The following is a 144,179-nucleotide window of genomic DNA, read 5'->3' as shown; positions in this document are numbered from 1 at the left end:
TACATCTAAGTGTTGGGAAAAACCCGGATCTCTTCATTTCCTAAGCCTGGATCAATTCATTTCCCAAGCCCGGATCAAGTTAGGAACATGCATAACTCTCCTAGGCCTTTTCTAAATCCCATGCACAGGGGAAAAATAACATTTTCAAACTTTAAAGAGATTCAGAAAGTGCTAACGAAAACCATACCTCATATTCAGATGTTCCTGAATCAAATCCACATGGTGAAAATAAAGAACGAAATTGTAGAAGTCTCTTAAACCCGAAGTCTTTGGCCCGATGACTCAAACTTTGATCTTGACACACTTCCAATGGGGATGGAATGGAGGGTAAAGGCTATGACTCTTTCTCTTTCTCTCTCTCTCTCTATGGAGATAGAAGACAACTTTCTAGAAAAACTATGTGAACCCTAACCCCTAAGGGGGTATTTATAGGGTTTTCTATTAGGCTTAAGTGACTTGAGCCCACTAAGGGTTTAAGTCACTTAATCTAACCCAAAACAAGTCCTAATTGATTAATTAACCCAACAGGGTCTACTAATTAATCAATTTGCTCAATCTAGAGACCTTGTTTACTTACCCCTGTGCAACCTTGCATAATTACCAAAACACCCTTATGCACAAAAGTGAATCTAGAGCTAATTCGACCCTCATAACCCATGCCAACAAGGTATATGAGCTCAAAACGAGGACCATTGGGACCCATAAGAATACCAGATCCCTTATAATCCAATTTTAAAGTTGATTCAACATCATACTACAGAGAATCAACTGAACTCCAAATATCCTATGTAAATAACAATAAGACACCAAGTGCTCGAGTCTGTGACCTGCTACCCATTGTGTTCAGTCTCCCCATGAACTGGTGTTCATAGTCTAACAAGGTGAAAGCTATTAGCCTTTCAAGACTACCTCTACCATTCTTGAGTTACAAATCCTTCTATTGTGTGTTCAATTAATATATCTTAGCTCTTATAGAGCCTATGTCAAGTTCCACTTAAGGAACTACTATGATCATAGTTTCCATGAACATACCTCCTTAGGATTACCCAATAGGACACATTGTCTCAATCCCAAGGGATATCATGATACTTCTATTGAGAATACCTATTGCTACTAGCTTCCATTAACAATGACCCAATTCATAGGGAATAAATGATCAGCTTACGATCTCACCTGTAGGTCAAAGCCATTGCTAACTTTAACATAAACTCAATATTTTCTCAAGGTTAAGAGACAACACAATGAAGCAGCTTGGTGACGTCATGACTACTTGATAACCATAATTCACGACTCACCATAGGTCTTGTCTAATTTGCAACCGTACAAACTAGTGCACTCACCATGGGAAACTCATCCCAATAGCCAAGACCAGTCATATTTCCTATGAAAAGGTGGTGCACTATAGCCTCTAATGGGTTGCCTAAGCCCATGAACCGACTGTGAACAAGTCATCTATGTGAAAGGAACCCATGACTTAGATCTTCTGTGCAACTCCTAATTTATGGGAAAAAATCGAATCTCTCTGTTTTCCAAGTCCGGATCAAGTTAGGAATATGCATAACTACCCTATGCTTTTTCTAAATCCTATGCACAACAGAAATATATATACTTTAAAATGATTCAGAAAGTGCTAATGAAAACCATACCTTAGATTCAGATGTTCCCAAATCAAATCCACATGGTGAAGATGCAAATCGAAATCGTAGAAGTCTTGTAAACCCGAAGTCTTCCGCCCGATGACTCAAACCTTGATCTTGGCACACTTTCGGTGGGGAGGAAAAAATAGTGGAGGCTATGGCTCTATATATCTTTGGATGATGGAAGATAAAATCTATGGAAACCCTAACCCCTAGGGGGTATTTATAAGATTTCTAAGTGGGCTTAAGTGACTAAAGCCTACATGGACTTGGGTCACTTAATCTAGCTCAAAATGGGTTCTAATTAATCAATTAACGTAATAGGGCCTACTAATTAATCACTTAGTATAATCTAGAGACCTTGTTCACTTACCACTATGTAATCTTATATAATTATCAAAATGCCCTTATGCACAAAAGTGAACGTAGAGTCAATCTAACCCTCATAACCCATGCTAACAAGGTATATGAGCTCAGAGTGGGGACCACTGGGACCTATAGGAATATTGGCTCCATCATAATCCAATTATAAAGTTGATTCAACATCTCATTATAGAGAATCAACTGAACTTCAGTATCTTATGTAAATAACAACGAGACACCAAGTGCTCGAGTTCGTGACTTGTTATCCATTGTGTTCAGTCTCCCTATGAACTTGTGTCCATAGTCTAACAAGGTGAAAACTATCAGCCTTTCAAGACTATCTCTACCATTCTTGAGTTACAGATCCTCCTATTGTTTGTTCAATTAACATATCTTAACTCTTAAAGAACCTATGTCAAGTTTCACTTAAGAAACTACTATGACCATAGTTTCCATGAACACACTTCCTTAGGATTACCCAATGGGACACATTGTCTCAATCCCAAAAGATATCATGGTGCCTTTATTGAGAGTACCTATTCCTACCGGCTTCCATCAACAATGACCCAATCCATATGGAATATATGATCAACTCACGATCTCACTTGTAGGTCAAAGTCACTGCTAACTTCAACACAAGTTCAATATTCTCTCAATTGGAAGATAATACAATGAAACAACTTGGTGGAGTTATGATTACTTAATAGCCTTAAGTCATAACTCACTATAGGTCTTGTATAATGTGCAACCATACACACTAATGCACTCACCATGGGAAACTCATCTCAATAGCCAAGACCAGCCATTTCTTCAATTAAGAGGTGGTGTACTACAACCTCTAATGGGTTGTCTAGGCCTATGAACTGATTGTGAACAAGTCATCTATTTTCAAGGAACTCATGACTTAGATCTTTTGTGCAACTTCTAATGCATATAAGTCACATACAATGTAAAATATGCAAATAAGAATGCTCATAAAGTATAATACATAGAATAAGGATTGATAAAAGTGAAACTAGAACATCATTAAATAAATAATGAATTCTAAATTTATTATATCATGTCATGCTTTTAAGGGTTCTATTCCAATATTAATGCACCTAAGTCACGTACAATGCAAAAGATGCAAGTAAGAATGCTCATAAAGTATAATACATGGAATAAGGATAGATAAAAGTGAAACTAGAACATTATTAAATAAATAATGAATTCCAAATTTATTACATCATGTCATACTTTTAAGGGCTCTATCCTAACACTAAGGCACTCCATCCACCCTAAATGGGCCCCACACGACTAGAAATCATCATTTTATTATTATTTTTAGTCATTTTTAGGTAATTATTTGTAATAAGTGGCCAATGAGAGTATGTCACATGTTAGGTCATTGATGATACTATATAAACTCTCTTAGTTCTAGGATCTTGGAGCATCTTTTGATAACATTTTTGTGGGGAAGAAAATGAAAACTTTAGTTTATTTATTTATTTATTTATTATTATTGAATATATTGTTTTTAGTTTCTTTTGATTCAAATTATGGATTTTTACCCTATTATGGATTGTGAATGTGACATCACCCCCATGAGAGGCAAAAAAACCAACTTAGGGCTTGAAGCATGAAAACCTAAGGGCTAGAAACTCATAGAAACAATGGATAAATTGTTACAACAATGAGGTTAATTATTAGTTGGGTTACAATTTATCAAAATTTTATCCTATTCTTGTTTAGGAAATGATACGGTAGATTATTACCCGATACTAGTGATTCTTGGTAACTCTCGATCATTAGTTATCCTGGTATTTTCTATCATTATTTACCCCAAAACAAAGTTACAAGGAGTAAGAAATGTTAAAAAGTTAAACCTTAAACTAGTAATCAATCTCATTAATTTGAAGGTTTTAGGAGTTTATTTAAATAAAAAAAATTATGTTTCAGATGTAATTCTAAGTTATAGAGCTCAAGTGGATCTCAAACAACCAAAGATCCCAAAACCCTAAGATCACTCTACTTAAGAAACCCTTGTTATCTCTATTTCTATACCTTAAGTTAGATTGTGGAAAACCCCAAACTTGAATCGATTGAATTAAAAGTCAATAGTCGTTTTGTTATTAATTTAATTTTTTAGTTTCATTTCATAAAAGTTAATTCCCAAATTGTTTTTCATTTTAGGATTTTAATAAAAGTGATTCATTTACCCTTGTATTGACAAATTCTATAAGTTAGTCCCTAAGGATGATACCCGGAGTACTACAAGAGTCATAGTGACTCTTTCTCTAGTTTTTCTTTACTAAAGTTGCTACGTAAAAAGCCTTAGTATTTTTTACAACAAAGAAGATTGGTCAATAGCTCCGTTAATGACTTTAAGAAGTTGGGTCACCCTTATTTTTATGGCACTTCAGATTCAACGGAGGTAGAGACTTGGATTCTTAAGACAAAGAAATTATTTGATGTCATAGATTGCTTTAAGGAGCAAAAGGCCTCATATGCAGCATTTATGTTAGACAAAAAGGCAGATCATTGGTGGTTTATGACCAAAAGGCTTCTAGAGGATTAAGGACCTATAGCAAGAAGACAGTTTGGGGAAGCTTTCTACAAGAAGTACTTTCTTGACAATATTAGATGACAAAAGATGGAAAATTTTGTTTGTTTGGAACAGGGGGATATGACTATGGCCCATTATGAGGCCAAATTTATAGAGTTATCACGTTTTGCCCCACAATTGATCGCTATAGAGGAGGAAAAAACATTAAAGTTTCAGGATGGATTGAAGCCCTACCTAAAGAACAAGATATTTATTATGAAGTTTGCTGTCTATTCAGAAGTTGTGGACAAAGCCCTTATTGCAGAAAAAAGATAATGAAGAGCTTCATCAATATAGGGAATAACAAAGGAAGAAAAAGATGAGTGACGGTGCTCATGGTAACCAAGTATAGGAAATGTCTACTTCGGTTAGAAATTAGAATAAGAGGAAGACAACACAAAATTCAAATGTGATTTGTCCTACTTGTGGTAAGAAGCATGGGGGTAGGCCATGCTATAAAGAGATTAGAGTTTGCTTTGGTTGTAAGAAGTAGGGACATATGATTTGGGATTGTCAAGAGAATAAAAAGTTTATCACCGAGAAGCCTAAGGAGAAGAATAAGAAGGATAAACAAAAACCTAGGATCCAAGAGCAGGTGTTTGCTATGACTCATTATGATGCTCAAGCCACTTTCGATGTGGTAACAGGTACTATCCGAATCCACACTTTATTTGCTAAAGCCCTAATTGATCCAAGCTTGACACACTATTTTGTTTTAGTATGTTTTGTTCATTTGTTGGGTATGTCTGTTGCTAGCACGGACTTTGATTTTTTTTATTGCTACTCCTATGAGAGATTATTTTGTGACCAATAGAATGCTTAGAGATTGTCTTGTGATGATTGGTTATAAGTAAATGCTAGTGACTTAGTATTCCTTGACCTTCAAGATTTTGATATAATTTTGGGGATGGATTGGTTAGCTTCCTACCATGCCTTTGTTGATTGTTTTGGGAAAATGGTGATATTTAGCATCCCTGGTCAACCTGAGTTCAATTTTGAGGGAAAGCATGTAGATAGACCACTACATATGATCTCAGCCTTACAATCTAGTTCCTTGCTTAGGAAAGGTTGTCAAGGCTTTTTGGTTTATGTGATGAGTGATGAAAATGATTTATAGTTGGAAGACATACCCATTGTAAGAGATTATCCTAATGTCTTTCCAAACAATTTTCCTGGCTTGCCACCATAGAAGGATGTGAAGTTTACATTTGATTTGGTACCAGGAACATCTATTATCTCCAAGACTTTATATAGAATGGCACCTGTGGAGCTTAAAGAGTTGAAGGTTCAACTTCAGGAGTTATTACATAAGGGTTTTATTAGGCCTAATGTTTCACCTTGGGGAGCTCATGTTCTATTTGTGAAGAAGAATGATGGATCAATGAGACTTTGTATTGATTATAGGGAGTTTAATAAGGTGATAGTAAGGAATAAGTATCCTCTTCCTCGGATTAACGATTTGTTTGATCAACTTCAAGGTGTGTGTATGTGTGTTCTCTAAGATCAATCTTTGATTTGGATATCATCAGTTGAGGGTTAGAGGTGAAGATGTACCCAAGACTGCTTTTCAAACTAGATATAGGCACTATGAGTTTTTGGTTATGTCTTTTGGTTTGACTAATGCACTTGTTAGCTTTATAGATTTAATGAATATGGTATTCAAACCCTATCTAGATCAGTTTGTGGTGGTTTTTATAGATGATATTTTGGTGTACTTAAGAAGTGGAGAAGAGCATGAGTGTCATTTGAGTATTGTATTGCAAACCCTAAGATATAAGCAATTGTATGCTAAATTGAAGAACTGTGAGTTTTGGTTAGATAGAGTCTCCTTTCTTAGGTATGTGGTAACTAAGGATGGCATCTCAATTAACCTTGGAAAAGTAGATGCTATAGCAAGTTGGAGGAAACCTAGTATTGTGATTGAGATATGAAGTTTCTTAGGACTTGCTGGTTACTATAGGTGGTTTATTAAGGGGTTCTCTAAGATCGCCCTACCTTTGACTAAGTTGACACAGAAAAAGGTTAAGTTTGAGAGGTCTAATGACTGCAAATGTAGCTTTCAAGAGTTGAAGAGCGGATTAATGACAACTCTTATTTTGACTATCCATTCAGGTTTAAGAAGATTTGTGGTGTATAGTGATGCCTTTCATCAGGGTTTAGGTTGTGTCCTCATGGAGCATGGGAAAGTTGTGGCTTATGCTTCTAGACAATTGAAGCCTTATGAGCGAAATTATCCCACTCATGATCTAAAGTTAGTTGCAGTGATTTTTGTACTTAAGATTTGGAGACATTTTATTTTTAGTGAAACTTGTGAGATATTCAAAGATCATAAATGTTTGAAGTATTTGTTTTCCCAAAAGGAATTGAACATAAAATTGAGAAAATGAATAAAACTACTTAAGGACTATGACTTTATTATTCAATTTCATCCAAGGAAGGCGAATGTTGTAGTTGATGCCTGAAGCAGAAAATCAGTTGGTTCCCTAGCAACTATTAGAGGTTGTCAAAGGCGATTACTAAAAGATGTGAGGAGTTTAAAAGTTCATATTAGAGTTTTGAACTTATGAGCACTTATGGCGAATTTCATAATACAATCATAATTAGTTGGGAGAATTAAGAACCTATAAAAGAATGACATGCTATTAGTGCAACTCATGGAGGAAGTTAAGAAAGGCAATAAACGTAACTTTGTTTTATCAAATAACGGGATCTTGAGGTTTGGGCATAGACTTTGTGTCCCAAATGATGGTGACTTAAGGAGAGGGCTTTTAGAGGAAGCTCATTGTTCTAGGCTTGCAATCCACCTAGGAGGGATGAAGATGTACAAATATTTGAGACAAAATTATTGGTAAAAATGAGATATTGCACAATTTGTGGCTCAATGTTTGATCAAATAAACCCAACATAAACGTGTATGATCATCTATGAAGGTAACAAACCATTTTTTTTTCCAAAAATAGTTGTAATTTTTTAAGGTCCCCACACATCACTATGTATTAAATTTAATGGTTTTGAAGGAACATAAAGTTTTGAATAATAAGTAGTACGATGACTCTTAGATAAATAACAACTTTCACAATAGAAAAATGAGCAATCCAATCATTTAAACAAAGTAGGAAACAAATGTTTAAGATATAGAAAACCAGGGTGTCCTAGTCTTAAGTGGCAAAACATTATTTGTTCATAAACAGAAAGAAAACTAACACTACTAAGGCCCTGAGTCCGTTTATTAGAGAAAACACCATCAAAGTAGTAAAGGCCATTTATCAACTTGGCACTGTCAATCTTCTTCCCCGAGTTCTGGTCCTGAAATTCACAATGAGAATCATAGAAAAAAACATGACAATTAGAGCCTTTGGTAAGTTTACTCACAGACAAAAGATTACATGCTAGTTTTGGAACATGGAGAACAAATTTAAGATCTATGTTCTTGGATAATTTTACCAAGCCTTTTTCGGCTATAGGTGAGAAACTACCATCCGCAATCTTAATTTTTTCACTGCCAGAACATGATGAATAAGTGTTGAACAAATTTGAAAAACTAGTCATATTGACAAAAGCTCCATAATCAATTATCCATGGAGTAGAATTAAAACAACATGAAAATACATTAGGTGCACTACCTATTTGTGCTAGAGAAACACTAGGAATACCCAATGGAGAATTGGATTTTAGCAGTTTCAGAAGGTGATCCATATGCTCCTTGCTGAAGAGACTTGACTCTGATTCATTGACAGTAGCATTGGCATTGGGATTTGAATGATTGCTTCTCTCTTCGAGCTTGCTATTATGCCAATTTGCTGGTTTTCCATGGATTTTTCAACAGGTTTCTCGAGTGTGGCGCAGTTTGTTACAATAATCGCACCGGACTCGTGGCCTTTTTCTAGGCCCTTGCTAAACCTTTAGCAACACTAAGAGTAGAACCTTCAACAATTCCACTATTAGATTTTTTTTTTTTTTGTCCCAACATTACTTGTCGATGACTTTCTTCCATTCGAACTTCAGTAAAGACTTCGTTGATTTTAAGAAAAGGAACTCTGCTAATAATCTGTCCTCTAACCTCATCAAACTCTACATTGAGCCCAACAAGAAACTTATAAATCTTATGAGCCTCCACAGTCTTTTTGTAATGATTAACATCATTAGTGGACTTCCATTCGTAGTTGTTGAACAAATCCAAATTCTGCTAAAGAAGCTTCAACAAACTAAAGTAATTGGTAACAGATTCTTCTCCCTACCGAATCTCACCAAGTTTAAGGGCCAGATCATACACTTGGGATTGATTACTGAAATCGAAGTACATCTTATTCACATTGTCCAACAATTCTTTGGCTGTGGAGTAGCACATATAATTGGATCCAATCTCCTCATTCATGGAGTTCATGAGCCATGTCATCACCATTGAATTTTCTACATCCCAAGTTGTGTATAGAGAATCCTCTAAAGCCGGTGCCACCTTGTCTCCAGTCAAGTACCCGATCTTCCCTCTCCCTCTAAGATACATGCGAACTGATTGAGACCATCTTAAAAAATTGTCACCATTGAGGCGAATGGTGGTAATCTATATAGGATGAGATTTAGTATTATGGGTTTGGGTTGTAGGTTTAGTTGCTGGGCTGGAAAAGTAAACAAGTGGGTTTGACTTAGAAGAAACGTCATACATGGCTATTGGTTAGGAAAAGAAATACACAGAAGAAAAAAAAAATCGCAAGGGTTTTTTGGGTGAATTGGGGCGGCTCTGATACCATGTAAACAAAATAGGAAATGAATACATTTTTTATATTCTATTCTATATTTAAAACTGTCTACACGACATCCTTTTTATAGAGGATTTTTCTCAACACAAAAATAGGAAATAACTTAACAACCTAACAATATACAACTGTCTAACATATTACAAAAATAAAAAAATAAAAATAAATCTTACATTTAAATCTCCTAATATCTTGCTAATTATCTCAGTTGATCCTATCTTTTTCAACAGATTGTAAGAATGCATGGGGTACCTGTTTCTATAGTATCCAATAGGGATCCTCATTTTACTTCTAGATTTTAGCAATCTACAGAAGGCTCTAGGCACTAAGTTGAGTTTTAGTATTGTTTTCCACCCTTCGACTGATGGTCAATCTGAATGGATAATTTGAGTTTTGGAAGATTTGTTGAGAGCTTGTGCTTTAGACTTAAAAGGTGATTGGGATGATTACTTACCTTTAGTATAGTTTTCCTATAATAATAACTTTAAAGCTAGCATTGGGATGACACATTTTGAGAGGTCGTATGGTAGGAAATGTCGATCTCCTATTTTTTAGGATGATGTTGGAGAAATGAAACTTTTGGAGCCTGAACTTGTGCAGTTGATTGTTGAAAAGGTTGTCTTGATTAAAGAAAGATTAAAAGTAGCTCAAAGTAGATAGAAAAATTATAATGACAATTGCAGATGAGATTTGGAATTAGCGGTAGGTGATAAAAGTTTTCGCCTATGAAGTATATGATGAGATTTGGGATAAATGGAAAGCCCAGTACTCGATTTGTGAGTCCATTCAAAATATTAGAAAGAATAAGCACTTTGGCATATAAAGTGGCCTTGCCCCAAGCCTACCTAAGATTCATAATGTATTCCATGTTTCGACTTTGAGGAAATATGTTTTTGATCCCTCTCATATTGTGGAGTTGGAGCCTATTCAGATTTATGAGGGCTTGACTAATGAAGAAGTGCCCATTCAAATTGTGAATGTAATGGACAAGGTACTACGTCATGTTGTTGTCAAGTTGGTAAAGGTTCAATGGAGTAATTACAATATTCAAGAAACCACTTGGGAATTAAAGAAGTAGATGAATGAAAAACATTCACATCTTTTTCAAGACCCAGGTATGTCAAGTTTAGAGGACTAAACTTTTGTTAAGGAGGGGATGATGTAACACTCTAAATTAATTTTAGGGGTAGAATAGTAAAATAAAATTGAATTAATTAATTAAATTCATTAATGGTAAAAAGGTTTTTTTTGCTTTTAATAGTCCTAGGTATAAATTAGATTTTTTTTTTTTTTGTCTTCTCTATTTAATAAACTCTATTAACAAAAAAAATCAAAGAATTGGAGAACGTAGGGTTGAAGGTTTGGAGGCCTAGGGTTGGAAGTCCAGATTTTTCAGGTAAAATTTTAACCCTTAAATTTTTGTTTTAGATTTTTTAATTAGTATCGAATGTTAAAATAAATAAATAAATAATAAAAAATAAAAATTCTTTGGAAAATTTCAATCTAGGCTAGGGTTAGTTTATTTGAATTTTTTTCAATCAAAATATTGGAAATTATGAATATAGGTTGTTTTAGATGAATAGATACAAGCAATAGAATTTTAAAAAATAAAATAAAATAAAGTAAACTAAAGTAAAATAAAATAAAATAAAATAGGGTTTACGTGATTTTTTAAAAGTGTAGAAAAAAAAGGTTTTGTTGTGTGTATACAGTGACAATTAAAAAAATGTGTGTGTTTATAGGGAAGAATTAAGTGTATTGGAAAAAGAAAAATAAATAAATAAATAAATAATGGACGAGTGAGTGTGAGAGAGTAAAATTATATACATATATATATGAGAGACTTGTTGTGGTACAGGACAGGTTTGGTGGAAAACAATAAAAATGAGAGAATAGGAATATATTTTTTTAATATCTTTAAGGTTTTGAAAATGGGGATGTACAAGGTTAGGTTAGCTATTGGTTTAATAATAATGATACTACTAATAGATGTTAAGTAATAAAAAAAATAGAATTCAATTAGTGAAATAAAAGGGTAGTTTAATTAAATTAGTGATACATCCTTAAAATTAATTTGAAAATAAATTAAAATAAAAAGTTTTGTATAAATTAGAAATTTAGTAATTTTGCTTAAATAAGGAATAGATTAAATTATCTTTCATAATTAAAAATGTTAATTTGAAAACCTAAAATTTTTAGGATTGTCTAACCTATAATTTTAGATAAATAGTAATAGTTATTTATCTTATATTATGTTAGGTAAAGAGTAGATTTTTCATAATTAACTATTTTCTCCAATGTTTTTTAGGACTTCTTTTGAGGTAAAGGAAATTACTACAAATTTTGTGAAATGAAATCAATTTTTTTTTTATATATGTTATTTGAAATGTGTAAGTGTTATTTTTGCTTTTATACATAGATCAAATATATTTTTGCATGAGAAAATATATTAGAACTTTTCTTTTGTTTATAACAGAACATATGGAGATATTACGCTTTCGTAAGTTTGAATGAATAAAACAAAGAATTTGACTTTAGTTTGTTTGACCCATGTCAACAAGATATAATAGTTGACTTTTCGACTCTTCTCAACGGGATATAATAGTTGATCTTTACTTTTTTGTGGTGGGGAATGTAATTGATTTTGACTTCATCCTCCAAGAGTTTGGTTATAGGTTACTAGTACTAGTAGTGTTTAATTTCATCCACCTTAAAAGGAACAAATTTGAGGCTAGTCACCCATTTATAAAGTCTCGTTTAATTGGGTACCATTTGTTATTTGATGACCAAAGTAAAAATATTTTAGATGTATTTGATTTGGATTTGATGTGAAATGGTTTTGATATATATGAAAATATTTGGTTGAACAATTTAAAATGAATTAACATGTTTGAACTCAAATGTTTTTTTATAAAAATGATTATACCCTATATCTCCTATTTTCAAATATGATTCAAACTAGTTGATCCATGAAATTGTATTAATGTTCCTTATTAGGCTTTGATCTCATCCCCCTCTGTTGATAATTTTTCAGGTACTCTCAGTTTGGGCAAAGAGTAACGGTCATGATGGGAATTTGGCTTTATTAGGACGTTTGTTTAAACTTTATTTTGAGACTTTGTTTAAATGTTAGAATTTGATTACTCTTAGCTATTGTGTAAGTTTGAATTTGCTTGGACAATAATACTTTATTTGATATATTAGTTTTAAAGTTAATATTTGAAGATTTTAGAATTTTTTTTGTACTACTCTGAATAGGAATTTGGTAATTGGAAATTTTAGTTACAAGATGAATGTTTGTGTCATTTCCAACCTTTGGGCTTGAGATGTGAAATGATCATCATGCCCTTGGAGTGGGTTTTAGGGCGTGATATATATATATATATATATATATATATATATATATATATATATATATATATATATTTGTTGATTTGGATTGTTATCTCATGCATATCTTATGTATCTAGAATTAATTTTTGTTATATATATGATGCTCATATTTCTCTTTATTTCTTGTGGGATTTCCTATGTTTATATTTCAATTGCTTTGTCATTTTTGTGATGAAAAATGGGAAATCATTGAATATTTAACCCACTCGAATGGGTGAGATTGTTGAATATTTAATTCACTTAAAAAAAGAGAGTTATAAATAGGGAGAGATAAGGCGAGCATAGATATAACATATGCATGAACATAGAAATAAAGAAACTCCTTAATTTAGAGGGAGTTAGTTATTTTATTTAATTCATTAATTAAGGGAATTTAATTGAAATATTAGAGGAAATTGAACTTGAGATATTGGAGTAAACCAAATCAACCTTAGGAAGCATGACTTTAGAGTTCAAGAGAGATACCTGACATGGATGTTTCTTACAAAATATTATTGTTTGAATTGTTTCTCTCTAGAACTAATCTTAGTTCTAGAAGCTTTTTCCCATGGTTTTCATTGCTAATAATTTGGTTGGTAAACGCCCTTGCACTTTAGTGTTGAATTATTGGGTCTTATCTAATTTCTATTATTTTTGGTTGATTTGCATACATTTAAATTCCTCTTGAGCTTTGCTTTGTACTTTGGTGTCACTACAGAAATTTGTTCCTTATTCATGCTTTCACAAGGCATCAAACAAAACCTCCAACTATCCTATTTTACTTTCACAATATTATTTTATCCCTCACATTGTTTTACCGTTGGTATAGTTTTCTGTATGTGTGCAAGTTACAAGGTTGGAAGATAAGTACTACAAAGTGATGCAAAGCATTCCCTTAGTTAAATTTTAATTGAACGTTAATGTGTGTTATGTAAATTCCTTTATGAGAGTTCAAATGGGTTTATGGAACGATGTTTTGTCACAAAATTGCCAAAGGGAGAAATTGTTAGGACATTAAGTCTTGTTTATATGTTGACAATTTTATTCCTTTTAATGTCTAGCCATAAAAGTCTTTTTAGATAGTGACTTGCTCTACATTGAAGATCAAGGGTTGTTGTTCGTCCAACCAGGAAGTCACAGATATGTCTAAAAAGGTTTGGCTTGTGGCAATTAGGCTTCTTTGAGGTATAAAAATGTTCGATATCATTTTTCAAGGGTCGCTCAAGTGGTTAATCCCACTCAAATGATAAGGCCCGTTCAAGCGAATCACTCAAACTATGTAAGTCCACTCAAATGGCCATGAAAATCCTATCGAGTTTAAAAACAAATTTTGGATGAATTTCACTCAAACTCCATTTTGGAAACTTAAGATATCCAAACTCTTTGTGATTTTCACTTATAAATACCTCATTATAACCCCTTGAGGATTAAAGATTGTGAAGAGATCTTGAATATAGGAGATATGTCATTTGAGAGACTTCTCATTCTTAAGAGAAGGACTTTAAAGCCTAATTTGCCACACAATTATCGATATTTTATTAAAGGATTTGATTTTTGAATCTTGGGTTGAAGATCTTAATCCATTCAGAGTGGCCAAAGAATCTGTTAGGGAGCAATAGGGAGTTATTGCATAGTAGACATGAATCAAGTTATAGGTGCTGAAGAGTAAGTCTTTAGGGGTAAAGCGACTAGGTAAATTTGTGTAACTTGATTCCAAATAGTAGATTTAGATTGGTAGGTCTTAGACCTAGTGGTTTTTTATTTCTATAATTTGCGGGGGTTTTCCACATAAAAATCTTCTGTCTCATTACATATCTTTTTATTACTAATATTTTGGTTAATGATATTGACAACCTTATGATTGATTGATTAGTTTGTTATTGAGATTGTTGGGTTGGTTATCTTGAAAGTTATTGTAGTTATACCTATAACCAATTATTATTTTCTCTAACTTCTTTCAAAATATCTTTTGATTGATTTGTTGGGTTGTTATTGAGTTTGTTAGCTTGGTTATTATATTCCTAACATCTCTCAATAAGTATTTCAGATCTTACTAATTATATTATTTCATCTCTAACTATTCACAGGGTATCAATTATAGACATGGTTTTAAAAATTGGACCGGTTGGTCCGATTTGTCCAACTGTCAACTGACGGCCTTTCTAATCCAGTCCTCTCTTTTGAGTCAGACACCCATTGAATCGTTCACGAACCACCTGAATTGGCTATTGAGCTGATAGATCGAATGAATCGGGTGGTTCTCTAAGAACTGAATGGTTCAAAGTTCACCCCCTTCCGACCTTTTTTTTTTTTGGGCAAAATATGGCCCAAATTACTTTAAAGCTAATTATGCAGGCCCAACATCATGACCCACCAATCAGTTTCCTCCTTGTAGATGAATGAGGCTTCTAAAGCCCTTTTTATCTCCCTAAGTTTTCAATGTGGAATGAATATTTTATAGAAAAATTACATCTATGACTACACGAGGAAAGCTTGAACCCCCAACCATATGTTAAAGTAAAGTTGGCGACACCACTCTACTACACCCTCTTTGTTCTTAAAATTGATAAAAAAAAAAACAAATAAATTACATATGTTATTTAAAAATAATAATAATATATGTATATATATATATATATATATATATACACACACACATGATTTTTCTTCCATTTTCAATATATTTTCATATTTAAATATTATACATCTTTTATTTAATAAAATTTAAAATATTAATACATTTATATAAAAGATGAAGAAATAACTATCATTGATTTTTAATTTTATATATATTTTAAAATTATTTTAAATTTTAATAAAATATAAATTATATATTTATGATGTCACTAGTTCAACCGCAGTTCAACCATTGGTCCAACCACTAAATCGTGAACTAGTAACTTTTAGGTTCAATGATCAGTTTAGTTTTTAAAACATTGATTAGAAATAAAATAAAAAAAAATAGAATTTTATTAGAAAATACTTGGTGTTTACCCTTTTAGATACTCATGACTTCTTTGAAATTTCTTAGGATAAGAAAATTTGAGTATAATATATAAATATTTATTTAAATTTTCAAATCACTCATTCACCCACCCCCACTCCTCTCCCGCAGAGGTGTTCTCTATTGGACTTTCTGTGGTTTTTCTATACCCAATACTAGTGATTATTGGTAACACTTAATTATTAGTTATCCTATTTTTTTCTATCGTTATTTACCTCAAAACAAAGTTATAAAGAGTAGGAATGGTTAAAAAATCAAACATTAAATCAATAATCAATTTCACTCATTTAATAGTTTGAAGAATCTATTTTAAAAAGGAAATATTAGATTTTGGATGCAATTATGAGTTATAGAGCTCAAGTTAATCATTAGGGGCTAAGGATCTCAAAACCCTAAAATCACTCTACTTAAGGAACCCTTGTTTTCTATGTTCTATACCTTAAGTTGAATTGTGGAAAACACCAAACATGAATCAATTAAATTTAAAACCAATATTTATTTTGTTATTAATTTAGTTTCTTTTACTTAGTTTCACTTCATAAAAGTTACTTCACATATTGACTTTTATTTTAGGATTTAAATAAAAGTGATTCATTTATCCTAGTATTGACAAATTCCATAAGCCAGTCTTAGAGGATGATACCCGGAGTACTGCAAAAGCCATAGTGACTCTTTCTTTGGTTTTTCTTAACCAGAATTGCCACATAAAAAGGCTTAGTATTTTGGAAAACAGAGAAGATCGATCAACTTCCCATAAATGATGCCAATTATTTGTAAAAAATTTTCCTTTCAAATGGAAAAGGGGCAATCTAGAGCTCTCCGATAACTAGTAAACAAGGATTCATTAGGAAAAGACTTGGATACCCTCTCTAATGGCTTAGTTAGTGGACTTGTTGCCCTTTGCTTTCACACAAAATCTTTCTTTAGAGATGATATTCGCACATACCTAGGTCATTCACATGGTGGCTCTTTATAGGCGCCTCGTGTATGGGTCGTGCCTTGCTCTCTTACCATATCAACGCGCTTGCTCCATAATTCATCCTGAACCTCCTTTTGTCCATCCTAGATAGGATGAGAGCTAGTGAGGAAGGCATACAACACAAACAACCTCCTTTATCCCCTAACATCTACCAAGGTAATGGGGCTAAAGGTGCTTTGCAATCATGTCTATTTGCTTGTGCTATAAGTTAAATCCTCCCTACAAGGTTAGTCATGTGCATTATCCGATCACTTTCCCTAGGATGGGATACTCTAGTTCATACTTGGTTCCTATAAAGAGCACTCACTCCAAGATATATGGGCATGCCCAGACCTGATATGGGAATAGAGTAGAAAGGCACACTAACCCTAGGTTATCACATGACAAATGAAGTAACAGAAAATTGTTCTTAGTTTTTTCAAAAGTGTGTCAATTGAAGTTTGATATGAATGATAGTAATGTGGCACAATCTGGATTAACGAAAAGCAGAGATTCAATTATAGAGGCAAGCATTCCATTCCATGAGAGAGAAGATTCTAGGAAGCTTTCAGGATGTGGTTTACAAAACAAATTCTAAGATCAAGGAAAAAGAACATGGAAGCATTTGAAATAGATACATTCATTAAGAGACATGACGACAAACAATGATAGAGAGGACATAAGCAATTTCCAAGATTTCATTTTGAGTGTTATTAGTTTTAGAGCATTTGATTTGAGAGACAAGAATTATTGTGAAATAGTTCCACTATATTTTCCATTTTGTTTTTATATTTTGGTCTAATGTAGCTCAATCTTCAACATAATTTCAATACATCTACTTTCAACTTTATTCCAATCTCAAAATGAGTTTCAATGATGCTATGTTCCCTTGACTTTTGTTTGTTGTTTTAATTTAATGATGTCTAGATAAACTTCATAAGGCTTCAAGGGGTGAATGAATCAAGGGTAGTTCATACCTTAGGCTAGTCCTCCAATAGCCTATAACTAAACCGTGAGGTTCAAGAGAATCCTTCCATAGCCAATATCCACTACATTGATTGTGAAGGCCACAAGTCAAGCAATCTAAGGAGTAGGTTTGAGTATAGTTGCCATGGATTCACATGAGCTAAGTACCATTTTTATTTGAATGGTATTAGGGATTGAACTCGAACCCAAAAGTATTAGATTTAGTTCTTGACTCTATTTTTAACCTTAGGCCAAAAGCAACTAGTTAGGGAAAAAGACTAGTTTAAGGGTGGACTTTCCATTGGATTTCTAACCTTGAAAGTCTATTTTGTTTTCCTAGTTTTTAGTCATTTCTAGCTGGATCAATCTCCTATCCACCTCCCCAATTCTTGAGTGTCCCTCTCCCATTGTTCCATCTGTCTTTTACCCCCCTCCTCATCTTGTAAATCATCCTGCCCTCATGGAATCAACACCCTTACTCGGGCAATATAAAGCAAGTACAAGCACCGACATCTACCACAACCAGTCATCCACTCGAGGCTTTTAGCTCAGCTAATTGCGTCTTAGAGCATCCTTCTCTTTGATAAGAAGAGTTGCTCCATTGGGCACTAATTTGTCCTCCTCAGTTGGTGGCCATAAATCCTCTTAATTAATAACTTCTCATGATGTTGACAATATTAATGGCAACAACTAGCACATGACTACTACCTTTAAGTTCTCATTGTCCTCTAACACTTCATTTCGTTGAAGAAGTGATTGAACTTGTTGCTCAATCTGTAAAGTTATGTTTGGTTGTCAAAAATATTAAAGAAAGAAAAATAATAATAAAGAAAAATAATAATAAAGAAAAATTATTTTTTATTTTTGGTTTTATTATGAAAAATATAAATAAATAAATAAATAAATAGAATTAAAAAAATACTTACACATTATTAAATTATTTCATCTTTATATATAAAAAATTAAAATAAATAAAATAAATTTAAAATAAGATATAAAAATAATTCATCGATTTTAGCTGTAATTTTTACTCTTTTTTCTTTTTTCTTTCCTATTAATTTTCGGCAATGTGGAAGATCATTTTAAATCGAAACATCATCCTCCAACAACAAACCCCGTTAACACATTTTCTAAGATTTGGGGCTCATTTGGTTATATTTTTTTTACATTTATTTTTAAAAACTATTTTTTATTTTTTAATTTAAAAATAATTTTAAAAAAATTCATAAAATATAGATAAACGGACTCATGTTTTTCTTTTATTTTTAAAAATCGATAAAAATAACTTTTATTTATTCGAGAACAAATGGTAAAATAGTATCAAAAAATTTTAAAAATTATTTTAAAATTATAAGGTAAAACAAACACTTAATTTTATCCAAAAATTCATCCACTTATTCCCATCAACTATACCAAATTGTAAGGAAAACAAAACCCCCCAAAAAAAAAAAAATTTCTTTCTTCCCAATCGAAACAATACTCATGCAAAAAACACGTTGGGTTACTTTTTAGCGCTCATCTCGCTGCTACGAGGATTTTTATCCCGACATTTCTGACGTTTCTCCCGTCATTATCATTATTGTCTTGATCTTTACCCACCAAGTTTGCTAACTTACGTGTTAAATGACCATAATGCCCACCATTCATCTTCTCCTACGAACTTTGCATCACGTAAGACAAGGTGGTGAACGCCACGCTCCACGTGGACGCCGTGAATGTATGTGACAAAACTACTAGATAACCATGAAGTGTCCTAACCTAAGATTAATACTTAATGAGGTGGTGGCCGTCATTTTCATGTCGTGATCCCCGGAACCATCTTTCTTTGAAGTCAAACTTGGTGGGCCGTTAGTGCATGAACCAGAAAATGAGTAGATGCTGACTAGACAAGACCTCTCATGATGAATCATTCACTTGAATTGGTGGATACTCCTCTATGTTTCATACCTTAGCTCCATGTAGCTTCTCACATAATTTTGCTTTTTCTTCTTTCATTATATACCGTCCAAATTATGACAATAGAAAAATAAAAAAAAAATGATTATGTTTTTGTCATAAATACCTTATTGATAAATCAATTTAATAATTTAAAATAACTTCATAACTTTATAATATGATGTAAAATTAAAAATAATTTTAAGTAATAAATAAAATTAATTTATTTATTTTTAAGTTCATATCTTTATTTTACATTTTTATCCTATTTATTTTTATGATCTTTTTTATTAATTCACAACTTTCATTGTTACTCAACCTAATTTACCATAATTATAATTTATAAAAATAAATATATCAATTTGATGATTTATAATAAATTTTAAGTTAATTTTATCAAATAATCTTAATACTTAAAAATAAGAATTAAATAATAATTTTTAAGTCAACAACTTAGATTTCATTTAACTTAAAGTCAACTTAATTCAATAAAAAGTATTAAATTTTATCAAATGCTCTGTAAGAGTCTATTTGATAGTGATTTTAAGAAATGTTTCTAATTTTTCTAACACTCCAAAATTTTTATTTTTCAAGTAATTGACATATATATTATTATTTCTTTTATAATATTTTAAAGTTTTCCTCAATATTTTTACAAATTTTAATCAATTTCCATCTTATTGATATTTTTTATTAAAAATTTCATCGATATATCCTGATATATCATTAAAAACCGATATCCTCATCCTTGATAGTACCTACTAAGAAAAAGATCATGATTGTTGAATATGTATAATCAAATTTAGATCGTTAAACACCGATGCAAACGAATAAGAGTAAGATGCAAACAATGAGACCTACAAATGTATACAGCACTACCACGTAATTGAAGGTGCGTACCAAAAAGGTAAAATTCTACGGTGTAGTTATACCCCATTACTAAAACTCTTAATTGATATATATCATATATATATATATATATATATATATATATATATATACCCATCGATGTTCATTATCAGCATGATCAAAGGTTTAAAGGTTTTAGTGACGAACATTATCAACCATGGTTAAAGGTCTTAAGGTTTTAATGACAAATGATCAACGCCTGCTAGCATTAAAGACCCAATTTCTAGGTAGTGCAAGAAGAAAAATGAAAAAAAAAAAAAAAAAAAACTTTATTGAATCACCATCACTAAAATTCTTTATGGACGCCCTTATTCGAAATTAGAAGCCTATACACAATTTTTTGATGAAACTATTTTATAAAACATAACAAAAAATACATTTAACAACTAAAAACTATTTTTTATTTTTTATTCTTAAAAAATAAAAATAATATTCTTTTAGAGAACATTTTTTAATTATTTTCACTTGTGTTTTTAAAAACTCTTTAAAAAAATAATTATACAAACATGTAGAATAATTAAAAATAAAATATTAGATATAAAAATTATTTTTAGAACATATTTAAAATGATTCAAAACAGATAAAAGCATTTTAGATTTTCAAACAAACTTTTATTCTACAAAAATTAAAAAACAATTTTCAAAAACCGTTCTCAAAAACTATTTTTTAAAATTATTTTCCAAAACAGTTACAAAACAAACCCTTCATTTTTTTTATCTTAATAAAGCCACTCAAAATCAATTGACAAAAGTTGAACAATTACATGAATTGCTCCAACAATCCCAATCATCCCCTCTTACAATGAAAGAACAAATAATGACTATTCATACTCAAACAAATGATTATCTTGATTCATTAGAAATTGAACAGATAAAAGAAACTTCTTCCCAAGTTTCGAGATTTCTTCCATGATTAAAGTTTTTAGGGTTTCAATGACAAATCACATATGATGAATCAATACCATCACTAAAGCCTTAATTTCATTTCTAGTAGCATAAGAAGAAAAAGAGAAAAAAAAAAAAAAACTCTTTTTTGAATTATCATCCACAAAATTCTTTATTGATGCCCTTTTCTAAAAAGAGGAAAAAAAGGAAGGCCAATACTTTTGACCAAAATCCCAAGATAGCAACCAAAAAATTATATTAAATATCATCAGCTCAAAAGTGAGCAAAATAATATAGGAGGAACAAAAAGAACCAAAAAGTAAATATACAAATGGGTATGGGTATATATCTTCTTTTTCTTTTCCCCTTCATCAAGCATCATCCATAAATGATATTGCAATGTCAAAGAGTTCAAATTACACAGTGCACCTCAATGGGAACCACCCTTTGCTTTCCAAACATAATAACACAGGAAAACAATTAGTGAAGCCACGTGTCTCAAAATTCTACACAAAAAAAACCCAAAAAAACCCAAAAAAAGAAAAAGGCCAAAATGGTTTCATAAACAAAAGAATGGTTTCATAATGACAACACTAGAACATTAGCCAGGTACCTTGAGAGAAGACTGACATTCTGCCACCCTCCAAGGTGGGGGACATTCTTATTTCGTTTCTTGCATGTCATCCTCAGTTTTCCAAACCACATCCTCAAGGCAGGTCGAAAGATTTTTGTAGAACTGCATAGAAAAACAATGGTAAAAATGTTCAACAAGACTTAGGAAAGGGCATTGCTCGAGAAGTCACTTCTAAAATGCCTCACCCAAAGTATGAATTCAAATGTTTGCTAACTCTAGTTTCGAATTGTGTTTGTACATGGGTGTGGCTCACTGTGTTGTTGTGTGGATTAAGCTCTTCTTTGTGAACACAGAGACATAGGGGAATGTTTGCTAATTTTGGATTAGAATTGATGTGTCTTGAGCATGTGTATGTGCTCAGTATGTGGGTATGTGTGCATATGCCTGTATGTCCACACACCATGTGTGAGAGATTGATCCCAGACAAGATAAGGTAATTAGAGTAAGACCCTTCCTATGATGAACTGATACCTGCATGCAGGGGGCACAACCCAAAACCTGAACCCATACATCAAAACTGGCAGGCACCTCAATAACTCAACCTAGGGAACCCTATGGATATGGCCGGTCAAACTAGCTGATTCACGGCCAAACACTGTTTAATGAAATTCTATTCATTAACAATATAACCTGAATTGAGACATTGATATGGGGGAAAGTAAAATATGAATAAGAACAGACAAAGTAAAAAAAAAAAATCAAAATAAGCAAGGAAAGTGCACCTTATGGAACTCCAGAGTATCTCCCTTTGCTTTTCGAACCTCAACCATATGAAGAGAAGGTGCCACTTGAAATACCTAATATGCAGGAAATTTAGAAATATTATGAAAATGATGATAAACTCATTACATTTGTTTAATGAAGTTTCATTTTTATTTACCTCTGTAGCCACATTAAGGTTCCCTTTTCTCCCAGCTTTCATATTTTCAAGCCTCATCTGAAAGAAACCACAAAAAATCCCCTATTTTCAGACAAGAACTTAAAAAACTGGTACTCTACTCTAATCACAATAACATAGGTAGACAAGTTTATTTTGTTCACCTTATAGTTTTTCTTGTGAACATCAAACCCAAGAGGCTTCACAGCTTCTTCAATCTTATGAATTATCTCATTGGCAGGGCATTTTGACGTGAACCTCGTTTCTCTCTTGAATCCCTATACGCAATGACATACAAAACAAACCAAACAGAAGATAATGCAATAGTTACGACAAAGAAATGAAATCTCATACTTTAACCAAACAGTCTCAATACAAATTCTCATAAATGCCAGAAGAAATACAAAAATTATCTGAAATTTCATATAAATCATATGGCACGAACTGCACTCAAATCAAAAGATGCTACTGTCTCTTGTGAAACCTACACAAATAAGATTCAGTGGCTTTTATAACTTTAAAAGACAAAATTATGGGGGCAGATTTTGTTTCCAGTTCCACTGGACTGCCCTGGTTTAGTTCAATAACTACCATATTTCACAAGATGGCCTCACCTTAAGATACTGCCAGTCCATTGTTAATCTAAACCAAAAGAAGGGGTACAGAGACATAAAACCTCTTTAGCATCCAAATATGCAACAGCCAACAGGATTTATATGAAGACTGTTTTCCTTACATATGGGGAAAGAGCTTCAACACAAAAGAAGGGGTCTGGAGATGCAAAACCTCTTTGGCATGCACATATGCAACAGCCAGCAAGATTTATATGAAGACTGTTTTCCTTACGTATGGGTAAGGAGCTTCAGCACAACATCCAGTTTCCTTTTGCATGAATGAACAATTTGATAATTTATCAATCCATACAATATAGAATTTCCAAGGTAAAAGGAAAGAGGAAAATTTTTTTAACATGCAAACCTGTTCTATATCAAACAAATTCCCAAGGTTGAGCCCTCTTGACATGGAAATTAATTCAAATGCATTCATTGCTGCTGGTTGTTCCTCCGTTTTCTCTGTAACATGATGTTCCTGTAAGGTCAATAACAAACACTTAGACCATTTTTCTGTAGTAAACAAACAAGTCAAAACTTTCTTTGAAGTCATTACTGCATTACACTTAGGCAGAACTATATCTTTGACTCACTTCTGAATCTTTAAATACAGCTTCTACATCATCCAAGTTTGCATCTCCTTTCTCCTCAAACACAGGGGGCTTATAACCTTTCTTAAACCATTCATCTTCTAGAATTTCAGGGATTGTAATACGCTGCCATAGGATGCAATAAATCAGAGAGGTAAACCAAATAATTATAATGAGAATCATTTTTTTATTCATAAAAGAAAATAAACTAACCAAGTTTGTGATTAAATTAAATCATGTAATTTTAATTGCCAATAAATGTGTGGAAGGCGCAATCCAATCAGTACAGATTGAACTCTACATGCAAATAGATAATTCTCAATAATTTGACTTAATTAATTTAGATAAATCCATTTGTTTAAGAGTAAAGCCGAAAAGTCGAATAAATTAGAGGCTATGAAATAATATAATTTTGTCGATACTATGCCCAGACAAAATCCCAGCATGTTGACCATTACCCTGAAAACCCAACCTCTCAACAGGTCTAGAGAAACATGTGAAAGTTCCATAAATAATTTCTCACCATCAAAGAAATTGTTGAAGATTTGATAACTTGAACTAACTCGCACAAGATATGAGAAATATATAAATAAGAAATATGAAATAAAAACCAGATCCTTAGCAGGCGTAAATTGGATACCCAAATCCTTCAATTTCACCCAACATACCTGTGTTGACACGACATGACATGGGTGTGTGTATAGGATCCTCGTCAGACACTCCTATTTTACTTTGGGTGCTGTCTAATTTTTTCATTAATATCCTCTTAATTAACCGAATCCATGCAATGTAGCTATAGATTGCAACAAGGAATTAATATTGGAGGTGCATATTCAACTTATATGCATAACATGCTAGCATCATGCTGGATTTTGAGTCTTGTTCTGAACAGAAAAGCTCTGATATCTCACCTTGAGATGTAGCACAACTAAAACAGCAAGAAAAGGTATTCCTCGTATGCCACTATTTATCATTACATGATGCTCTATGAATATATCATTATGAGCATTCATGGTGCATGTAACTACTCTCTTAGCCTCATTGTTATTTTCATTCCATTCATCACAAAGTAGAAATGGCAGGTTTCAGTATAAACTTCATCCATTCCCAGAAAAGAGTTTTTAAAACTAGTGTCTATAATTTTTTTACTTATCTAATGTACAATCAATACTAAAACCATCAGCTTATTAACAGAATATGAAAAAGTATAAATGCTTACAGTCATAGGGTTGGGATCCAAAATGCGAGTTATCAATTTCATAGCACCGAAAGAGAGCCAAGGTGGACAAGTAAATTCTGCAGCTGATATCTGCATAAAGAGATAGTGAACTTAACAGAAAAAGATGGAGAAGAATAGGCGAAGTCTGCTGCAAAATTAATAAAATGCTCACTTTTTTATATAGGATCATAAGATTAGAATCATCAAAAGGCAAGTACCCTGCAAGCAATACAAAGAGTATAACACCACAGGACCACAAGTCTGCAGTTGCACCATCATAGCCTCTGTCATTAAGGACCTGAACAGCAAGACAGCACATTATTTCAAACCTGTGCATTAACAGGGAAAAAGAGGCATACATGTGGGAAGTCATAATCCAACAGCTGTCTGCACCTCAGGGGCAACATAGTTTGGAGTTCCACAGGTAGTGTGAAGCAGGCCATCATCCTGCCAAATAAACATCACTGTAAAAGTTAATTCCAAACCCTCTTAAGAGACACCATAGGACACACCAAATTAGATGTATATAGAAAGAAGGAAAAAGAGACTGCATGAAGTTCATTGAATTAGTGCAGTCTTTTGGTCATAGTTTTCTTTCTTTTTTTTTCTTTTTTTTTTTCCCTTCTGTTGATAACCAAGGAACCTTCCATGACAAATCCCTTTAGACTCCCCATGGGAACCCAAACCTTGGGGTGATGATCGCGCCTACCACAACCAACACCAGGTAATATAGGGATTCTCAATGGCACAAGTGGAATCTGAGACACTGCACCTTTGCTACACATCCTATCACTGGCCCTTACCATTGGGCAACGCCCAAACGGGCATAAATTTTTTTAATAATTGATAGCTTTCCTTTTTGTTTTTTTTTTTCTTTTTTTTTCCTCGTTATATGTAGATTAGAATTGTCTTCGTAATGGGTTAATGAAACCTATTTATACCTAGATCCTTCAATTTCATCTATACATTTAGACACATACTTGCATGCGACACTCATACCTAAACCCATGCAACATGTAATGAAACTACTAACCATCTATTTGGTTGTGGTTTGTTTCTGAAAATGGAACTGTTTGTGTTGGGATAGAGCTTTGGAAAGCATAACGTGATGTAACAGATTTTAGATTCATGCCTTGTTATTTCGCTGCGATACATTTAGAGAAACCTAGGGTAGAATGCATGTACCCTATTGAATCCAGGGCTAAGGAATGGAGTAATTCGGAGTTCCCAGCAGTTTGCCCATGCATTTGTGATCTGAAGTAAAAATCTCAAACCAGCTTTATAATTGGGAATAGATTGTTTCCTTTTTTTTAGTGTAATGATTTTAGGGTTGATCAATTCAGATCCAAGAAATTTTCCATTGATGAATAAATGGTTCATTTCTAAGAAATGTGATTATTTGGCGGAAAAAACTTCCGTCCCTTAAGATGATCCACTATCTTTTAATGGCAAATTGTACACGGAAAGGCACTTGGCAACAACAAAATAATATTAACAATTAAAGATGAACCAAGAAACATAATGGAGGCTTTGTAAACTCAGAAGTCATAATTTAACAATTACCCTGACTTGTTGGGACAATGCACTTAATCCAAAATCAGAAACTTTGAGGTTTCCATAAGCATCCAACAGCAGATTTTCTGGCTGCAACAAGAACCAAGAAAATAAGGAAGAAAAGAAGCTATTCAGTCATCCAGCAAAACTTATATCAAATTATATGTTCACATAACAGTTCAAGGTGTGAAAAAAATTGCCAAAATTACCTTTAAGTCTCTGTGGTAGACACCCCTACTGTGACAATAATCAACAGCATTAATAAGCTGCTGGAAATACCTTCGTGCTTCATCCTCCCTCATTCGCCCATGGTTTACCTTCACAACAAAAGGCCATTCACACAAATTTATGAGCTTTTTGAATTATCAGACTATGTAAATTAAAATTTTCGATCATTAAAATTCATCCCTAGTTACAGACTGTCTAAACACTCAGTATATCTATACATATAGAAGTCCATTCAATGGCAAACCCAGGAATTTCTCCTTTCGGGTGGTCTCTTTTTTTTCTTCCCCTTCTTTTTGTTTATCTCTTGTATAATAATAAATATATATATATATTGATAGGCGATCAAATTTTATCTATAAGGCAAAAGAAACAGAGGACCAAACTAAACAAGATATATATATGAGGCACCAAATGGCAATGTCACAAAAGATAGATCACAAAAAACAACTCTTTCAATACAATCATAACCAATCTACAAAGTCAATCATGTATAGTATGCCGTAAAACTGAGGGAAAACCGAAGGGTAAAGTGACTATGTTTAGGGCTTTTGAATTGCGACTCACATATTTTCTTGGGTCATGCTGAAAACATTGTTCTTGTATGAATATCCCATTATAGAGGGAGGGAGAGAACCACAATTCTAGAGTTCAACTGCAAATTATAAATCCTAATAAAGAAATTTTCAGAACTTTTAGGGGCCTAAGGGCCCAATATACCCTACCTTGGAACTAGAAGTGACACCAATGGCATTCAAATAGCACAAAATTCATGAATTAAGACATCTAAGCGTTGGAATTGATAAGCAATATAACAACTTACATGGTGCTTACAAGTTGCAAGAGATGGAAGTATATAACTTAGGTCTAAGCTGTGAGAAAAACCATGGTAATCTTTAATTTAGTGGAGGACGTGACCCTAGGTAAAACTGACTCATGGAATATGATTATGCAGTTGAGGATTCCTTCTTATATAAATATTTTTTTTTTTTTTTGTAATTTGCATCTCAAAGCCCCTAAAATTATAACAATAATGAGAAGATAAATGAGCATAGAATTCCTGACGTACAATTTTGTCAAAGAGCTCTCCCCCAGTAACAAACTCTAAAACAATGAATATCTTTGTCTTGCTCCCCATTACCTGAAAACAAAAACAAGAAAAAAAAATTTTAAAAAATAAAAGCGAAGAAAAATAAAAGAATTTAGCATTTTCCATCTGCATTCTTTGAGGAAGGAAAATTTGAGGAAACTAACAAAGTCAGGATTGATATACACAGCAACAAATCAGACAATAATAAAAATAATAATAAGAAGAAGAAGAAGGTGAAGAAGAAGAACAATAATAACAACAACCTTGATGCCAAAATCATGCTGAGATATATAGCTCCAGCCCACATGCATGTGCACACACAGAGAATATGCTCACATGCAACTATGCAGAGAGAAAGAGAGAGAGAGCTACCTCATATAAGCGAACAACATTTGGATGCTTTATTAGTTTCATTGTTGCTACTTCCCGCTTTATCTGCAAAAATTCCAATGAAAACATATAAGAAACCCAATACAATTGTTAAAAGATCATTTGATAATAGTCCAAAATACAAAACCCATAAGCTGCATTGGTGTGTTGAAATATTACTTTCCTTTTTATATCGCATAACAAGCCTCACAAAATGTAAAACTAGGTCTAAAGAACAATGAATGGTACACAACATGTAGAAGATTTTCACAATAACAAGGGAAATTAACTAAGAAATCAGTCTAGCTACACAAATAGAGAACATTTCCAAGATCTAAATACACAAAAAAGATTTATAATCATAGAGCCACCAAAAAGATACCTGTTCAGCCATTTTGTGTTTCAGAACCTTCTCTTTGTCCAGGATCTTTATAGCAACCGGTTCCCCAGTCTCAGAATTCCTTGCAAACTTGACTTTCGCAAATGTACCCTCCCCAATTGTCCTTCCCACCTCATATTTCCCAACTCGACGCTTGACTTTAGGTGGATTCATTCCTGATTGCAGATGAATCCTTCTTATACTTTAGCAGGTCTATATACTTCTTAAAAGGCTCTCCCTGTAATGCATATGCAGATATAAGTCCTGGCGCCCAACTTATAGACAGATAATTTTAGGAAATCTAGAATATATGGGTATTGTGAGCATCAGCATATGTAAACTTTCACGAGGACAAAAGTGTAAAAGCTGTATCTGGATAGATAATCCGATTGAACTTAGACGTAAGTACTGAGATGCTCGAGTATAATACAGAGTGAAAGCTTGAATAATAGGAGCTTTAAAACTAATAAATTACACTAAATATCTGTACATATAGCTATTTAAGTTTTGAAAAAGATTTTTATGGATGCTTATTAATAAAGAGAACACCATGGTGGTTTTTCAATCAGCAAAGTTGCCACTTTCACCCAAAAGAATCCAAATTCTAAGTATTAGGAAGCATTAGGGATATATTGATAAGTTGAGGATACACAAACCTCTTTCTTTATTGTGTCCAAATGTTAAAAGTCCTATTTCACACGTATCTCAAAATTATCCCATCATGTGTGTGGCCACTAGTATTATAAAGTATATGAATTCATAATAAGGAATGGCCATCTATATTGAATTATCAAATATAAAGTATAAAGAGGGTTTTGACCCTCTTGCCTTTGAAATTTCTGCTCAAATTTCTCATAGCATTCAAAAATAAAAATGAAGGAGCTATTGACATAAATAACTCTGTTGTTTCTCCAAACCTTAAACACAATTTTAATATGCATCTGTTTGTAACAAAATAACTTATTTCAAGCACTAATTCCAAAAAAGAAGGAATGATTTCAATTCCATGCAGTGTTGAAATGCCCCCAAAGTAGATTGATTAACCCAAGTTACATCTTGTGTTGTGGTGATTGTCTTCAAGAAAATTCATAAAAACACATGGCAAAAGAGAAGAGAGGAAGTTTTTCAATCACCAAATAAAATGTTCCTATCATGCCACAACTTTAAAAGTTAGGAAAAATGAAAATCAGGAAACAAATTTGTTGCACCAAAAAACAAAACAAAAAAAAAAAAAAACAAATAAACAGAAAAGAAAGTCCAAAAGTTTTAAAGATTTGGTTTGAAATTATAATCTTCAGCTGGCAGGTGGTTTGTTCAGAAAAAAGGGATGGATTGGGAAATGGATATTTAGATGGGCTCAATAGGGGCAACAACCAGAGGAGAGTTGTGTAGCATAAGCGAAGATTGTCTCAAGGCAGTGAGTTGTGTAGCATAAGAGAAGATCGCCTTGAGGCAGTAAGTTGCTAGAAGTCTAAGAAAAGGGTGTTGCATCCACTTCCTGTTTACACAATGACCTCCATCGTAGATTCATGAAGAACCATCCTTTATTGTTGAGAGGAGGGAGATAAGAAGTAGGACTGTTTTTGTGTTGATTTTTCTATTCTTTCTCATGTTTTCGTTTGCCCTTGTGGGTGCCTCCAACATACTTCACCTGCACTTGGATTGCACCATTTTCTGAACTTTTCTACAAATTCTCTATCACTTATCAAACAATTGGAACCAAATCTAGAGGTAGTGTGACTATTGTCCATCACTTTCTTTTTCTCTATATGATGCCCAAACACAAAATGCCAAATTCTTTATTTAAAAGAAAAAAAAAAGAGTAAAAAGAGAAATCCGTCAAAAGAAAACTTGTTAAAACTTAAACAATCCAACCATCCCAAACACCATAATCCTCCCACCAGTGAATCCAACAAGTATACACTTTAGCTCAAAACCCAATGAATGATCACTGCTCCATATTAGAAGTTTCGCTTACCATATAATATTCATATCAATTAAAAATAAGATTAAATCCCAGAGTTCAAAATATGAAAATTATGGCAAGTTACATTTTCAGAAAGCAGAATACTTAAGGCATGGACATTAAACACAATTGACAATGAGATTGCCACCACCAAAAGGACCAGATCATACTGGCTAATATCAGAAACAAAAACAATAAATCCCACATATAACCCCACTTATAGGATCACTAATAGTTACCACCAGATCACGAGAAAAAAAACCTAAAAAGCCAACTACAGACACCCCATATTCATATCAAACAGCTAGCTAGAGTGCCCAATTATGGAATTCATTATATATATCCCAGGATTTGTAACTCCAAGGTATTCATTGCGGCCGTAAAGAATAAACAAAGAAAAGAAATTTCTGAACTACAAGAAATGTTTAAAAATGATCTCTTTCTGAAGCATTTTTTTAACCTTTTCCCTTCTTTCCCCTCCCTTCTCCAGAGATCCAAACACAGGGAAAGGGATTATAACCAATACTGCAAGAATCAGGAGAATAAAGTAGAACCAAAAGAAGGATTACAACATACAAAAGCATGAACAGTCAGCACCCAAAAAAAAAAAGAAAAAGAAAAAGAAAAAGAAAAACAGCAAAGAAATTTGCTTAAACAGAGCAATATATATTGGAGAGAGAGCTAGAACCACAGTTACCCAAACTTCAAAATCTCAAAATCCCATATCACTGCAACACCCAATAGCATCCAGCTCTAACTATAATTCAACCTTATCATCTCAGTCAACAATATCCCCTCAACCAACTACCATTCACAAACACCAAAAAAAATGCTATCAACAGTAGAATTAAAATTTTGGTTTTGAATCTGACAACAAAGCTCAATAAAAAGGAAAAAACTTGTTTCTGAATTTGGAAACCCCCGCTTTATTTCCACCAATATCAGCAGCTCAGCACATCATAAAACCCCCAAATTTACCCTTAAAACAACTCCCCCTCAGAAACACAAAATCAAAATTTTCATTCAATTACCAAAGAACCAAAATAGAATATACCAAAGGCACAAAACCGACCAAGAATCTTCAAACTTTATCACAAACCCATGTACCCATCAACGCAATTGACACTTTTAAAGAACCAAAGTGAAAATTTTCAGCAGAAAAGAAGAAAACTACTGTACCCAAATCCCCGAAACAGCTGAACAATAGAGTCAAGGGCAAAGTTCAAAGCGAAATCAACCACATATATATACGTAACATCACAATAATTATTAAAAAAATTAATAATAGATTAAAAAGGCGCAATTAGAGAAAGAGAGGATATACTTGAACTTTATGGAGATGATAAGAAGAAAGCGTGGTTGGGGGGTCTACAGTGGCTTTTGGTATGGGTCAAAAGACAGACTAAGCTTTAATCCTTGACACCCATACTTATTTTTACCAACAACTGCTATACAATAACTAGTATAGCATAGGAAAAATGAATTCGAAAAGTGATAATACTTTAAAGGAAAATGGAAAAGAAAATTCTGTCAACAACCCTATCAGCTTTGAAAGGGGATGTGGACCACGTCTTTCATGTTTTCTTTGTCCTCTACTGAAACTGTGGCCACACAGTCTAGATGTGGGCAGCTGCACTGCTCATTATTTATAAAAAACCAAATTCTCACATTCTGGATTTTAATATTTAAAGGACTTGGTGGTATGACATGTAAGTCTTTATGAAGCAAGGATTTTCCTATCTGTGGTATGAATCTTTTGAAAATGTAAATTAATGTATTTGTTTTTAGTTTATACCCTGGTTCAAAAATTATTAATTTTATCTAGCAAGGTTTTATGATTTGACTATTTGGTTAAGTCACTGTCTACACAATCCATGGTATACAAATATTTCCATGTTTCCATATATTTCCTATTTTTTGGTTTTAAAAATGGAAAATCTTGAATTCTTATATAAAAAATATTTATATACCTTATGTATTTAAAAATATATATTTTAAAATTTTAAAAATAGTTTTTCAGAATACTAAAATGATGTTTGTTTTTTTACTGAATAGAGAAAGTCAAAACTAAAAATGACATGTTGATATCAATCAACATAATTGAATTTAATTTATTGACAATAAACTCATTTTAGTTATATTGATTAATATCAACATTTTTACGTTTAACTAAATAGAAGAAACTGAATATTTTGGTTTTAGCAAAAAAAAAAAAACGCCACCTCGATATTAGATAAAACATGGTATGTCTCAATTTTTTTAAAGGGTGTTTGATAATATAAATTTTAAATCATTAAAAACTAAACACCACCTAAAACCACTTAATTTGTTTAGTAAAAGAAAATTAAGTGATCATTTGTGGCTAAATACAATAAGTGAGTTTTAATTTTTATTCTATATTTATGGTTGTTGCAAAATACATATTTTTTATTATTAAATAATTTTATATGTCTTCTTTTATATTAAAATTTTTATTATTTGTTCTTTCATGTAATAGCATTAAAATTCTAAAAAAGAATCTATTTTAGTCCATTTATTAGAGTTATATTAAATCAAACTCTATTTTTAATTTATTAATATTAAAATTGAATTTCATTTATTTTCTATGATAAAATTAGAATTCTAGATAAAATCTACTAATCTATAAGAATTAATTTTCTATTAAAGGGTTGATGAAAAATTAAAATTGTATTTCTTCAAATGATTTTTAATAAAAGTAAATAAAAGTGATGATGAAATAAATTAGGTAATACATAATTTTTATTTATTATGAATTATTTATGATATGTAATTTTTTTGTTTCAATTTTATCTCAATTTTCTTATTATATATTACCTAAAAAAAAAATACTATATTTACTTATGAGAAAATTTGAAGAAAAGAAATTTAAAAGAAAAATAGAAGGAAAAATATAGTGAATAAAAAATTTAGTTGGTTGTCCATTGATTAATTTTATTCTCTACAAAGTAAAATTTAAGGTAAGTCTTTAAATAAATCATTTCTTGCTCTTTTTTGGATATATTTTTTTAAAGATACATGTTAATGATAAGATGTTTTTTAGATTAAATGTTAAAAAGAGAGAAATTCTTATTGTTATAAAGGGTTAGGAAGTCAAAAAAAGAAAAAAATAATAATTAATGGTAATAGGATGAATGTGGTATCGAATTTAACCCTAGACACAAACAAATATTTATATATAATATAATTCTAAAATAATAATAAAAATATTTAGTCTAAAAGAAAATTCTATAGAATCAAGAAGTGAGGTTTTGTGGAAAAATACAAAGATAAAAAAACAAAAATTACATTTTAGTTGTTCAATAAAATATATAATGGATATTAATTTTGAATAAAATATGAATAATAAAAGAAAATAGGAAAAATAAAATATGAAGGGTACAATAGAAAAAAAATTATTAATTATGATTATTGAAAAAAAAATGTTGATTTAGTATTAATTGTATGAAAAAAAAATTCAGGAAAATAGGAAAAATAAAATATGAAGGGTACAATAGAAAAAAAATTATTAATTATGATTATTAAAAAAAATGTTGATTTAGTATTAATTGTATGAAAAAGAAAAAAAAATCTTAAATTTAAATTTAATTATTATAGGAATAAATTAGTAACATGTGATATAAAATTTTTATTAGGTTAAAATAGATTTATATTAATAAGATTTATTTTATTTGTTTAGGTGAATCCTAAATTTAATCAATTTCCTTATTCAATTCAACTTTTGTCACATAAAAAATTATGAAAATATTTATTTTTTTGAAAGGTAAGTAAATATTTTACCATATGAAGAAGATTTTATATTGTGAAAAATATCATTTTTGTTATCTATTTTGATATTTGGTCCTAATCAATAAGAGTTGTATTGTTAACCCTCATTGCCTAATTAATTTGAATTGAATTATTATTTCATAATTATGTGAATCATGAAACTTTCATTTTTATAGTTTTAACTCTATAAACTTAAACTTACTCTTAAAGGAGAAGGAGAATCCGTAACCTTTGTGCTTTTTTACTATTGAGTCATTTTTGCATATTTCACCTTTATATTGAATATTTAAAATCGACAAGATTGCCCGTAGCTTTAGGGCATAGGGTGTTATATATTATTATTATTATTAGACCCTTCGTCTAAAGAAATTAACATTAAAATGTGTGGACCAGTTTTAATTTTATAAAATTATTAAATTAAAAATTTTAAAAATAAGAATATATATATAGTAAAAAAAAGGTGGAGATGGACTTCAATGACATGAAATGTGAATACTTATTAAAGTAAGAGTAGTTAGGTTATAAAAATAAGCGATGGGACTTCATGGCCTCTTTTCTTTTCATACACACCAAACTTTAATTTTATTTTATAGTAAAACTTGCATTTCACATGCCATTTATTTATTTTATTTATTTCTCTTAACATACCCCACAAAACCTAATTCCCATCTTTATTTTTGATTTTTTAAGATAACACACCTTAATTTTTTAAAATACCCATGAAAACCTTGCCTTCTTTTCATACTAGTAAAAAAATCATCTTCATTTTTATATATTACTTGAATAATTTTATAGGAAAACATATTTGCATTATAAAATAATAGACAATGATTGGCTATTTGCATTATAGCCTCTCAAGTTTTCAATATCAAACAATCTTTTTCCTTGCCGGGGAATTATGTAAATATGCATTATTTATAAAATATGTATAAAAAAAGAATCGACAAAAGTGCATGTTCATGAGGAGTGTATTTTGGGAAAAATAATTTTCATTTCATGTAGTTGGCACTATTCCAATGCATGAAAATGAGAATTTTTTTTTTGGATTATTTTTTCATCTATATTTTGTAAATAATGCATGTTTACATAATTCCTCGTCTTCCTTTTTGTTTTGTTAGAGCTATGTTTGGTTCCTGAAAAATATTAAGGAAAGAAAAAATAGTAAATAAAATGATTTTTTTTCTCTATTTGGTTTCAAAATATCAAAGAAAATTAAATATAATTAAAATAAGTTAGAAATTTATGTATTTTAAACTCATTTAATCATTATATATTCGAGGAAAATAAGTAAAATGGGTTTAAAGAAGCATATAAAAATAATTTATTGATTTTGATTTTATTTTTTATTTTCCTTCACTATTTCTTTCCTTTCACCTTTTCACCTTATTTTCTTTCTTTTATATTTTTTTCTCAAATTTTATGGGAACCAAACATAGCCTAAGTTTATTTAAAAAAATGAAATAAATTTGAAAAAATAACAAATGTAGTTTTTCTTTTTCAAATAGAAAATAAATTTTTAAATTTTTAATAGATTTAAAAATTGTTAAAATTTATCATAAATATTTTGAAAATATTAAAAATTTATTTTAAAATATCAAAATATACAAAAAATTGTTTAAGATAATTAATAATTTTCATAAGGATTGTTGTTCATGAGTTTTTAGCAAATAATTAAAATTATGTTAATTTTACATATAAACTTAAATTTGTACATAAAAAGATTAATAATTTTCATAATGTACGTAAAATTCTACAAAAATAAGAATATACATATATAGTATAGCAGACTTTAAAATGTAAAGATATTTTAACTAGGTTTGGTTCTTGAAAGAATTGAGGGAAAAAAAAAAAGAAGAAAAAACAAAAGAAAATAAAAAATAAATTTAAAGTCAATAAATTATTTTATATGTATTACTTTAAATTTATTTACTTATTTTAATTCTTCCATATAAAAATTAAATAATTTAAAAATACATAAATTTTTAACTAATTTTAATTATATTTTATTTTTCTTATATTTTTTCATAAGACAACCAAACATAAAAAAATAAATTTTCTTAATATTTTTCTTTGCTTTTTTAATACTTTTTGAGTACCAAATATAATCTTGAAGAAAAAATGTGTTTAAAAGAAATTTTAAATTCAAATCTCTCTATATATTGTCTTTTGAAAAAAAAAAAAAAATCAACTTACTCATCTTGGATCTCTCCTATCCACCATTCAAAACTCTTGAACCTATATATATTTTTTTTCATCCTTTAATAAGTAAAATTTATTTATAAAAAGAAAAAGAAAAAGAAAAAAAAGATGGATCTTAAGGCATGAAATGTGAATACTAGTTAGGTTATAAAAATAAGGGATGAGACTTCTAGAAGTGATGACCTCTTTTCTTCTCATACCCACCAAATTTTATTTTATTTTTTTATATAGTAAAAATGGTGTTTCACATGCCATTTATTTATTTATTTTCTCTTAACATACCCCACACAATCTAATTCCAATCTTCGTCCTTGATTTTTTTTTAGATAACCCACATTAATTTTTTAAAGTACTCATGAAACATTGCCTTCTTTTCATACTAGTAAAAAAATCATCTTTCATTTTTATATACTACTTGTATAATTTTATAGGAAAACAAATTTGCATCATAAAATAATGGACAACTAATGATTAACTATCTGTGCATCTGCATCATAGCCTCTCAAGTTCTCAATCTTAAAACAACTTTTTTCCTTTGGAGGAATTATGTAAACATACATTATTTTCAAGATATAGATATAAAGATAATTGGAAAAAAGTACATATTCATGGGAATGTATTTTGGGGAAATAATTTTCATTTCATGCACTAGAACAGTGTTTTACCTTACATTACATGGAAATGCCCTTATATGTCAGTCCAACTCACATGAGGATGATACATCATTCAATCAACAAATGTACTTTAAGCCTAAAATAATATTATTTTAAGACCAAAACAATGTTACTTTAAGATTAAAACACATATAAGAGCATTTTGGGATAATATGAGGTTGGCACTACTCCGGTGCATGAAATGAAAATTGCATTTTTTTGGGTTTTTTTTATCCATATTTTGTAAATAGTGCATGTTTACATAATTCCCCATTTTCCCTTTTGTTTTTCTTAAGACTATGTGTAGACCCCCATTTAGGCATGGGTAACTTTTTCTCTATTTGTTTTTGCAGATCACATTTTTAGCCAGGTGTCACTATCCCAGCGGGCCACGTGTCACATCCTTAGTGGCCATAAGGAATCAACCTCGCTTTTTGAAGCTGTAGTAGGACTTTGACACGTGGAGGAACTTTCTGGAGGGGGGTCCCGCGGGCAGAAAAGGTGGCTGCAGAAGGAGTGAGGCAGAAAAGGTGGCTGCAGCAGAGATCATTGAAAAGGCAAATCCGAGATACAGAGAAGGGAGGAGGAAAAAGAAGAAGGAAAGGGAAGGAGGTTTTCGAAAAAAAGGAGGAGAGGCAAATCCGAAGAATGGAGGAGTTTTCTGGGAGTTTTGAGGGAAAGAGTATGGGTTGAACTGCAGTAGGAAGCTACGAACAGAGGAGCGTAGAGTTGCTGGGAAGAGTCCAGGACACGGAGCTGAGAAGGGAGATTTCCAGGTATGACCATTTGTTTTTTTGTATATTTTCCATTTTTTTTTTCATTTTGTCCAGGTCTGATTGTTAATGTTTTTTTCATGTCTGCTTGTTGGGTTGTTCTGTTTTGGTGATTACTGATTAAATATTGGAAGAGTTTGCTGTCTTTTATGCCCTATTCTGATGAGTATTTTCCATCGTAACTCACTGGATGTTGGACCCATGGATGAAACGATGAAATGGGTCCGATATGCTGGTTAAAGTCTTTATGTCCTTTTTCTTGTTGCTATCTTGTTCTCTCTATTCTCATGCAAGTGTGTCGTCATCTCATCCCCATGTTTTTTTTCCTTTATCCACCATACCCATCGTTCATCTATACATCTCTCTCTCTAGGTCGTCATACCCATTTCCTCACTCAAGCTTGCAGGAATTAGGCATCCTCCATTGCACCCATTTTTCTCTCATTCATTCTCCATCCCACTCCCCCACTTACATGGGGTCTCACGGGTGCATGCTATCATTCACTCTTTCGCATACCCATTAAAACTACTCACCCAAGCCTCCACATCCATACAACCCACCAAACCCGTTTCTCTCTCTAAACTTTCACCCACCTGTGGGATCCTCTCAAAAAAATGCCATGTGACTCTCACCTCCTTGCGACGCGTGGCATGCCTCATTCCACCCGGACGGGAATCATCACTCATTCCACCTGGATATCTCACATCCGGAATTTTTCCCAACCGGCATTCTATCCGGATGTCTCACACCCGGAATTCTTCTCCGCCGCCATTCCATCCGAATGTCTCACACCCGGAATTCTTCTCCGCCGCCATTCCATCCGGATGTCTCGCACCCGGAATTCTTCTCCGTCGCCATTCCATCCAGATGTCTCACGTCCGAAATCCTTCTCTGCCAACATTCCACCCGGACATCTCACATCCGGAATCCTGTCCGCCGACGTTTAACCTTCCCCGGATATCTTGCATTCGGAATTCTGTCCGGCCGACGTTCCGCCATTTTCTCCATCCTTAGAGCATTTTCTTGAGGTTCCCAAGATCCCATTTTCAATAAATTTGGCCGCTATTTTCTTTTCGGCGAGCAACTTTCGAATTTTTCATGTTTTCAAAATGATTTAAAATAAGCATGAATTTAGATTTTGTAATTCCAAATGATGGAGTTTACGGAATTAATTCATGCAAAATAAATGGGTTTTGGTGGGGGCCCAATATATGTGATTGATCGATTAATTGATTGATTGGTTGATTTGATTGTTATTCATATTTGATTTATCCTGCTCCATGACATGCTCAAAATTATTTCTTAATTGTGCACTAACCTCACTTTTTGATAGCTTATTGTGGCTCCTCACCCAGGTGCGTCTCTATTCCCACTTTGGTCTTTCTATATACATGTTTTGACTCCCATATGTGCATGATAGTTTCGAGTATTCATTATTTTCCTTATCAATTGTCATGATTGTTTCATTTTATTAGTATAGACCCGTTTTTAGGGACTTAGAAGGGTGCTACGGTTTTTACCGTACCTTCCTGATAAGTAACCTGACCCCCGAACCCGATCCGGTTTTTCGTAGATCACCTTTTCCAAATAAGGAGTCACACTTAGGGTTTTTCTTTCTTATTTTGTTTACCCTTTAAAAAATAAAACAAAAATAAGTGGCGACTCCAAGTCATTTTTTTTAACCAATTAAATCATTTTTCGAAATCAAAATCGAGCTCACCATTCGAGTGGAAAACGCATTGAGCCGAAATGCGGGGTCCACAAAATGGCGACTCCACTAGGGATATTTTAGAAGATCAAGCTTGAACTTAAGATGAAGCAAATGTGGCATTTGATGAGTCGATCAGTGGATACCTGTCTCTTGATTGCACATTGAGAGTTCCCGATACTATTGGATGCATGCTTGGGTGTTTGTTTTTACTTGGGACATTGACGTGTTGATTATGATGATTGTTTATCTTGATTGAGGATTTCGATTGTGGCAATTTTTCCCGTGCTTCATTGCTATATTTGTTGGAGACATTGATATGCTGATTATGTTGATTGATCATCTTACCTTACTTAGCATAGTGACTCTGATTTTGCCATGTTTGTTCTGATTACCTCACATATATAGACTCACCATTGTATATCATTTGATTTGACATGATTGACTCTCTCAGTTATATATTATCTTGTTTATAATAGAGCATGCTATCATTTGTCAGATATTCTTATCGATTAGCTTGCGTGTAGATTTGGATGATATATACCTGTTTTGCATGACTGTCTGTTGCATGACTTCTCTTGTTCCGTGTGATTGCATGAGTTGCCTGTCTATGTGGGACACACACTTATCCCCTTATTTCCAAGTCCCTAGTCTCGGTCGACATTGTTTTCCTTGCTCTCATATTTGATATGAGACTTGTTGTCTTGTTTGTTCTTCGACCGAGCTAGTGATTAGGAATAGGGTCTAGCGACGGGCTATATCTATGTTTGGGAGCATTCTGGAGGTGGTCGACATATTGATGCTGATTGGAGTCCAAACTTTGAAGACTTGTATAGCCCAGAGCTAGATTTCAGGATATTTGTGTGGTCAATGTGTTTTCTTTTAGTTTCATAGGGTTTTCGGATGCACCCACACCTTTCACTGTGCACTCTAGTTGACCATTGAGCTTTGAGAGTTTTGAGAGGTTTCACCATAGGAAACCCCCTGGGATGTCGAGGCAGTGCATGTGTGGAGGTGATGACCACCTTGCATGGAAGCGCCTCGTCTCTTCGGAGACGTGTAGAGGGTTGCGTATCGACGGAGGGTACGATCGCTTCTGCTAGGGATCTTTTAAAGTCCACCCATCTTATTTTAGGGTCACCTTGACCTGTAGGATGAGATTAGATCATTTGATTAGGACTTCCTTCCTTACACGTGGGTGCATCTAAGGGCCTTCAAAGCCTCTTTAGTTACAGTTCGGATCCAGTACTTCCTCATTTGGTCACCAGTTGAGAGTGCTTAGAGATCAATGCGAGTTTGAGCATCAGTTGGACCACCCTTTATTGTATGGTTTTGGTTTCTTCTTGTCGCTCATTGAGTTTAGCCCACTTTCTTCATAGGACTTTAGATAGTCTTCATTTTCTTACGTTGACACATTCTTTAAGTTGTTGTCACTTTCTACTTAATGTTTTGGGATATGCTCATTGATTATGCTCACTTTTTATATTCTTCACTTATCATGGGCTTGATACTTCATTCTTTGGTTGAGTCGCTTGATTCTATTTTCAACCAGATTTTCATTACGAAAAGGTGAAAGACAGGTTTTCACATTCACACCATTTTTTTGAGATGTTTGCCTTTACCACCTAATCATTTTTCTTTATTGAGTTTGGGTTGAAAGTGAATCAGAGATATTTTGTTATAGATAGAGTATCGATCTCGTGACAATGTTGTTTTTCACACCTCATTCATTTTTTGGATTGTTGATAGAAATTCTTTAGTCACATTTGTAGCCATCTCACAATGGACACCTTTATGATCTTAGAGTTTCTGTCATATTTCCAGTTGTAGATTGCCGTCACAGGACCAGTCACTATTTTTGTTTTTGTTTGTTTAGTCTTGTTTTGCTTTTGACTTTTAGAGACTATAACTCGATTCTTGAGTATGGTCTTTGTTATCCTTCTTTTGCATGATGTACTCATCGATTATCCCATTGGATGTCTTTTTATTTATGAACACATGCTTGTGTTTTGTGATATGATGTGTTGTTCTTTTTACTTGAGGCATCTCTTCACTTGCACATTGTGGTCTTGAGGCTTGACCTATCATGGGGGATATTGAGCCTATTAGCCTAGGATCAGAGACTTGATTTAGGGAGTTCGAGACTGTGACACATCTTCTTATGATCATAGCAATATCTTGCTCACTTCCCACACCTTGCCTTTGCTTTGACCTACATCCATCCATTGTGAGCTTTGCACAACATCACCCTTGAGACCATTATATGACCTTTCCATCCTCGGTTTTTCTAGCTTTACACATCCCTTCTCTGATTTGACCAGGTAGAGTGTGAGGAGTTTGAGCCCAGGGTTGATCTGGCATGGCGAGAGTTGGCTTATGATCTTTGGGTGGCTTACGATGTGAGGATTGGTCGATTGCTTGATGAGACTATCACTTATTTTGCCGTGAGTATAGAGATTGATCTTATATGATGAGAGTTGGCTTGTGATGGGCAGTATTGCTTGATGAGACCACCGTTTACTTTGCATTTGGAGTACGGTTGGTGCATGATTCTAGAGGGTTGACGTGGTTATATCAGATGGACATCGATCTTTAGTATTGATCATTTGAGGGCTTGATAACACGATGTTTGAGACCATGGTCGCAGGATGGGTGGCCTTCATTTCGGTTAGCTCACACCCTATTACCTTTATTGACATCTAGACCATTGCTAGCCCTTTTGAGCCTTGCATGAGCATCATAGCCTTTTATTTCTTATCGCCTTACTCACATTTTCACACCGGGATAGGGGCCCTTTAATGTATGCATGCATTGTTTGGGAGTTTCATGAGCCTTGGACTTGGGGGGCACATTTTTCTCATCATCTTTTCCTATCACCGCACCTCTACATTTTCATATCATCTCGTTGGTTGTGTTCCTCATCTCTTCTTCCTTATCCTATCTACTACTTGTTTGTTTCATATTTCTCTTCACCCTGAGTGGTGATCCTCCTCAGTTCACCACATGGAGGATAGTCACATCATTTCTACCATCTATCTCGCGGACACTGGTTTAGAGATCTTTAGTTTGAGAATGTCATCTTGTCAGAGAGAGTTTGTTTGTTACCTTAGCACTTGGGAGTGTGTCCATTTGTTATTGATATCATCTTTGGGGTTCATTTGTTCATGTTCAAGGTATGTGTATTTGTATATATGTAAAAAAAAAAAAAATAATAATAATAATAATAATAATAAGCGCATGTGTGTATGTGCATAGTGTTCTCGATCATTGAGTATGTATATTGACGTCTGGGGGTCGTTTTTATCGAGTATGTTCGTTATTGGGAGTTCGTATGTGAGCTCTCTGAGATCCCATGTTATTTGTATTGCTTTGTCATATCCATTTGTGAGAGAGACGAGTGGCCTTCTCTTAAGGACTCCGAGTCATTGTCATTTTCATCATTATATTCATTATTGATGTGACTTCACTTCATGTTTGATTTGAGTCGATCACCACCTTTCTTCATATATTCATTGTTTCGCTGTCATTTTCATCGTCTCTTGTGTTTCACCTCATTCACTTCACGTCTTATTCTCTCCTTACAGCAACCCATCTCGGGTTCGATACCCACTTCGCATCATCATTACACATATCATTATCAATTCGTTTTGCTTCATTTGTCTCCTTATCAACATCATATTCACGTTAGGCATCTTCAGGTCCATGGCTCACGATATTTTCTATACATGTTGCATTTTATACATGAGGGCATGTGTTTTGATCATTGGGTATTTGAGCCTAGTTTCCCTTCATTTCTATCACCCTATCACCCTATCACCCTAGCCTTCGTTACATCCTGAGTCTTAAGACCACCTTGAGGCCATGGCATCACACATTGTGTTTGATAGCTCTTATGTGAGCGATACTTGGGATTGATTCGGGAGCATTCTGTTTGTGATGGACCAAGAGTTATGGTATGACCCTACACTGGGGCATAGCCATCTCAGAGAGTTTTTTTCTATCGGATGGCCATTATGTCGAGGCATACTCTTCTCAGTCGATGACGGATTTTTGAGCCACGTCCATTCCTCGGAGGATATCAGATGTCCTTTTTCACATTGGAGCATGAGACATGATTGGCGCATTTCATCTAGAGTACTTTACACAGGGGCATACCTCTTTCGGTCGATGATGGTTTTTAGGCATAGTTGTTCCTTGGAGGCGATTAGATTCATTTCACATTGGAGTATGGGACATGATTGGGCGATATCTTTGATGTGATCACAGGAGCATAGCCTTCTCATCATTGTTGACATGTTTTTTGAGATGATTGGATCAGGACACGGGCACTTATGAGAGCATGCAACGGAGTTTAGTCATTTCAGGGTTTGCCCTATACTGGGGCATAACCCTTTCATTGGAGGTTGATCTTAGAGACACCAGTTCACAGTGGGACATGCTCTTTCTTTAGAGGAGGTCAGATACTCTCTTCACATTACCACGATGGCTTTGAGGAGTAGAAGTTCATTTTGATCAGATGATGTATGATTGGTTGCACTCCTCTCATCGACGTTTGATTTAGAGATGCTTACACTAGGGCATAGCCCACTCATCGATAATGATTTTGTGAGATGACAGTTTATGCTGGGCACTTACTTTCCAGAGATCATTCTGCACTGAGAGCTTACCCATTCTGAGATGATGCATTCACACTGGGGCATAGCCACCTTGCCGATTTTGACATTGAGACTCCATTTCGTGTTTATGATTGCTGCTTTCGACGGATCATAGAGTCATTGACACCCTGGACTCAGTCTTCTTAGCATACCTAGTTTGATTCGGATATTCACTTATCTTTGTTACACACCCATCCATCCTACATTGGACATTGTTATACCTGCACCCATCTTATCAGAGCCTTACATCTTTTGAGCCCACATATTTCATTGTCTTACATGACCTTATCCATTTCTTTTGTGATCAGAGGAGGATGCATACCAGTCTCGGGCTTTCTGGTTGAGTTTTCACATGCCTTTGGACATTAGGTTCAACATCTCCCATGATGGTAGGGCCTGTTATATTGTTAATGCATTTGGGATGATGTACTCATATCGATAGTTGAGATGCTGTGTCTTGATTTGCTTATATTTCAGACATAGAGTTTTGGTTAGCATTTGTTTGACCCATTATTTTAGTTTTGCTTTGTCAGCATAGTTTCAGTGATGTTTGGACTTGTTTTAGCGCTTGTTCATTGAGGCTATGTATATCTTTTTCATTGCATCATCATTGAGCATATCCTAGAGTGTTTTGTTTGGTGAGATTCTGTGTCTTATGTTAGTTACTATTCTGCACTAGGGCATACCCCCATCCTTGAGTTCATCAGATCTTTTGCGTACTTTCTCACTGCTTGATCTATTTCTTGATCTTTATGGGTCGTCACACTGGGGCATACCCCCATCCTTGAGTTTGTTAGATTCTTTTGCGGTTTTTCTCACTGCTTGATCTATTTCTTAATCTTTGCGAGTCGTCACACTGGGGCATACCCCCTTTAGCGCTTTTCTACTGGGGCATCCCCCCTTTCTTTGGGTTTACCGTGTCTCGTGTTGATTTCATGGTTGTCAGACTCATTTGTCGATCTTTACGAGTTATCACTTAGGGCATCCCCCTACTGTCATCTTGTTTAAGGCATCCCCCTACCATTAGTCTGTTTAGGGCATTCCCCTACTGTTAGTTTGTTTAGGGCATCCCCATTCATTCAGATTTTTCACCACCATAGATCAGACATCTATGGGCTTTGATCAGTTTTTCACCATCATAGATTTTCATCTATGAGCATTTGTTTTAGATTCACCACCATAGATCAGACATCTATGGGCTTTCAGATTTTCACCACCATAGATCAGACATCTATGGGCATTTTAGATTCACCATCATAGATTTTCATCTATGAGCATTTGTTTCAGATTCACCACCATAGATTTTCATCTATGGGCATTTCAGTCATTTCACCACCATGGATTTTCATCCTTGGGCTTTCGAGATTATCACCACCATAGATTTTCATCTATGGGCATTTCAGTTATTTCACCACCATGGATTTTCATCTATGGGCATTTTTTTTATTGTATCACCACCGTAGGTCTTCACCTATGGGCCTTCTAGTTTAGTGTTTAGAGTTAGCTTTTGGTTTGGCTTCCAGAGCCATTATTTTTCTAGTTTAGTGTTTAGAGTTAGCTTTTTAGTTTGGCTTCCAAAGCTATTATTTTCTCAATTTAGCATTTAGAGTCAGCTTTTTGGTTTGGCTTCCAGAGCTGTTATTTTCTTAGTTTAGCATTTAGAGTTAGCTTTTTGGTTTGGCTTCCAGAGCCACTATTATTCTCTTTAGTTTAGTGTTTAGAGTTAGTTTTTTGGTTTGGCTTCCAGAGCTATTATTTTCTCAGTTTAGCATTTAGAGTTAGCTTTTTTGGTTTGGCTTCCAGAGCTATTATTTTCTAGTTTAGCGTCTAGAGTTAGCTTTTTTGGTTTGGCTTCCAAAGCTATTACTTTCTAGTTTAGCATTTAGAGTTAGCTTTTTTTGGTTTGGCTTCCAGAGTTCTTATTTTCTAGTTTAGTGCTTAGAGTTAGCTTTTTGGTTTGGCTTCCAGAGCTATTACTTTCTAGTTTAGCATTTAGAGTTAATTTTTTTGGTTTGGCTTCCAGAGCTATTATTTTCTCGGTTTAGCGTTTAGAGTTAGCTTTTTAGTTTGGCTTCCAGAGTTGTTATTTTTTCAGTTTAGCATTTAGAGTTAGTTTTTTTTGGTTTGGCTTCCAGAGCTGTTATTTTCTCAGTTTAGCATTTAGAGTTAGCTTTTTGGTTTGGCTTCCAGAGCCATTATTTTTCTAGTTTAGTGTTTAGAGTTAGCTTTCTGGTTTGGCTTCCAGAGCTATTATTTTCTCAGTTTAGCATTTAGAGTTAGTTTTTTTTTGTTTGGCTTCCAGAGCTCTTATTTTCTAGTTTAGTGTTTAGAGTTAGCTTTTTGGTTTGGCTTCCAGAGCTATTACTTTCTAGTTTAACATTTAGAGTTAGTTTTTTTGTTTGGCTTCCAGAGCCACTATTATTCTCTCTAGTTTAGTGTTTAGAGTTAGCTTTTTGGTTTGGCTTCTAGAGCTATTATTTTCTCAGTTTAGCATTTAGAGTTAGCTTTTTTGGTTTGACTTCCAGAGCTATTATTTTCTAGTTTAGTGTTTAGACTTAGCTTTCTTGGTTTGGCTTCCAAAGCTATTACTTTCTAGTTTAGCATTTAGAGTTAGCTTTTTTGGTTTGGCTTCTAGAGCTCTTATTTTCTAGTTTAGTGTTTAGAGTTAGCTTTTTGGTTTGGCTTCCAGAGTTATTACTTTCTAGTTTAGCATTTAAAGTTAGTTTTTTTGGTTTGGCTTCCAGAGCTATTATTTTCTCGGTTTAACGTTTAGAGTTAGCTTTTTAGTTTGGCTTCCAGAGCTGTTATTTTCTCAGTTTAGCATTTAGAGTTAGTTTTTTTGGTTTAGCTTCCGGGGTTGTTATTCTCTCGGTTTAGCATTTAGAGTTAGCTTTTTGGTTTGGCTTCCAGAGCTATTATTCTCTCAGTTTAGCATTTAGAGTTAGCTTTTTGGTTTGGCTTCCAGAGCCATTATTTTTCTTAGTTTAGTGTTTAAAATTCAGTCTTGTAATTCAGAGCCACTTCTCCAGTTTTTCAGCGTTCAGAGCCACCATCATTTCTCAGCTTTGGCGTTCAAAGCCATTGTTAGTTTTTCGGCATTCGGAGCCACCATCGTTCCTCAGCTTTGGCGTTCAGAGCCATTGTTAGTTTTTTGTTCGGCGTTCAGAGCCGCAGTTCACCTCGTTCGGCATTTAGAGCCATCTCTCCAGTTTTGGTGTTCAGAGTCATTATCTCTTTCCAACTTGGCGTTCAGAGCCATTTCTCCAGTTTTTGGCGTTCAAAACCACCATCGTTCTTCAGTTTTGGCGTTCAGAGCCATGGTTATTTTTTTGTTCGGCGTTCAGAGCCGCAGTTCACCCTCGTTCGGCATTCAGAGCTATTTCTTCAGTTTTGGTGTTCAGAGCCATTATCCCTTTCCAGTTTGACGTTCGGAGCCACCGTGCCGTCTCGTTTACGATGTTCAGATGTCGTCTTTGACAGCCTCTACTTGGACAGGTGTTTGAGATCTGGTTGGCATTTAGATATCGTCATGCTTCTTCTTCTAAGAGTCGCCTCTTTGATGTGTAGGACTGATTCATTTGTGTTCGGATTACCGGGATCGTGAGTTTGGCGATGATTGACTTGGTGTCACCTGATTTTTGACCTATCGTACCTCTGGTGCCACACTAGGGGCATATCCCACTTCATTTGGAGGTTTATAGATCCTCGCAGACTTGCATGATTATTATCACTTACCGGATGCTCACTGAGACAAGGACATGATCGTTACCTCACAGAGCCCTCGAGATCCATCCAGCTAGGTCCGCACTTCTCGACACTTGGATGCCATCATGCCTCTCCATATGGGAGGTACATCTTGGACATATGTGCACGATTCAGTTATGGATTTGGACGACCAGTGTTAGATGTGCGACGATAGATGATCTCATGACATTTGTTCTTCGGACCTGCCGTGCACCCGATGCCCATACTGGGGCATATTTTCTGTTTTGGATGAGATTTACGGATCTTCACGGAGGTTACATGTGCGACGATAGATGATTTCATGACATCTGTTCTTCGGACCTGTCGTGCATCGGATGCCATATTGGGGCATATTTTCTATTTCGGATGAGATTTACGGATCTTCACGGAGGTTACATGTGCGACGACAGATGATTTCATGACATCTGTTCTTTGGACCTGTCATGCATCGGATGCCATACTGGGGCATATTTTCCGCTTCAGATGAGATCTATGGATCTTCACTTATGTCGTATGATCGATGATAGATGATTTCATGTCGCCCGATTTCTGACCTGTCATACGTTCGATGCCCACCCATACTGGGGCATATTACCGTTCTAGATGAGATTTACAAATCTTGGTGGGATTGTGCACTTATCCTCATTTGCGAGACGTGTGCCGAGACGGTGATCTATTCGCTATCTTTACGATGATTCCTCAGCGGAGCCTCTCGGGAGTTGCCCAGTCAGACCTACACTTCTCGTCACTTAAATGCCATCATGCTTTCCTTCTAGGAGATGCCCTTTTGATCTATCTGTCTGATTCAGTTATAGACATGGATGACTTGGATCGCGCATTCGATGGTAGATGACTTGAGCCCATCTGATTTTTCGATCTGTCACATTTTCGATGCCACACTAGGGTGTATTCCCCGTTTAGTTTGAGATTTGTAGATTCCCCCACTGATTTGCATGACCACCCTCGGTTTTGAGATACACATCGAATTGATGATGCGATTTCATTGTGTCCTGATACTCTGCGGAGCCTCTCTGGAGTCTTTCAGCCAGATTCACGTTTTCTGATATAGTCGTGATTCTTGGATAGAGTCATCTCGGGCGCGTGGATTCCCTCGTTACCATTTTAGCGGGGTACATGCTAGATCCCTTGTACGTCCCCGTGGAGGTACTCTTGAGTTATCAGGACAGATCGGGCATATACGATGCCATACTGGGGCATATCTCCCTCATTTAGCCAGAGAGGCGATCGTTCTCTCACAGACCCTTCACAGTTTCCATCCCTCAGCCGGGATATACTGTATTTGCCTTACTAATCGTTATTCCTGTGATTTTCGTTGAGATGAGTTTTCAATGGAGCACGATGTTCGGGTTTGGATCGCCCCATTGGCCAGGGCTATTCAGTAGATTGTTATGTTGAGATCATGGTGTGTCTCTTACCAGACTACCCCTTGAGACTATTAGATTATCCGTTCGGCATGACGATAGGTTCTTCAGGCAGAGCATCATGAGTTAGAGGAGTTCGACTTATTACGACACTCTGACAGACCTCGTGATTTCTTCGGGCAGTTTCTGACTAGCTAGCAGAGTGTCTTTCGGGACTCATAGAGTCTCTTTCAGACCCTTCTAGCGGATTGAGATTTGCAACGGCATGCCACACTGAGGCATATTTCCCTCTCACCATCACTTTTTAACTTCGGCGTTCAGAGCCATCATCACTTTTTAGTTTCGGCGTTCAGAGCCATCATTGTGTTTTCGGTTCGGCGTTCAGAGCCATCATCGATTTTCAGATCGACATTCAGAGTCGCATCCTCGGTTTCGGCGTTCAGAGTCGTTATCACTTCTTAGTTTCGGTGTTCAGAGCCATCATCACTTTTTAGTTTCGGTGTTCAGAGCCATCACCGTGTTTTCAGTTCGGCGTTCAGAGCCATCATCGGTTTTCAGAATGACATTCAGAGTTGCACCCTCAGTTTCGGCGTTCAGAGTCGTTATCACTACTCAGTTTGACATTCAGAGTCATCATCATCACTTCTCAGTTTCGGCGTTCAGAGCCATCATCACTTTTTAGTTTCGGCGTTTAGAGCCATCACCGTGTTTTCAGTTCGGTGTTCAGAGCCATCATCGGTTTTCAGATCGACATTCAGAGTCGCATCCTTGGTTTCGGCGTTCAGAGTCGTTATCACTTCTCAGTTTGACTTTCAGAGTCATCATCATCACTTCTCAGCTTCGGCGTTCAGAGCCATCACCATTTCCCAAATAGACGTTCAGAGTCGCATTCTCGGTTTTGGCGTTCAGAGCCACTACTTATTTTCGTTTCAGCGTTCTGAAACATTTCTTACCTTCATTCAGGCGTCCAGAGACATGTTTTGCTTCGTTTCGGCTCTCAGAGCCACTACGTCTTCGTTCAGGCATTCAGAGCCATCACTTGCCTTTATTTCGGCGTTCAGAGCCATTGCATCACTCGTTCCGATGTCCAGAGCCATTAGGCACATACCCTTTCAGGCATCTTAAGTTGTTTCTTTCCTTAGTGTCGACGCTCAAAGCCATTGGTCTATTTGGCATCCAGTGCCGCTATCATCTTTTCTTTAGTTTGGATTTCAGAGCCATTATACATACCCATTCACGCATTTTGAGTCACCACGCTTTTCTCCCTGTTGACATTCAAAGTCATTTCTCCTTGGTCGTATCATCCAGGGTCACGACCCCCGACATTTGTATTCATTGGCATTGCGCATTTGATTTTCCTGATTCTAGCATTCACCCTTACTTGCCTCACCCAGTCACCTTGTGCTTATCGCTTATTCATCATCGCTTGTCCAGATTCCTGTTCATTTGCACATGACACAATCCCTTGAGTTCATGACACATGCCTTGATGGTGTTGTTAGGCACCCTACATTTGTCATTTTCATGTAGCTCAGATCGGGTAGTCTCCTTTGGACGTAGTCTTTTCCATTCTCCAGAGTGGTTCGATCGTTACTCATGTTTGATCTGGTCTTTCAAGTCACTTTTGGAGACATCTTAGAGGGAGCCCGAGTCCTTAGTACGGCTTCAGAGGCATTTGAGACATCATCTTTCTTTTAGGATCAGAGCCTTTGTGTTTGTCTGTTAGTCTTTTAAGTCGTGTTTCACTATTATCCCTATGGGGGTCTCCTTTAGTTCTTCGGTAAAGTTCACTTCATTCCACTCACTATTCACACTTGTTTTTCACTCCAGCGTTCATGTTCCTTGCACTCGTGAGCTCTACCGAAGAGGGGCATATTTGTAGACCCCCATTTAAGCATGGGTCACTTTTTCTCTATTTGTTTTTGCAGATCACATTTTTAGCCAGGTGTCACTATCCCAACGGGCCACGTGTCACATCCTTAGTGGTCATAAGGAATCAACCTCGCTTTTTGAAGTTGCGGGCAGAAAAGGTGGCTGTAGAAGGAGTGGGGCAGAAAAGGTGGTTGCAGAAGGAGTGAAGCAAAAAAAGTGGTTGCAGCAGAGATCATTGAAAAGGCAAATCCGAGATACAGAGAATGGAGGAGGAAAAAGAAGAAGGAAAAGGAAGGAGGTTTTCGAAAAAAGGGGGGAAAGGCAAATCCGAAGAATGGAGGAGTTTTTCTGGGAGTTTTGAGGGAAATAGTATGGGTTGAACTGCAGTAGGAAGCTAAGTACAGAGGATCGTAGAGTTGCTGGGAAGAGTCCAGGGCACGGAGCTGAGAAGAGAGATTTCCAGGTATGACCATTTGTTTTTTTTTGTATATTTTCCATTTTTTTTTTCATACTGTCCAGGTCTGATTGTCAGTGTTTTTTTCATGTCTGCTTGTTGGGTTGTTCTGTTTTGGTGATTACTGATTGAATATTGGAAGAGTTTGCTGTGTTTTATGCCCTATTTTGACGAGTATTTTCCATCGTAACTCATTGGATGTTGGACCCATGGATGAAACGATGAAATGGGTCCAATATGCTGGTTAAAGTCTTCATGTTCTTCTTCTTGTTGCTATCCTGTTCTCTCTATTCTCATGCAAGCGTGTCGTCATCTCATCCCCATGTTTTTTTTTCCTTTATCCACCATACCCATCGTTCATCTATACACCTCTCTCTCTAGGTCGTCATACCCATTTCCTCACTCAAGCTTGCAGGAATCAGGCATTCTCCACTGCACCCATTTTCCTCTCATTCATTCTCCATCCCACTCCCCCATTTACATGGGGTCTCACGGGTGCATGCTATCCTTCACTCTTTCGCATACCCATTAAAACCACTCACCCAAGCCTTCACATCCATACAACCCACCAAACCCGTTTTTCTCTCTAAACTTTCACCCACCTGTGGGATCCTCTCAAAAAAATGTCACGTGGCTTTCACCCCTTTGCGATGCGTGGCATGGCTCATTCCACCCGAACGGGAATCATCACTCATTCTACTCGGATGGGAATCATCACTCATTCCACTCGGACGGGAATCATCACTCATTCCACCCGGACGGGAATCATCACTCATTGCACCCGGACGGGAATCATCGCTCATTCCACCCGGACGGAAATTTTCGCTCATTCCACCCGGATATCTCACATCCGAAATTTTTCCTCGCCGACATTCTATTCGAATGTTTCACACCCGGAATTCTTCTCCACCGCCATTCCATCCGGATGTTTCACACCCGGAATTCTTCTCCGCCGCCATTCCATCCGGATGTCTCGCACCCGGAATTCTTCTCCACCGCCATTCCATCTGGATGTCTCACGTCCGGAATCCTTCTCCGCCAACATTCTACCTGAACATCTCACATCCGGAATCCTGTCCGCCGACGTTTAACCTTCCCCGGATATCTCGCATTCGGAATTCTGTCCGGCCGACGTTCCGCCTTTTTCTTCATCCTTAGAGCATTTTCTTGAGGTTCCCAAGATCCCATTTTCAATAAATTTGGCCGCCATTTTCTTTTCGGCGAGCAACTTTCGAATTTTTCATGTTTTCAAAATGATTTAAAATAAGCATGAATTTAGATTCTGTAATTCCAAATGATGGAGTTTACGGAATTAATTCATGCAAAATAAACGGAGAGACCATCTACAAACTCTTGTGCTATTAAAATCTTCATATTACTCCATTCTAAGCCTTGAATCATTAGGTTGCATCTAAGACAATCTTAGGGATCTTTAGATCTACGCAATTGAAATGTTCAAAACATTGAATCATAGATTTAGGTTCTTCGAAAAACTTTACTGGTGATATGGATGTTCCTAGTTCAATTCTAGTCTATGAAGAGGGTTGTGCAGATTTCAAAAACCTTGCAATTTTCTGCTCAATGGCCTTTTCTTAGATCTTAGCATGTAAAGATGGTGGAATTCTCTCTATATGGATAGAGGTTAGGGCTTTCTCTATAGAAGATTGAATAGTAAGACTACAAGCCCTATACCTTTAAAGGGTTCATATCGACTTACTATTGACTACTTGATGCATAAAATGTGGCATCAAGGCTTCATGGGGTGGCACCTTAGCCCCATGAGTAGCCTATAACTAATATAAGGTGAGATGGAGGCTATTGAGGGGTAACACATGGAATGACACCAACTCTGCCATAATTCAACCCTTGGAATTTTGCCATGATAGTATTTTTCCTTTGAAAAGGAACCTTCAAAAGGCAAACTCTGAGTAGAAATAAAAGTTTATGAATATTTGTGAATTAATTAAAATTCATCGTGTCTCTTTTAGAATATGTGATATTTCTTATAGAAAATTTTAAAATGGCTTAAAATGCTCTTTAAGAGCAGGGATGAGGGGATGAATTAGGTGACATAAAGAAGATAAGGTGGCATTGACATGACCATAGCTAGAGTTTTTGGTGTAAGGCCTCAGAATCAAGCAAGACATATGGGCAAGCCTTGGTAGCACCCATAAATGGGCTCTATGGCATTGGTGGTGTGTAACCTATGGTAGTAACAACATGGGGCATGCTATAGTCTTCCATCTTAAAGATAGTACAATGGTGCAATGCCTTGTGCAATAAAGAGGCTTGATAAGCCATAGACATAATGCCATGGTCCATTGCAACACTAAGACAAGCTTTGATGAGGCATGAGTATACAATAACAATGAAGCCTACTCAGATGTGATGCCTAATGCTTAGAATAGGAGCGCAATTCCTTGTCCACAAAGATGAAGAGTCATGAGCACAATTCCATGACACATTGTTGCACTAAGAAAAGGGCTTGAGCATGATGGCACGGTGTTATAGTAACAAAAAGATGAAGCACACATGTGCGTGGTTGACATGTCCAAGTTAGCAACAAAGACAATGAGCTAAGGGAAGGATTGACACCAAGAGATGTTGTGAGGAGTGTGTGCCAAGAGAGGGCTTGGCATGCACATGAGCTACATAGTGAAGTATGTAACATGTTGCCTAAAGATGATATAACAAGTTGATTGAACGCATGAGTTGATTCCAATACATATGTAGTCTAACTTAAGGCATAAGAAGGACATTTTGGTACTGGGGTAAACCCAACGAAGACGCATTGTACCACAAACTATGGACATGAAGGGTTGGTGCATGGACTGGAAGGTAAACGATAACAACATGAAGAGTTTCAAATGGATGATGAATATAGATCAAAAACATTTGAAAGCTTAGAGTTAGATTCAAAGTGGGATTGCAATTTGAGTTTGAGTAGGAATTTAAATTCTAATTGTAGTTATAGTTTGAGTAGGCCTAAGATTACTTATCCTTAGTCTAAGTAGAAGTGGTTGTTGCCATAACATACAAATAAGAGTTTGGGTGGGACTAATATTGTTGGTTCCTAGTCAAAATAGGAGTGGTTGGTGCCACAACTATTAGGATAGAGCCTTTAAAAGTAAGACATGATGCAACAAAATAGGACATATTTCACATTTGAATATGTTTTTTCATTGATATTGATTTGAGCATTCAACCCATGTTACTTGCATTGTACATAATTTGGGTGCATTAAGAATAGCATAAAAGATACTAGTCATGAGTAATCACCAAAAGGTTTTAACCTATGAGTGAGATTCTAATATGGTTATATTTCCTTATAAATTAGGTTAGGGTTGATGGAGATTGGTAGTGATAGGTATTATCCATAGAAACACCATGATATCTTATAGGATTGAGACAATGTGTCCCTTTAAGTGATCCAAAGGATATGTGATAATGAAATCTATGGCTATAGAACTCGTTTTGTGGAATTTGACATATACTCCTTAGAGCTAGAATATGTCAATCGATCACATAATAAGAGGATTTATAACACAAGGATTGGAGAGGTAATCTTGATGGGTTGATAACACTACCCTGTTAGGTTATAGATACTAGTTCATGGGGTGTTTGCATGCAATGAATAGTAGGTCATGGACTTGAACTTTGTCTCATTGTAACTTCATAAGATATTAAAATGCAATTGATTCTATTTAGCGGAGTGTTGAGTCAACTTTAGAATTGGATTCTAAAGGAGTTAGTATTTTCTTATGGGTCTCAATGGTCCTTACTCAAGCTCCTAGTTCATGGTGGGACATGTTCTGAGGGTATTTTGGATATATAATTCAAGTGTGCATAAGGGCATTTTTATGAATAACCTTTTTAGACTTTGCAATTCATTAATTGAAGTCCATTAGAGCTAATAAATTAATTAGAACCCAAATGAGTTAGATTAGGTGACCTAAATCCAAATTGGTCTCAAGTCACTTAAGCCAACAAGGAAGCCTATATACCTGTAGGAAATCCTAAATCACTCCATTTCATATCCTAATATTAGTTTAGGTGCATGATTTTCTTCCTAGGCTTCTAGATCCTTGGAACGGAAGTAAAAAAAAAATACAATTTTTAACACAAGGATTTAGATTAAAAATGCTTTAGAGAACTTTACCTTATATTTAGATTAAATACCATTTTTAGTTTAAAGAATTAAAGATAAAAAAACAATAATTATTGGCCTAGTTTGACATCAAGTTAAAGGAAATCTACTCTAGTCAATATTTTTATAAATCAAAAGCAATCAAATACTAACCATATTTGATTCTCTTAATTTTATAAGTTTTTCCTCTATATATTCTTGTTAAAATTTGTCATACCCCAAAACCCACTTCAAGGGCATGATGGTCATTTCACACCTCAAGCTTAAAGACTCCAAGTGGAAACGACACAAACATTCATCTTGTAACAAGAAATTACCAATTACCGAATTATTGTTCAGAGAAGTGAAACAAAATTCTAACTTATCCAAATATTAACTTTAAAACTAACATATCAATTAAAGTATTACTCTCCAACCAATTTCAAACTTAAACAATAGTTAATAGAAAGAGTTTAAGCAAATGTCTTAATAAAGCTAAATTCCTCTCCTAACCGTCACTCATCGCCCAAACTGAGGGTATCTGAAAAAAAATTATCAACAAAGGGGGATGAACTTAAAGCATAATAAGGAACATTAATACAGTTTTATGGATTAAATAGTTTTAATCATACTTACAAATAAGAGATATAGGGTACAATCATTTTCATAAAAATGTTTGAGTTCAAATATGCTAATACATTCTAAATTGTTCAACCAAACATTTTCATATATATCAAATCATTTCACATCAAATCCAAATAAAATACATTTAAAATATTTTTACTCTGGTTATTAAATAACAAATGGTGTCCAGTTAAGTGGAACTTTACAAATGGATGACTAGCCTCAAATTTGTTCATTTTAAGGTGGACGAAACCAAAACTACTAGTATTAGTAATCTCTTACCAAGCCCCTAAAGGTTGAGGTCTAAATCAATTACATTTCCTACTATAAAATGTAAAGGTCAACTATTATATTCCATTGATAAGAGCGAAAAGTCAATTATTATATCATGTTGACATGGGTCAAACAAATCAAAATCAAATTCTTTGTTTTATTTATTCAAACTTACGAAAGCATAATATTTTCATATGTTCTGTTATAAACAAAAGAAAAGTTCTAATATATTTTTCATACAAAAATATATTTGATCCATGTATAAAAGCAAAAATAACATTTACACATTTCAAATCAGATATATAAAAAAATTATTTTATTTTACAAAGTCTGTATTAATTTCCTTTACCCCAAAGGAAATCCTTAAAAACCTTGGAGAAAAATAATTCTAAAGAATTTACTCTTCACCTAATATAATATAAGAGAAATAACTATTACAATTTATCTAAAATTATAGGTTTGACAATCCTAAAAATTTTAAGTATTCAAATTAATATTTTTAATTATGAAAGATAATTTAATTAATATATTCCTTATCTAAGTAAAATTAATAAATTTCTAATTCATATAAAACCCTTTTTTTATTTGTTTTGGACACAACATAATTTAATTAAGCTACGATTTATTTCACTAATTAAATTTTATTCTATGTATTAACTTAACATCCATCATTAATATAATTATAATGTCATAAACTTAACTAACTTTGTAATTCATCTCATTTTATTTATATATTTTATTCTCTCGTTTTCATATTTTCCCCCACACACACACACACACACACACACACACACACACACACACACACACACACACACACACACACACACACACACACATATATATATATATATATTATTTATTTTTCCAACACTCTTAATTCTTTCCCACACGCGCATTCCCTTTTATTTTTTATTTTTTCCTTTTCTTTTGTTCATATTGGTCACTATGTTTTTTTAACACTTCCAAAATCACATAAACCCTATTTTATTTTTTAAATTCCGTTGCTTAGATCCATTCATCTAAAAAATTTGAATTTCTCAATTTTCATCAATAAAATAACCTATATTCATAATTTCCAATATTTTGATTTAAAAATTTCAAATAAACTAATCCTAACCTAGATCGAAATCTTCCAAAGATTTTTTTTTTCAAAGATTCAAAACTAATTAACAAATTTAAAATAATAGTTTAAGGGTTAAAATCTTACCTAGAAAATTTGGACTTCAAACCCTAGACCTCTAAACCTTCAACCTTACATTCTCAAATTATCCGATTTTTAGTTAATAGAGTTATATAAATAAAGAAGATAAGAAAGAAAGGAAAATCTAATTTATACCTAAGACTATTAATTACAAAAATAACATTTCTACCCTTATTAAAAGTATTTAACTACTTTCTTTTTACTACTTTACCCCAAAATGAATTTGGGTGTTATAGAGATACTCTTCATTTCTTTCCTTGTGTACTTCATCATATACTTTTATATAAAGTTTCATAAAAATAATAGAAATCATCTCTTCCATTACCAAATGCATCAAACCTTCTAAAATTAAAAATATTTGTTTAGAACAAATTAAAGAAAAAATTGTTGGATGTGTATTTGAAGTTTAAAAATTGTTTTTTGTTGTTAAGACAAAAAACTATTTCAATAGCAGTGGCCAAAAGGCTTATTTTGGGAATTCTTTTGTGGGCAAAAATGAAAGGAGTTAGGGTGTGTTTGGGCTTTGCATTTGGAGATGGGTATCTTGTCTTGTTTAAGAAATTAAGAGTGAGGGGGATGCTTTGGTTTAAGGGTACATAGTATGATAGCAACTAAGAAATATCATGAGAAAAATTAGTTGGATGGATAAAGATGTTTTTGAAGTTGTAAATGTATTCCTTTTTTGTAATATAAATGATGTTGGGTAAAATTGATTAAGAATGTTTGATAAAATGGTCTAAACTTTTTTTTCAAACTATTAACTATTTAATTTTATTTATCTACTATTATTAATATCATAATACATTATTAGATATAAATAAGACAGAAAAGATTTGATGGTTGTGATACAAAGTTGATAAAAAATTAAGAGCATATTTGATTGTAATTTTAAAAAGTGAAGCACAACAATTCTAATATGCGAAAGATAAGTATTTTTAAGTGTTAAAAAAATTAAAAACGTTTCTTAAAATCATTATCAAACAGACTCTAAGAGATTTAGATAACAAGAATACAAAATTATTTTAGATTAAAAAATATTTCATTAATTTATTATTTTAAGATATTTTGAATTTTAATTAATGAAAATATATTTAATATGTTTAATAATTAAAATTAAATCATCAACTAGGCTTATGAAAGTTTTCTTTTAGTTGCGTAAGGGACTTGCATAGTTTTAAAATAGTCTTGAATTAGAGTTGAAACCACGGTGGAATGCCTTCCCATGCCAGCCTTATTGGATGTGATAACAATTAAAAAAAAAAAAAAAAGCTTCGAGTGATTCACCCTTGAAGTATTTTCTACTCTCAAGTAAGAAAAGTTATGGGATGAGAATTTAAAATGTCTTCAAATCATTGTTTTTTTATTGTGTCAACAACCACAGTCATGATTGAAGGTTAAGCTTTCTGAATAAAATCATACTTATTGACAATGATTTTGGCTTTATGTTTATGAATTGTATATTTAACTTTGAAGTTAAATCAACAGTCAAAAGACTGATTTAAAAAGGAAAAAAATATAAAATAGAAAGAAAGACAGAAAAGTATGATATTGATGTTGGGAAAATATTAATTTAACAAATATTTTAGAAGAGTATCTATATATAACAATGTTTTTAAAATCAAATTGGTCATTGAATAAAAAAAAAAATTATTGATTTACAATTCATTAGTTGGATCAACAAAAAAATTATTATTTTACAATTCAGTAGTTGGATCAACAGTTGAATTGATAACATCATAAATATATTATTATATATTATTAAAATTAAAAATAATTATAAAAAAATTAAATATATATAATAAATTAAAAAATCAATAACATTTAGAAAGAAAATTTAATTATTTAATATTATTTTTTTAGCAAAAAATATATTTCCATTTTTTATTACCATATGAAGTAATAAGTTGGATGCAGCCGAGTGGTGTTTTAATTTATTTAATGATTTTGAAGTCTAGAGTTCAAATCTCTTAGGTGGGATTTTGAGATAAAAACATTAAAAGTTTAAATGGAAATTATTTAATTGAGCGCCTTTTTAATGATACAAAGGGAAAAGGGGAGGAGGGAGGTGGGCCTGTTTGAATTGGATAAAGCGGGCTGGGGGTGTCATTAAACATTTCGTCAAGAATTGGTCACAACCTGTGCCTGAACTAGACCGAAAAGCTCAACCAATTTGGTCTGATTTGGTCCGATTTTTAAAACATTGATATATATTTATCTTGATTTGAACTCAACATGCTTTTTATGAGTTTAGGTTGAGTATATATGAGTTTGGATCAAATTCATGTTAATTTGCACAATTTATTTAATAAATAAGTAGTTTTGGATTAAAAATGTGTTTGATAGTGATTTTAAAAAATGTTTCTAATATTTTTTATACTTAAATGTTAAATTTTTTTAAGTATTAAAAATATTGGAAGAGTTTTTTAAAATCATTACCAAACGGGCTCTAACTTGCATAATATGAATTTAACCTAAATTAATCCATTTAATAATATCACTTATTAACCTAATTATATCTTTAAATTATTTTATTTATATATCAACTCATTTTAAATTTACTTTTAAATAAATAGACATATATAAAGTCTAACTCAACTTGATTATTAAATAGGAAGATTTGATTATTAAATAGATTATATAATGTATTATCATTTAATAATTAGATAGTATTTAGATTAATATTTGTTATATGATTATTATTTGTGTCAGGTTTAGGTTAATCTATGTAATAGAATACCTAGATTTTGACACAACACGAACATGACCGACCAATATGAATCGATACCCCTAGTCATTTCCATGCTTGGATTAGTTATTAAAGGTACTCCAAGCCAAGCCCCTTGCACCTATTGCCACTTTTAGGCATTGCCTGTGTTACTCCTTGAATTTCCAATGCATTGTTGGTAATGGTAAATTTATAGTTTTCTCCTGGCATTTGAGAATGTTTAGGCTTGTTTGGAATTTATTCTTAATTTTTTTAAATAGTATTTTATTATTTGAAATAAAAATAGTTTTTAATAGAAAAAAATATGTTTGATAAATTTTGATCTTAAAATGATTTTATTGAGAATTTATTTTATTATAGATTGATTTATGAAAACAGATTCGAAGTGAGTCTAAGAGTTTTTAATAGTGTTCTAAGAAATAATTAAAAACACAATGAATAAATTGGAAATTTTTTTGAGCAAGTGTCTTAAATTCTTAATTGGAATATAGTTCTTTATCTAAAAGAAATCTTAAATTTATTAAATAAAAAAATTTAAGTAATAATATCTTTATAAATATTCTAGGTCATGTGTGGAAACAATTAGAAACGAGAAATGAGTTTGTGAAGATCATATGTGATAGATAGAAATATGAGAAAGAGCAAAACATCTCATAGAACCCATTCATGAGGGTGTAGATGTAAGGAAGAGTGAGAGACACCAAGTAGAGTAAAAAAGCTCGTACTTTAGGATGAAGATATAAAAAGCGAGGAAAAGTGAGATGTTTCGGACCTATAATAATTGTATTTCTTTCTATCCTCCATGATATTCTCTATTGTAAAATAGAATGTTCTCTCTTCTGTCCGGGTAGACATGGTTTATGGAACCATGTCAAAACCTGTGTACCTTTGTATGTGGTTTACTTTATTTGTGTATTATTCCGTTAATATGCTTACATCTTAACTTTGGCATTTCAAGCATTGTGCCCGCCTTAAGAAGGAAGAATAGACTGGAAGAACAATCTTTATATTTGAGTTATTAATCAGGATATTGTAAAGGAAAATAAGGAAAATATGCTTACATCTCTATTGTAAAACAGTTTTAAACCAATCAAGCCCTCGGAGACTGGTTTTCTTACACACCATATGCACAATACTAATTCAGATTCAGATGGTTAATTACCAGAAAAAACTAGTTCCACCAGTGCTCATATGATCTTCAGTTTCAAATGAAAGTGAATAAATTAATCATAAAAACATTGTGAAAACCACAGGGGAGACGAAGAAAATTTTTCAAGGATAGGCCCGGAACTTAGTAGGCAAGGTGATTGCGCGAGTAATAGTAGCGGGCTTGATTTTCTTGTCTTCGTCAAGAGCGATGATCCCAATATGTGAGGGCTCCTCAAGTAACATCTTGGAAACCAAGTGCCCAGCAATGGACCATGTCTGCAGTCTCCTAGACTGTTTGCCCACGTAGCAGCCCTCCTTTCCATCATAGTATTCTTGCCAATCGTCCTTGGACATCCGCTGCATGCTCAGCTAGCTCTATTGCCTTTCTTTCTATCTCCGGCCATCCGGTTTTGATGCAGGCTGCAGTAAGCAACCACAATAGACCTGCTAGAAGCATTTGAAATTGTTAGAAATGGTGAAGGATTACCTTAATTCTGGGAAATTATAAGCATGAAATTAAAGAAGGTACTTAAAACTCACCTGGCCATGATCCCCCATTTTGAGAGCTCCATCTTGTATTTTTGGGGTCACTGCCAGTTTCTATCGACCAGCCATGAATGTCCAAAGCTGGATAAGAGAGCTTGAGAGGCATTTTACCTACAAGCTCTTCCCACCTATCTTCAATGAGATCCAGTATAGCCATGGACTGATTGTAAGTTGCAAGGGAAGATAGAATCGCAACACAGTTGCCTAAAACAAACCACCTGAAGTCCATTCTGGTCGGACTAACATTGGCCACGGAGTATCCTCCTTTCATTGGCATGAAGTCGAAAACCCAGTCTGGAATGGAGTTAGGCATGACATTGAACTTGTTAACAGCAGTATGAGAATACTCCTCAGTCTTGTACCGGTATATGTTGTTCAGTTGCTGAAAATCAAGCCAGAAGTAACTGCGCATATGGTAGGTCAATGCCTGCAATCGTTTTTCAATCCTCTTACTGAACTCCTTCCCATCATCTTCTCGAAGAAGGTGAACTGCACACCTCAGTGCCATGAAAAACAGTGCTTGGATCTCCATTGGGTAACCGGAAACTCCCTATGTACAGCAATGACAACCCATTAGGTAAATTGAATTGTTCGAACTCGAAGCATGATCACCTGAATAGTTGATGATGGAAGGTAACCACAGCAATGAATTACTTGTTCTCTAGTTGCATGTTTCTCTGTTAAATTTTCTTCTAGGGGCCACATAGATTTCGCTTTTGAACCAGTTGCATTAGAAATTAACCACTCAGACGGCTTCATGCAGATGAAATCACAATCATGAAAGCAGACCAAATTAAGCTGCCCAAATTAAAGGACACTGTAAGCCAAAATGCTAAAAGGAAAAGTAGGATTGATCATACTCGATTTGTAATCTTTCAGGAGAGTTAAAATGGGAAAAAACCTTAAATCATTTTCAGTGTGTACTCACCATTCTGCGGTCAGTCACGCAACAACCATCAGCACAGAGAAGCGTTGGGAATGTACCAAACCCTTCGACCAGACACACAGACAATATCAGCTTCATTCCATTATGGCATTCCAGTCTATGAGATAAAGAATAGTCCCCAGTTGCCCTTGTGTAAGCGTGTTGGAGGATAAAGAAATTTGAAGCTGGCTGACAGTCCTTGTTCAAGTGTGAAGCGATCAATGCCTTTCACTGACAACTGAAGATCGAGAGTCCTCAGTAGAAAGTTTTTCACTATTTCTGGCTTCCCCTCTGTTAACCAAACTTTTATAAACTTTATGCAGAAATAATTATTTTTTAAAAACAATTTTAGATACATAAAACAAAATAAATGGAAGTACTAAAATAATGATCATATTCTTACCTTGATCCATAATACCAATAACACTTTTGAACTAAGATTGAGACACTTTGTGAATTGGATTGTCAAGGTTTTCAACTCACTACTCTCATATAGTGGATGGGTCACTTGTGTGGTGTATTTTTTTGAAAATAAAACAACAAAAAGACATGAGAATGAGAGTGTGGCTTGGGACCTCAACTTATAAAAAATTGTACATCTCTTAGTCTTCCCATTAAAGACTATATGGAAGTTATACTCATTATTTACACCCACTATGTACAAATTAATGGGTAATGGTGGGTTATGAACTTGAATGCATCTCTATAATTGCATAGGTTATACTTTTCCATTTTCCTCCATTACTCATAAACATAATGTACCAAATAAATTTCATAATGATGGGGTTACAAAAGTTGTAACACTACATTTATATAAATTAAATTTTCTAACTCCTCATTTTTAATTTGAGTCTTCCATACATAAGACTCTTGGATGCCCAATCAATTGATTCACCTACCTATCAATTGGTATCCTTAAATAATATTTATACAAATGTAATTATATATGGCCACACATTATAGGAAAAAAACTAACATTCTCCCACTTGGCCTACATAATTATATTTGTAATAGATTAAAAAATAATATGACCATAACAATTTCTCAAAAATAGGCATCCCTTATGTTAAGATTATGTTTCATGGAACCACTAACACCAAATCATTGAAATGATTGGATCACACAACGATCCAATATTCTTCAAGGATTATAGTACTAGCACCTCCATTAACATGAATCAATGAGTTTTATGACATTAGCAACATTAAGGCAATAATGGTAATTCATTCACATAATGGTCCCATCAACTTTTAAACATCTAGATTGTGCACAAAATGGATGTATAAAAGTAACATAATAATCATCAATATATCATAATCAAGAACTTTATTCTCATTATAATGTGATCACATACATTACACTCTCAATCAATCTAAAATTTACAAACTTGCCACCAAGCTCATCCATGCAACATAATCCATAAAAAGCTTAGGTGGAAAACCTTTTGTCAATGGATCTGCCAACATGAGTGTATTTTTAATATGTTCAATAGAGACAACTCCATTTTGAATTTTCTCCCTTAAAACCAAATACTTAATATCAATGTGCTTTGATCCTTCTGTAGTCTTATTATTTTTAGAGAATCGGACAGCAATGCTATTATCACAATATATTCTCAATGGTCTCATTATCGAATCAATAACATGAAACCTTGAGACAAAGTTTCTCAACCATATTGCATGACATGTGGTTTCATAACATGCTACATATTCTGCCTCCATTGTAGAAGAAGCTATCAATGATTGCTTATGGCTCTTCATGAAATAGGTCCATTTGATAACATAAAATATAGCTAGATGTAAACTTTTTGGTATCCTTACAATTGGCATAATCAGAATCAAAATAACCAATAATCTCTAGATTATTTGTTCTTCTGTATGTAAGCATGTAATCCTTAGTCCCTTGCAAATGACGCAATACTTTTTTAACTGCTTTCCAATGATCAATACCTGAATTACTTTGGTATCGACCAAGCATGCCTACCATATAAGCTATGTCTGGTCGAATGCAAACTTGAGCATACATGATACTCCCTACTGCAGAAGCATAAGGAATTTTGTCCATTTGTTTCTTTTCAAGATCATTTTTGGGACATTGAAGTTCACAAAATAAGTCCCCTTTCACAACAGGAGCAACACTGCTAGAACAATTTTGCATGTTAAATCTTTTAAGAACTTTTTCAATATAGTTCTTTTGGGATAATCTTAATAATCCACGTGACCTATCTCGATGAATTTCAATTCCTATCACATAGGATGCTTCACCAAGATCTTTCATATCAAAATTCTTGGATAAAAATTGTTTGGTCTCAAAAATCATTCCCATATTGTTGCTAGCAAGCAACATATCATCAACATACATTACAATGATACAAATTTTGCTCCCACTAATCTTAAGGTATATACATTGATCTACTAGATTCTCTTTGAAACCAAAAGTGATGAGAATTTCATGGAATTTAAAATACCATTGTCTAGAAGCCTGCTTTAGACCATATATGAACATTTTAAGTTTACATACCATATGTGCCTTGCCTTTATCTTGAAACCCTCAGGTTGATCCATATAAACCTCTTGATGCAAGTCACCATTCAAAAAGGCAGTTTTAATGTCCATTTGATGTAACTCTAAGTCAAAATGAGCTACTAAAACCATGACTATTCTTAAGGAATCTTTCTTGGAAACAGGAGAAAATGTTTCCTTATAGTCGATTCCTTCTTTTTGAGTGTATCCTTTTGCAACTAACCTAGCCTTGTATTTTTCGACATTGCCCTTAGAATCATGTTTGGTTTTAAAAATCCATTTGCAACCAATAGTTTTAATTCCTTTGAGCAATTCTACAAGATCCCAAACTTCATTATCTTTCATTGATTTCAACTCTTCTTCCATAACATAAAGCCATAGAGTTGAATTTTCACCATTGATGGCTTGATCATAAGAAGTAGGATCACTTTCCAAGCCAACATCATAATCATACTCATTAAGATAAACTTCATAGTCATTTGATACAACAAGTTTTTTCTCTCTTTCTGATCTACATAAAGATACTTCTATAGTTGGGACATTCTCATTTTCATTACGAGAAACCTCTTGAGTCACACCATATTCCATCATTGGTATTGATACTTCATTAGAGGTTAACTTTTTAATCTCAGTTCTCCCACTAAAATATTCATTTTCTAAAAACACAGTATGTCTAGTTTCAACAATTTTAGGGCCCTAACCATGACAATAAAATCTAAAACCTTTTGATTTTTCAGGATAGCCAATGAAACTATAACTTATGGTTTTAGAATCCAATTTCTTTATTTGTGGGTTAAAAATTTTAGCTTCAGTCAGACATCCCCATACATATAAATAATTCAAAGTCGGTTTCCTATCCACCCATAACTCATAAGGAGTTTTGGGTACAACCTTACTAGGAACACGATTGAGAATGTGAACAACAGTTTTCAATGCTTCACCCCACAAAAATTAAGGCAAGGTTAAGTTATTCATTATACTTCTCACCATGTCAATTAGAGTACGATTTCGTCACTCTGCTACACCATTTTGCTCTGGTGTTCCAAGCATTGTGTAGTTTGCAATGATACCATGCTCTCTTAAAAATAAGGCAAAAGCACTAAGATGTTGACCTGATTCGGTGAACCTGCCATAATATTCACCATTTATCAGATCTTACACTTTTAATTTACTGATTGAGTTGATTTTCAACCTTGGCTTTATAAATCTTAAAAACATCTAACGCTTCAGATTTTTCACGAATAAGATACACATAAGAATACCTTGAAAAGTCATCAATAAAACTAATAAAGTAATTATGTCTATTGATAGTGGGAATTGAATAAAGTCCCCAAATGTCAGAATGAATACATTCTAACAATTTAGTAGCCCTTGAGACACCATTTTTCTTAACGTTAGTGTATTTTCCCTTCATGCATTCAACACAACTAGTAAAATCAGAAAAATCAAGTGAAGTCAAAATTTCATCTTTAATAAGACGTTCCATTCTTTCTCTTGAAATGTGACCCAATCGCTTATGCCACAATATGGATGAATTTTCATTCACTCGATTTCGTTTTTTTAGAGAATTCATGCACATGATAGGATAAAAGAGACTGTGAATATTTGCAATCTAAATTCAATGAATAAAGATAACCATGTAAACTACCAGAGCCAACCAAACAAGAATTATAGAACAAGGAAACTCCATTATTTCCAAACTTTAATTCATAACCATAAGAATCAAGTCTTGGAACTAAAATTAGGTTTCTAGTAAAAACAAGAACATAAATTGTATCTACTAAATCCATAATGAAACCAATATCCAAAATTAAATGAAGATTGCCAATAGCCTCAATTTCCACTTCTGTTCCATTTCCCAAAGTAATGGTTCGCTCTCCTTTACTTAGTCTTTTGCTTGTAAGGTATCCCTGCAATAAATTCGTTATGTGAATGCTTGCATTGGTGTCAATCCACCAAGAGTTTGGTGGTATATCAACTAAATAAGATTCATAAGACACTAAGCATTGAGTTTTACCTTTCTTTTCCAACCAAGCCTTAAAGCCTGAACAATCTCTTCTTTTGTGACCTTTCTTGTGGAAAAAATGACATTGTATCTTATTTTCGTCATTTTGCCCATTGTGAGATACATCATTACCTTGCTTCTTTTTCTTACCTTTACTTTTCTTGAAGGATTTTTTATTTGGACCAATAGTGAGGTGAGCCATATCTGGCTTTTTCACTATAAGTCTCTTTTCTTTTTTAACACACATGGCAATTGGTTCACTCATTTTCCACTTATCCCTATGAGTATTATAATTAATTTTGAAAGGACCAAATTGTGAAGGAAGGGAAGTCATTATGAAGTGAACAAGAAAACCTTCAGAAATTGCCATGTCCATTTCTTTCAATTGAGAAGCCATGTCACTCATCTTCATGATGTGCTCACTTACACCACTATGACCATCATATTTCATTGTTATCATTTTGATCATAAGAGTACTTGTCAAGGCCTTGGAAGTTCCTAAGAATTGTTCTTCAACTAATTTAATATAGCTCATTGCATTATCTGAATCCGGGATTGCTCCATGAATTGCAGGAGTGATTGAACCTTTCACAATCATTAGACTCATGCGATTAGAGGACCCCCACTTTTCATATAAAGCCTTTTGTTCATTAGTGCTTTCAGGAGTTGGCTTTATGGGTGTAGGCTCTCTTAAGGCATAGTCCAAATCCATGCAACCAAGAACAATTCCAATTTGTTCCTTCCATTTTTTAAAATTTGCCCCACTTAATTGTTCAATACTAGACAAATAGTCTGTAATAGCAGTAAGATTCATTGCTGCAAAATAAAATTTAATTCAAAAGGAAAATTATTTTATGTCATGACAATATTTAACACCACACTTTACAATAATCTAACTACAACAAAAATTAAGTTAGATATCACATTAATCATAAACATAAGAGATCATATCATAGTTCTTTTGTTGGACTAAACTACAATCATATAATTCAAAAGTGCATTATTATAATCCCTCCGTTCGGTTGAATTATAATAATTCATAAATCATATAGATATGACATAATTATTAAAATAAAAGCATTGAAGTTTAATATCGTCGGGTAAAAACTTCATCAACCTTTAATTATTAAACTCTTGTCATATAATCAAACATGGTGATGATCCTCCGTTGTGTTGATCAACACTTGTTTCATAAGTTGAACAACACACACACACACACACACACACACACACACACATATATATATATATATATGTATATGATCATCTTCAAACAAACAAGTAAATAAGCATACATACTAGAAAAGTTATTTCTTGAGATTTTCATAATCACACATTTAAATTACTAATCATATTTTTGCAACTTTCATAAAATCATGCAATAGATATGATTGAAATCATGAAACATTGAAAATGTGTGTTACTACATTCATACACATCACATCATATATATTTTAGTTGTCCATAAGATCAAACAATAATCAAAAAATGAAAAAATATGTTTTATTATCCAAAATTGGTTGGCTCTAATACCAATTGTTAACCAAACTTTTATAAAATTTATACAGAAATAATTATTTTTTAAAAACAATTTTGGATACATAAAACAAAATAAATGGAAATACTAAAATAATGATCATATTCTTACCTTGATCCATGATACCAATAAAACTTTTGAACGGAGATTGAGACACCTTGTGAATTGGATTGTCAAAGTTTTCAATTCACTACTCTCATATAGTGGATGGGTCACTTGTGTGGTGTATTTTGTTGAAAATAAAACAACAAAAAGACATGAGAATGAGAGTGTGGCTTGGGACCTCGACTTATAAAAAATTGTACATCTCCTAGTCTTCCCATCAAAGACTATATGGAAGTTATACTCATTATTTACACCCATTATGTACAAATTAATGGGTAATGGTGGGTTATGAACTTGAATGCATCTCTATAATTGCATAGGTTATACTTTTCCATTTTCCTCCATTACTCATAGACATAATGTACCAAATAAATTTCATAATGATGGAGTTACAAAAGTTGTAACACTACATTCATATAAATTAAATTTTCTAACTCTTCATTTTTAATTTGAGTCTTCCATACATAAGACTCTTGGATGCCTAATCAATTGATTCACCTACCTATCAATTGATATCCTTAAATAATATTTACACAAATGTAATTATATATGGCGACACATTATAGGAAAAAAATTAACACCTTCGTCAAGTATGCTAAAGCACTAGGAACAAAATCTATGACGAAAACCCGAAGATTGATGAATGCCAGATAATCAATAGTTAATACGCATCTAGGTAAAAATATGCACTAAAACATTACAAACCCAAAGATTCATGCTCGTAGACATGTATGTGAGTAAAATCCCCAGAGGAAATGAATTTGAAGTTTCATGTTTTCTGCTTTTAGTTGGTTTGAAACTAAAGAACTTAATTCCTCTCCCATAGGCCAAGAATTTGTACAGGACATGGTTGAGCTACTTAATCTTAATTTGTTTGATCTTGTGAACATTAGTAGAAGTATTAGGTTTTAATCATTGGACACTTTCTCTATCCCCAAACAGAACATTTTAGTTAGTTAAAAAAGAAAAGGAATCCATATATATAATACCTAATCATAGTTGAGTGCCATGGTTCAAAGTTGTAGTATCGATCACTGACTTGGAGGGTCCCGAGGCGTATCGGTCTCAGTGTATCGACATGGTATCGTACAATACGTAAAATAAGCTGATTAGAAAATTATAAAAATATTATGTAAATCATCAGAAAAATATATACAATTAATTAAGTTCAAAAAAATTAATAAAATAAAATTGTCTCACATTTAACATTATTTAATAGTTATAAAAGTATCCGCTCAAAGTTATTTATGATAATGCTAATAAAAGAAAATTATTTTATTTCAAATATAATAACATTTTTACTGAAAAACATACAATAAAATAATCAATTCCATGTTGAATGACGAGGGTGTTCAAAATCATTATCATCAGTCCTACGACGAGTATACAAATTGGGATGGTAATTCCCATAGTGAGGATATGGTTAAAAGAGTTGTTCATAACTCGAATATGTTAGTTGATATGATTGACTTGATGATCCATAATTAGGAAAATATGGTTTCGAATGCTGTTTGAGACCAACACCATATTGATAGTATTTAAAACCTCGATAGGCAATGCTACTGCTATTAGAAGATTAATCATATCCATAGGAATCACTAGCTCATGTTCCAGTATTTGAATATCCCTCTGGATGCATCATTGGAAATCGATCAAAATCATTTCTACTAAAAGTATTGGAAGAGCTATCACGGTCTCTAAAGTTGTGATATGATCTATCATCTACTCCTCTTAAATATGACCTTGATCCTATACCCAAATTTTGTAAGTGTTCGTCAATACGGTGATAATTTGATCTATGATAATCATGACCACTAGAATACTCATCATCACTGGGAAATGTAGTTAGTATTTCCAAATGCTTTTGTTGTTCCCATATCCCTGGTCAATATCCATATATCTATCTTGTGTGGCATAGTAATTTTCATCTCCTTGTGCCCATGACATGCCAGGATCTATTTGACTAACATAACCGCCACTAGCACTACCATTTCCTCTAGTACCCTCACCAGTGCCACCACCTTGCCTACTATCCCCATTGCCACCATCATCACTACTAGAACTTGAAGAATCAATATCTCTTTCTTGTGTAGCATTGCTTGTACGCCTACTAACTCTACGATTTGTGGCACCATCATCTTCATGAACTATTTCTCTATCTTTTTTCATTAGAGGGAAGACCTTTATCCAACCAATCCAAATTATCAGATGATAAAATAAGTTCCTCTCCTTCTCGTATCCACTCATATAATATATCATCATCATTAAAGATGTGATTCAAATCAATTGGATTGTATAAATCTTCATTGTTTCGCTCTTGCATCAAATTCTTTACTCGAAGTCGCATATTGTAGTACACATAAACTAACTTATGCAACTTTTTCATTGCCAAACGGTTGCATAGCTTTATGTGAATCAATGACCATGTGCTCCAATTTCTTTCACAACCTGATGAAGAACAAGTTTGGCTTAAAATTTTAATAGTAATATTTTGTAGATGTGGACCTTCATCGTCATAGTTGTTCCACCATTCAGCTATAATAAAGAAAATACATACTTATTAATCATTATGATATATTTAACAACAAATGATGATAATTTCTTATTTGTAATAGATGTAAATGTATTGAGTACCTGGAAGAAATTGATTTATTGCTTTATTTGTAAGTGCACTTCCAAATTCTTTTTGGCCGTCAATAAATAATTTCACCTACATCATTAACATTTTTTTTTGTTAATGCACATTACATATACAAAATGTATTATATAAAGGTCACAAATTATTATTATACCTCGTTAATAGCTTTTGCTTGGCTATCCAAATTTGGCTCTAATCTCTTAATAACCTCATTTAATCCAATTTTAATTTTTAGATGGTTGGAGAAATACTTTGAACATTGGAACATTGGATTTTAAAAAATATGCAGTCATAAGTTAAATAATGATCAGTTTATAATAATTTGTACTTGAAAAAATTTTAAAAAAAATATAAAGAATTTTTTAATTACCTACAGCATGCAAATGTCTGTGCAATTGACCTTCTCACTTTCTATCAATGGCTTCCCAATACTTTTCCCATTACTTGACCGAAGCCCTAATAGCCAATTTAGCTCTATCCATTGCTTCATAAATGATTGATAGTGTGACATTTTTATCTTGATTAACCAATTTCAATACTTTGATGAGAGGTTCCATGATGGTTTGAACTTCCCTTACCTTTTTCTAAAATCGATAAATTAAGATAAGGTTGGAAAGCTTATCTGTTTGACTTTTTCTGCTCCTATCTTTATTAAATTCACGCCACTCATTTGTTGTGCATATTCTCTTTAGATCAACCTCACAACGTATAAGACTCTTAAGTGAAATGAATTCAGTGGCAAAATGGGTTATTCCTGGCCTTTACAGATCTCTATCTCTATCATTGGTGAACACTTTCATCAAATTCACTACTTTCAAGCTATTATAAATAAATTATGTGATCATCTTTGTTTGATCTAATATCTCCTTAATTTGCTTCATGCTTGCAATATCTTCAAGCATTAAATCAATATAATGGGCTACATAAGGAGACTAAAACAAATGCTTCCGCTTTTCCATCAACAACATATCGACTACTTTAAAACTTGTCTCATTATCAATGACTACTTGAACAACATTTTCTTTCCCAACCTCCTCTACAATTTTATCCATAAGGGAAAATATGTAGTTTGTTGTCTTAGGTGTGTTGGTAGTGTCAACTGAAGAATGGTATACCATAGTTCTATCACAATAAATCATGAAATTGATGATAGACTTTCTAGTCCTAGAACTTCAACCATCACAAATGATTGTGTACCCATATATAGGTCATTTAGCCTTCAATGTTGTTATATATACCTCAAGCTCTTGCACCTCCTCCTCCAAATATGTGTTTCCAATTTGGTATCCCATGGGACCTTTGATCCTTGGACCTACTTCTGCTATGGCATCAATCATTGATTGATAGTAAGGCTTACTATCAACTACATTAAAGGGTATTGCATTAAAGAGAAAGAATTTAGAAATAACTTTACCCACTTTCTTCACACCTTCAATAGAAAACAAGTTTTTTATTGATTTCTGCTTTGATTGAAACATGTAGAGACCAATTCCTTTTAGAGGTATGCTAGTCCTTCTCTTACACTAAAATTACGTGTCGATCTGCACTTAATCCTAGCATTAGAAGGTTGTAAAGAACTAGCACCCTTTTGATGCTCTTGTCTACCTTCTTAAAAATTCAACAACTTTCTTTCATTGCTTGTTTCATTTATCTTCTTTCAAAACCAGCCATAGCAACTTCCTCAATTTCATCATCAGAATCACCCTCATCAATTTCATAAAAATTTTCTTTATTTAAGGAACTCAAAAGTCGTTCATTTTTTTTCCTCTTACTTTGCTTTTTCTTTTGAAGAATCAGACATATGTTGTGGAACACTATGTGACACTTCTATCGGTACACGTGAACATCCTTCCACTTGTTCGGATATATGTGCGATGTGTTGCTTAAATCTTGTTATACCGTCATGTATAACTTTCTCACAATATTTACACTTTATGGTTCTTCTACTACCAGTATCAGATTCTGCATGCTCCCAACCAATACCATATTTTGAAACCATTTTGAAATTTTAACCTAACCATGTATAAAAGGAAAACAACTTACTTTTCAAATTATATATATATATATATAAACACATTTATATAAGAATTATAATATTCAATTTTCCACTCACTTATATGTTTCATATTGTTACCATATAAAAATAAATTATATTAAAAAAAAATAATAAACACGATCTCACCTAAGTTCACCATATTTGATTTTCCACTTATTTATATATTTTTTAATTAAAATAAATAATAGTTAAATAAATGAATATTTTTACAAAAAAAAAAATTCTTTTAAAGAAGTTTGTTTTGATAAGTATTGATTTCCTATTGTAATTTAATTGTAGAATATTATAAAATAAAAAAATTACATGAAATAATGAAGTAAAATTAATTCAAATATAAATGTAATTTTCTCTATACCATGTAAATGCATACCCTTCAATCCGTATTATTAAATCATTACTTTTACCATTATGATTTTTGAAAAAACAAAATGTTTTAAATAATTATTAATTTTCTAATGTAATTTAATTTTGCAATATTATAAGATAAAAACATAAATTAAAAATACAATATCTATATAATATAAAGTTTACCATATAAATGTATGTTATTAAGAAATATAATTTCTATACCATACAAAAATAATTTAGTGAACCAATTTAATATTATAAGATAAAAAAATTACATAATTTAATAAATTAAAAATATAATCTCTATATAAAATAAAAACATTACATATAAATATATTTAATATCATCGTAATATTATCATTATGAATTCTCCAATTTCATATAAACATTACTTTCCAAGTCTCCAATTTCATAACATTACGTCTAAACATTACTTTACACTACATACATAAATTTTTTAATTTTAATAATTTAAATACACGTAAATCAATTTAATATTATAAAATAAAAAAATTACATAATTTAATAAATTAAAAATATAATCTCAACATAATATAAAAATATTACATATAAATATATTTAATATTATTATTATCAATACCCCAATTTCATATAAATATTACTTTCCAATTCCACAATTTCATAACATTATATATAAACATTACTTTCCAATTTAATTGTCCACCATACTCCCCAATTTTACCAATTTAAATGCATGTAAATAAATAAATCAAATTCAAATAAACCAAATTCAAACTTTACCAATTTAACTTCAATTTCCTTCCCTAATTTAACTGTCCACCATACTCCCCAATTTTACCAATTTAAATACATGTAATTTTATCAATTTAAATACATGTAAATAATAAATCAAATTAAGGTAAATCAAATTTTAACTTTACCAATTTATCTTCAATTTCCTTCCTCAATTTAACCGTTTACTATACTTCCCAATTTTACTAATTTAGATACATGTGAATATACCAATTTAAATACATTTAAATAAGGTAAATCAAATTTTACCTTTACCAATATATCTTCAATTTTATTTTTGTTGGCTTGTCTTCCCCAAGGACCCTAACACACCACGACTTGTTGGCTATCTTCCCCAACACACCACATTCTGCAAACTGTCAGGCCTTCCCCAACACACCCACACTGCCACACACAATCACACGTTTGTAGCAACCATGACACCACACAACCACAATCGGAGGAAGGAGGGTTACCTTGTCGGCGTCCCACCACCATTACGGCACTGGCGGCGCACCAAAGATGTACACTCCGACAATGATAGATTTAAGGTCAAGTAGGTAAATCTTCAATTGTGTCTCATCCTTTATTGATTTTTCTCTTTTTAAGGGCTTTTGAAAGGGTTACGGGTTTGTTTCAAACTTGTTCTTTTCTTCTTCTCATTTGATGTTGTGGTTGAAAGATTGGGTTTGTGAATCACAGATTCACGGGTGTTTTCTTTTGTAGATGAATCTTTTATTTCTCTTAAAATCTTTGATTCTTGTTATGATAGGAAAGGAAAAAGAATCTCTTGATTGAGTTTTTTTTTTTTTTTTTTTTAATTGAGTCGACTGAGTTAACTCGGAATATCAATCAAGTCATCTGAGTCCAACCAATTCAATGCCAAGTCTGGGTATAAATCTATATCTAGTACTAAACTCGTCGCAATCAATGTCAAAGCGGATACGACTCGGTCGAGTCGTACTAGACTCGACTAATTTTTTTAACCCTGTTGAGTGCACCTAATGCATTATCAAGTACATCAATGGTACCAATTTCTTGTCCCTTGTAATAAACAACCGATCGTTTCAAATGTTCCCAAGCTTCAATAAACATCAAATTTTGATCAAAAGATGTAGGTCTTGTATGAGGAGTCTTCGCAACATCAAGAGTTCGAGTACACTTATCATCGTTTGTTTCAGATGAATCAAAATTTTCATTTGTAATCACATTTTGATCTTCTGCCATTTCTATAATGGTATGGTCTAGTATCCTCATAGCCGCTTCTCTTCCTCACACCTCTCACCTATTGATGAAATACACAACTCATCAATGTAAGTCATAGCAAATCTTCGACGTCGGAATCGTTAAAAAGGTTGTCAAAAGAAGTAGATAACACCAAACTGTTGATAACAAAGAAATTAAACCCAAAACATGAACAAAACACAAAAAATTAAGAAAAAGAAAGCAAGAAAAGAAAAAAAAATTATGTTTATGTAATTAATGAAACATAGGTTTTGATACAACTTGCCAAAAAACAAAAACTCAAAATTTTTTGTGATGACATTGAAATGTAAAATAAAATTACATAAAATATTATAATTTGAATAAAGAATTCAATGTTCTAGGAAATCACTCTTTCAAAATGGCCTACAACTGATGAGATATTTCACAAGCTTACCTTAATAGGTAAAAAACATTTTTGTTTAAAAAAAAAAAAAACATGCATTTCTTGTTCTTCTTGTGCAAATAGAAAATCAATGGGCTCACATGAGAATGGAGAGCAATCTTCTTCTTCTTGTGCAAATTGGAGATTAGTGGGTTCACATGAGAATGGGGAGAAGTAGTCATGTGCATAGAAAAATAGGTCAGATATTCAAAATATAGTGCTAATTTTAAGGAAATGGAAATGGAAATGGAAATTTTAAGCACCTCTAAAATTCAAAATCTAGTGCTAATTTCTAGGAGCCCATTAAGGTGACAACTAGTTTTTTTTATATGCTTAGGAAAGGTAAATTATTTTCATTTAATTATCCCATTGTTTTTTTATTTAAAATTGCCTTCATGGAAATGGAAATGGAATTGGAAATTTTAAACACCTCTAAAATTCAAAATTTGTTAATTCCATGATGAAAAATTGGAGGTAATTTCTGAAATTTTATTAGAGGCTAATTAATTATATTTTAGTATAATTAGACTTTTATATATGTTAATATTTTTAACATTGACTTGTTTTTTTCTTTTATTTTTTAATTTTTCAAATCATACATAATAATTGAATTTCTATGTTGGATTTTAATTGCTATTCAGTAATATTGGCTAAAAGTTAGGAACAACAAAGGAAGCATTGCATAAGAATGCTTTACAAAGGTTAGGAATGCTCTTAAGTTCTTGTGCCTTGGCTAAATGAGACCATTCTCTATTAATAGGCACTTATGAAACTCTCTGGGACCCTCAAATGTTCCTTATATCTTTAAAACTCTCTAGAATTACCATTACAAGTGCTATATACAAAAAATATCTGGAACTTTGTAGAAATCTTCACACTATCCCCTTATCTTCATCTTTAAACAAGTGTTGATGTCTCCAAGTGCTTCCAAAAGCTTCATGCTCTTGTTTAAAAACTTCATCTTAAGTTAAGGAATCTAATCAGTTTCAAAATTGTTATGCTTAAATAATGATATTGACATGTTTTTTTCTTCAAAAATCAGCTTAATGAAAGGAAAATTTTCATTCTTGAATTAAGAGCATGATTAGATGATATATTTTTAGGTAATTAATTTACTTTGCCAGGATTTACACATGCATGTTGATATAGTTTGATTGAAGTCATAGGATTCTTTGAATAATATATTTGTAGCTGCAATTTCTATTTGAAACTCATTTCACACGATGTGCACTATATTTGCTTATGGTAATTTGCTTGAGAATTTGATTCCTTAACTTAAGAGACACTTAGAAGTGAAAATTAAGAATTCATGTGAAAAAAAAAAAAGTACTATGACTTGTTCAAGGCTTGACACTTATGCTTAAGGGCTCATGGCATTTTTATCTCTAAACCCAAGTGCCCATAACTGATGAGACCCTAAACTTCTCATCTTAATAGGATTAATTAAACCTATTTTGGCAAGTAAGGTTTCAAAATCTACCGCTAGCAAAGATTTGATGTTGGATCCCTTATTTTTTGAACTAATGTGTTTTGGAGCTTAATTTAGGTGTTTTTAAGTGTTATTGGTAGAAGTACAAACCATTGAGCAAGACTGTAGAATCATCAAAAAGCAAATTTTCATAAAGGATAAATATTGGACACCTCTTAAGTGCTTAATTCTAATATTGTGCATCACTAATGTGTGCAATTCTCAAATTGCTCATCTTATAAATGCACAAATCTTAGTTTCACCAACCAACCCTTAAAAGAAATGGACCAAAATAGTGCACTAAAAGGCAGAAAGATACACAAACTCATATTGTACACCTCCAAAATTAGAAGTGCGGTTTCAACAAGTATATATGCAATTCTAAGACTGCCTGTGCACACTCTTAAAAGCACACCCTACGTTCACAACTCAGAAAGCGTGCCTAAAATGGAGCTTATTGGTTATCACTTTTGACCCTATAGTCACATCTAAACAAAAAAGAAACAACCATAGTGATTGCTCCTACCATACCCATCATTCTTTGACTTCGATTTCCAACTAAACTCCGCCTACCTACTTTTGGTGGAAACACAAGCAAGTGCAAAAGAAGAAAAGGGAAGGGGGACTTATAAAAGTTGATGGAAAAATCTCGAATCTCTCCATTTCCCAAGTCTAGATCAAGTTAGGAACATGCAAAACTATCATAGTTTTTTCTAAATCCCATACACACCAAAAAAAAGTTGTTTTTTTTTTAACTTTAAATAGATTTAGAAAGTGCTAACAAAAGACATACCTTAGATTCATATGTCCCTAAATTGAATCCATGTAGTGAAGATGAAAAACGAAATCATAAAAGTGACATAAACCGAGAGTCTTCTACCTAATGACTCAAACCTTGATTTTAACACACTTTTGGTAGAAATGGAAATGAGAGTGGAGGTTATGGATTTCTCTTTCTTTGGAGGTGGAAGACGATTCTTTAGAAAAAAAAAAAAACCTATGAAAACCCTAACCCCTAAGAAGATATTTACAGGGTTCCCCACTAGACTTAAGTAACTTGAACCCACAAAGGGTTTGGGTCATTTAATCTAGCCTAAAAAGGGTTTTAATTGATTAATTAACCTAGCAAGACCTATTAATTAATCAATTAGCCCAATCCATAGACCTTGATCACTTATCCTTGTGTAACCTTGCATAATTACCAAAACACCCCTATGCACAAAAGTGAACCTAGAGCCAAGTTGACCTCATAACCCATGCCAACAAGGTATATGAGCTTAAAGTGGGGACCATTGGGACCTATAGAAGTACTAACTCCCTCAGAATCCAATCATGAAGTTGATTCAACATTCCATTACAAATAATTAATTGAACTCTAGTATCCTATGTAAATAACAAAACATTATGTGCTTGGGTTTGTGACCTACTATCCATTATGCTTAGTCTTCCCATGAATTGGTGTCTATAGTCTAATAAGGTGAAAGTTATAAGTCTTTCTAAACTATCTCTACAATCCTTGAGTTACAAATCTTTCTATTGTGTGTTCAATTGACAAATCTTAGCTCTTCAAGAGTTGATGTTAAGTTCCACTTGAGCAACTACTATGGTCATAGTTTTCATGAACATGTACACCTCATTAGGATCACCTAATGGGACATATTGTCTCAATCCAATAAAATAATATGGTACCTCCATTGATAATATATATTGTTATTGGCTTCTATCAATAGTGACCCAATGCATAGAAAATATGTGATCAACTTGCAATCTTACCCGTTGGTCAAAGCCACTACTAACTTCAACACAAGCTTAACATTTTCTCAAGGTTGAGAAACAACACAATGAACGATGAGATAATGACTACTTAATAACCTTAAGTCATGACTCACCATTGGTCCTATCTAATGTGTAACCATACACACTAGTACACTCACCATAGAAAACTCATCTTGATAGCCAAGACCAAACATCCCTCCAATTAGGAGGTGGTTCACTATAATGCCTAATAGGATGCCTAGACCCATAAACTAATTGTGAACAAGTCATTTATTTGCAAGGAACCATGACTTGGATCTTTTATACAACTCCTAATGCACCCAAGTCATGTACAATGCAAAAGATATAGGCCAGAGCGATTATAAGATCTGGAACTTTATTAAGCGAATAAAATTTAAGAGTTTATTACATCATGTCATACTTTTAAGAGCTCTATCCTAAAAAAAGACAGAATACTAGTTCGAGAGGGATTTTGGGGGAAATGGGTGATAGTGTATGTGTGTGATTCTTGGAAAGAAGATGAGTGCTTTATATGAAACCTTTGTAATTATTTTTGTTTTCTATCAATGGAAAAAATCTTATAGCTTCTCTTCTATTTTGAAAGCAATTCAATTCTTTTAAAAACTCCATTTACCTTCATGTTTTTGTTATATATAGTATTAGTTTGAGAATGATTTTAGGAGGGAGAAGGGGTGATAGTGGACATGTGTGATTCTTGGAAAGAAGAGGAGTGCTTTATGTGAAACCTTTGTAATTATTTTTGTTTTCTTTCAATGGAAGAAAATCTAGTAGTTCTACTTCTTTTTTTAATGCAATTCAATTATTTTAAAAACTCCTTCTACTTTCATATTTTCATTATATGTAATGTTATATTTCCTGCACAAGTCTTTTGATTACTTCATAATGCTTAGCTAAAGGTGTTGTGGGTGGAGAATTTGGGCTACTTCCTCTAGCTTTATGCAATCCTTGGGTTATTAATATTAGTATGGATAGGAAGATAGAGTTAACAGTTGTAGCAAATGCATGTTGCAATGACTGTGAGGGCTATAAGTCAAGCATTCTTAGGAACATGCTTGAACTTTAATTAAAATGACCTATGTCTTCCTTAAAACATAACACTCTGGAAATGGTTGAAGTAGGTTCTTGCTGAAGTAAATGCCCACTTTAATAGTTGTAAGAATAAAAAAATCAAGCAACTCTGGGATTAAGTTTGAGCAAAGAATGTTATGGCTTAGATTAACCTATTTCAAAACCTTATTGTCCCAGTGGATTAAAAAACTCAAAAAGAATGATCTACATCGATGGGAAGGGATTAACTTGGCAGGGAAAAAATTAATTTTCACCTCAACTCACAACACCTTTTCTACCATAATTCTCTAAATTAACCATATTGACCCTACCTTATTTGAATATCCCTTAGGATCACGAAATTGACACATTTTTTAAAAAAGTACTAAGTTCCCTATGGGATTGACCCTAGTATCTACTAGGCTATAATTGAAATCCGATCATTGGACTTAGGGATTTGACACATTTTTTATGTATAACCAAGACTCGACCAATAACCAATTAATTAGGAGTCATTGACATAGTACTTGTTACATGAGCTGAGAATAAGTTAACACTCTAGAAAAAATAAAAGTCAAGAAATTGGACCTTGTTCTATAGAGCTTGATGTGACACCTTGAATGTAGTGGCCTTCTATGGTCCACAATACCTTGTACCTTAGGAAAATTCCTAGGAGGTGTCATTTGATCCCTTTTGAGCCACAAAGAATGAGATTTCTTTAGCTTAAACAAGTAGTAAAAAAATAGGGAAAAAAATAAGAGAAGAAAAAGTGATCTTCTAATCTTCTAAGTTTGCTAAAGAGTGGTCTATCCTAGGTTGAGGAAAAGAGATTCTTGAAATAGTTACTAGAAAAAATGTTGCAATTTATCACTTGAGTTTCTTGTAGAAATTATTTTTAAAAACTGATTTAAGAATGAAGATGAATATTAAACATGAAGCATGCTAGTGTATATATTTGTGAAGTCAAAAGATTGCTTGTAGTTGATCTTGAGTTATTCTTAAAAGGATTTTCCATCTTTAATTGATAAGTATGGGATACAATTTTGCTAATGAGTTTTTCTTGGATAATGATTACTACCCAAAAAGTGTTATTTTACACCTTTAAGTCATTATGTTTTAAGCACTTTTGTGTAGTAATTCTTCATCTTTATTCCAATTGGCATGTTAAGGACCTAGCAATGACTCCTAATCATATTTGTGGCTAGTTTTAGTGTTTTTGACATCTTTTTAGATCATTAAGACAAGCCATCCAAAGGAGAAAAGCAAAGAAAACCAAAGAGAAGCAAGGAGGAAAACAGAGGACAGCAGCTGCAGTCTTCTTTGGCACTTTTGGAGCACTTCCCGAATTCCATTTTTTGCATGCTATATACCATTTCAAATCTCAGGAAGTCAAGAATCCAACGCTTCAAACCGTGTATGATTTGGAACTGAAACGAGGAAGATATGGCCTTCGGAAGACAACTGCTCCAGGTGTGCGAATGGTGTGCGAAATTCGCACACCCCCTTAGCTGTGCGAATGGTGTGCGAATGGTGTGCGAAACTCGCACACCCCCCTCAGGTGTGCGAAAATTCGCACACCCCATGCGTGGTGCGAATTTTCCTCTGTTTTTGCCTACTCCACTTCAGATATTTTCTTTTGTATTTTTTGATGTAATTTCCTTTCTTCTCCTTGTAACAAGCCAATCACAAGCTTTGCTTTTGTAAAAACTATATAAGGGGTGGAAATCACCTCTTGGATGTATGACACGTGTTATGTTTTACACTTAGAAAAATATACAGAGCTCTCTCGTTTTCCCTTTTCTCTTTACTATTTTCTTTTTCTTGGAAGCCAAACAACCTCTGAGGATGTTTTCTCAGAGGATGAGAGGCTAAACTTTTGGTTTCTTGGAGTGATGGAAGCTAGGTAAAAAGTCCAGATGCAAGGTGCAAAACGCTCGTGCCTTAAATACAGGTAGTTGAAGTTCATAAATGGCTTTTAAATCCAAAGTTTTGCTTTAAATCCCTTAGAATCACTTTGAATGGCCAATACATGGTAAGCTTCAGGTCTCTGTGGATGCTTATTGCTAGATCCATATCAGTCCATTAGTTATCATGTACGAGCCATTGGAAAGTGGTTCAAGGTGAAGACCCATAGTGTCTAAAGCCATTAATGGACCTTGACTACCATTTCTATTGATTTTTATGGATTAAATATTCATTGTTAAACCTATACCAGTTCGGGAAATAACTATAGGTTAAATCCCCAATGCGAGGAGAAAAATCCGGAATTTTCCACTTTGCATTCTAAACTTGATCCTAGCAATCCTGAGCTCCGGGAGACTTTCTTTCTTCCATTTTTAATTAGTTTATGTTAATTTAGTTTCAAACACTTTCAAAACAAATTTTATTTTCTTTTAAACTCTAAGTTTTTTATAAAGGAAATCATTAAATTCAATTCCTAATCATGAATATATCACTGGTAGAATGAAAACTCATCCCAGAGTTCGACCCTAGAGCCACTATACTATAGTAGCTTTGCTACACTAGTATGAGGTCATAGGTTTTATAAATGTTTTTTATTAAATGACCCGACTGGATTTACATACGCGAATCAGATAACATGTTTTAAGTTTTTCATTCTCTATTTTACTAGGGACTAGCAAAACCTAAGTTGGAGGAAGTTTAATTCATGTGATTAATAGTTAATAAAACATGTCATTTATGTGTAAAAGATAGTACAAATTAATTTTCTTTGCTTATATTTTTGTTAAAGTTTTCTTTTGGTTACTAATGTAAATTTTGGGTGTTTTATGTAGCAAAATAAGGTCTGAAAACACATTATAGAAGATCGAACAAGTGAAGGAAAGATCAAGAAGAGAGAATGAAGTATCAAATGAAGATTTTGGTGAGAATAAAGGTTGTATTGAAATGGAAGATAAAGTGTTAAATGAATTTCAATACAAGAAGGGTTATATCAAGTCATCATAGCATTTATGGAATTATAGCAGAAAAATTTCATACCAAGAGGCTACTAGTACCTAAATAATTCAATACATCAGTTTTGTTATCTAAATAATATGATACTAGAAATCTCTCCTACTGTTGAACCTATTGTTGAGTTGTATCAAAATTTATAGTGTTATATCAAAATTCACAAGGTGTTGAAATAGATCTTGACACTAAACTTCCAGATTTGATATATTACTATAAAGACTTTTATTCTAGCTTTGGTTTTATAATTTTTACTACATGGTTATTTTAGTTAGGTTTTACCATAGATGTTTAGTTAGATTGACGGTGTGGCATTGTTAGAGCTTACCACATGGACATGTTCATAGTGTAAATAAGTGATTACTAGATGTAAGAGACATCCTTTTTGGATCTCTTATATCCTTTTGGATCATTTGATTACTTTGAATTTGAATTTTAGTTTTCCCTTTATTTTTCTTGTCATTTTCTATCACTTTCTCGACAACTAAACAAGAAGGATGAAACCTAAATTCTCCATGATTGAGAGCTAAATATCTATATATTTGGAGAAGATTTTTTGTAAAGTGAAGATCAAGTGATGAGTGCATTCTCTGCAATAAATATCAGTTCATATCTTTTAAATTGAATTCTTTTTATGTTTGTATTAGCAACTCTGGATTACTTTTTTCTTTAGCCTTAGATCTTATAGAGTTTATTCAAACTATTATAGGTTCTCTAGACCTAACATAGCATAAACATGTGTAATAAAATACATACTATGATGTAAAGATAAAGATAGAAAACTCATACCTATGATCTAGATGTTCTTAGATCGAATCCAAACCAATAAAGATAGTTTATAGGCATTATAATCTCTTAAACCCATTGATCTTTCACCGAATCTCTTTTTTCACGAATCTTGACATAAGAGAATGGTGGGCCTTTTTTTTTCTAGAGGGGTGGCTAGGGTTTGATCTTTAGAATCTCACTAATAATGGCAAGATTCAAAGCATTAAGCCACCTTAATCCTAAAGGTGGTTTGTATAGGCTTCCCTGTGGGCTTAAGTGACCTAAACCCATCTTAGGCTTAGGTCACCTAGTCTAGCTTACTTAGGTCTTAATGAATTAATTAATCCTATTGGAATCCAATTAATTAATTAGCTTAATTCAAAAAGACTATTTAGAATATACAATGCAATCTTGTATTTTTACCAAGAACGCCTTTATGCACACTTATGAATTACAAACCCAAAATCCCTCAAACAAACGTGTCACCATGAGTTAGGAGCTCAAACAAGGACCATTGGGGCCCATAAGAAATAATAGATCCCTAAAAATCTAATTTTGAAGTTGATTCAACGCTCTACTAAAGACTATCAACTACACTCCAATATCTTATAATATTATGAGGCAAAACTTAGGTTTGTGACCTACTATCCACTACATGTTGACTCTTTATGAACTGATGTTTGTAATCTAACAAGATATATGTTATCAACATCTCAATATTACATTTCTATTATTGAGTTACAGATCCTTCTATAATGTGATCAACTAAAGTACTCTAATTCATAAAGAACATATTTCAAATTTCACTCAAGAAATTACTACCGCCATAGTTTTCGTAATTGCATGTCCTTAGGATCACCCAAGGAGATAGGTTGTCCTAATTCTATGAGATATTATGGTGTATATATTAATAATTCCTATTGTTACTAGCCTCCATCAACAATGACCTAACTCATAAGGAATATATGACCACTTTAGGATCTCACTCATAGGTTAAAATCTCTTGTTAACTTCAGCATAGACTTAATATCCACTCAAGGTTAATTTAAAGTCCATGCAATATAGTATCTTGGTGAATCATGACTACCTAATAGCTAATGTCATGATTTAACGTAATTCATGTCCAATGTGTAGCTATACACTAATTTACTCACCATGAGAAAACCATCTCAATAACCAAGACAAATCATCCATCCAATTAGAAGGTAATATACTATAGTCTCTATTGGATTGCCTGAATCCATAAACTGATTGTGAACAATGTATCATCTTTCAAGGAACCCATGGATTGTATATTTTGTATAACTGCTAATGCACCAAAGTAATGTATAATGCAAGTGATAAGGGCATGAATGCTCAGATAATTAATTAATGCAAAAAGAATAGATAAAGAGAACTAAAATCATAAATAATTTACTGATTCATTTTTACAGCACAATTGATTGAACTAGAAAAACACAAACCAATGTGCATAAAAAACATCTATGGCAAAGCAAGTGAGTGTTATTTTTCACTTTATTAAATACTAAGATTCGTCTCCATTGTAGCAGTCGTGTTCATCATCGTGCTTGTTGCATTCCTACATCTATAGGGTAATTTCAAAACTCAGGCTGTACACATCTCTCTTGTAGAGTGCACCCAAGGCGAGATTCACTAGCTGTTGAATCCAAGAGGTAGACCACTGGTTCCCTAATGCATCGAGTTCATCTTCGAGGAGGGTGGATTTATTTTAATGACAATATATTGTCACGCATCAACCTATTATACCGATAAGTTTCTAGTTCCTCTTTCTATTCTTTGCTTGTGTGTTTTAGGCTAGGTTAATTCCTCTGCTTTTTGATAGCCTTAAAACAACAGTTGCCTGATTGACTCACTACTGCAAAGTCATTTAGCAAAGATGTTTGAAACTAAAAAGATAAAGGAAAATAAAGATCAAAATTCTCATTCTAGCATTTTTGTTTTGCAATCCAAGATGTAGCAGCCAAGATATGAAAGCCTAAAAGCTGAACTAAAGGAACCAAAGGTAGCGCAAATCCTAGAGGAAAAGCCTGAATTGAAGCCTCTCCTAACAGGTTTGGAAGAGGGTGAAAAGAAACTAGTATTAATATACCTCATCCTTAACTACTACACAATAAGAGAAGTTGTTAAACCTGTTGAAAAACCATAAGAAAACTATTAGCTAGAAGTTAGTTGACCTTAAGGGGATTAGTCCCTCATTTTGCACCCATGGGATCTACCTAGAAGGAGTCAAGCCAATACAACAACCACTTAGAAGATTGAATCCATTCTTGAAGGAAGTGGTTAGGAAATAAGTCGAAAAGTTGCTAAAGGCTAAGATCATTTATTTCATCTCTAATAGCAAAAGGGTGCCCTATCTGGGAAGTTCCAAAAAACACTAGCTTGACAATGGTTAGGGATGATCAGGGAGAACCCATACCCTTTAGGATCCCTTCTAGTTGGAGAGTCTTTATAGACTGTTGGAAGCTTAACTCCTAAACTAGGAAATACCACTTTTCTTCCTAATCTTGGACCAAATCTTTGAAAAAGTTGCAGGACACTCATATATATGACTAACATTCAGAGTATTTCCAAATAGAAATTGTCCTTGAAGACTGGATAAGACCACGTTCACCTACCCCTTTGGAACATTTGCATGTCAAATGATGCCCTTTAGGTTGTGCAATGCTCCAACAATGTTCCAAAGGTGCATGTTGAGTTTATATATGAATAAAAAGATAACATTACAGAAATAAAAAGCAAAGTTTATCAAAATTCTCATATAAAAAAAATGATCCTCATTTCCTAAAACTTCAAAAGAAAATGAAATTTTGAAAATAAATAAAAATAAAAATAATATTAATACAAAAGAAAAATGCATAAAAATAAAATCTTTTTTATAAAAGCGTATTTAAGAATAAAAGGTAAAAACTTAAAAATTATATCAAATTGAATATTCAATATTTTCATAAAAAGGGAAAAATAATAAAATTATAAATACATGAAAAAAAAAAGGTAAAATAAAGATGAAAAGGAAAATCAAATTAAATATTTTTCATAACAGGGAAAAAAGTAACAAAAATATAATTATATGAAAAAAAAAAGTAAAATAAGGATGAAAAGGAAAAAAGATAATATGTACATATATATTAACATATCTTTGCTAGAGCATAATTTTAAAAAATAAAGAAAACTAAAAAATAATATGAAAATAAAAATGCTAAAATTTTTAAAGAACACAAAAAAAAAATTAATAAAGTTCAAAATATAGTAAGGATAATAATGCTTTAGGGGAAAAACTATAATAAATGCATGATAAAACAATTGAAGACCCTATTCGATAAGTGATACGCATTAACTATTCATTCTTAGGTCCGATAGTAAAGATTAGAGAAAGGTAATCACTCATTATTAAAACTAGCATTCTTAAGATGGAGTCATCAAATTTTTTGTCAAAAAAAGAAAATTATTAAAATAAATCAAAAATAAAAGAAAAGTAGAAATTTCAATTAAATTTTTAAAAAGGAAAATAGAAAAAGAAAGAAAAAAATGGCGGAAAATAATTTGCTTGAATGGCTTTGATGATGGTACATTACTATAAATGAATTAGTAAGGTAAAAGAAAATAAATTAATTGATAAAGATAATGGGTTATGTCTCCAAGGATAAGTTCTCTCATATTTCCTTAATTTAAATTTTAAAACATCAAATTAAATGCCAAGTTGCCAAAAAATATATATATAAAATAAATGAATTTTATATGAAAATAGTAAAAGAGGTTAGTTAAATAATTTTAATAAGAATGGTCATGAGAAAGAAACAATTAGAAAATTAATTAATTAAATCAAAATCATTTACAATTCCTTACAACATCTAAGGAAGCTTTGCAAATGGTGACAAATGTAAACCAGTAACCGTAATGGGCTCCCCAAAATTAGGACCAAGATTCTGAATATGTGTCCTATTCTTCTGCATACGTGAAGGATTCCTCCCCATTCTCTCTCATTTTCATGTGGGCCTGCTGCAGATCTCCCATTTGCACCAAAACAAGAAGAAGAAAAAGGAGAGAAAAAGAAGTGCATTTTTCTTTTTTTCCTTCTTGTTGCCTCATAAGGTAAGCTCGTGAAATCTCATCACTGTTAGGATATTTTGGAAGAGTGATTTCGAATAACATCGAACCCTTAATTCAAATAATATTTTATTGATTTCTATTGCATATTTCAATATCTGAGAGACTGCATGCCTTCATTTTTGGCAAGTTGTATAATTAACATAATCAGAATATTGGATATTGTATCAAAAATCTAAGTTTTATCAATTATATATAGAAATACACTTTGCTTTTGTTGTTTCCCTTTTCCTTTTTTTTCTTGTGTTTTGTTAAAGTTTCGGATTTTTTTTCCAAGATTTTAGACATAATGTCTAGTTTAGAAACTATTCTTAAAAACAGTTATCTAACAAAAATAATTTTTTTGAAAATTTATTTTGAAAATAGATTATTTTAAAAAATAAAAATTTAGAACTTATTTTGTTAATGGTTTTTGAAAAATGTTCTTTGATTACAAAATCTGTTTGAAAACCTAAAATGATTTTAACCTATTTTTATTATTTTTAAATATGTTTTTAATATTTTTAAATATGTTTTAAAAATAATTTTTATATTTAGTATTTTTATTTTTAATTATTTTATAATTATTTCTTAAAATAACCCTTAGAAAAAACAACTAAAAAAATATTATCTAAAAACACCCTATTTTCTATTGTTAAGAACACAAAACGTTACCAAATGTGTTTTCCTTGTTTTTGTTCTAGAAAATAGAAAATTATTCTCAAAAACAGTTTCCAAATAGGTCATTAGTGTTCTGAGATGATTTTTTGTAAAATGGTTTTGAGTAATGATCGAAAATATAGAGAATATTTTGTAATATAATTTTTAAACAAAATTTTATTTCCAAAGATGATTGAGAACCTTTTTAAGAATTTTTCTCAAAACTTATTTTTTAAGAATTATTTTCACAAACATGGCAAACAAACTTTGACTTCTCATAAAGTAATTTTTCATAGGAAAAAAAACATGCCTAAGTGCCTCATTAGTCTAAATTTTCCAAGGATATTTGAAGTGTTGAAGTTGCAGCCTTTTTTCTTTCTTTCTTTCGTTGTTATCAACAATTTGGTCTTATCTACTTCCATGGATCGACATGTCTTTTTCATCATTCCGCCTTTGAAGATTTCTTATGAATTACATTGAAGAGTTGTGTATTTTATCCATAGGTGAGAGGTGTGAAGTAGAGAAGAGGTTGTGAGGCTACTAGACCATACTATATATAGAAATGGCAGAAGATCAAAGTGTAGTTACAAATGAAAATTTTGATTCATCTGAAGCAAACGATGATAAGTGTACCCGGACTCTTGACGCTGCAAAGACTCCTCATCCACGACCTACGTCTTTTGATCAGAATTTGATGTTTATTGAAGCTTGGGAACATTTGAGACGGTCGGTTGTTTATTACAAGGGACAAGCAGTTGGTACCATGGCTGCACTTGATAATGCATCAGGTGCACTCAACTATGATCAGGTATTATATATATGGATTCCTTCTCTTTTTTAACTAGTTAATGTTCTGTTTGGTGACTGAGAAAGTATCCCAAGACTAAAACCTGATATTTCTATTAATGTTCACAAGATCAAACAAATTAAGGTAAGTAGCTCAACCATGTCCTGTCCACATTCTTGGCCTATGGGAGAGGAGTCAAGTTTTTCGGTTTCTAACCAACTAAAAGCAGAAATCATGAAACTTCAAATTCATTTCCTCTGGGGATTTTACTTACATAGATGTATAAGAGCATAAAGTCTTTGGGTTTGTTATGGTTTAGTGCATATTGTTACCTAGATGCATATTAACTATTATTATTGGGCATTCATCGATCTTCAGGTTTTTGTCAGAGATTTTGTCCCCAGTGCTTTAGCACACTTGATGAAGGGAGAGCTAGAAATAGTGAAAAACTTTCTACTGAGGACTCTCCATCTTCAGTTGTCGGTGAAAGGCATTGATCGCTTCGCACTTGGACAAGGACTCATGTCAGCCAGCTTCAAATTTCTGCACAGCTTCAAAGTTCTGCACAATCCTGTGAGGGGCGTTGATACCTTGATTGCAGATTTTGGAGAAACTGCCATTGGAAGAGTTGCTGGGGTTGATTCTGGGTTTTGGTGGATCATCCTCCTACACGCCTATACAAGGGCAACTGGGGACTATTCCTTATCTCATAGACCGGAATGCCAGAATGGAATGAAGCTGATACTGTCTGTGTGTCTGGCTGAAGGGTTTGATACATTCCCAACGCTTCTTTGTGCTGATGGTTGTGGCATGGCTGACCGCAGAATGGTGAGAACACGCTGAAAATGACATAAGGGCTTTTCCCATTTTAACCCTCCTCAATGATTACAAATCAGTATGATCAATCCTACTTTTCCTTTCAGCATTTTGGCTTACAGGGCCCTTTAATTTGGGCAGCTTTGGCCTGCTTTTATGAATGTGATTCGATTAATTTCATGGCATAAAGCTGTCTAGGTGGCTAATTTCTAGTACAACTGGCTCAAAGTGAAATCTATGTGGCCCCTAAAGGAAAATTTAACAGAGAAACATGCAACTAGAAAACAAGTAGTTCATTGTTATTGTTACCTTCCATCATCAACTATTCAGGTGATCATGCTTTGTGCCCTTGTTATTGCTGTTTATAGGGAGTTTATGGCTACCCAATTGAGATTCAAGCACTGTTTTTCATGGCACTGAGGTGTGCAGTTCACCTCCTTCAAGAAGATGATGGGAAGGAGTTCATTATGAGGATTGAAAAACGATTACAGGCATTGACCTACCATATGCGTAGTTACTTCTGGCTTGATTTTCAGCAACTGAACAACATATACCGGTACAAGACAGAGGAGTATTCGCATACTGCTGTCAACAAGTTCAATGTCATTCCTGACTCCATTCCAGACTGGGTTTTCGACTTCATGCCAATGAAAGGAGGATACTTCATTGCTAATGTTAGTCCGGCCAGAATGGACTTCCGGTGGTTTGTTTTAGGCAACTGTGTTGCGATTCTGTCTTCCCTTGCAACTCACAATCAGTCTATGGCCATACTGGATCTCATTGAAGAAAGGTGGGGAGAGCTTGTAGGCAAAATGCCTCTTAAGCTCTCTTATCCAGCTTTGGACATTCATGGCTGGTCCATAGAAACCGGCAGTGACCCCAAAAATACAAGATGGAGCTATCACAATGGGGGATCATGGCCAGGTCAGTATTAATTAGTTCCTTCATGCTTATAATTTCCCAGAAGACAAGAAGAAAAAGGTAATATATCCTTCACCATTTCTAACAATTTCAAATGCTACATTCAGGTCTCTTGTGGTTGGTTACTGCAGCCTGCATCAAAACCGGACGGCCAGAGATAGCGAGAAAGGCGATAGAGCTAGCTGAGCAGCGGCTGTCCAAGGATGATTGGCAAGAATACTATGATGGAAAGGAGGGCTGCTACGTGGGGAAACAGTCTAGGAGACTGCAGACATGTTCCATTGCTGGGTACTTGGTTTCCAAGATGTTACTTGAGGAGCCCTCACATCTTGGGATCATTGCTCTCGAGGAAGACGAGAAAATCAAGCCCACTACTATTACTCGCTCAACCACATTGCCTACTAAGTTCCGGGGCTATCCTTGAAACTTTTTCATCATCATCTTCCCTGTGATTTTCACAATGCATTCATGATTTATTTATTCACTTTCATGTGACACTGCCGATCATATGAGCTCTGGTGGAACTAGTTTTTTCTAGCAATTAACCATCTGAATCTGAATTAGTGATTTGTGCATATGGTGCATAAGGAAACCGGTCTCAAGGGCATTATTAATTATTTCTCTTAACACTAAAAAAACACTTAGATTTACCTTTGTTTTCAAAAATCATTCTATTTATAGAACAAATGCTCAAAAAAAAAAAAAAATCTACTTTCAAAGCAAATGTTAGGAATATAGTTAATAGTCACAATTTGCTGCTAACAGATTATTATTACCATTAATTCTCTGATTTAATTTTCTAATTTTCATACCTTGCTATTGTATATCCTCCATTAGTTGTACTTTCCTTTCTTTTGTTTTATTTTCATAGTTAGCAGAACTGCAAAGTTGTATATATAGTGTGACCTTCAAAAATAATACAAGAGAGTGTTTATTTCTTCTCCTCCACTTTCTAAACTTTATCATGGTATTAGAGCTTTCAAATTGCTTCTGAAACCCTTTTTTTTTTCTCTCTCTCTTCTGAAATAAGTTATTCTGTTTTGACACCCATTTGCAATGAGGGATCAAACTAAGAAAACCTTTAGATCATTCATCTCTCAGATAATCCAGGGGTTGGTTTTTAGTGTCTTCTTTGTTGAATGGAAACAACTATACCATGTGGAGTAGGGTCATGTTGAAGGCTCTTAGTGTGAAAAACAAGTCTGGCTTTGTTAATGGAGCAATCTCAAAGCTGTCACAAATTATAATATACAAATTCTGGGGATTGGAAGTAATGTGATGACATGGTGGCCTCCTGGATTGTGCATGCTATTATCCCAAAACTTGCATGCAATGTCATTTATGTAGAAACACTTAGAGACCTCCGGTTGGATCTTGAGGAAAGGTTTTCTCAAGCCAATGACCTACAAATCTTTGAACTCCAACAAAAGATTATCTCTATATCACAAGGTTATGATTCTATCACAATTTATTATTCTGTCACAGCAAGATTACCTCCTTGCACTTGTGATTCTAGTAAGACCTTAGGAGGATATAGAGATAGAGATCGCACCATGCAACTTTTTATGGGTTTGAACAAAAGCTATACAACTGTGCGTGGTCAAATATTATTGATGAATCCTATTCAGACAATAAGTAAGGTGGTGTTTGTTTTTTGGCTGAATAGAAAAAGCCAAAACATTTGGCTTTTTCTATTTAGCTAAAAGTACCTTGTTGATATTAACCAACATAATTAAAGTGAACTTATTATCAATAAGTTTAGTCTAATTATGTTGGTTGATGTCAATAAATTACTTTTAGCCGATTTTGGCTTTTTCTATTCAGTCAAAAAACAAACATCACCTAAGGTTTTTTCATTACTTCTTCAAGATGAACGACAACGTGGTATGCTTGTTCCATGTCCCACGATGGAGTCTGTTGCACCAACTACCAAGAAGAATGAAATGGAGGTAAAAATTGTCATCAAAATTATTCCAACAATTCTAAAATCATTTATGATTTCTGTGGAAGAATAAGACAAGTCAAGGAGAAGTGTAATAAGTTACATGGCTATCCTCCTAGTCACAAGTTGTACAAGGGTCCAAACCAATTCACACCAAGCCAAGCTTCTGCAAACCAGATTTCAAACACAAAATTTCCCTTTCACTCCAGAACAATGCCAACAGGCTTTAACATTAATTAGTACCGAACCCAAGTCCAATTTTTTAGGTGACAATGCCTCCAAAAATAATCGACAAGTATTGTTCTTAATGTCATCCATTCTATTCGTTCAACCTCTTAGATAATTGATTCTTAGGGCTATTGACCATATGGTTAGCTCTCCCTCATTTTTCTTCCATGTAAGATCTACATGTTATAGAATAGTTAGGCTTCCAAATGGAGAAAATGTTTCAATTACTCATATGGTGATGTTTGGCTGACATCTAATATTATTTTGAAAAATGTCCTTTGCATTCCAAGCTTCCATTTTAATTTGATCTTTTTTGTCAAACTCATCCATGATCAAAATGTCTTATAACTTTTCTTTCTAATTCATGTCATATACAGGATTGATCCTTGAAGAAGATTGGAGTGGGTAGATTACATGATAGCCTCTATCTTCTTTAATTGCCAACAACCAATCTCAGATGTTCTCAAGTTGTGTCTTTCTTGATTCATAATTTATGGCATCAATGTCTTAAACACCTTGGATACAGTCATTTTAAGTTGTTCTCACATTACATTTCAACTTTAAATCCTTTTGTTAAACATGAAAGTAATGAGATTTGTCCTTTAGCCAAACAAACTCGAACTCCTTTTCCTTTAAGTAATAAAAGGTCTATTGAACCTTTTGATTTAATTCATTGTGATATTTGGAGCAAATTTCATACTACTTTTTTATCGGGTGCTCATTATTTTCTCACTATTATGGATGACTTTCATCATTGTACTTAGGTTTTTCTTATGCAATGTAAGAAGGAGACTCGCTTTTTTTTACAATCATTCTATTTTTATGTGGAAACACAATTCCATAAAAAAGGATAAACATATTGTGGTCTAATAATGGATTGAAATTTGACATGAAAGATTTTTATAATTCCAAAGAGATTTTGCATGAGACAAGGTACGTAGACACACCACAACAAAATGAAGTGGTGGAAAGGAAACATGAGCACCTACTTAATGTTGCTCATGCTTTGCGTTTCCAAGCAAATCTCCCTATTAAAGTTTAGGGCGAATGTGTGTTAATTACATCTTACCTTATTAATTGCACTCTAAATCCTTTGTTGTATGGTAAGACACCATATAAATTGTTATTTAATTCAATTCCCTCCTTTTCTCATTTAAAAGTCTTCTATTGCTTATGTTTTGCAATAAATACTAGTGGTTCAAAGACAATTTAATTCTAGAGCATCTCATTGTATCTTCCTTTATTATCCTTATAGTCAAACGGGATACAAACTTTTTTATCTTGAAAACACCCAATTTTTTGTTTCTTAAGATGTTCAATTTAGAGAAAACATTTTCCCATTTCAATAAGAAACAAAGATGCCTCTGAATTAGCCTGTTCTCCCATGTTATATCAATGAGATCAATAATGAAATTGTGTCTCATCCACAAGTTGAAACATCACTTGAGACACAAGATAACCAAGACCTTGATATTCCAACACCAGAACATCCCTCACTACCTATCTAACAATCTAGTCATGAGTCTCATCCTCCTTTTTACCTCAAATACTATCATTGTCAATTGGCCACATGTGATCTGCTAACACCAAATTAAGTCTTCGTTCAATCCTATAAGTATCTCTTATCCACTACAAAATTTCTTATCTAATGAAAAATTCTCTCCAACACATCATTATTTTCTAGCTTCCATATCATCTAGCTAGGAACCAAAGACATTCAAACAAGTAATGCTTGATGTGAATTGGAGAAAGTGCCATGGTAGTGGAAATTAAAGCCTTGGAAGTTAATCAGACTTAGGAGCTTATGCCACTACTATCTAATAAACAAGTCTTTGGCTGAAAATAGGTCTATAAAATAAAGTATCAACCAGATGACATCATTGAGCGCTACAAGGCTCAATTAATTGCAATATGATCGAATCAACAAGAAAGACTCGACTATCTAGAAAGCTTCACACCAGTAGTCACTCATAATAATGTGATGTTTACTAGCCATTGTGGCTGTTAAAAACCAGCACCTCTATCAACCCAACATTAGCAATGCTTTTCTTCATGGAAATTTGAATAAAGAAGTTTGCATGTAGCTTTCACAAGGTTTTCAACATCATGACACTAAAAATGTCATTTGTAAGCTTCAAAAGTCCCTCTACGGTCTCAAGTAAGCTTCTTATCAATAGTTTGTCAAGCTTTTTAATAAGCTATTAGGAGTCAGTTACCAATAATCAAAGGCGGATAATTCCCTATTTACAAAAATGGCCAACAACTCTCTTACTTTTATCCTTATGTATGTCTATGACATTATTATTGCAAGTGATAATCTTGAGGAGATTCAAAATCTAAAGGTGACTCTTCACAATCATTTCAAAGTGCGAGATCTTGATATTCTAAAATATTTCCTTGGTATAGAAATTGTTGGTATAGAAATTGTTCGAACAAAACTTAGAAGATCTAAGCCAATGAAAATATGTCCTTGAGTTACTTAAAGAGTTTGGTTTCCTTGGCACACGTTCTTCAACGAATCCAATGGAGCAAAATCTTTGATTGAGTAAGAACAATGGAGAACCTATTTCATATCCAACATCTTACAGGCACTCGGTTGGTCGTTTGTTTTATCTCACGATAACACAACTAGACATTATCTATTGTATTCAAATTCTTAGCCAATTTCTAAGGCAACCTCATCAACCATACTATCTTACTGTAATATAAGTTTTACATTATTTAAAGAGTTGTCCCGGCTAAGGAATTCTTCTTTCAACATCTAGTTCGTTGCAACTTCATGCCTACTATGATTCAGATTAGGCAAGTTGTCTCAATTCTCGTCGTTCAACCACAAGATATTGTTTTTGCTTGGAAATTCTCCCATTTCATGAAAATCAAAGAAGCGATCAACCACTTCTTGCTCTTCCACTAAAGCAGAGTATAGGGCAATGGCAACAACCTATTGTAAAGTTAATTAATTGGCTATTATACTTATTAAAAGATCTTGGAATTCATCACTTGCAACCAGCTCATCTTTATTGTGTCAACAAAGCCACCTTACATATTGCAGCCAGTCCAACCTTTTATGAACATACCAAACACATTGAAATATGATGTCATTTGGTTCATGAAAGGATCTAACAAGGAGTAATTCGTATTAGTTTTATTCGCTTCAAACAACAATTAGCCGATATTTTTACAAAGCTCTTAAGCCATACCTATTCCATGATTTCCTTATTAAGATAGGTGTTCAAAATCTTCACATGTCATCTTTAATGGCGAATGTTAAGAATACACTTGATTGTCACAATTTGTTGTTAACATATTCTCTTATTACCATTAATTCTCCGCTTTGATTTCCTAATTTTCATGCCTTCTTGTTGTATATTCTTCATTAGTTGTACTTTTCTTTCTTTTATTTTATTTCCCATAGTCAATAAAATAAAATCAAGGAAACTATAACTAAAAGAATATATATTGTAATCTTTAGAAACAATATAAGAGAGATTTTATTTCTTTCTCCTTCACTTTCTAAACTTCATCAGAAAACTTATCAAAAATGTTTTTCCAATTATAAACTATTTTATATTCCAAACAACAAAAAACTATTTTAAAATGTTTTAAGAATAAATTAAACATTCTCAAATACCAGCAAATGCATGCATGAAAGTGAAACTAGGTTCAAGGGTCTGGGAATAAGAATGGTGGGAATGACCCAACGTGGGGAGGGCAACCCTGCCATGTTGACTATTTCTTATCACAAGTATGAATTAGTGGGAGGGTGAATAACTCCCACCATATTTTTTTGAATTCCTTTGACCCAATAAAGCTGGTACATTTTTAGGGTGCACGTCTCCTTTTATATGCCACCAACTCATCTTTGATCTTCATCTTAAGAGTCTAAATTTGCTCTAATCTACAATTTTGCACTTGGGAGGCAGTCTAACCTCATCCTCACAACCAACTCCCCATTAATCTTGCCCTTCAATCAGGGACTTAGTCAGCCCCTCCCAATTCTTCCAAGCCCATTAGCTATGGTATGCAAATTGGTTTTTGCAATTAATGTAAATTTGAGAGGGTGGGTACCCCATAAAACCTACCAATCCCTAATAAATAAATAAAAAAAAAAAAAACCCTACTTTATTATGATCTCCAAACCTAATTGAATAACAATTTATCTTATAAATAAAATGAAAGCAAATTAAGAAAGATGATGAAAGCAACACATGTATCATATGAGGTCACTTCTTGTTTCCTCAATTGAACACATCTAATTAATAATATAAGGAGTGGAATTTTCTCTCTTCAAATCAATTAATTAATTGATTCAACAATACTTTTTAAAAAAAAAAGATATAATATTTTTTTATAAAATGTTAAATAACATAAAATAAAATTAAAAAAATTACTTTTCCCTAATGCTAGTTCAAAAATTATTTTAAGCAATTCATAAAAAAATTTAAGAATAATTTTTAATTTCATCAAATATTAAAAAAAAAATGCCCACTTTGAATATTGAACAAAAAGCCCTTCTAACCTTGCTAGAATTTGACTTAGGGATTCATTTATGACATAAAGTTTTGTTTCAATTTTCTCAATTTAACAGAGAAAAATTATAAAATCTTGATGATGGATCGTCCCTATTTGATGTGGAGAGATTTAAGCCAAGTTCTTAGGGTTTAAGTCACAAGGGTTGAAAGTTGGGGGTCAACAAACCAATAGATGTTCAAATTGACAGCACCCATCTAGGACTTTTCCTCCAACTTTGACCTACAACCAAACGCAACTTAAATGCATGGGAGTTAAAAGACCATCCTCCTACTTGTTTTTTAATATTTCCAAAGGACTATGTCAACCACCTAAATATATAAAAATGAAACTCTCTAGGAGTCACTTGAAAAGGAATGGACCTACCATGATGTCTTTATAAAATAACATCTTTATTATAAAGTATATATACCATATACCACTCCAAATAATTTTTCAAAGAATATATATATATATGAAAAAGAAAAAAAAAAAAAAAACGTGGTCAAATTGAATACAAAAATTGCCTAGAATAAATAAAATTAGAGGAAATAATTTTAAGATTTAGATTTGGTGGAGAATCATTTAATGTTCACACTCTAGTTTGGGTTTTTGACTTCTCTAGGCAATGGCCTTAGGTTTCATTTTAATGGTCTGTTTTTGAGAAAATAAGTGTGGCCCCTGACCCTTATAATTTCAAAGTTGGGATCATCTAGAGTTTTCTTGAGTTGAAAAGTCAAATTTCAATCATTTTAGGGTGTATTTGGTTGCATTTTTGTTTTTAAATTTTTATTTTTTTAATTAAAATTTTAAAACAAAACTTGAAAATTATAAGTACATTTGACCATGTGATTTTAAAATAATTTTTAAAAAAAATAGAAAAGTGTTTTAAAAAATTTCTAATATTGTTTAATTGTTGTGCTTTGAAAACAATTTTTAAAAATAAAGTGAAATATAAAATAATTTTTAGAGAACAAATAGGAGTTGTTTTCATCATATTTAAAAACAAAAAGAAAACATGGTCCGATTTAATCATGTTTCTAAAACTTATTTAAAAGCTGTTTTTAAGTTAAAGAATAAAAAACAATTTTTAAAAACAAATTTTAAGAAACATGGTCAATCATGTCTTTTGTTTTTTATGATTTATTTTTTAATTTGATGGTAAAAACTAAAAATTTAAAATTGTCAAAACTTTTTTTATTTCTAATTTTTAAAATTAGAAATTAAAATTCACATATTTATTCATCTTTACCAAACCAACAATAGTGATGTATAACATATGAATGTTAAAATGTCTATAAATGAAAAATCTATCATATAATTTGTTCTAAAATTAGAAATAATTATACCCTAAATGCATTTTTTTTTAAATGCCTTAAAGAAAAATTTTAATAATTTTATTAGTATATAATTTTATGTAAAATTAAAGATAATAATCTTTTAAGTACATACATTTAAAAAACTAACTTGCAAGCTTTGTATGATTCCTATTAAAATATAGTCTTAAATTAACCTACATATGAAAAATTGCCATGTCCTAGCCTAAGTTTCAATTTTTATGGACAAAAATAACCCTAAGTGAGAAAAGACTGTTTTATCCTTACAAATTCATACCCCTATCTCCCTCTTCTTCCATTTTCAACCTTAGGAAAACCGGAAAAACTTCAAAAAAAAAAAACCCTAGAGTGTTTTTTAATGATTTACAAGCAAATTATCCTCTTCAATGATATTAAAAGTGAAGGGGTATGGTTTTTAATACTTATATTTCTCATTTTCAATGCTTGTTTTAAGACCATTGACAGATGTCTAGAATTTCAGGTCTAGACTTGTAATGTCCCAAAAATATACTTCTAAATGTTAAAGAAATGTCCAAAGATATAATATTGAATTTTATACAATATCCCAAAAATATATTCTAAATACGAAAAAAAAAAAGTCTGATGGTATAGTTTTGAATATTATAAGAGGTATTTAATACTATAATTTTGACCATTTATAATATCGAATATTAAGGCCCCTTTCACCATATTTTTTAAAACTATTTTTTATTCTTTAATTTAAAAATAGTTTTTAAAAACAAGTTTTAGGAAATATGGTTAAACATAACTCATATTTTATATTTTTTGTTTTTAAAAACCATATCTCATATATGTTCTCTGAAAATTATTTTCTATTTTACTTTATTTTTAAAAATTGTTTTAGAAATGTTTTAAAATAATTTTTTATTTTTAAAAATAGAAAACTATTTCAAATAGTCTGTAATCCTCTCACAATTTGAAACATTTCTTATTATATTTTTTATAATTAAAACCTTTTTATTATTCACAATTTCTACTAAAAAGTTATCTACTTATGTCTAACCCACAAAAATTGACCAAGGTTATTATGTTGCACCCACCAAAATTGACTAAGGTTATTGTTTTTTCTTTTCTTTTCTTTTTTTGGTAACAATTTTGAAAACCATGTGTTTAGTAACCTTGATTTATGTTTTATTTTAAAATTTTGAAGGCAAAAATTAGAAAAACATGGGTGCAAATTTTTTTTTTTTAGAAAATTAAAATATTAAGAAAAATGATTTTTTTTTCATATTTGATTTAATAGAATATAATTAAAATTAGTTAGAAATGTATTATTTTTTAAATTTTTAAATTTTTGCATAAAAATGAAAAATAAGTGTAATGAGTTTGAAATAATAAATAAAAATGATTTATCAATTTTAAATCCTTCTTTTTATTTTCTTTATTTTTTATTTATATTCTATAAATATTGTAAATACAATATTTCACTATAAAAAGGTAAAAACTATCTTAACTCAAACAACCAAACTTATTGGTCATTTAAGCCAAAAATTGGAAACTTCCCTTGGGGGTTTAGAAGCAAAATGATGGTATGTTTAAAGATGTGAGGAAATTAATATTCCTAACTATATGTTTTCTCTTTTTAATTTAAATATTTTGTATAATAATTTAATATTTATTTGTATACACTTTCTATTTCTATTTTTAAAATTAGAAAACAATACTAATTTTATATATAAAAAAATTTAAAAACTCTTTGAAAATTATCTTGAAAAAAAATTAAATAAAAAAAATATTATCTCAAATTTTAAATTTTCTAAAATGATTTTTTTTTAAAAAGACAAATATATATTTTTATAGTAAATATTCTAATTTTAAAAACAAAAACTACATCCAAACATACACTTAATTTAGAGGTTTGTTTTGTTAATATAGATCATATTATTATTATTATTATTATTATTATTATTATTATTATTATTATTATTATTATTATTATTATTATTGTAAATAAAACTTTTGGCAGTTAAATATCACATACTAATTTGAATAAACTTAAAAAAAGGAATTTATTTTAATCAAAATTTTAAAATCTAGGAACGGAAGGAAAGAAAATGAAATCTAAGAATGAGGACAGAGCCATGGTAGCTGACAAGAGTGACACGCTGATGGGACAACTGTACCCACGTTCAGAGAGAGATTGAGATGAAGAAAAAACAACGATTACCCAGAAAAATAATCACTAAGTATACTATAATCTGAAAGTATTGACATGGTAATCAATATTGGAAGCTTTGAAGCTAAGTACGCACCAAATCCTTTTGCATTATTATATGGACGGGTATTAGGGATGAGAGAGAGAGAGAGAGTCAAAATATTGATATATGTGGGGGCCATAACGATTGCACTAGTATTGTTTTTTCAACTTGGAAGATTCACAGGGCTTGACCAGCTGTTGCTTGCCCCTCATGGACATATGGATGGATATTCATATTTTCTTCTCCAAGCGCCCCTTTAACTGGGTTGTCTGTTTTCTACAAGACTTACCCATTTCCAAAGAGACTTGGTGGCTTACACACGGCTTCATCTATGGGGAATTGCTGCAGAAGACCTGCTAAATGTGCCCATGCTTCTTCGACTCACTTTTCTGTCCAGTCTGGTACTTTGATTTCTCATACTTTGTCGTTGGTTTTTTATTTTGGGATTTTTTATTTTGCTTTTGTTGATGAGCTTTCATTTTCCTTTTCTTTTGTTGATTGTCTTGTACTTTGTGGGTTTAGCAGTTTTTGTATCGAGGCTTATGGTTTTTTCCCTCTTTTCCCTTTTAATTTACAATTTGGATGAAGCTGAGACAAATTTTCTTCTGGATTTTTCTTTCTGTTTTCTGAATTTACTTTATACAACTATGAATACTGGGGTTTTACTTTTAGTTTCTTTTGTAAAGTGTCTTATCTTTTGTGGGTTCAGCAGGTCCCATATTGAGGTTTATGGGTTGTCTCTTTTTCCCCTCTTTTTTTCTTCTCCTTATTTATCTGGATTCGGGTGAAACTGTGGTTGTAATCTGTGAAGAGTTGTGGGATTACCAGTTCTCAGATTGAGCTTTATGGGGTTTTTTGATTTTTGGTTATTAGGATTTGGAGGGAGTTGTGGGTCTGGTACTTGTGAGCTTTTAGAGTAACCATGAATAAACCCAAAATTAATCAGCTTTTGTTATATCCAATCCTCTTCCTCTGTGTTTGTCATGGTGAAGGAGAACCTAGATAAAATATTTAGGATTTGCATTTTTTATATCATTATGACATAAATCTTGGCCTGCATATAAGCTTGTAGGGGTAGATTTCAGTGGTTTGTTAAAAAATTGTACTCTGCAATTGGTACATGTCAACAATGAAAACTTAGTTTGAATTCATCCAAAGATGCCTGAAGCTGTGGGTTCTCTGTTCTGGGAATTTTGCAGGGGCTAAAAAATTTGGGTGTTACTATGGTTGAAAGTAATGTAATCAAATATAACCAACATAGTTTAGGTCATATAAGCTCTGTAGGACCAGGCTTAATCTTAGTTTGAACACTGAAAAACGATGTTTTCTGCTGTCTCCTATAAATCTTTTTCTGCTTTTGGCCAAACAATATGTGATTATGGTGCATCAGACTCAGTTACAATGTATCAGCCGCATCTGATACATCAATTAGGAGGTCTTCTTGGGCCATAGGGAAGCCTTATCCCATTTAACAAATTTCATAATCATAGCAGGAATATAATTGTTTGAACACATTCCCATATACAAATATTGCAGCTCTTGCTGGTGCTGTTTTGGATTGGGCAGTTTGAACTCTGAATGAGTTACAAGTTGCAATCCAATTACATTTATTATTTGTATGCAGTTCCTAGATGGTAGATATCTTACTGAAAAAAATAAATTTAGAGTATTTTTCATGCTTATTCCTTCTAGCTATGGTTCTTCAGCAGTATGCACTTCCTAATATTTGTTTGTATCTTTCTTCATAACCTTGGCTTCTTTCTTCCATTGCATAACATGTTGGCAATGAATCTCCTAGTTGTCTTATGCTTTTCCATTTTGCCTCTTCAGATCGTACAAAGCCTCCCAGTAAGGCAAATAAGGATTCAACTTCTTCCAGCCAGCATACACCTTTTGGAACCTTGAACAAAATTTTGGTATCATCCAAAAGTGATATATCTGCCTCCAATAGTGTCAAGGACTTTAGCTTCAATGATCTCAAGAATGCCTCCAAGAACTTCCGCTCAGAAAGCCTTCTTGGTGAGGGAGGATTTGGGTGTGTTTTCAAAGGCTGGCTTGATGAGAACACTTTAGCTCCCACCAAACCTGGGACGGGGATGGTAGTGGCCATCAAGAAACTCAAGACAGAAAGCTTTCAAGGCCACAAGGAATGGCTTGTATGTGTAGTGTGGACTCTTAAGTTCAAGCTGTCTTCTTCCTTTTGGCCTTGCTGGTTATTATCTGAAGCACCCTTTTTTTTTTTTTTTTTTTTTTGACATTTTCAAATTTGGCAGGCGGAAGTAAACTACTTAGGTCAGCTTCACCATGAAAATCTCGTGAAACTCATCGGGTATTGCTCAGAGTCTGAGAATAGACTTCTGGTATATGAGTTTATGTCAAAGGGAAGTTTGGAAAATCATTTATTCAAAAGTAAGTTTGTTTTCTCTCAATGATCTTCATTGTCAAAGGTTATATATATGCCGGTAGTTTCCTTGCTTTGTTGACACTACTGATAGCGTGATTCTCTTTTGTACTGACTATAAAGCAAGGAATTAACAATAGTCTCTGTCTCAAGCTACAATAAAGCAAGGATTAAGAAGTTCCTCTAGTATATTCTCTGTGAAGATAATTCTGCTTATGCAGCAATTGCCTGGTTAGCAACTTCTTTCTATGAGCTAAAACTTCTAGCCCTAGCACTCAAACAAAAACTTCCAAAATTAAAAATAGATATCTGTAGTGGTAGGAATTCCAAAAATACATAAATTTCAAACACTTACTAGACTACTGTATAACAATCCCAGAAGCCAATTCAGAGAGAAATGATTTAGGAACTTTCCAAAAACTTAGAACTTCCTATATATTAACTTCTGCCAAATTCTCCTGTTGTTGATTAAAATGGTGATGCAGTAACCTGAATAATCTGGCCCTGGAGTATCTGACTAGTAAAGATTGGTATAATATGGGCTCTTTACTTGCTCCTCAATCAAGAGTTGTACTTGTTTAAGTTTAATTTAGAATCAAGTTATATACCCAAGTAACACATCTGGACCTTCAGAAAATAGGATGCGGTATCTTTGATCATTAGTGCCCAAAGTTGGGGATACTAAGGCAGGGGACCCTGGTGCAATTAGTGTAATGTCAAATTAGTTCCTAGGACGATGGATCTACACTTATTTCACCTTTATTTGCTTACCTAGATCAAATTATGATGGATATCATTTTTGCAATGGGCTGTAATTATTTTTTTCTTTCTGCAGAAGGTGTTCAACCAATAACTTGGGCTACACGGATGAGTATCGCTATTGATGTTGCACAAGGAATATCCTTCTTACATAGTTTAGATGCTAACGTAATCTACCGTGATTTAAAAGCTTCCAACATTCTGCTTGATTCGGTATGCCAGGGAAATTAAAGTAATGATATATGTTGTATCATTACAAAATGTACCACTGATCAAACTTTGTATGAAAATTCTTCCTAGGATTTTAAAGCAAAGCTTTCAGATTTTGGCTTAGCAAGGGATGGTCCTACTGGAGATAACACTCATGTTTCAACCAGAGTTGTGGGAACTCGGGGTTATGCTGCCCCTGAATATGTTGCAACAGGTTAGCCCTCTATTTGTATCTCTTAAAATGTTGAAATAATGAACAGGAATACTTGAGTCACCCTTTTTTCATACATATTTGGTCTCTACCTGGGAGTTGTTCTCCTCTTGATGAATTGGTTCAAACCGAAAACAGGTCATTTAACCCCAAAGAGTGATGTATATAGCTTTGGGGTAGTCTTGTTAGAGCTGCTATCAGGTAGAAGAGCAATGGATGATGAGAAGGCTGGGGGTGTTGAAGAAACTCTAGTAGACTGGGCAAAACCTTTTCTTAGTGACAACAGGCGAGTTCTGAGAATCATGGATACTCGGTTGGGTGGTCAGTACTCGAAGAAAGGAGCTCAAGCTGCAGCATCACTTGCATTGCAGTGCCTCCACACAGACCCCAAAAACCGGCCACTTATGACAGATGTTCTAGCCGCACTGGAGCGACTTCCCACATCAAAGGACATTCCTAGGACCCCATCGCCTAGGGTAGAATATCACATTATGAAGCATTCATCAAATCCCGGTCACACTCACAAGGCAACAGCCGGAGCCACAAACTTGGTATGATGGGTGTATTTTGGTTTCCTCATTGGTAGATGCATTCAAATAGTTGTAATTGGTACTTAGACACAGAAAAATGTACAAGAGATACTGCACATATTTGGATATGACTGTAAGGTTGTTGTCACCTTTGTAGCAGTTTTGTTCTTTGTGAAAATTTTGTTGTACTGAGAATCCAGACAGGATTTTCTTAGTAAAATATGAACTCAGATTCTTACATCATTTTATTTTTTTGAATGTTTTGTGAAGCCTTGCTCCATTTCTGAAAATTGAAGCATAAAGAAATCATGTGGAAATGCGTTTAGAAGTTGAGTTCCTCTTTTTTTTTCTTTTTTATTTATTTGGGTTTTCTTTGTTAAGAGCCCATGAGTGATTCTAGTAAAAGAATTTTTATTCTAGTCTTGATTCTTATTTTTGATAATATATTTTTTAAATATATTGCCAAACAAAAAAAATCATTTTTGAATGGAACATTTATATCATGTTAGAGGGTGTTTATTTTTTTAGCTTTTTGTTAAAAACAATTTGCTTTTAAATTTAATTTATTTGTTTTTCTATTTTTTCATGACTCATTATGAGTTTTTGGTTGAATAGAAAAAGTCAAATAATTGGTTTTTTTTAAATGGAAAAAGTAATGTGTTAGTTTTTTATTTTATTTTTTACTTTTTAATGTTTAATAAAAATAAAATATTATAAAAATAAACTATTTAATACTTAATACTATTAAACACTATTTAGTTTTAAATTCTATTCAAAATTAATTAAATAAATAAACACTACCTTAGTTTAAAAATAATTTTAAGTGATTTTGAATTTTTAGAAGTGAGATTTGAAATTTTGTTAAATACATAAGTTTTGCAAAGGAAATATTTGCAAAACTTTATAGGGTTTTATGGGTTATTATTTAAAATAAGGGTTAATTTTATTAACATTCTTGGACAATTTGGCTAAATGTATCTAACCTCGTTTGAAAATGTCATATATGAGTGAAAAATGAGGTAGTAAAACTAAGAAATGAAAAAAATAAAAGAGATATATGATTAAATTTCAAACTTAAGTGGACTAAATATATTTAGTTGAAAACTACCGTAAAATAATTCTAAGTATATGTTTTTGACTTTTGTGAATTAACGAGTGAATTTTCTTTCATGGTAGTCGAGTTGAACTTCAAATTTATTAACATTATTTTTAAGGAAAAGTTATTATTTAAGTTATGTTTGGTTCTGAAAAATATTAAGGAAAGAAAAAAGTATTTAAAAAAATAATTTTCTCATGTTTAATTATATTATAGAAAATAAAAAAATATAATTAAAATTAGGTAAAATTTTATATTTTTTCAAATTATTTAATCTTTACATCAGTCAAATAAGTGAAATAAATTTGAAATAATATATAAATATATATTTTTTTTTATTTTTCTTTACTTTTTATTTTTATTTTAATTTTTTTTTGCATATTCCCTCAAATATGGAGAATCAAACATATCCTTGGTGTTCATTTTTGAGAAAAATACATGTTTGGTGGTGTAATTTTTTTGCAATTCGGGTGAAAAGTACAAAATGAAAAAGTAACATGTTCTCATTTTGCTGAATGCACCTTGTTTTTTTTTTGTTTACAAACTCATCCATCTTGTTAAACGCATTCATCTTTTTGAAAAATATATTTGTTTTATCTTTTATAAAAAAAAGTTTATAGATTATCAAAATTTTAGATAAATATTAGAATTATATTCCTCATGAAAAATAAATAAATAAATTTGAAAGTTTTTAGTAATGAATCATAAGATTTTAAAATTTTACAAAAAAAAATTACCTAAATGATTATTAAACTATAAGGAATAAATGCAAAATAAATGGATGATAATTGTTTCAATAAATAATGTGATAATAAGAAAAAATAAATTATATACTTTTTAAAAGATGATAATATTTTACTAAGCATTATAAAAGATGGATATTAATATTTTAATGAATCTATAAATTGTATTTAGTTTTTAAAAATAAATAATAAGATTTTAATAAATGATAACTATTAAAAAATATTTTATTTAAAATTGTTAGTGCAATATTTCTCTTAATTGAGTTTTAATAATAACAAAATAAGGTTAAGGTTACTAATTGTTCAACCGGGTTAATTGTTTTAAGTTTTCAACAAAAGTTAAAGGAAAATGAGGTCAAATAAGTAAAAGATCTTGGTTAATGTATTTGGTGTTTTAGAAGCCTTTTTGGGTGTTTCAGACCTTAATCCAATAAAAATTACTATATTTACAATGCAATCGATTGAGGCAAGAAGGAACCTATTGAGTTGTTGAATTTGATTGGTTGAGGCACACTTTGTGCGCCTTGGAGGTTCATAAGGATATTTTTGTTGGTTGAGATAAGAGCCTTGACCGGTCTTGTTCAATAGGTTGAGCTTTAGATTCTCAACAATTACCTCATGGGGCATTAAATGTCTAACAACTAGTTAATCGATTGAACTAATTGGTCAAATTGGTTGCTCGACATGTTAAGCCCAAGTAATGGATTTTGGGTTTTCTGAACTGCTCATCTATATATTGTTGTGTTTAAGAGTTTTTATATATAAGAAACCTTGATTATTTGATTACTTGCCTACCCAAATCTCTCATTCAAAACCCTTTTAGTGTATTCAATTCTTGACTTGCTAATCTCTAGTGCATTTTCAAGTCAATCCTAGTTTTCCTTTAAACTAAACTGCAGTTTTCAGAGTAAAATTTGAAATTTTGTTAAATTGATTATTTTTATAAAATATTTGTAAAGTTACTTGGAAATTGGCTCTTAAATCTTTGAGTTCCTCCAAAGATTTCAACTTTAGTGGTTTTTGTGAGTTATAATGTAAAATAATTCTAAGTACAAGTATTTTACTTCTATGAATGGATGAGTGAATTTTATTTCATGGTAACTATTGGGATACAACCCTTTAAAGCATGATATGATATAATAATAATTAGATTTCATTAATATTTATATTATGATTCTAATTCTCTTTTCATTATGCCATTTATGCATTATCTATGTTGAACATTCAAGTCTGTATCACTTATATTGTACATGACTAGGATGCATTAGGAGTTGTACAAAATATCCAAATCATAGTTCTTTGCAAGTTGATGACTTATTCACAATTAGTTCATGGACTTACGTCCATTTAAGGTTGTTGCTCACTACCTCCTATTTGAAGGGATGGCTTATATTGTTCATCGGGATGAAATTACCATGATGAGTGCATTAATATGTATGGTTATATATTGGACAAAACCTATGGTGAGCCATGACATTAGCTATTGGGTATTCATGACTTCTCTAAACTCCTATGCTACATGGGCTCTCAATCTTGAGAGAATATTGAGCTAGTGATGAGGTTTTCAATGACTTGCACCTATGGATGCTTGTTTTAGGACAAGTGGCAACATATATTTTCAAGATAGGCACCATGATATCTTATAGGTTTGAGATAGAGTGTCTTTGGGTGATCCTAAGGACTTGTGATTATGAAATTTGTGATCACAATAATTCTTGAAGTGGAATTTAATATATGCCTTAGAGAAATAAAATATATAAGTTGATCATATAATAAGATGATTTGAGACTTAAGGATGATATATGTAATATTGAGAGATTGATAGCATTTATTTTGTTAGATTACAAACACCAATTTATGAGGAGCTTACATTCAGTTGTCAGTAGGTTAAGGACCTAAGTTTCTATCTCGATTTAATATCATAAGATATTGGAGTGCATTTGACTCTCTATAATAGGATTTTGAGTCAACTTCAAAATTGGATCGAGAGAGTCGGTACTTTCCTATGGACATTAATGGTCCCTACTCGAGCTCATATTCCTTGGTGACACATTATTTAAGGGATAGTTGAGTCCTTTATTCATATGTGTACATAATGGTGTTTTGGAAAATATGCAAGGTTATATAAGAGCTTATGAATGGTTTTTCTAAATTGTGCGAATGAATTAATTAGGGCCTAATAACTAATAATTAATTAGGGCCAAAGTGGGCTTAAGTCACTTAGGCCCACAGAGAAGCTTATATAAACTCCCTTATATATTCCTTGTAGATGAAGTTAGCCCCCCAAAAGAAAGAAAAGGACCTATTAAAAAGATTTTTTTTTTTGTTTCCTAAAAAATATTCTCTTTCATTTTCTTAAAAAAAAAATAAAATTATTTCCTCTTTTAAAAAATTCTAATTTTTTTTTCTTAAAAAATCTTATTCATATGCTCAAAATTCTTATTTTCTTCTTTAAAAAATAATATGATTTTTCTCTTAAAATTTTTTATTTTCCTTTCCAATTCTATCCATTTTCTCCAAAATATAAAACAAAACCAAAAAATAAAATAATAATAAAAATACTAATAAAATTGTATAGGCTAAGGGTAAGAGGGCTTAAAATTTCTAATCCAATGGGTTTAAAATTTATGAATAAAAAAATAAGCTTGAAACCTTAGGTAAAAAAGACACTAGGATAAATTTTAGGGTTTACAACACTTACAAAGGCAACACAACCATTTGAGCCTCAAGGACCCCAATAGAACCATCAAAATCAACCTAATGTTGATTACATAGAAAAATAGGTGTAGCTACCAACTTCAAGTTAACACATCAAAAATAATAATTGCCCTAATATTATTAGGTCTTCAGCATGGGCATGCGGTAGTTCCAAATAGGATGACTTTAGAGCAATTATAGTTTTCTAGTTTTAGCTTGCAAATTTTCATTTTTTTTTATTTCAACATTCTTAGGTAGTATTTAAAACTCTAAGGGATGAGAGGAGTAGAGGTTTTCTCATTCCTCAGTTCTACTCACTAATAGTTTAGTTGTGCATAATTTAAAAGAATCTAACCTCAATTAGTGGTTGTAATGACCACAAAGAGTAATAATGAGGAGAAAAATGTATGTTATAGTGGTTATAAGGGTTGCAAGTCAAGCAACCATGGGAACATATATAGGTTTAATTTTGATGGTTTTGTAAATTAAGCATAGGCCTGCTAATATGAAAATGAACCCATGTAGATTATATGATTACAAGGATCTAAAAAAAAAGCAATTAGATTAAGACAAATCCCTATTGAGGTATCTCTAACTCATGTCAAGCTAGAGCCTTCTTAGTATAAACCTTTGGCTTGATCCTAAAGCCGCAAACACAAGTTTAAAGCCATACTGATGAGTTAAACTAGAGAGTAGGAATCCTAGTAAATTTTTTACTTTTGGAGTTTGTTTTCCTTTAATTTTTTATCTTTTAAATTCCCCTTCTCTTCTTTTTATCAAAATCATTTTTTAGAGTGTCCAACTAGCACTCATTCCCTAAAAGCTTGTATCCTCTATCATCGTCTGTTTAAAGTTCCCTATGGAGACAACCTAACTGTTACACAATTGTTAGTTTTTTATTTATTATTATTATTCAAGAATTGAAGGTTTCAACTATAGATTTGGTTTAATTTATTTTCATAAAACTTAATTGTAAAACATTTTCAAAACTCATTAAACCAAAAATGCATGAACCATTGGGTAACTTAATCTTGCTCATTTAAAAAACCTTAATAGACTTGAAGGAAAAAAAAAGGGAGTTTCATTGAAAGTTTTTCTTTAACCTAGTCTCACACACTACACACTATGCCACCAATGTTAGGGTAATTGTGTTCCTTAGCAAAATGAATGGTGGGAACCTGTGAAAGAGGACAAGTTCATTATAGATAAAATATTATGATAAGATTTGCTTTCACCAATATCCCATAGGAGGATGTAGTGAAAAGCAATTGGAGGAATTCATTTATACCACCTAAAGCTTGGTAGTAAGTCCTTAGGGGTGCTTTATCACCTAGTGCCTTAGACTAGCTATTAATAGGTTTTAACTTTTTCAAAAAAAAAAAAAAAGAAAGTTGTGAAAAACACAATATAAAAGATAGTTTGCCATTAGGCTAATCTTAGGAACTCGATACTCCTAAGACTAGGAGGTGCTAGTTTGAAAAATCATAAGACAAGGAAAACAAAAACCTTAATGGAAACTATGAAACTCAAGGGATCTTTAGTCTACAAAAACCCAGCCACACCTAGGTGAGAGGAGTTAATAAGTTAGACAAAAGGAATAAGGACTGAGCAGGGCAATGCTACTCATTGTGACTTGAGTTTGGGCTACTCAATCTTACAAATTTCTTTTAATGTTTTTGTTTTCTTTTGTTTGAGTTCTCTTAGTTTTTGCTTTGTTGGTAAGGAACTAGCAACAATCTATAGGGGGATTGTGATAAGAACCCAAACTCAACACTTTGATGGCTTTAGAGAGCCTACTTTAATGTGTTTGAGGAACTCAAAATTAACCCAATACTTTATCTTGTTGTTACTACCTTAGAAAATTATTTTTAACACATTTTGTGAGTATTCTACAAGCTTTAAGGCATTTTTGGTACAACAAAACATTCTTAAGAGCTCTCAAAGACAAAAGTACCTAAGTTGGAAGCGAACACAAATCGTGCACCTTTTAAGTGCATAAAACTCAAACTATGTACTCCTCCTTGAGCACAGAGCCACTTAGCGCACTTCTCATGTCTTTCTTGAAGACCTAGTGAACCAAAGCTCTTCTCTAAGTCTTCAATTGAATTACCAAAACTAAACCTATGATAATTACAAAGAAAAAGAGGTGCAACCACCAACTCCAAGTTGACACATGAAGAATGATGACCGCTTTGACACATAATCATATCCTCAGCATAGGCAATAGGTAAATCCAAATGAAATGGCTTGGGAGTAGTTAGAACAAAGGAGGACATTTTGCATATAAAAAGGGGATTGTGAATATACAAGTAAAAGGAGATGATAGAAATAGTTAGATAGTTTTCTTTCTTTAGGAGTAAGAATAACTTAGTTTTAGTTTTTAAACTCTTATCTAATTTTTTTAACCTTCCCTTAATCTTCAATTTAATGAATTTCCAAAATTTTCAATTAACCATACTTTTTTTTTTCAATTTTAGCTTGCAAATTTACATTTCTAGTTCTTTTCTTAATTTTCAACATGCTTAGATAATCTTTAATACTCCAAGGGTGAGAGGATTTAAGGTCCCCCATATCTCAATTCAACTGTCCATTAGTTTATTTGTGTCTAGTTTAAAAGAATTTAATTTTTATTAGTGATTGCAATGACCTCAAGAAGCTACCATTGGGAGCAAACTGTATGTTGTATTGGTTGTAAGGCTACAAGTCAAGCAACCTTATGAGCATACCTAAGTATTATTTTAATGATTCTTTGAACTAAGCATAGGTTTGATCTAAATTATCTAATTGCAAGGATCCTAAAAAGAGCAATTAGAGTGAGATGATCCTTATTGAGACTGTTCTTGTTCAATTCAAGCAAGAATCTTTTGGTATAAATCTTTGGCCCGATCCTAAAGTTGTAAGCACAAGTTTAGATCCTTGTTAATGACTTGTACCTAAGAGTAGTGATCTTAGAATCTCTACTATGGTTTGCTTTTCTTTAATTTTCTATCCTTTAAATTCTTTCTCTTCTATTTATAAAACCACTTTTTTGAGCTTCTAACCGAATCAACACTCATATCTTAAAACCTGGTACTTTTGTTGTTGCCAATCTAAAGTTCCTTGATGAGACGATCTAACTGATACATAATTGTTAGTTCTTTTTATTTTTGGTTCAAGAATTAAAAGTTTCAATGACAGATTTGGTTTAATTTCTCTTTATAAGACTTAACTATTAAATATATTTTAGAATTTGGTAAAAGAAATGAACTAGAGAATGTCGAACTAGACACATTAGAGGTGTTTAGAACTATAGCACCGACTACTTTTAAAGGTGTTAGAAATTGTATTGTGGGGCACTTGAAAGAACATTCAACCCTAAAAAACGTTAGATACTCTTGGTTGGAATCCTTCATTAAGCTCTAAAAAACAAAAATATGCAAAAAAATAAAAAAAATGGTAAAAATCATACCTTTTTAACTTTTAGTGTTATTGGAGACAATTATTTACTTCTCTATTCCTTACAATTTTCTTCTGATGTTTTCTTAGGGTTACAAAGAGTAGAAATGGAGGAAGAAAAGGAACCATGTGATGTATATTTGGTTACAAAGGCGTTTGGATCTTTTCATTAGAGATTTTTTGGTAAAATAATTTATGTTTCATATAGAGGTGTAGAGAGATTTTCATTAGAGGTTTTTTCGTAAAAGAATTTATGATTTTAGATTGAGGTGTAGAGAGATCAAGGAAGAAATTAATAGATATTTTTTTATAAATGGTTATTTGATGAAAAGAGATATTGAAAATGCAAATTTTGAAAACAAACGTTTATCTTTTAAAAAATATGAAATATAATATCTTCTGAACAAAAATATCCTTTAAGAAATTTTAAATTTTTATCTTATATCAAACACTCTTTGGATTAGGAATTAGGGATTAGGGTAAAAATGTCAAAATGAAATTATAGGTGCAGTTTTTAATATATATGAATATTTTTTAATAATTTTTTTTATAAAAAATATCAATATTATTTCATCCTTTTAATAAAATATTTCTTCTATATTCTCATTTTTCCCCATGGAATTTTATATAAAAAAAATAAAAAAAAATTCCAAATGAGCAACACCCATCTCCTCGCCAAAAATCTCTAAAACAACAAATGAAATAATTGATTAAAAAAGATGAAATACTCTTATATTTCTGAATTGATCTCATTTTATATTTTGATTTGAAGAATAATTAATTTTTGATATAAATTTTATTGATTATTTTAAGTATTTACAATATGTAAAAAAAAGAGATTATTTTTATAAGAAAATAATAAAAGTATTTTTATAAAAAAAGAAAAAAAAAAAAGTTAGGTTTCCAAAATTGAATTTCGAGGGACCTTTTTAATCTAATAACCCAAAACAAATCCCCGCTTTTTAAGTCTCATGCTCCACTCCGGTTACTATTCATGTCCCTTTTCCTTTTATCAATTCTGCTGTGACTGCGCTTTCATTTTCCAACCAACCTTCCTTCACTTTCTCTCTTAGCTCTAAACCCTTCTCCATCCTTCTCCCACACAATTCCCCCTGGTAAATTACCCTCTTTTCCCCCTCTTCTTCCATAAACCCTAGTTTTATTTAGGTGATTTTCTCTCTTTCCAAACAGAAAGCGAGGATATTGTTGGCTTTTTTGGTTTGAGTTTGATCTGATCGTTTAGGGTTTTGTGATTCTTTTTGATTTTTTTATTCGGAATTTTGTTGAATTTTGTTTTCTTGGTGAAATGATATGTGGTTTTTGTGGTGTTGGTTGTGTAGCAAGGAAGGGTCAGGGAGGAACAATGGCTATAGCAGCCCCTGGGCAGCTTAATATTAGCGAGTCTCCATCTTGGGGGTCCAGAAGTGTGGATTGTTTTGAGAAATTGGAACAGATTGGTGAAGGCACATATGGGTGAGTTCCCATTCGTCAATTTCAATAGTTTCACCATCTATTTCATTTTGAACTGTCTTCGGTTGGATTTAATTTTGGTTTTTGGTTTTTGGATTTTGTTATAAGATTATGAATTGCGATTGGGAGTTGTGTCTCCGTAGAATGTGATATGTATAATTTCATGTAAAAGTTTGTGGTTTCTAGTTAAATGTGATGGTTATGTAGTGGAATCATGGTTTAGAACTATTTTGATATTTGAGTAGCTAACTTCAATTGAAGCAGAAAGCCTCTACACCAAGGGCCAATGAATTGGGAAATCCCTATTTCAATCATTTGGGGTGAGTAACAGAATGTTAAGTCATTCTCTCCTTCTCCAATGGGCATTTTTCAAACACCACCAACTTATTTCATTATGTCGAGATATAATTGTTGAATCCATATTGTCTGTTAGAACTCTAAAGGGTGGGATTGGGTCAATTTGGGATTCAAATTGCAAGTATAAGGACTATGTAGACACACGACACTAGTAAATCTGCTTGTTCAGTGCATGTGGTAAGTTCTTGTGGGAAAAAATGGAACCATAAATAGATACTTAGTGTTTTAAAAAAAAATAAAAAAATGTTTATTGCTCCATTGTCTGAGTAATAAACAATAAATTTAGTATTGATCTTTTTAAAACTAAATATGTGCAAGAGCTAGTATATCAAGGAAATGGAAATTTTAAATCAAATAAACTCACATGAGAACTACTAACTCTTTTCATTGGAGTTGGTCCCATTATAAGTTGAATGCCTTTATTTCTGTCTTTATTTGTTGTTCCCCTTTTGGAAACTAAAAGTTCAAATTGAGATGGTGGCTCCTACACTGGATCCAATTCAATATCATCCCTAAATTGTATTGAGGAGAAATAAAATTTCCTCAAATGAAAAAGGCTACCTTGGTATACGTATGATTTCATATCTTATAGCTCTTTTTATTAATATATATCTTCTCATTGCTTACTTATAAAAAAAGAAATAAATAAAAAATTCCTGAATTGTATCAGGGATAGCTGATGGTGAACGAATCACATAGTGAAGTTTAATTGAAAAAAATGATGTTTCTCAAAAATCGTCAAACAAAATGAATATTCGTCTACAGTTCTTAGATACAAAATTAAAAGGAAATTTCCGATTTGTTATTAACTCATCCAGCATAATTTTCATAGTTTCTCTATAATTTTTACTAGCCTTAACCTTTTGACACTCAAAATTCTAAGGGGTTGAATTTGGCTCACAATGCATGAAACCTATATTAATGGACACTTAAAAGTATCCTGTTTTGGAATTCTTTGCATAGGGGACATGTGGTTGGAGATACCTATTGATTGGCTATGTACCCAATAGAGGCATTGCATGGCAGTGGGTTCTCATTCTAATCGAACGCTATGCCCTTGGCTTGTTGGGGTGGTGGACCTTCTGTAAAGGAAAAGGGTGTAACACTTGAGAGTATTTCATGTTTAGATAATCTGAAGGATCATAATTCTGGAGGTCTCCCTCTTTGGACAGAAAAACTATTCGTTTGGTGGGTAGCTATCTTAGAGTGAACTTTGCAGGTGATTCCTGCAATGGAGGGTGGAGCATTATTGGTCCTCTCCACCACATATGCCTTCTTTCAGGGATTGCTTGAAAGGTTTATTCTGGTTCAGACTGCTTCAAAAGGCATCTGATTTGCCTGTGAGTTCAGACTGGAGGTTTGAGGGTTCCTTGCAGATGATTCCAGGTGATGACCGTTTGGTTGTGTTTGTGGACAATGTACACAGTCTGCACATGGAAGTGACATGCAGGGTTTGTATCAAGGAGCTATTTGGATTGCTCTCTTTTGGTGGAGTTTCAAGCTATCCTAGTGAGGGGAGTCCCAGGAATTGGACTCTGAATCTGAGATGGCTTTATTTTGTAATTAGGAGAGTTTTTCTCTATGAGAAACTGAGGATTGGGTAGGAGGGGTCTGGACTTTATCCCTGTAGATATATGTTCAGCTGAAGGGGTGGTGGAGCATTTGTTTAGGCATCAGGCAGGGTTGGAGCTATTAGGGGTGGTTCAAGTATGAAGGAAGAATTCTAGCTCTTGCACCTAAAGTGGTTAAGGCTTTTTCTATTCTGGAGCTTATTGCTTGGAGGTAGAGCAATGAGCAAAAGGTGAATTAACTCAAGTGAAGCAAGAGGATGTCTCAGATTAGGTTCTTAGCAAGGCAAGTTTTTTGATAGATTTTTTTATTTAATGTTTTGAAGGTGTTAAGGAAGAAGGATTGAGTCTTTTGAAGCCCCATAAAAAAAACTGACGGGGTTTGCAAGAAAGGAGTAACTTGAAGAAGGGAAACATTAGATAATGTTGAAATACATAAGCAGAAAGAAATTTTAAACCACTTCATTGACAACTTTCTAATAAAAAATGAGAGAGCATTTCATTTTAAAGATGAACAAATAAAGAGACAGGCTATCCTTGAACAAGGCTCAAAGGAAGGTGCACAACACAGATAAAGGAGAAAGAAACACTACCAGCAGCTACAAACCCCTCAAGAACCCTTATAATGCTCCAAGCAGACTGCTCATTTCATGGCTAAGAAGTCTGTTTCCTCCCTTTCATATTTAGTCACTAAACTGATGACCGAGATCCACCTCAAACTTTTTAATGAGGTTCACTATCTCCCTTGGGAAATGGACATACAGGGCTTCCTGCCTGTGATTGCCCATTGTTGTCTATCCATTCTGTAATTGGGGAAGAATGACCCTCTATGAGCACTGTTACAAAAGTCTGGAGTGATAGTCTTTCTGGGGCCTTCAAGGTGTGGTAAAACCTCAGTCTTAACTTCATTCTCCTCTCAACTGACTTAGAATAAGCAGAACCTGAGCAACTCATTCTTAGAGATGTAGTTTGCTCCCCATTTCCCAGTTGCACAACCGTTTCCATCAAGGCTGCCTATCCTCCTATTAAAGCATGCCTCCTTTGCGATCCCTTTCAAAATTAGCTCCACCTGGCTATACTTATGCAAAAAAAGTTCTGACATTTCTCTCCTTCCAACTGACCTTGATCAAGGCAGAAAGCATGTGAAAAGTGCTTGAAGGGCCACAAGAAATATGAAAAGAATTTTATTAATAGTTATTAGAAGTTAAAGAATTTTACTATTAGAGCTGATAGTGACCAGAACTCTTGCTGCTAAACAATAAGTGAAACAAATGTAAAAAGGATTTCCCTTGTCCTTTTTTAGATTCCTGCTGGTTTCCGCTGTATACGTTTTGTGTACTTTGGCATTTTATTTGTACTATTTCTTTTTACCTATCAAAAAAAAAAAAAAAAGGTGTAAAAAGGAGAGGAGGAAAGTATATGGAACATGATTTGATGCTGTGGGGATGGATATTACTCTCAGTGATTGAGTTGAAGTCACATACTGGATAGAATGATGGAAGACTGAGTTGGGAGAAGGCTTGATTGAGTTGATTTAAGTAACTTGAAAATTTTATTTTATGTTTCCCTGAGTCTCTCTCCCCCCCTCCTTCAGAAAAAAAAAAAAAGAAACGAAAAAAAGAAAAGAAAAGTAGTGTAAAAGGAGAGGAGGAAAGTATATGGAACATGATTTGATGCTGTGTGGAAGGATATTACTGTCAGTGATTGAGTTGGAAGTCACAGACGGGATTGAATGGTGAAAGACCAAGTTGGGAGAAGGCTTGATTGAGTTGATTTAAGTAACTTGAAAATTTTATTTTATGTTTCACTGAGTCTCTCTCTCTCTCCCCCCCAGTTTGTAATTTATTTATCTGCATTATTTTTCTTAGTGAACATTGCTTTCCATTAGGCAAATGTTTAGAACAATTAAAGATATGGCCATGGGGGTTACCTTCTAAACATGTTTATTTGGGTTCAAAAGAACTCTGGTTTCTTGAATTTGTTCCCTTTAAGTTTGTGATGTTATCCGCAGGAACTTGATTGTTTCATCTGTGTATATGCAGTCAAGTGTACATGGCTAGAGAAATCAAAACAGGGGAAATTGTTGCTTTGAAGAAAATACGAATGGACAATGAAAGAGAGGGGGTATAATTTTTAAACACTTAGATATAAATGACTATAAATTTTGTTGGCATGTTTTTATATTATAGAGATTCAAACTTCTCTTCTGAAATGTATTTTGATTTTTCATCAGTTCCCTATAACCGCCATTCGTGAAATTAAAATTCTAAAGAAGTTGCATCATGAAAATGTGATCAAGTTGAAAGAGATTGTAACTTCTCCAGGTATGTTTTGAATCTTCAGAGTCACTTCTATCTCTATGTTTTTCCAGTGATTCTTTGTTCTGTAAACTGCTCTTCTGTCTATCTAGTTTAGTTAGATATTAAAGTTTTGGGATTGTTCACCAGGTCCTGAGAAGGATGACCAAGGGAGGCCAGGCAAGTACTTTATTGTCATGTGCTATGTTAGCCAATCATGATGTTAGTGCATTGCATGCTTTCCTATGTTGGTTCACTTATCACGTGAGGATATTTTCATGAACTTAAAAAGTTACATAAATATTGCCGCATAAGCTGGTCCTTACTAGAGTACCAAGAATTTCTGATATCAACTTCATTACTTGGGGTTGCAGATGGTAATAAGTACAAAGGAGGCATCTACATGGTTTTTGAATACATGGACCATGATTTGACTGGTCTTGCTGATCGTCCTGGGATGAGATTTTCAGTCCCTCAGATAAAGGTATCACAAATAACCTGAAAAATTTCTTTCAGATAATTAATGATGATGCTTGATCTCTCTCTCTCCCTTCCTCCTCCCCCTCTTCCTCATCCTGCTGCTTCCAGTGTTATATGAGGCAGCTTTTGACGGGGCTTCACTACTGTCATGTAAATCAAGTTCTTCATCGGGATATCAAAGGTTATAACTAAGACAAGTTTTTTGTTATTTGATTTTCTTTTTTATTAATGAGGCTAAGCTAAGCTGTTCTATATTTGTACAGGCTCTAATCTTCTAATAGACAATGAGGGAAATTTGAAGCTTGCAGATTTTGGCCTTGCCCGGTCATTTTCAAATGATCACAATGGGAATCTTACAAATCGTGTTATTACCTTATGGTACAGGTAAGCAGTTAAACTCCCATGGGTAGAGAACTCAGATTTCAGTAGCAGCCTCTTTCTATTCCTTAAGGAGCATTAACTGTTTAACCAATCCCAATTTGAACAGACCGCCAGAGTTGCTGCTTGGGACCACAAGGTATGGTCCAGCTGTTGATATGTGGTCAGTTGGCTGTATCTTTGCAGAACTTCTGCATGGAAAACCTATCTTTCCTGGAAAAGATGAGGTAGGTTGCTCCCTATTGATGTCATTTCTTTTGGTTGGAATAGTTGGTGAGATTCTTTTAATCAAGTGTACTTGAACAAATAATTTAAGGACTGATGGTCATGAACTAGACTATTCACTTTTCTGGATATGCAAACTGTTCTGTTATTAAATTCTGTTGGATGTCACACCATAGAATTAGGTTTCTTCTGGGAAGCTTGAACTCCATGTTCACCCTCTATGACTAAAGGGTATCGAATAATCATTGCCCACTAATATACATGTCCAGATATTGGCCATTTCATGTGGATTTGGAGGAAAAAACAAAAGAAAAATGCATTCTCCTCCAGAGTGCCTGTCTGGATCCTGACAAACACCACAAAGACTACCCAATAGTTTTAGTTCTAAACCCTTCATCTTCTCTCAAGGAAACAATTCTGTTTGTGGCCATTCTAAGACATGTTTCTCAGTTCCTTGTGAGAAAGATGAGTTTCTTTAGACTTTAATACAATTGCTTTTACTGATCAAAGAAAAAATGAGTTTCTTTAGACTGGCCTTGTCTGGCTTTGGGTCTTCTGCAAATTCTCAGTTAGAATTTCTTCTAGAATAGTCTTGTTAGCTATTATTATTGTTGTTGTTTTCTGATTTTGTTCCTTTTATGATCATGAAATTGTAATAAAATCATAAGAAATCATGTTTCAAGTAGGAAAAAGTCAGTCCCAAGGTTATAATTCAAAGTATGGTTCACCTCCTAACAGCTTGTTCAAAAGGACAAAATTGATGGGCTGGAACAATTTTAGTCAATGATTATTGTGAGTAGTATGTACAAAATCAATGCTATTTTTCTCTTAACAGTATTCATCAAATCCTCCTGGACACCATCTCTCACTAACCAATTGCATGTCCCAGAAAAGGAAAAAGAAACCTATTAAAAGGCCATCAGCTAGCTTTTCTATAAAGGTTCTAGGTAGGAAGATCCTTTGTTCGCTTTCTCTTCACCCTCGGGGTGGATATCGTAAGTAGATTGATCCTCAGAGAGGAAGGATCAGCTTTGGTAGGTGTTTTTTTATTTTTATTTTTATTTTTATTTTTTGAGGTTGTGGAAATCATTTAAAGGTGTTTCATCTTCAATCCATTGATATCAATTCTCTTTGGCTTCTGAATAAAAAAATTGACAAAGGGTGTGGTGGCAGTGATCTTATTAGCTGTCATGTGTATGCTTAAGTTTTCAGTTTTTTTTTTTGTATGAGGTGGGGTTGGGTTGGTTTTAGTTCATGTTAGAGCCTTTCTTGAACAGAGTGGTCATGGAGACTCCCTAATGGACAAACTTCTCTTTGTTACTCTGTCATTAAGAGTACATATGGTTTGCATTGTAATGATTGGGATGCTAACCCTGGGGTGAAGACTACTCGTCAAAGCCTTTTGATGATACTGCCAAAGAGTTCAAGCCTTTCCGCCTTGTAGATTCATTGTCGGCAAAGGATCTAAGATCAGATTCTGGGAAGACTCTTGCTTAGGAAGTTTTCCCCTTGTTTAGGAAGTTTTCCCCTTGTTATTCCTCTCCTCATCTTTATGCTCTTTTTAGAAGGAATAACTCCCCAATTTCCTGGTTATACTCCTGCAGCTCCTACCTCTTAGCATTTTGGTTCCCATAAGAATCTCATTGAGTAGTTGATTGCAGATTTGTCATCACTCTTTATGTCCCTTGGAATGTAACTCTATCCTTTGCCCTTGAATAGAGAAATTGGTTGATTGGGGCATTTTTCACTTTAAAATCCTTCTATAGTTCTATCTTTTGCTTTCAAGAAGAATACATGGCCTATTCTCTATCAACCTAACTAATTCAGAGATCCAATGCCTCCCCTAATATCAAAGTATTTGCTTGGCTAGTGACTCATAAGATCTTTTGCAGCATCTATTTGCTAAGGGGGTGTTCAACGGGTGGTTGGCAGAGATATGCTAATTGTAGCCTTTTAGGGATTCAGCAGGGGCTTAGGAGCAAACTTCTTTGGCACCATGCTCCAGTTGGCCAGTCTCTGGATGATCTGGACTAAGAAAAACTTCAGCATGAGCAAGGAGAGGCAGAGCTTGCTTTTCAACAAAGTTTCTTTGAAAGATTTTGGAATTTATTTAAATAATATATTTCTTGTAGCCGGGGTCTCTTGCTTTTTTCCCTTCAAAAATTATATGGAACTCTTGTGTACAGCCCAAATTGAGCTTTTTTGCGTGGGAGGCTTCTTGGGGGAGAGTTCTAACTTTGGATCACTTGCAAAAGAGAGGTTGGGTTATGGCAAATAGATGTTTTCTTTGCCATAAGAGTGAGGAGACAATTGATCACCTTCTTATCCATTGTGAAAAAACGAGGGAAGTATGGATGGTGTTCCTTTCCTTTTTTGGTGTTTCGTGGGTTTTCCCCCGTTCGGTCAAGGAAACCCTTTTAGGGTGGAGGGGGTCTTTTGTGGGAAAGAAAAGGAAGGTGGCGTGGCAATTGGGACCGTTATGCTTGTTTTGGGTCATTTGGAAGGCTAGAAATTCAATTGCATTTGAGAATTGTGAGCTGTCCATTCAAAGGCTGAAAGCATCTTTTGTGTATTTTTTGTGGTCGGAATCCAAATTGTGGATAAAAGATGGTCCTTCGACCTTAATAGATTTTATAGATTGGGTGTGTATGCGTTAAGGGAGAGGTTTTTTTGTTTTGCCTTGTCCTTTGATGTTTGGGCCCTTTTGTAGGGGGGTAAGTCCCTTTATACTGTAATTTGGTGGGTCGCCTCTTTAGCGTCTCTTTGCAATGCAATCTTATACTTATTGATAAATATATATATATATATATATATATATATATATATATATATATATATATATTTCTTGCTTTGTCTTTTTAATTTTTATTTAATTTAAAATTCAATATGCTCATATTTTCATTGGGGAGTAATAAGGAAACTCTTATTTTGGTAAAAATGCTTTAGCAATGTGTTATACTAGGAATCTATTTGTCTTTAACCCCTTTAGTGCCCATTTGGTATGCAGGAATAATAATGAAAATTTATTTATTTATTTTTCTGTCATAAAAATCATTTTCAAATGGTGATTAACACATGTTTTTCCTATGTCTAAATGCATTTGAAAGATCTGAACATACTTCTTTTTCAAGTTTCATTTGAATCTTTGATCTTTAGTTCATTTAAGGAGAATCTAATCATCCTTTGGAATTTATAAGCAATCCTTTTAAAGATTAAGTTTTACTCGAGTTCCAAGAAGCGAAAAGTTTGGAACTACCTTTCTTTGAGGAAGAAGTCCGATTTTCTTTGATGGAAATGAACAGAGATAAAGCCCCAGGCCTGGATGGCTTCATAGTGGCATTTTGGCAATCATGTTGGGACTTTGTGAAGGAGGAGGTCATGGAAATGTTTTAAGGAATTTTATGAACAAAGTTCCTTTATCAAAAACCTAAATACCACTTTTTTGGTGCTAATCCCAAAGAAAGGAGGGACTGAGGATCATAGGGATTTTAGACCTATAAGCTTGTTAGGGGGATTGTATAAATTGTTGGCTGCAAACGAGGTGATTGATTCCTGACAAAAAAGAAAAGAGAAAGGGCTAATCTGTAAACTGGATATTGAAAAAGCTTATGAGAACATCAATTGACATTTTTTAATGAAGGTTATGCAAAAGATGAGTTTTGGGTCAAAGTGGATGGGATGGATGTGGAGATGCATATCAACAGCTAAGTTTTCTGTCTTGGTAAATGGGGTGCCGACAGGGTTTTTTTTGAGCTCCAAGGGACTGCAACAAGGAGACCCTTTATCTTCTTACCTCTTTGTTATGAGAATGGAAGTGATGAGTGTTCTCATAAGGAGGACTGTTGATGGGGGAGAATACGAGGAAAAGAAAGGACCGAAATGAATATATCTCATTTGTTATTTGCTGACGATATAGTTGTTTTCTGTGAGGCAAAGAAAGAACATTTAACTTATTTGAGCTAGACATTGTTTTGGTTTGAAGCTGCGTCAGGCTTAAGAATCAACATGGCTAAAAGTGAAATCCTTCCAGTTGGTGGGGTGGAAGAGTTTGAGGAACTGGCAGTGGAGTTAAGGTGTAGGGTGGGGTCTTTGCCCTCAACTTACTTGGGACTGCCTTTAGGGGCTCCACATAAATCACTTTCTGTGTGGGATGGGGTGGAAGAGAGAGTGCGTAGGAGACTAGCACTTTGGAAAAGACAATATATTTCCAACGTTGGAAGAATCACTCTCATAAAGAGCACAATGGCTAGTATGTCCATCTACCAGATATCTCTATTTCGAATGCCCAAGGTAGTAGCAAGAAGACTAGAAAAATTACAAAGAGATTTTCTATGGGGAGGGAGAAACTTGGAGAGGAAAGCCCACTTAGTTAAATGGGAGGTGGTGTGTACGGATAAGGAGAAGGGTGGTCCATCTACCAGATGTCTCTATTTCGAATGCCCAAGGTAGTAGCAAGAAGACTAGAAAAATTACAAAGAGATTTTCTATGGGGAGGAAGAAACTTGGAGAGGAAAGCCCACTTAGTTAAATGGGAGGTGGTGTGTACGGATAAGGAGAAGGGTGGGCTAGGCATAAGGAAGCTAGCACTTTTGAATAAGGCCTTGCTTGGCAAATGGATATGGAAATTTGCCTTTGAAAAGGAAAACCTTTGGAAGAAGGTGATTTTGGTGAAGTATGGGCAAGAGGCCCTTGGTTGGAGTGGGGGTTTGGAAGGAGATTTTGAAGGAAACAAATTGGTGTTGGGAAAATATAGAGTTCACAGTTGGTAATGGTACTAAAATTAGATTTTGGACTAATAATTGGTGTGACCTTGTAGTGTTGTCCCAAAGTTTTCCCCAATTATATGCTTTGGCTGTCCATAGGAATGCAACAGTGGATGAAGTTTGGGATCTGAATTTTGGACAGGGAGGATGGAATCTAAGATTCATTAGAGCATTTAATGATTGGGAGCTGGATTTGGTAGGAGACTTGTTAACTGTTTTGAGGGACTACAGGCTAACTTTGGAGAAGGATTCAGTTACTTGGAAGGGTGGGAGAAATGGAAAGTTTGGTGTTAAGGAAGCGTATAGATTGCTGATTACACCTAATGACATTTCTTTCCTGAAGAATTGCATTTGGGTGGCTAGAGTCCCAACCAAAGTTGTTTTTTTTTGCTTGGGAGGCTACGTGGGGGAAGGTTCTTACCCTAGATAGACTCCAAAAAAGAAGGTGACGGCTCCCAAATCGTTGCTATTTGTGTGGTTGTGAAGAAGAAACTGTAAATCATATACTTTTACACTGTAAAGTGGTCAGAGTTCTTTGGGAGATTGTCTTTGTCTTGTTTGGCATTCAGTGGGTTTTTCCATAAACAGTAAAAGAGGTGTTAATTAGATGGAGGGGCTCTTTTGTGGGCAAAAAAGGGAAAAAGATTTGGAAATCTATTATGTTGTGTATTTTTTGGACGGTTTGGAAGGAAAGGAATAGATTAGCTTTTAGGGGGGGTTTTTTAGTAGTACAGAAACTCAAAAATTATTTTGTAACTTGTGGAGTTGGGCTACATTGTATATTGGAGATGAGTCCTCTTCACTTATAGGTTTTTTGGAGTGGTTGGCATCCACTTAAGGGTTGGTGAGGTTTTTTGTTTCAAATTTTGCTCTTAGAGGTATAGGCTTCCTTGTATACATCTTGTATGCTTTGTGGCTGTTTACCTTTTGATAATATACTTCATGTTATTTATAAAAAAAAAAATTAAGTTTTACTTGAGTCAGTTGAGAATGGTTTCTTCAGGTTCTCCAATAAACGGAGAAGTTCTGTGATCTCAAGCTAAGCATGCATCAATTTCTTTCCATTTCTCATCCATTATTGTGTTTGGATCACTACCTAGGAGTGAAGATAAAAATAAAATATTTCATTCCCGTGGAAATCTAAGGCCACTCATATCAGTATTTTTTTTTTTTTTTTGATAGATGAAGATGTATTAATAATAAAAGAGGGTATACATAATGTATGCAAAGCAACCAAAAGACCTAGAAAAGAAGCACGAAGACACAAAAACCAGCAAACGTGCCCTACAAAGAGCTTAACCAATCCACAAATTCTAACATCGACAAAGAATTGTCCCCGATATACAATTTAACCCAAACCTAAAAAAGGTTGAAAAAAGAATTTTTAATTTTTTGGTCTAAGCTTTCACAATTATCGAAGAGTCTCCTACTTTGCTCCCTCCATATGGTCTTTAACACCCATAACGGAACAACCTTCCAAGACTTTTTTCTTTTTTTCCCAACAAAAAAACTGCTCTAGCTTAAGAGAAATCCCCTAATTGAAGAGTACATCACTATTGTACATTGAACAAAGCAAAAACCAACTGCCATAAATTGTGTGCTTTCTTGCAATGGAGGAGAATATGATCACCCGTTTTTTCATCCTCTTTACACATGTAGCATCTATTAGGGATCCTCTAACCCCTCCTTTTGAGCTGATCAAGAGTTAAAATCCTAGCCCATGTAGCTTCCCAAGCAAAGAAGCTAACTCTCATTGGGACCCAAGAATTCCAAACTATATCATGAGTGAAAGGCTTCGCTTGTTTACTAGCCAAAGAGGAGTAGAAAGACTTACTTGAGAAGTTATCATTCTTTAACCCTAACCACACCATAGTATCCTCAAAGCTCGACCTAATGGAGTGGTCATACAATCTTCCAAAAAATGCATCAACCTCCTTTAGCTCCTAGTCATGCAACTGTTTAACAAACCTAGGGCTTCAACTATCATCATCCCAAACGTCAACCACCCAAGCATCTTTTGAAGAGGCTATAGAATAAAGAGCCAGAAATGATTCTCTCAAAGGTGTGTCACCACACTTGTCTATCTAGAACTTCACCATGTTGTCGGATTCAACCCTAAACCCTATTCTGTCCTTGAGCGCCTCCTATCCACCTCCAATTGTCTTCCACACAACCACACTATACTCCTCTATCATATCTTTAGTACACCATCCCCCTTCTTCCTATGCGTACTTTCCTACAATTGCTTGTTTCCAAAGGGGGTTTCTTTCACTCACAAATATTTAGGAGCATTTCCCTAACAGACCCTTATTAAGGATGGATAAGTTTCTAGCCCCTAGCTTCCACTATCCCCCCATTCCATATATCTATCCACCCCTAAGCTCCTCACCAGAAAGTGACAACTACTGCACCTTTGTTTCTTGAAGACAAACAAGGTCGACTAAGTGTGAGTGAATTAGAGACTTGATGAGTTTGCGCTTTCACCTCTCATTGATCCCTTTAGCATTCCAAGATAGGATGCGTAACTCTTCATTGACAAACTTTTGCTAATTTCCAAAACCTTTTTTGTCCTCGCCTGCCACTAGTTGAGTTACTTATAATTAACATGACATTCCAACTTCTGTAATTTCCTTTCAAACTTTGAACCAACAGGAAAACCCTTTTTCTGCCCCTGCCTTGTAACCTTCCATTTCTTTGTAAGTTCTAATCTCCTCAAATGTTGCAAGATCTCCTCTTCAAAACCATCAATTGGAAGCCCCACAAATTTGCTAAAAGAAGCTAGCTTACTAAAACTATCCCTAGTCTTAGCAAGGTTCCTCACCAAATTCCTGCAACACCCTCCTTTACCAAAGGAAAACCCTCTTTCTCCTCCCTTGAACTATCTCCAAAATGATTAGCCTGAAGGTCCACCAATGAGCTATCCTTTAGAATCATTCTAAACGGACCACCCCTTGCAACATCATCCATTGGCAAAGGCCTGTCCCTTTCCTCAGCATACCCCCACCAGATCAACCCCTCGTTTCATCGATCAACAATAACCATCCCCATTGATGGAGAAGAGAAGAAGAAGGAGAAGATGGAGCCTCGCAACCCAAGAGAGAAGAAAAGGGGTTCTTTGTACTTTGAAAACAAAACGATTCTGCCATCAATGCTTTGTCCACTGGAGTGAGGGAGAACCCGCTACACTTCATCGGCGGGGACACTACACTCTCGGAGAGCTCTCCTGCTAGCACCAACCCCCACTTAGGGCACAGGTCTCCCTTAGAAGGGGAAAGAGGGTCTCGATGGGCTTTAAAGCCTTCAAAACTCACTAAGCCCAAAGAGGACTCCTCGTGGGCCAAAGGAGGACCATGAGCCTTTTTGCCACCCACGGCCTAGATGCCCTTTAAAAGGCTTGAAGCTTCTTCTTTGGTAGACTCCACTTTGAGGCCTTAACTGCCTAAGAGGACTAACACAGTCCACCTTGCCAACTTCTAAAGCAACACTTGCTATAGGATGTGCGCTGTCCTCTTCCCCCTTGTACCTTTCTGTCTCTTGCACGTCCAACTGTAGCTTTTCCACAGACAAAGTTAAGGAGGCCTTACTTTCAACAGCTTTCACCCCACCAAAGCGCCATACCTCAACCACTTTTTTCCATTGTCGAGAACCCACAAATCCCACTTTCCCTAGCATGCATGAAGTTCCCATCATCCTCTCCCTTTCTTTTAGCCTTTCAGTACTAGGAATCACTTGATCCACCTAAGGTGGGAGTTCCTACCACAATTGAACTGCAAAACAGGATGCCTTACGACTACCTGTAGATTCCTTGACACCTTTCTCTCGTTTGTCTTGGCCAAAACTTTTGTCCATTGTAGATTCTTCCACCTCGCAATCTCCTCATCCACCCCCAAGAAGCCCCCATAAGCATCACCCACCTGTTTCAAGAAAACTGTCCCAAAGGAACAACAATAGTCCCACTAGCCTTACCCAAGCACTTTTTGCCTGAACATCCTTTTTGAAACAACCAACCTTTGGGTCCCATCTATCAAGCAACAAAGTTTTCGTTTATAAACCCGCTCACCTTCTTGCAGAACCCTATTTGCCTCCCTTGTGTGTTCAAAATCAAATAGAATTAGTGAACCTGCCAACAAGGACAGAGAGGGATTCCCTTTTAATCTCTAGAGCTTCCTAGCCCACTCCTTCAAAAGTGTTAATGATGGGGTCTCATCCGTGGATTCTCACCAACTCCCCACCAAGCACCAACTAAGGTGATGCAACTTGTTGAAGGCATTAACATCCTCAATTTGTAACCACACCAAGTCAACCTTACTCCCTTGAGGCACTCCCACCTCCTTAATTAGAGAAGCATCTTTCGTAGTCCCCATAGAGTGTTTCATCTGAACAAGGAGAGCCATAGATTGTTCTAGCTGAGACTTCGCCTTGCAACTTCTCAACTTTTGAGCTAGAACTAACCACCCTCCCAGCAATCCCTTACCTTCAGGGAAGATCAAGACAAACCTTTTTGCTTCCACTGAAAATCTGGACACAAAAGAAACCTTCCTGCCTCATTACTACGTAGTTGAAGCTTATAGCTTCTACTTCCCTCTAGCTAAGAATTGCTGAAGACATTCAATTTCGTTTTTTGACAGCAAGCTTCTACTCCTAGTAACAAAGCTAAACATCTTTCTCCAAATTAAATCCACATCAAAAACTTCTTCCCCTCTCAATTATAACCCCTGAAATCTTTCCTTTGAAGAAATCACCAAAATCTTAAAGGATTTTGATTCAATCCCAAACCAAACTCTGCCTCTAGACATCACAACTCTTCTTCATCTCTTAGGAGTTACTCATCATTAGTTTAGTCAACTAATCTAAATATGCAGAAAATATACATAAAATCAAGAATAAATCAAATAAACTCCATGAAATTAGGAATAATTATTGGATTCCAACACTCCCCTTCAAGCTGGTTCAAAGATATCTTCCATCCCAAGTTTGCTAACCATAGAGTTGAATGTAGGATTCTGAACTCCCTTTGCGAAGATGACAACTAGTTGTAGTTTGGATGCAACAAACGAAGTGAAAATCAGTCTACTAGCAATCTTTTCTTTAATGAAATGTCTATCAATCTTAACATGTTTAGTTCTATCATGTTGTACTGGGTTGTGAGCAATGCTGATTGTAGCCTTGTTATCACAATACAATCTCATAGGATTCATAAGATTAACTTGTAGTTCCCTCAATAAACCTTTTAGCCACATGCCAAGGGCCATGGCTTGAAACTTTGCTTCAGCACTAGACCAAGCAACTACATGTTGCTTTTTACTTCTCCAAGTAACCAAGTTACCGCCCACAAAAATACAGTACCGTGAAGTAGATCTCCTATCAATAATAGAACCTGCCCAATCTACATCTGTGTAAGCCTCAACTCTAAAGTAATTGTTCTTTGAGAACAATAAACCTTTTCTTGGAGTTGGGTTTAGGTACCTCAAGATTGCATCCACATGACATTCTAAGGGAGAGTGCATAAACTGACTTACCATGCTAACAATATATGCTATATCTGGTCTTGTGTGGGATAAATAAATCAATCTCCCAACAAGTGTTTGATATCTCCCTTTGTCAATTGGTATTCCTTTAGTGATGGCGCCTAATTGATGATTTTGATCAATAGGTGTATCCACAGGTTTGCATCCTAGATTTCATTTAGCAAATCAAGGATATACTTCCTTTGAGTAATATAAATTCCCCTTTTTGATCTTGCCACTTTATCGCCAAGAAAATATCTTATATTTCCAAGATCTTTGATTTCAAATTCATTTGCCAACTTTCCCTTAAGGTTCTGCATCTCTTCTACATCATTTCCAATGACAATTATGTCATCTACGTAAACAATAAGTGTAGTAATCTTCTTTTCAGGTGATTACTTGATGAAAAGAGTATGATCTCCTTAACTTTGGTGATAGCCAAATTTGAGCAGAGACTTAGCAAATCTCTCAAACCATGCTCAAGGGGATTGCTTCAAACCATACAATGATTTCTTCAATCTATAAACCTTTCCATTGCTGAATTTTCCTTCAAAACCAGGAGGCAAATCCATAAATATTTCTTCTTCCAAGTTCCCATGCAAAAAAACAATTTTTTTTTACATCAAATTGTCGAGTGGCTAATCAACATTTGCTGCTAAGGATAAAAGAACTCTAATGGAATTCATCTTTGCCACAAGTTCAAAAGTTTCTTGGTAGTCAATTTCATAGGTTTGTGTGTATCCTTTTGCTACTAACTTAGTTTTATACCTTTCGATTGAACCATCATCTTTGTATTTTATAGTGAATACCCACTTGCATCCCACTTATTTTTTTCCTTTGGGAAAATCAACAATATTCCATGTTTCACTTTTATACAAGGCTTTCATCTCCTCATTTATAGCCTCTTTCCACCTAGGATCACTTAGAGAGCCTTTTGTACATTTTTAGGAACTGAATCCAAGGACAAATGAGTGATAAAGGCCTATATTGGTGGCAAAGTCTATGATAGGACAGAAAGTTTGACAAAGGATGTTTAGTACAACTTTTAACACCTTTGCGAATAGCTATAGGAATATCAAGATTGGTGTCAAAACCATGATTAAGAAGAGAGGGATTAGAAGGATTAGATGTACCTAATTCTAGAGTTGATGAGTGGTCGTGTGTAAGAGAGATTGGGTCTTGCTCTTACATTGGTAGCCTTGGCCTCCTAGAGTAAACCATCAAGTTTGAATCAACATTTTCTGCTACTGTTGGTTTTATGATGTCGGTTTCTTTTCCTGCTGCTGGTTGTATGTTGTTTACCTCTTCTACATCACTATGTTCAGTAGCATGACTTCAATGGGTAAATGAAGCATCCAAGACTGATCTTCTTGCAATATTTTCTCCCCTCGAAGATTAGATTTCTGGTAATAGGGTTGGTTTTCAAAAAAACTTACATCCATGGAAACAAATTTCCTTTGTGTAGGTGGATTATAGCACTTATACCCTTTTTATGTGGGGGAATAGCCCTAAAAAATACACTTAGTGGCTTTAGGATCAAGTTTGGATCTATTTTTGTTTGGGATATGGACAAATATAATACAACCAAAGACTTCGGGTGGAAGGGAACCAAGGCAATTTATGTGAGGTAGGTGTTGTTTTAGGATGTTTATTGGAGTCTTGGAGTTTAGGCTTTTTGTGGGCATCCTATTGATAAGGTAGGTAGCTATGAGCATCACATCTCCCCAAAAAAACTCAGGAACATTTCTAGCAAACATTAGGGCTCTAGCTACCTCCAACAAATGTCTATTTTTCCTTTTGGCTACCCCATTTTGTTAAGGAGTACCTACACAAGAGGTTTGAGGAATAATCCCATTCTCCAAGAAATAATTTCCAAGGATTTGGTTTAAATCATGGTTTTAAAAACCGGACTGGACCGGCCGGTCCGACCGGTTTGACCGTTGGCCGGTCACCAATCCGGTCCGGTTCGGCCATTTGAGCCAGGAGCCTTAAAACCGGCGTTGGATCGCCGAAACCGTAGTTAGACCGATGAATCGGATGACCCAGCCGGTTTCGGGTGAACCGAACAGTTCTCCTCCCCCATCCAACGCTTCATCAGCCCGCTTCAGCGCCGCCGCCACCACCATACAACCATCCTTCTTCTCAACCCCTTGAAATGCCCCGACCCAGATTTTTTCCTGTTTTTGGTGCCAAAACCCTTCCTTCTTCCTCGCCCTTCCCCACCCAGATTTTTTCCCTTTCCATTTCCGGTGCCCCGCAACCCTTCCTTCTTCCCAGTCGCGACGTCCCCACCTAGGTTTTTTCCATTTTCCGGTGCCCCCCAAAACCCTTCCTTCTTCCTCGCCCTTCGGTGCCAAAACCCTTCTTTCTACCTCTCTCTTCCCTACCCATCCTTCTACCTCTCCCTTCCCTACCCAGATTTTTTCCCTTTCCTTTCCGGTGCTCCCACCCAGATTTTTGACATTTTCCGGTGCCTCAAAACCCTTCCTTTTTGGCTGCCCAAATTTTTGACATTTTTTATTTTCCTTTTTGACATTTTCCTACCTTTTTGGTCGTCCATTCCAATTTTTTATTTTTTATTTTTTTTACTCCATCAACATTATTATTTATTTTATTTTATATTTATTATTTTTTTACTTCATGATTTTTAAAACTTGTGATTTTAATTTAAATGAATGAAAATAATTAATATTATAATTTTAAATAAATTTATGATTATAAAATAAGTTTTTGATTTAAAATTTCAAAATTTAAATTTAAATTCTGATTTTAATTCAAATTTCTAATTTGAAACTAATTTTATAATTTTTTAAATAAAAATTTAATTTTTAAATAATATATAAATTATTATTATTTTATTTTTGAAAATTTAATAATATATAAATTATATATTTATGACGTCATCGGTTCGATCGCGGTTCGACCGCCGGTCCGACCAATGAACCGTGAACCGGTAACTTTTCAGGTTCAATGGCCGGTTCAGTTCTGAAAACATTGGTTTAAATACTCCCTTCCATTATCTGACCTCACAATTTGCAATTTTGCATTAAACTGGGTTCGGATCATTTGATGGAACTGTTTAAGGGTGAGGCTAGTATTTGTTTTTTCTTTTAGGAGATAGATCCATGTGGTTCGAGTACAATCATCAATAAAACTTATGAACCATTTTGCTCCTAAATGACAAGGAACTTGTGAAGGACCCTAAACATCAGTGTGGATGAGAGAAAAGGGAATTTCACTTCTTTTATTACCCAAAGGATAAGAAATACGGTGATTTTTTGAGAACTCACAAACTTTGCATTGGAATTTAGAAGGATCCAAGTTGATACACAATTTAGGGTACAAGGTTTTCAAAAAGACAAAACTTGGATGCCCTAATCTTTCATGTATTAACCAGAGTTCTCTTTCTTTTTCTATATTTCCTTTTATTTGATGAACTTGAATCTTTCCTTGCTCCTCTGTAACCAAGTAATAGAGACCCTCTCTCTCTTTAGCACTACCAATCACCTTCCCCGTAGTTAGGTCCTGAAACACACAATGAGTGGGAAGGAAAGTTACAAAACAATTTTGAAATTTTCTTAATTTACTGATGGACAATAAGTTATAGGACGTATTTGGGACATGCAAAACAGATGAAAGAGTGATATTGGGATATTGGGAGTGACTAAAACATTGCCTTTACCACTAATAGGAGTCAAAGATCCATTAGCAACCTGTACTTTTTGGTTACTAGAACATGGAATGTAGGATAGAAAAACATTAGACTCTTTAGTTATGTGATTAGTTGCCCCTGAATCAATAATCCAAGTTTTAGAATGAAGAATAGTAGAAGTACCAAGGGCTGTTTTAAAAGTACCTGATTGTGCAAAAGCGCAAGAAGTGGAGGAAGAGGAAATTGTGCAAAGCCGCAAGAAGTGGAGGAAGAGGAAACCTCAGATTTTCCCACAACAGGAGATCTAGTTGTTCTTTTGTGAAAGGGACTCTTTGAGGTTGATGTTGAACTTGGTGTCTTTGTCGTTTCTAAATTGTGTGTTACCGTGGCTGTCCTTAGCCCTTGATTGTGGCTTTCCATCCAATTTCCAGCCCATCTCTCTAGTGTATCTTTGCTTATTGTAATGGTGGCAATTGAAGGTTGTGAATATGATAGGCAAGGCTTGGCAGTGAAGGCCAAGAAGAAGAAAAAACTACCAGAAACCTTTTTTCAGTTCTGATACCAAGTTGGAAAATAAAATCTTCTTCTTATTTCTTTGAAAAATTAGTACAAATATATATACAACTTTCAAACTTGTACAATAAATGGAAATAGAATAAGACAACTGGCCTATTCCTAAAAATCCTCTAAATTACAACTTCCTTAATTTATATAGTCAACTAATCTAAATATGCAGAAAATATACACAAAATCAAGAATAAATCAAATAAACTCCATGAAATCAGAAATAAGTATTGGATTCCAACAACTTAATGAGTCACTAATTTTAGGAAATAAATCAGGAAGTAAATCAAGTCAACTGTACAGAAAAAGAAACAAGTTCCAATCAAATCCCAGCCTACTTAGGCTTTATAATCCGACAATTATTGTACCAATTTTCCAACACTCCCCTTCAACCTAGTGAGTAAATGTTCTTTATTCTTTGCTTGTTTGTGATAAATTGAAATGATTGAGCAACAAGTCCATTGGTCAGTACATTGGCCAACTGTCTTTCTAAGGATATATTTTGTGGGGGTGGAATGCATACCAACCCTATCCAACTTTCTCCTTGATGAAATGATAATCAAATTTAATGCGCTTGGTTCGGTCATTTTGAAATGGATTGTGGGCTATATTGATATTTGACTTGTTATCACAGTAGAGTGTCTTAGAACATTTCCAACTTATTTTAAGCTCACTAAGAAGAATTTTTATCCAGAGAAGCTCACATAGTCTATGTCCCATGGCTTGAAATTCTACTTCAACACTGGACCTAGCAAAATGAATATGTACTCACTATGTTGCACATTATCTGGGACTCATGTTGTAGACCTAAGAAGGGAAAGAATCATTTTCCAATAGATTCCTGCCAGACAGTGATCATAATCAAGCACATCTTTATCATGAATGCATCTTCAAATTCCCCAAATCTATAAATAATGCCACATTCTTTAGTGGACACATAAAATAAGCTAGAGGAATTGAAGATCATTTGCAAGTATAGTATGAGTTTTGTGATCTTTATAGAATTGTGCTTCCTTTCTGTTTCTTCTTTTCTTCCTATGGGTTTTATGATTCTTGTGCTTGTTGATCAGTGTAACATTTTTAATTTATATTTCATGTCTGTCAAAATATGGAAATCTGAGTATTTATAAAGTAGATGTTGGCTTAAGGCTTCCTGACAAGAAACTAATTCTCTTGTATGTGTATATGTTTGTGTATTTTTAGTCTCCACATTGTTTTTGAGGTTTTATGCTGCAATAAATTCTCTTTTTCTATTTTGACTTTTATACTACATATATAATTTTTTTTTTTTTTTTAATTCTTGTGTATGTGTTTTTCACATAACTGGAAAACTGTATGAGGGGTCTTTTATGCTATTGACTATAATATTGAGTTTGGCTATTGAAATAACTAGTGCTTCAATGTGGCAAACTGCAGTTGAGAGAAAACCTTAACTGTGCAGGTTTTCATTATGGTTCTTGTAATAATAATGATAATGATAGTAATAATAGTGTGCATTTTTGCTAAACCAAAATCATGGAAAAATAATAATGGAAAAACCTGTAAATTAGTATGCATTTTTGCTAAAGCACAAATTTTTTATCATTTTATTGAACCTGTAAATTAGTGTGCATTCTTATTTGCTAAACCACAGATTAAACTTACAAGTTTTTTATCATTTTATTGATTCGCCATCATGCTAAAACCTGCAATTAATGTATACATTTATTTGCTATGCCAGAGATATAATTAAAACCTCTAAAAATCATGGAAAAAGCTGTAAATTAGTGTGCATTCTTATTTGCTAAACCACAGATTAAACTTTCAAGTTTTTTTATCATTTTATAGATTCACCATCATGGTAAAACCTGCAAATTAATGTATACATTTATTTGCTAAGCTAGAGATATAATTAAAACCTGTAAATTAGGGTGCATACTTATTTGCTAAACTGCAGATTAAACTTACAAGTTTTTCATCATTTTATTGACTTGCCATCATGGTAAAACCTGCAAATTAATGTATACATTTATTGTGTATACATTAATTTGCTTGGTAGAGACATAAAACAATAATTTTGTCAACAATCTACTGATTTTCCTGTAGATATATGGTTCATAGAAAATTGCACCTATATTTTAGTATGAATAAATAGATGTAAGAGATAGAATTCACTATTACTTTTCTTTAGTTCCTGTTCCTTTGATCCTTATTGCAATATGCTTCTCATACGACACTAAGGATAATGTTATTTCTCCTTGTATTGATTGTAGCCTGAACAATTAAATAAGATCTTTGAGCTTTGTGGAGCTCCAGATGAAGTCAACTGGCCTGGGGTTTCCAAGATTCCTTGGTATAGCAATTTCAAGCCAACAAGGCCAATGAAGAGACGTCTTAGGGAGGTTTTTAGACAGTAAGTAAATCAACGTATGGTGCTCATATATATTGTAACACCCTTGATGAGTTGTAATATAATTTAGCACAAGGTCACAGCTAAATTTTAGTCCCTTCAATCTGTATGCTTACTCTCCCCATCTTCTTTTTATTTATTTTTGGGCATAATAGCTTTGATCGGCATGCTTTGGAGTTATTGGAGAGGATGCTGACTCTTGATCCATCTCAGGTATCACATTAAAGGCTACGTGTCTCTTCATTTTTCTACTTTTCGATTTGATTAGCCCACATGAAGTTTTTGCTTCTTTGCCCACATGAAGTTTTTGCTTCTTTGCCTACTAGCATTTTTGGCTTCCAAATTTCTTCCTGGATTCTGTATTCTAATTGTCATTTTAGTATCTGTCAATGAGAATGATTCAACAGGAGTATTATTTGTTTAAAGGAGTTGATTTTAGCATATATACACACTTATATTTCTCTTTCTCCCTCTCTAATATCCTATGTCCCTTTTTTTAAAATTACAAAATGTAGAGAATATCTGCCAAGGATGCACTTGATGCTGAGTATTTCTGGACTGACCCTTTGCCTTGTGATCCCAAGAGGTTTGATTTCCATGGTTGCCACAATTTTCTTTTCCTGTTTGTTTTTCTAAACTATTCAGTTTAAATAATTACTGATTCTTAATATTCTTCCATTTTAATTATATCATTAACTACAGCTACTTTTCCTTGGATCAGTTTACCAAAATATGAATCTTCCCATGAGTTCCAGACAAAGAAGAAGCGCCAGCAACAACGTCAACATGATGAGACAGCGAAACGTCAGAAGCTTCAGCATCCACAACAGCATGCCCGTCTTCCACCCATTCAGCAGTCCGGGCAAGTACATGCACAGATGCGGGCAGGACCTAACCAGCCCATGCATGGTGGTTCTCAACCCCCAGTGGCTGCAGGGCCCAGCCACCATTATGGGAAGCCCCGTGGACCCTCTGGAGGGCCAAGCAGGTACCCTCAGAGTGGAAACCCCAGCGGAGGATACAATCACCCAAACCGTGGAGGTCAAGGTGGTGGTGGTGGTTACGGCAATGGACCATTTCCACCTCAAGGGAGGGGTCCACCATATGCCTCAAGCGGAATGCCTGGTGCAGGTCCTCGAGGAGGTGGCAGTGGTTATGGAGTTGGTGCTCCAAATTATCCTCAAGGTGGTCCATACAGTGGTTCAGGTGCTGGTCGCGGCTCAAACATGATGGGTGGGAACCGCAATCAAAATTATGGTTGGCAACAATAATGCATTGATGATGATGAGCAGTCTGTTTTCTAGAATCTACTGAAATGAATTATAGAAGAAAAAGAGAATCGACTTGGTGCCTAGTACCTTTTTTTTTTTTAAATCTCTATTGGCCACAAGGGACTAGAAAAACATATGTACAATACATTATTTTTTTAGGTGGTTGCTCTACCATTTGAAAAACAGGGGAGCTGCAAAATCTGAGGTTATACATTTCAGTATGTTGTATTTTTTATGTAAGCTATGTCTAAGAGGAATGACATGGACCTGTCTGCTTAAGTAATAGTTGTGTTCTCTAAGACAAGTTTGTGCTTGTTGGTTCAATTATCTTGGAAACTTGTTATGGTTTCAGTTTTATTTACGGTTGGATCATCTTATGAAGTACTTTGTGCATTGGTCTGTATCTTGTGAATTTACTCGTTTACTGATAGAAATTATTAGGTTATAATACAAGGTGCCCTGACTTTGCCACATTGGTTCGGAATGGCTAATATTTGGTTTATGCTGTGACCTAGAAATCTTTTTTCTGTGCAGGTGGCTGTTCAGGGATGAGCAAGTTCATCAGTCACTAGCTCTTTTATGAGGTGGAAAGCCAAGGCTTCAGAAAGGCATTGAGAAAGCTCTCTAGATATTGTTTTTGATATGGATCAACACACCCAGGTGGAAACTAAAAATATAATACTTAAGATTCTTATCTTCAGCTTCTAGGTGAAGTTTGTGGCTTTTACTTGATGGTTATAAACTATGAAATCAGGATGTTTATGTAAACATCAGAATCGACTTTCATTTTGATTCCATCAATTTCTGTCTAAAGGCGTGGGTCTCAACTTTAATCGAATAGCAAATGAATCATAAATTTCCATTTCTGTTTGTGTTGTTTTGTCTCTCTTTTTAATTTGTTTATTGATGTCATTGTATGTGTGCCACTTGGTATTGGTTTCATGCAAACAGATGCAATTTTACTCATCATTTTATAGTGTAAAATCATTGGGCTGTCCATGGCATTTTTACTACTCTTCACAACTCTTCAGGTGTTGATCAACGGATAGCCCAGTGGAGATGATCACTAGCTTGCTTTCATTCTCTTCAAGAATGCGTACTTCAACCCCTTTGGCAAGGGTTTTTCTTTCCTTTTTTTTTTTTCCAGGTTTCTTGTTAATATTCTCAACATTTTCAACAACCCAAATTAATATACTTTCGAACATAGCTCAACAAAATTCCATTTTAGGAGCTAATTTCCATGTTGGTAGAGTCGTTAGGGGACTTCAAGTCAAGGAATGCAAACTGGCCTACTACATAATAAAGTAGTAAACATTGTATGATGCAGCAACAAAGGCCACTTGAGAGCTTGAATCGTAAGGCATGAAGGTGTTGAAGGCGTTGTTCTTGGTATAGCAATTTAGCTCAAAGTTCATCAAATGACTCATCAATACCCCCCAACTCAGCATATTGTCATAGGATGCTTCAAATGAGCCTCCCTAGGGCTTTATATAGAGCCTAGGAAGTTTTTGGAGACTTTTACATTTAGCCATTAGTGGGAAGAGTGTGGAAGGTTCTAGAGATGCCTAGAGTCCACACATCTCTACACTATGGTGGAAGATATGAGAGGAGTCCAAGGCTTTCTAGAGAATTCTAGAGATCTCTTATATATTCTTGTACAAGCGTACATAAAATTGTGTAGGAAGTTCTAGATTATTCTTGAGTTGTAAGGAACCCTCCAAGGTTCCAGAGAGTTCCATTGGTGCCTATAAATAGGTAAGTGTCTCATTTGGTCAAGGCACTAAGCAAGTGAGTTCCAAAGCACTTGTAAAGCTTCCTTTGAGCAATAAAACTTCCATTCTTTAAGTGTTGCCTACTATGCCCTCTAAAGCTTCTGAGTCAGGTGCATCTTAGCCTAACAAACTAAGCACCGAGAGTAAGACTGACTTAGCAAGATCAAGTGTCTTTACTTGTTTAAGTGCCGCATGAGCTTAGGAAAAGACTAAGGTAGTGTTTGTTTTTTTACTTAATTCTAAATAGAACCAATGCTTAATAGTGTTAAATATTAAGTTGTTTGTTTTTTTTTTTAGTATTTTATTTCTATTAAGTATTAAAAAGTAAAGAAAAACCAATATGTTATTTTTCTATTTAGAAAAAGCTACATATTTTGACTTTTTCTATTTAGTAAAAAGTTTATAATAAGTTATGAAAAAGTAGAAAAATAAATAACCTAAATTTTGAAAACAAATTGCTTTCAGCAAAAACCAAAAAAACAAACACCACCTAAGTTTGTGACAGTTGGTATCAGAGCGCGACTACGAAGCGGGCATAGTAAAGGAAACATGTCGGGCTCCAATGTGGAGGAGACTAATGAGCAAACCCATGGGAGAGAGAACGAGCCTACTAACACGGGACAGTAGTAAGGGCAAGAAGGATAAATCTCTTGATGCCATAGCCAACATGGAGGCAAGGCTAGCCAAGGTGAAGCTAGCCATGGTAGACACTTGAGAATGAGTGGACTTGATTGAGCAAGGTATGGAGAAGGGCTTAGAGGATCTAAGGAAGTAGATCCAAGACCTTTGTGAGGGGATGCTAAGCTCATAAGTTCAGCTGGTGTCACACGAGGAGTTCATGTCCTTTCAATACAAAGTGATGAACATGTTTGCTAGTATGGAGTCAAGGGTGGAGGCCTTGGCTGCATGCATGGAGGCTCGAGACCAGGAGGTTTGACAAGAGCTAGCCATCTACAAGACTGTCGTATCAGCACAAGTCATGGTCACTTATGGGCTCCAAGGGTGGAGGTGCCCAAGCCACACACATTTAGTGACAAGAGGGATGTTAAGGAGCTGGACAACTTCTTGTGGCACATGGAGCGCTACTTTGAGGCTATCACACTGACAGATGAAGCCACTAAGGTACGCATTGCGACCCTTTACCTCACCGATAATGCCATTCTATGGTGGCGTCAGGGGTTTGCCGATATAGAAAAAAATATGTGCATCATAGACACATGAGATACCTTTAAGCGAGAAATAAAAAAACAATTCTACCTTAAGGATGTGACTTACATAGCAAGGAAAAACATGAAACGTCTCAAGCACACGGGCTCGATCTGTGAGTATGTCAAAGAGTTCTCTACACTTGTGCTTGAGATACCCAACATGTTCAAGAAGGAGCAACTGTTCAACTTCATGGATAACTTGCAAAGCCGAGTCGAGCAAGAGTTGAGGAGACATGGTGTCCAAGACCTAGCCACGACCATGGCGGTAGCGGAGTTCTTAGTGGAATACAAAAAAGGAGACTCCTCTAAGGCCAAGCCACAGTCCAAGGGTAATCAAGCCAAATGTGGGTAAGACAAGGGATCAAGGGGGTACACTCTTAAGGAAAGATCAAGCAAGACCTCTAGTGGAAAGGATGGTAAGGGCAAGGACAAACAGAAGGAGTTCACGCCCAGGACCAATTTCTTCCTATGTGATGGGTCACATTGGGTGCGGGACTGCCCCAAGAGAAAAGCCTTTAATGCCATGATCGAGGAAAAGGAGAAGGAGGGCGATGCTTATGTGGGATCATTACAACTCCTAAACGCCCTTAAGGCCAAGTCGGTGCCTAAGACGCCTCAAAGAAAAGGACTAATGTATGTAGAGGCCTTTGTAAATGGGAGGGCCACCAAGGCCTTAGTGGAGACTAGTGCCACTCATAACTTTGTCTCAGATGATGAGACAAAGAGGTTAAAACTCTAAGCATCCAATGAGGAAGGTTGGCTCAAGGTAGTTAATTCAGTTGCCAAACCATCACACGGAGTAGCACGCGAGGTGGCTATGCACATTGGCTCATGGGAAGGAAGGGTCAACTTCATAGTGGCGCCTATGGATGACTTCAAGATGGTATTGAGGATGGATTTCCTGTGAAAGGTCAAGGTCGTGCCACTACCCTTCCTACGCTCAATGGCTATCCTGGAGGAAGAGAAGCCATGCATGGTCCCTACGCTCATCGAAGGTTTGCCTAAGACCCCTATGATATCAGTTATGCAAGTAAAGAAGGGGTTAAAGAGGAAAAATATGACCTACCTCGCCACCCTTAAGGAAGTAAAGGATGATAGGACGAGGGAACCCATGCTTAAGGAAATCAAGGGAGTCCTTGATGAGTTCAAGGACGTGATGCCGCTCGAGTTTCCCAAGAGACTTCTTCCTAGAAAAGAGGAGGATCATAAGATTGATTTGGATTTGGGAACTAAACCCCTTGCTATGGGGCCATACAGGATGGCATCGCTTGAACTGGAGGAGCTAAGAAGACAAATTAAGGAGTTTGTAGACGCAGAGTTCATCCAACCATCTA

General features: G+C 33.7%; 5 protein-coding genes and 1 pseudogene across 10 annotated transcripts in view; 4 read left to right on the top strand and 2 right to left on the bottom strand.

Moving 5' to 3' along the window:
• Positions 1-21,686: 21,686 nt before the first annotated feature.
• Positions 21,687-32,310, bottom strand: CIPK018 (CBL-interacting protein kinase 18). 5 transcript variants are annotated; one of them, XM_010653180.3, is made up of 16 exons: positions 32,060-32,151; positions 31,578-31,684; positions 28,918-29,152; positions 28,539-28,601; positions 28,146-28,217; positions 27,061-27,168; positions 26,861-26,941; positions 25,691-25,744; positions 25,470-25,595; positions 25,298-25,387; positions 24,082-24,204; positions 23,856-23,966; positions 23,042-23,155; positions 22,881-22,937; positions 22,723-22,797; positions 21,687-22,102 (listed from the first exon to the last, which is right to left on the bottom strand). In XM_010653180.3, exons 3-16 carry the CDS (start codon positions 29,086-29,088, stop codon positions 22,028-22,030), a joined length of 1,320 nt encoding a protein of 439 aa, XP_010651482.1. In that variant the 5' UTR covers positions 29,089-29,152; positions 31,578-31,684; positions 32,060-32,151; the 3' UTR covers positions 21,687-22,027. The 5 variants fall into 5 exon arrangements, with proteins under 5 accessions (XP_010651482.1, XP_010651485.1, XP_010651484.1 ...); XM_010653183.3 differs by lacking the exons at positions 31,578-31,684; positions 32,060-32,151 and adding an exon at positions 32,205-32,310; XM_010653182.3 differs by lacking the exon at positions 31,578-31,684 and having other exon boundaries at positions 32,060-32,175.
• Positions 32,311-62,329: 30,019 nt separating this feature from the next.
• On the bottom strand, positions 62,330-76,868 carry LOC100253012 (alkaline/neutral invertase CINV2-like; annotated as a pseudogene).
• A 12,489-nt stretch (positions 76,869-89,357) lies between these two features.
• LOC100247889 (probable alkaline/neutral invertase F) lies at positions 89,358-93,201 on the top strand. Its single transcript, XM_002269598.4, has 5 exons — positions 89,358-89,449; positions 90,607-90,911; positions 91,269-91,718; positions 92,075-92,630; positions 92,735-93,201. Exons 2-5 carry the CDS (start codon positions 90,666-90,668, stop codon positions 93,049-93,051), a joined length of 1,569 nt encoding a protein of 522 aa, XP_002269634.1. The 5' UTR covers positions 89,358-89,449; positions 90,607-90,665; the 3' UTR covers positions 93,052-93,201.
• Positions 93,202-102,963: 9,762 nt separating this feature from the next.
• On the top strand, positions 102,964-107,216 carry LOC100241109 (probable serine/threonine-protein kinase PBL18). The gene is made up of 6 exons (XM_002272274.4): positions 102,964-103,263; positions 104,693-105,018; positions 105,136-105,271; positions 106,099-106,235; positions 106,323-106,446; positions 106,582-107,216. Exons 1-6 carry the CDS (start codon positions 103,194-103,196, stop codon positions 106,998-107,000), a joined length of 1,212 nt encoding a protein of 403 aa, XP_002272310.1. The 5' UTR covers positions 102,964-103,193; the 3' UTR covers positions 107,001-107,216.
• An 8,667-nt stretch (positions 107,217-115,883) lies between these two features.
• On the top strand, positions 115,884-140,246 carry LOC100263383 (cyclin-dependent kinase C-2). Of its 2 annotated transcripts, none has more exons than XM_010653295.3 (13): positions 115,884-116,059; positions 116,285-116,417; positions 120,382-120,463; positions 120,573-120,663; positions 120,787-120,816; positions 121,011-121,120; positions 121,225-121,297; positions 121,380-121,500; positions 121,604-121,721; positions 138,458-138,597; positions 138,750-138,807; positions 139,110-139,180; positions 139,316-140,246. In XM_010653295.3, the coding sequence occupies exons 2-13, from the start codon at positions 116,308-116,310 to the stop codon at positions 139,863-139,865; spliced, it is 1,554 nt and encodes a 517-aa protein (XP_010651597.1). In that variant the 5' UTR covers positions 115,884-116,059; positions 116,285-116,307; the 3' UTR covers positions 139,866-140,246. The 2 variants fall into 2 exon arrangements, with proteins under 2 accessions (XP_010651597.1, XP_002272429.1); XM_002272393.4 differs by having other exon boundaries at positions 115,909-116,111.
• A 3,542-nt stretch (positions 140,247-143,788) lies between these two features.
• LOC104879691 (uncharacterized) overlaps positions 143,789-144,179 on the top strand; it is a 2,958-nt gene continuing 2,567 nt past the window's right edge. The window contains exon 1 of the mRNA XM_010653389.1: positions 143,789-144,151. Within this exon, the coding sequence (XP_010651691.1) occupies positions 143,789-144,151 (363 nt within the window). The remainder of the gene's footprint in view (positions 144,152-144,179) is intronic.

This window comes from Vitis vinifera, chromosome 6 (assembly GCF_030704535.1).
Source record: "Vitis vinifera cultivar Pinot Noir 40024 chromosome 6, ASM3070453v1".
Taxonomy (NCBI): Eukaryota; Viridiplantae; Streptophyta; class Magnoliopsida; order Vitales; family Vitaceae; genus Vitis; species Vitis vinifera.
The sequence above is the reverse complement of the archived record's forward strand: the minus strand, read 5'-3'. Positions and strand labels throughout refer to the sequence as shown.

Bases quoted from the DNA above. Each gene is read 5' to 3' on its own strand.
- CIPK018 (XM_010653183.3), bottom strand. From the start codon at position 29,088: ATGAATCCACCTAAAGTCAAGCGTCGAGTTGGGAAATATGAGGTGGGA. The intron at 25,745-26,860 runs GTAATTGTTAAA...TTTATTTGGCAG, and splicing joins CATTGTCCCAACAAGTCAGG to GATGATGGCCTGCTTCACAC. The intron at 23,967-24,081 runs GTGAGTCAAAGA...TTGACCTTACAG, and splicing joins CTGTATTTAAAGATTCAGAA to GAACATCATGTTACAGAGAA.
- LOC100247889 (XM_002269598.4), top strand. From the start codon at position 90,666: ATGGCAGAAGATCAAAGTGTAGTTACAAATGAAAATTTTGATTCATCT. The intron at 91,719-92,074 runs GTGAGAACACGC...TGCTGTTTATAG, and splicing joins GCATGGCTGACCGCAGAATG to GGAGTTTATGGCTACCCAAT. The intron at 92,631-92,734 runs GTCAGTATTAAT...TGCTACATTCAG, and splicing joins CAATGGGGGATCATGGCCAG to GTCTCTTGTGGTTGGTTACT.
- LOC100241109 (XM_002272274.4), top strand. From the start codon at position 103,194: ATGGGGAATTGCTGCAGAAGACCTGCTAAATGTGCCCATGCTTCTTCG. The intron at 105,272-106,098 runs GTAAGTTTGTTT...TTCTTTCTGCAG, and splicing joins GGAAAATCATTTATTCAAAA to AAGGTGTTCAACCAATAACT. The intron at 106,236-106,322 runs GTATGCCAGGGA...AATTCTTCCTAG, and splicing joins CCAACATTCTGCTTGATTCG to GATTTTAAAGCAAAGCTTTC.
- LOC100263383 (XM_010653295.3), top strand. From the start codon at position 116,308: ATGGCTATAGCAGCCCCTGGGCAGCTTAATATTAGCGAGTCTCCATCT. The intron at 121,501-121,603 runs GTAAGCAGTTAA...CAATTTGAACAG, and splicing joins GTTATTACCTTATGGTACAG to ACCGCCAGAGTTGCTGCTTG. The intron at 138,808-139,109 runs GTATCACATTAA...TACAAAATGTAG, and splicing joins TGACTCTTGATCCATCTCAG to AGAATATCTGCCAAGGATGC.